This window comes from Coffea eugenioides, chromosome 7 (assembly GCF_003713205.1).
Source record: "Coffea eugenioides isolate CCC68of chromosome 7, Ceug_1.0, whole genome shotgun sequence".
Classification (NCBI taxonomy): Eukaryota; Viridiplantae; Streptophyta; class Magnoliopsida; order Gentianales; family Rubiaceae; genus Coffea; species Coffea eugenioides.
This window is the reverse complement of record NC_040041.1, coordinates 36865823-36989071: the sequence shown is the minus strand read 5'-3', so window position 1 is coordinate 36989071 and position 123249 is coordinate 36865823. Positions and strand designations below refer to the sequence as shown.

General features: G+C 35.8%; 4 protein-coding genes across 4 annotated transcripts; 1 reads left to right on the top strand and 3 right to left on the bottom strand.

Moving 5' to 3' along the window:
- Window positions 1-44500: 44500 nt before the first annotated feature.
- Window positions 44501-78320, bottom strand: LOC113777331. The gene is made up of 3 exons (XM_027322364.1): window positions 77945-78320; window positions 44739-44850; window positions 44501-44540 (listed from the first exon to the last, which is right to left on the bottom strand). The coding sequence occupies exons 1-3, from the start codon at window positions 78318-78320 to the stop codon at window positions 44501-44503; spliced, it is 528 nt and encodes a 175-aa protein (XP_027178165.1).
- Window positions 78321-80507: 2187 nt separating this feature from the next.
- On the bottom strand, window positions 80508-82322 carry LOC113777330. The gene has a single exon (XM_027322363.1). The coding sequence runs from the start codon at window positions 82320-82322 to the stop codon at window positions 80508-80510; it is 1815 nt and encodes a 604-aa protein (XP_027178164.1).
- A 22142-nt stretch (window positions 82323-104464) lies between these two features.
- On the top strand, window positions 104465-108412 carry LOC113777329 (putative late blight resistance protein homolog R1A-3). Its single transcript, XM_027322362.1, has one exon. The coding sequence runs from the start codon at window positions 104465-104467 to the stop codon at window positions 108410-108412; it is 3948 nt and encodes a 1315-aa protein (XP_027178163.1).
- Window positions 108413-118537: 10125 nt separating this feature from the next.
- Window positions 118538-119917, bottom strand: LOC113777328 (B3 domain-containing transcription factor VRN1-like). The gene is made up of 4 exons (XM_027322361.1): window positions 119804-119917; window positions 119171-119693; window positions 118891-119063; window positions 118538-118783 (listed from the first exon to the last, which is right to left on the bottom strand). The coding sequence occupies exons 1-4, from the start codon at window positions 119915-119917 to the stop codon at window positions 118538-118540; spliced, it is 1056 nt and encodes a 351-aa protein (XP_027178162.1).
- Window positions 119918-123249: the final 3332 nt, after the last annotated feature.

Sequence of the window (123249 nt, the reverse complement as noted above, 5' to 3'; positions counted from 1 at the left end):
AAGAACTTAATTTAATTGAAATCAAAGTAAGAAATCTGCAAAATTAATTTTGTATCCAAATGACGACTGCCTTGCTAATTACCCGGAAGGACTGAGTAAGAAACGTGAATAACTGTATTTAATTACTCTTCATGAGGGTTGATACTAGTTAATTAATTGAGTCAAAATTATGTGTCATTATTTCATCTTTATAATTTGAATTTTTGCTTTATTGGCAAAATCTACCACAAACCTTTCAGGACGGACAACCATGTCTGTGCCCTTTGTTCAATGACAATAATTTGACAATAACAGGCCCACACAATTTGCTTTATTGGCTAGATAATTCTTAGCATTAGCGATATGCTGAGTCATTGTTGGTCAAATCTATTGGGCTTAAAAAAACAGTCTAACGCGCTAAGTATCTTAGATGGTTAGATAATTGTTGATATCTATTCCTTAAAAGAAGCTTCTTTCGGAGAACATCCAAAATTTATCCACATTTTCATGAGAACCTTAACAATTGCTCAACGAGCATGGTGGTCTTGACCATCTTTGCATGATCGCATCAACAATTCAGAGTTGATACCCCATAGTCTTGAATGGAGGGTCAATATCAATATTGCCTTTTTTGGCCTGTAGGTAGCCACTGGTGATAAGCCCAGCCTTTTATGCTTACACCAGCCAAGAGCAACAAAAAAAGTAAGCTAAGCTTTAATTAAATTGTCTGCCACATAGATATAATAGTAGTACTAAGTGCGTTGCTTATGTTCTACTAGTGAGACGGCCTGCGCCATGCGCAGGTGGGCTAATATTTTCCATATTAACTGTTTTTTATTGTGTAGGTTTATTAGTATACATTTATGTTATTATCTAATTCATGCAAATCATTAGAGAATTATCGTTTTTATTAAAGGTTGATAATTATGAAATATATAGAATACATGGGAATAATAATATATAGAATGCATGAGGGCGCTTATATAGAATGCATAAGCGTAAATTAGAAATTGAAAAGGTTATTTTGCATTTGAATTAGGATAATTAGAAAATTAAAAAGTGAATCATTCCCAAAAAAGTATTAATCATTGTTGACACAAAAAAAAGGGGACCTGGCAAGTCAATTAAGCACTTAAACCATAGAACTTGGCATTGTTAAAATTAATCACCACATGTCACAGTAATAAAACCCATTTTTTAAAGTTACTAAAGCCAACAATGGTTTATTAATTGTTTCCTCAATAATTGTGCATTTACAGAACACTTAACAATTTTATTTGATGTCAAGCCAATAATAATTTATTAATTGTTTCCTCAATAATTGTGCATTTGTAGAACATTTAACAATTTTATTTCATGTCACAGTAATAAAGACTATTTTTAAAGTCACTAAAGCCAACAATAATTTATCAATTCTTTCCTAGGTAATTTTGTATTTGCAGGACACTTTAAAAGCAAATAATTAACCACAAAAAACCAACTTTCAAAAGCTTCACTTTTTATGCCACCGGTTACCAATTCAATCAACATGTCCCCTAAATGCACCAAAACTATACCTGCTTTAAACAAACAAAACAGGCAATTTGACAAAAATAGCCCGACATCCAATAACAATTGCAGGATAACCACTTGACAAAAAAACACTGCTCATAGGGCAACTGTCCCTTTTATATTGTTAGATAATTGCAGGATAGCCACTTGACCAAAAATACCATTCATAGGGCAACTCTCCCTTTTGTATTATATATATAATTATATATATTTTTTAAATTTAGAGTACTTTAGTTTTTTAATGTAAGAAACAATCTAATTAATGTTACATGTTTGACTGAAATAATAAAAAAATAGCACACCATATTGCTTTTCAATTTAGAGTCATTAGGAAAAATGAATGTGTTAAAAAATTTTATAATAATTATATATATTAAATACGAATATGTTAGTAAAATAACAAATTAGTTCTTTTAAAAAGGAAATAAGTTAACAATCTAGCTCACATACAAGATGGAAATAACTTTATGTTTATAGAATGGAAAAATAACAATAAAAATAAGGGCATCAAAAAATTTGTAATAATTATATACATTTAATATGGATATATAGACTAATATTTTTTTATAATTGTGCTTCTTAAATAGTAGAAGGATTATAAACCATTTTTAGTTCCAAATCTTGACACGTTAGCCAATTTTTGTTACCTGTGATGACAATGTTGGACTTCTATTTTTTTTCGATTCAATTTTTGGAAATCATGCAATTAGAAGCTTCTTGTCAACATGGTAGACAACCACTCCACCCAATGCAATGAGTAATAAATTGCACAGAAAGAGAGGCACACACAGAGTTTTTATTTACCGCCTCACATAGTAAACCACCAACTGGAAATAACCAAAACAGTCAATTGATGAAAATAGCCTCCACATCCAACAATAATTGTAGCATAACCGCTTGACCAAAAAGCACTACTCATAACCCAACTTTCCCTTTTTATATTGTTAGATATTATCTTTTATAAAAAGAAAATAAGCTCATAAATTAGCACACACATATAAATAGAATGAAAACTATAATAATAAAAATAAGGGTACTAAAAATTTCCTAATAATTATGCACACTAAATATAAATATATAGACTAATATATCTTTATGTGTGCATTCTTTTCCAAACAAATTTATTTCACTATGCTGGCTGGGAACCAAGAAAGCAGTGACTTGACGAAAATAGCCAAGAAATCCATGAACAATTATAGGATAACTGCTTGATAAAAAAAAATATTTATTACCCAACTCTCCCTTTTATATTGTTAGATTTCTTACAATCATAACTGAGCAAAAATGAGTAACCTCAATTATTTATGTTAAATACAGCCTTTAATTATAAAGGGAGAAATGAGAAGAGCAGAACAAGCAAATCATGTCTTGTGACAAGAAAATAACAGTGCAGCAAAGAAAATATGATCCAGACAAAAATGGAGTGATGGGCTCACCCTACAAAACCACCAAAAGACAGAAATAAAGCGAATAGTTCACCTTGCAAAATTAGGGAACTGAAGCTTTCCATTGAAAAAGGAAGTTGCTTTTGAGATGGCTTGCACAGAAGATTAGCGAGGCAAAAGAGTGAAGAATTCACATTGCAAAATCGCCAAACCCAAGCCGTCAATTGAAGAAAGAAACAAATCCAACGGCTTGCTTATAAGATTACTCAAGCAGGAGAGATTTGTGCGGGTCCCACATGTTGCTTCGCATGCAACGACAAATACAAATAATATGGACGGTCTTAGTTGGAGAAACCAAACGCACACCTGAAGCACAAATAACAAAAGCCAACAAAGTTGCCCATAATTACCGGATAACTGCTTGACCAAAAATCAGTGTTCATAACCCAACTCTCTCTTTTATATAGTAAGATAATGTGGAAGTTGAAAGCCATTATTAGTAGGAGCTACTAGAATGTGCAATCTTGCATCTTTCTACTGGCTTGTTATGGTCGAATATGTATCTCATTTCCTGCATATCCTTTAAAGAAAATATATGCTTCAATCATAATTGGACCTATCAATTGGATTTTATGAGCTAAGTTTTGGCATGTCCGAGCTCGCCTCACATTGAAAAAAAAAATATCATGGCTAAGTTTGGATTGTCCGAGCTCACCTCACATTGGAAGGGAAAAAAATCATGAGTCCTCCAAACTAAGCTCAACAAGGTTCATAAATGTGTGACTTATTTTCAGCTCAAACAAGAAAAAAAGGAGTTTTGAGTCTTTCTCGGACTAACTCAAGCTCGCACCATGTACTGCTCATGTTAAAATGCATATTACTACAAGTACAATATATAGGAAATGCATTTAATCCTAAGGTTACTTGGAATATTTTTATTCAGTAACGCTGAAAAAAAACCCATCTCTTCCTTTTATTTATTTATTTATTTTTGGTTATGCAGATGTTCCCTTTTGACGATGAAAAAAATTAATTATTGGGAGATGCTGGTTGACAAAGAGGAGAAGGATGAAAGCAAACCTTGGAAGCTATTCTACTCATTCAAGATTCTTACCAAGAATTTGCCATCTCAAGGCATTATTATTTATGTTTAAGAGGAAACTGGAGCTTTTGTTGGTTGATTTGTTCACGTTCAAAAATATTTTGGTGAAAGAATCTTGCTAGTTTGTTTCGATTTGCCATTAGAATGGCCTGATTTTTCACTTGAGATTGTATCGTGTCCCTTTATATCATGTCAAGACTGTAGGCTCTAGTTATGGCTTAATTGCAGGTGGCATTTACATTAATTCTAGCAGCATCATGGACACTATAACATATCTGGACTTCTAGGACGAGAGCCCAAATATTACTTAAAGATGCATAAGTTTTTCCCATAAGCAAAGGACACCACTAAATTTAAGAAGGCCAACAATTTCTTGGCAAAAAAAAAGAAGACTGAAAATACACCATGATAGAAACCCGAATGGCTTGCTAATATTTCAAACCAGTTAATAAGTTCTTGATAGATAACCATCCACTTGAATTACATTCATAGAAGTAAACCCTCTTCACCTGCAGTCATATTTACACAAATATTCATCACCCAACTTGAACTTCCTCAAAGTATTCTTTACTTTCGATTTGATCACACAAAACCATTTCCATCACTGCACCATCATTCCAAACCACAGCGATACATATAACACTCCATGGAACTTTACAGCAAAATGTAGGATGTAGTAAGTTGCTGCTTATATAAAACTTCCAAGGTTAAACACTAGAACAATTACTGCATAATAGTCCCTGACTTAGCTGAACAAAATGTGACAGACTCACAACTTCTAAAATAGTAGCGCAATCAGAAAACACCTAAAACAACTATGACAAAAAGAAGAAACTGTCCGAAGCACCACATGTTTGACCAAAACCATCCGTACGGAATTCATGATTAATGCTAAACTTCACTGTTTCCTTTCAGTTATTCCATCCCGTTGAGATATCCAGTCCTGAAAAAGAACATGACTTTCAGTTTTAGCATCTCTGTAAGCGGAAATAACCAAATGAAGACAAGAATGACAATAAAACGTATGCGTGCTTCAAGACCCTAAGCTTTAGCAGTAGAACAAGCCATGTGAGAAATATTTCTATAGTAAACCACCTGTAACAATTTCAATGATCGAAAAAATCAAAGTAGATAATTTATTTATTTGAGAGCATAAGAATAAAAATCAAGAATAAGGCTGAAAGCCACAAGAACAACTTTAAGAACAACTCAGAGAAACCAAACCACCCTTGCTTGCCATAAGAAAGTCTCCAATCATCAAGACAATATTAAAATTATCTAATAATATTCTCAAATATCTAATAATGATCTGAGATGTAATAAGTAATAGTATCAAAGATCAAGCATATGGCTGCCATACACAAGAAGAACCCCAAGAATCCTAGAGAGTCCAAACCTTCTTTGCCCAGTGTAGAGGGGTCAATTCTCTACGGACACGTGTCAGTTTAGCTAGCCTGTTCGGCCGTCCTGTTCGACCTTGCTGATGAGTCTGTTTGGCCCTCAACCACGGGTCTTCTAGAGGCTGAACTGACTAAGGACTCCTGATTCCCCGGGATAAAGCCTAAAGGTAGAGTCCAAGAGGGACTCCACCTTTCATGACCTAATAAAACTCATATTCGAGAATGGGATAACTACTAAAGGTAAATGGATAATTTCGGACTCTTTAGTGATTATTCCAAAGGACTCTATAAATAATGAATGAGAGGACCAAAAAAGGTACGCCATACAATACAATTACTTTCTCTATTCTTTCTTACTTCTCAACTGGCTTGAGCGTCGAAGTCATAATAGGGAGCCAGTCCCTCTATTCGGCTCATTGCAGGTCAGTTCGAAATCTCAGTTGGTGTCTAGTTCGGACCGTGATCTCGGCATACTCTTCAATAGTCCCACTATTCATCTCATGGCAGGTCAGTTCGGAACCCTAGTCTGTGCTCTATTCGGATCGTGATCTTGGTGTACTTTTCACCCAGTAAACCAACAATATTAGCTTTAGGAGTAAGAACAAAAGTTAAAAAGAAGAAAAATAAAAAAAGGAAAAATACAAATACAAAAATTAAATTGAACAGTGCAAGCATCTTAGAAAACAAATAGTTTGAAGTGGATGATCAATATTATCAACAGAAGAGAAATGAATAGTTTTACCTAGATATCTTGCAACTCTGTTTCCTATTGTACGCGATAAAATTTCAAGTCTACAAAATGACAAGGACAAATACAAAACAAATATGTAATATATAAATTTTAAAAAATATATGAGTACAATCTCTGGGATTTTCTCAAACTTATAGAGAGTTTCTGTGACGCCCCCACTTCTCCCTAGGGCAAACCCTAGGGTATCCGTGGAACGCCTGCCCAACTCTCGTCGGAACTCACTACAATCTATAATTCAAAAACTCGAAATACTTCAAATATTTCCAATAGATAATTAAAGTGCTCCAAAATATTTCATACTTACAATTAGTTAACTTTCAAACTTAAATACAACCCAACGGGATATGTACTATAGCCATCTACTATAATACAACTTAAAGTTTTCAAAAGGAAACAACTTAATACTATTCACGAGTACTCTCGATTTTGAACCCTGTTAAGGAAAACAAAAACGTGGAATGAGCTACACAGCCCAGTGAGGTTCCAAGACACTCTAGCAGTTTTAATAAATCAAGTAATTTAAGCATAACATATGCATGGTTCAAGGTTGCACATTGGCACATTAACATAAAATAGTTATCACTATACAGAAATAAACACATATTGAAGGATACGGTGTTCCAGTGGAACCATTTCGGTCAACTTTAACTTATAACTTCAGATTCCCTCGGTTTGTCTGGCCATCACTTTATCCCTCCAGTGGTAGTACTCGAGTATATCAAAACGGTGTCCCAAGATTCCAACCTATCCGACCGATCTCAATCCTGGTTCGAGTAGGTTAGTAACCAAGGGCAGGGCATAGTTCAGTTTAGTGCTTACAACATGCACAAGTAATCAAGTAAATCGATGAACAGTAAAAATTTATCATTTTAGTAGGTCGAGTGAGATAAAGTATACACTCGCCTTAAAACGGTGGGTAATTTCATATGAACATGTAATTTACGATAACCAAATAATCAAGTAGTCAAGTAATCAAGTAAGCAGGTAATCAAATAAATCGGTAAACAGTAAGTAATTACAGTTAACGGTAAACAGTAATTGGTAAACGGTAGTAGTTCACAGTTAATAGGTAAACATTTATCATTTTAGTAGGCCGCCCATTGGCCGTCCCCCACTTTTACCACTTAAGAGTCGAGGAGATTCACTCCAATCGACTTATGCAGCCATAGCATAATCAATCATTGAAACACTTCACGTAAATATGCACTTCAAGTATTTCATGTCGAGTAATTCAAATACATTTTACTTAAATGAGAACGAGTGCAGTAAGGTACACACACGACTCAAAATAATGGAAAAATCCATAGAAGCAATTATCAGTAGCACTTAACAGTTAAACACATAATGACCATGGAGTAAACATGTCATAAAACTATTCAAATCACGTACTCCTATATGGAACACTCACCAATTCAAAACAAGTGAGTAAGATCTCAAACAAGTGTTTAGGCGTCCGCTTCGAGTTCCTCTTGAAGGTCCCCTTGAGCGCCTGAGTAAAAATAATTAACTTCACTCACAATCATACATTTATCAGAAAAAGATGCACACTCATTTAGGCTAAATCAAAGTCTTAAAAGAGAGCTTTAATTCTCTCAACTCGAGGTTCAAGAGTGAAGTTTTAAAATCCGAAGAGAGACTAGCATCTTCCATGAAATCGAGTTCAAAATATTCAATCGATATTGAGAAAAGAAGTCAAGTTCCCGAAATTGCATATTCTAAGTAATCAGTAAATTTTCAGCTTTGCACGATAATCTTTGGAAAATCAAATCTATAGTTTGGCATGTCAAAAAATGGAAAAATTTATACCGTTGGAATCTTGGTTCAAAGTACTAAAAGTTCCTAGAAGACATTTTTCCAAAATTCTAAACAGAAGACATTCAAATTTCAGCTCAAAGTGGCTAATTTGAACAGGCAAAGCAGTTTTGGCCATGTTTTTTGGCAAACTTTGGAAATTGGGTATAATTCACAGAAAATGAACTAGCCTTTGAAATTCATAACACAATAAAATTTATAAATAGGGTTTCAAACACAACAAACGGAACCAAATTCAGAGTCTCGAGCATCGAGAGACATCAGTCCAAAGTTGGTCACATTTTGCAAATTGTTCAGTCATTTTCCAGATTTAAAGACTATCTTTGAAATATCATTTGGCCATCGATTTGGCATTAGAAATACACTAAATCTTCTATGTGTGAAAAATATTTCTACCAAGTTTCATGCAAAAATTCCCACGGGAAGGCAGTTATTAAAACAACCAAAGTTCAAGAAATATTTCAAGGCTAATCTGCCTTCTCACTTTTCTTTCGCTTGCAAACGTTTTGCGCAATAAAATTAGTTCTAAATCACTCCATTATCAAAACCAAGAGTCCATAAACATCCACTGATCAATTTAAAGATAATTTACATGAAAATTTTTGAAATATAACTCCCCAAATCGGATATGACCACTCGGCCAAGAGAAAAGGAAAAGTTTTCCAGATTTGAAAAGCAAACTTTGGGACATCATTTGGATATCGAAATGGTTTTAGAATAACACCAAATTTGGTACAATTAAACTCTCTTATGAGGGCTATTCCTATATCAAATTTCATGTAAAAACTCACGAGGCAAGGCAGTTAACAAAATGACTGAAGTTTGTGAAATCTTCAAAGCAAATCTGCCAACTCAAGCTTTTCTTTCCTTTTCAAACACTTTGTATCATGAAATCAGTCCAATTTGGTTCATTTATGAAACCAGTGTTCTAGAAACATTTGATAAGTACTTTACAAACAATGGACATCAAGAATTTCGAAACAAAACCTCCCACATCAAGCTAAACCTGTTGGCCAGCATGAAGGAAGGGATTTTTCCAGATTTCCAACTTTATCACACTTTCAAAATCAGGTCATAACTCACTCAATTCAACTTGGAATTAAGCATGGTTTGTGGAGTTGGAAACTACATTCAAAATTTTACAATTCATCAGAAGAAATCATTTTAAAAATCAGTTCATAGCTAGCTCGAATTTAAGCGACAAGTTGCAGCTTCCCACTGCTATTTGAACAGAATAGTAGAACAGAACAGGCAAATTTGGTGAACCGCTACGGATCACTCAGTTTGAACTAGATGGTGAATTTTGAACCGTTAGAAAACTACGGATGTCTAGTTTTGAATGCCGCTGACGCACTCAATTCCGACTTCCGTACAGAGAGATATGTTCGGTTAAAGAGACACTGTTCATCAACCCAGAACACGTTTTCCAGTTTGCCTTTCATTTCGAATATTCAAGTTTTACTCAACCAAATCAATTGATTTTTTCTAGAAACTTTCTACACACACTATATAACATATATATATCGGTTTCAAGGTCATTTGAGCATCAAAAATTCGAATCAAAGCTTCGAGAAAAACAGGTCAGATTCGATCAGATTTTTCCCATGCAATTCCTTCGGTTTTCCTTTCACTTTTCCAATTAATCTCATCTTGTTTATCACATAATTAACACAAACAACACTTATCATCATCATATTAGTCCTATATCATCCAGGTGGGATTTCATAGAGTCCACTCCAACCATTTAAATCCAAATAACAACAACAATATGGAAGCTACAAGCTTCATAGTCAAAACCGAAAACCATTAAAGCCAAGAAAATGGAAAGATTTGAAGAGGATGAAGGCTACCTCTTAGCTCTTGAAGAAACCAGAAATTTCACCACTAAAACTCCCAAGAAAACCGCCAAGATGAAACTTTCCTACAGGCCAAGGTTAATCTCCAAGTGATTTTGAGGTTGGATGCAAAGTTGGAAGTGTTTTGGAGCAAGAATGAGCAAAAATGGAGTGGACAGCTTTCTTCCTTCTTCCCTTGAAGTTGCTGGCCGAAAATGAGGGAGTGAGGAGAGAGAGATGAGGGTTTGTTTGGGTGATGAAACTTGGGGAGAAAGAATGGAATAGTAGCCCAAAAGTCAACTCCCAAAAGTGGTCGCGCGCGCACGATTTGGGTCCGTTTTCCCTCGAATTTATTTTACTTGTGCACTAAACCTCCAATGTACTTCCTTAAACACTATAATTATTCACTCTTAGTAGTCTAGTATAAGTTTCTTAAGTCTCCGTTGAACCATTCCAACTCGATATATGCGAAATTCCAATTCGCATGCAATAAGACGAAATTTACGGGAAATTCATATAATGATTATATAATTAACTACTACTAACGTAATTAATTATAAAATAACCATTTTAGAAATAAAACATGAGTCCTCATATCTTCATGATTATTGTACTCTTGGATCGATTATTGTTTCGAAAAATGTGTACTCGCTATTTTTCACTAAACGAACCCTAGAAAATTAAATTTACTAACAAGACGTTTTAAAAATATAAGGGAGACATTATTCCATGCAAATAAGTTTTAAATAGTTGAAATAAATTATTCAGAGAAAACGGGTAAGTAAATAATAAATTAAGCCAGTGAAATAAAATAAAAATAAGAAAAATTGCGGGCCCTCACAGTTTCCTTCGATTCTTCTCTTCAATCGCTAATCCAAGAGCTTCGCAGCTTGTTCTTGGATCAACCACTGATTCTTTCAAATCGTGATATGGAAGATTTCAAGAACTTGGAAGATACTTGAAGATTCAAGTCTTAATTTATAAAAGACTTGAAAATTTTGAAAATGCCGGCCTTCGTAGCTTAGAGCTTCAAAAGATTTGAGCGTATGAGATGAGTTTTTTTTTATGTCCCCTGACTTGGTAGAGAAACCACTATTTATAGCTGTAGTATAAGTTAGACGTTGAAGATATGTATACCACTCTCCATACAGTCCTATTAAGACTGTACAAGTTTAAATATTATCTCTTTTTTTTGTATTTATTAATGTCGCACCCCATTTTTAAAAGAAAAATAAATTTACAAGTTTAGAAAAATAAAGAGAAATGAATTTTGGTCAATTTTTGAGTGAAAATGACAGTTTGATTTTTACAAAATAAAAAAAGAAAATGGGTCTAAAATGGGGTTTAAAAGTTCGACGATTTTGTCCCAAAATAATCGTTTAAAAAGGGTTTTTTTTAATGAAAAATAGGAGTCGCCACTTGGTATTGAGTTAAGGTGTACCAGGTCAGCTAAAATGAATTTTGAAAAAGGTAGAAAAACCCTTTTTAAATGACTCCAAGTTTTCGAAAATCAGAGAAAAGTCTTCGGGAATCACATTTGAAGAAAGGGAAAGCAAGAATAAAATCCAAGGCACTTTTTCAACCTAACCAAGGCTAGTTGCGTGATTTAATCAAAAATTTTCTTAATTTAACCTATAAAATTTATCACATTTGGATGTTTACTATATGAATGCAAATCTAGACCTAATGGTTATCGAAGGGTCGGTATGTCTTTTCAAAATTTGATTGGTGCAAATTGTATTAATTGCGACGCCCAAAAAGTAATTCCTTGAAGAGGTCACAAAGGTGCAACATATGAGACTCAAAGAAAAGAAAAGAAGAGAAAATAATAATATATAAATATACATGACCTAAAGAAATGCATCATAACAGGTACAGGGGACTATCATTTGTGACTTTAATTTTCCCTTTAATAGAGGGAATACGAGCGTGCTAAGGTTAGAAAACCATATCGGTCCATATCCCATATTCGAGGGGGTATTTCCTATCTAATCAAGCAAATAATCTAATCTAATTCTAATTTAAATGAAATGCAAGTCTAATGTCATGTCTCACACATAGGGATAAGAAATATACATATAGGGGAATGGGGGATAAGGGATATACATATAAGGGAAATATGGGATAAAAAATGAAATGTCACGCAAAATGATAAAAAATCCTAAAAAGTAGAAAATATGCATGAAAGTGTAGTGATTGTCACACAGACATGATCTAGTGCGCGGATGGTCCCTAAGGGTCTAGCGTTGGATTAACCCATGTCTATAAGTTCCCACTAGCGTTGGACTAGTGAGAAATCAGAAAAAGGGGTCACAACTAGCGTTGAACTAGTATGAAAACGTCACACATTGATTATAACTAAACCAATCATATAAAACATAACAAAAGCAATTAAACACATAAGATCACATAAACACATAGCACATAAGCATGATATCTAGATACAAAACCCTAAGAAAGCGAGTAACACGTAAACACGCAAGCACGCAAAACACAGATAAAGCAAATAAAACCCTAACTATTACATTTAGGGGCCCTAACAACAATCTAAAGGGAGAAGGAATGAAATAAATAAAATAAAATAAATACCTAACTAATACAATTTGGCATTTAAATGCCTCTCAAATAACCCAAAAATTAAAATTAAAATAAAATAAATATACTAAATTAAAACAACTAAAGTGACTAAATAAATAAATGAAATAAAACATTCAAAAAGCATGCAATCACACGTTATTGACCTTGGTCCCTAGTTTTTTATATTTATAAAATAATGGATAATACTAATATCTCTTCAAGAAATACTTTCATTTATGAAACAAATCAGATTCAAAGATCAAGTGCAATTGAAAGGGACAAAGGCTGGTGAAAGCTGTCGGACGCTTGTGAAGTCAGGATCGGACGTCCGATACTCATTACGCAACTTCGGACGCATGAAGAACTCCATCACCGGATGTCCGAAAGAATTAAGACATTCCACCTAGTTCACTGACCTCTTTCGGACGCAAGTATCGGACGTCCAATAGGATCCTTCGAAAACGACGAAACCATCGGACGCTGAATATGTCTCCACCGGACGTCCGATAGAAACAAGATGATTTCTCAAATATCTTTGTTTGCTGTCGGACGCACAAAGAGCTTGCACCGGACGTCCGATAGAAATAAGATGATTCCTCAAACTCTCTATCTGCTGTCGGACGCAAGCATCAGACGTCCGACAGCATCGGACGCAAGCATCGGACGTCCGATACTTTAACGGCTAGTTGACTCTTCAGCTACTTTCTATCCGTTGGAAGTATTAATGAGGTGCTTTTTTGGTCCTATATAAATAGTGGTTAGTCAGATACTTCAAACAACTTTTGCACATTGAAGATACAAAAGATCTAGAGTAGTTTTAGTGAGAAAATACTTTCCAAAGAAAATTTGTAGTCTTGGTGGTGTGAAGTTCATTGTAAGTTTTTCATTTGTGAGTGAATACTTTATGAGTGTAGCTCTATGAGGGTTGTCTTGAGGGATAGTAAAACTTCCTACCTTGACCGAGTGGAGCTTAGGACAAGGAGGAAGTGCGCCTTTCCTTGTACACAAGAGTGATTGTAATTCATCAACTTGAAAAAGTTTGTTTGAATTAATCTACAAGTTCAAGAGGAGTTGGGTAGTCAATTGGTTTGCAATTCTTTCCTTTTTATTTACTTATTGTTACGTTTGTGATCTTTAAATTGTTTATTTTTTCTACTCCCAAGCAATCTTGCTTTCTTACTAATTGCCTCATTGTGTGGTCACTTAGAAAAGAGGGTAAATTTCATATTGAGCTAAAAAGTACCCATAACTTGATTAGATTTTTAATCAAACTAATTCACCTCCCTCTTAGGTTGTCTTCGGGTCTAACAATTGGTATCAGAACTTGGTTTCCTAGAGATTAAGCTCAATCGGCTTAGGAGTAAAAATGACAACCAACAATGCCATGTTTTTTGAAGGATAATCTGTGATTAGACCACCTATGTTTAATGGGTCAAATTATGTGAGTTGGAAAGAAAGAATGATTATCTTTTTGTAATCAATTGATATTGAATTTTGGTTTATTATTAGTGAAGGTCCATATGATGCCTCTCTTATAGATGAAAATACTCATAAATCTAGACCAAAAACAAGAAGTGAACTGACTGCTGTGGATAGAACTCATCTCATTTTAAATGCAAAAGTTATAAATGTGTTATATTGTACTTTAGATTCAAATGAATCGATTAGAATCAAGGGTTGCAAGTCAGCTAAAGAAATTTGAGACAAAATGAAAGAAATTCATGAAGGTAGTGAGAATGTTAGAGAACAAAAGAAATCTATTTTAGTTACTAAATATGAGTCGTTTAAAATAGAAGCTCGTGAAAATATTGATCAAATGTATTGTAGATTCAATGATCTCATTAAAGATTTAGAAATGTTGGAAAAAGAATACTCTCGAGGTGAGAAAAATAAAAAAATTCTGAATGCCTTGCCTAAAGATTGAAAAAGTAAAATGACTGCTATTGAAAGGCTAAAGATTTGAATTCTATGCCTATTGAATCACTTATTAATTCTCTTATCTCTTATGAGTTGAAACTTAAGACTAAGGTACAAGAGGAAGAAGATGCAAAGGTAAGAAGGAGCATTACTCTAAAAGCATCTCAAGATGAAGATGATTCGGCCTCGTTGGATGGAGAAGATGTGGAAATTGATGACAGTGATCTTTCTCTCATCACAAAAAGTTTCAAGAGAATCCTCAACAAAACGAAATGTAGAAGAGGAGGACCTAACTATTCATATTCTAATCAATTCAACAATGCAAGAAACAATGGAAAATATGAGGCCAACAAAAAGCAAGGTGACAAATGCTATGAATGCGGCTAACTTGAACACTACATAAGTGAGTGTCCAATGAAGAAGAGAAAAGCTGAAAGAAAACCAAGATTCAATAATTTTCAATTCACATGAAATGAGTGCAACTCCGATGGTGAAATTGAAGAGGAAGAAGAATCTGTTCAATTGGTTTTCATGGCCATTGGAGATGATGAGGTAACAACTTGTAACTCTCAATCTGATAGTGATGATGAAACTGATGATGATCTTGAATCTTTCATTATAAAATTGTATAATAGTTTAAAAGAATCTTATACTAGAAATAAGGAATTAAAACATAAAATTAGGTTTCTTCATCAAGACAATACACGTCTTTTTCAAGAAAACAAAAAGTTGAAAACTGAAAATGATTTCTTAGAAAAGAATGAAATTGATTTACAAAATAAGTTTGATAAAAAAACAAGACTTTGTGAAATGTTAAAAAAAATAAGGTAATTTGAAAACTAGAATGGATAATTTAAATGATTTGCTCCAACATAAAAAACAAGACTGTTTTCAAGGTAATAAATCAAAGGCTCATCTTGACACTCATGAGAAGAAGTTGAATTCTGGTGCAAATGAATTTGTTATTTACAAAAGAAGACAAGTTAGATTTTTTAAACCTATTCATGTAAATAATCCTTTGGTTATGTGCAATTTTTGTTGTCAAAAAAGTCACATGAAAAGTGATTGTTATGTGAGAAAGAATATGAGAAAAGGCATGAAATACATGTAGATAGTTAGATATGATGCTAACTCTAACAAATAGGAGATATTGGTAAGATTGGTGAGATTCTTGTTCATAATGCTTTTTTGTAATTCTCTTTTGATGTTTCAGATGCTTTGAACTGAATTTTTCTTGATGTTTTTGAATATTACTGAATTTGTATGATGTCAAAAAGAGAGAGAAAAGAACAATTCTGATCTAATGATGATTTGCTTTATTAAACTCTCTGTGATATGTTGGTACTTCTTTTGGTACTAATAATGATATGTTTTAATAATTATTTTGATTGTTATTTCTCTATTTGATATTTCTTTTGTTTCTCTTGATATTTCTTTTGGTATCAAATCTCTGTGATATGTTGGTATGTTGGTGATTGCTAAATTCTGATATCATTTCTCTGTTTTTTGTTTGGAATATTAGATTCTCTGTTATTATTGCTGGATTATGGTATGAGATTTTTACTCTCATCTTATGATGACAAAAAGAGGGAGAAATGGATGTTATGTGTAAAAGGGAGTTATTCTGAACTTATAAGTTTGGATGCAACGAGTGAGGGGGAACTTATACTCATATGCTCAATCTTTTTCCTTCTTCTATCTATTGTTTTGTCATCATCAAAAAGAGGGAGAATGTTGACTTTGGTCCCTAACTTTTGATGTTTACAAAACAATGGATAGTACTAATATCTTTTCAAAAAATACTTTCAGTTATGAAGCAAATCAGAATCAAAGATCAAATGCAATTGAAAGGGACAAAGGCTGCTGAAAGCTGTCGGACGTTTTTGAAGTCAGGATCAGACGTCCGATACTCATTGCGCAACTTCAAACGCATGAAGAACTCCACCACCGAACGTCCGAAAGAATTAAGACATTCCACCTAACTTATTGACCTCTTTCGGACGCAAGTATCGGACGTCCGATAGGATCCTTCGAAGACGAGGAAACCATTGGACGCTGAATATGTCTCCACCGGACATCCGATAGAAACAAGATGATTTCTCAAATCTCTTTGTTTGCTATTGGACGCACAAAGAGCTTGCATCGGACGTCCGATAGAAATAAGATGATTCCTCAAACTCTCTATCTGCTGTCGGACGCAAGTATCGGACGTCCAATACTCCAACGGTTAATTGACTCTTCAGCTACTTTCTATCCGTTGGAAGCATTAATGAGGCACTTTCTTGGTCTATATAAATAGTGGTTGGTCAGATACTTCAAACAACTTTTGCACATTGAATATACAAAAGATCTAGAGTAGTTTTAGTGAAAAAACACTCTCCAAAGAAGATTTGTAGTCTTGGTGGTGTAAAGTTCATTGTAAACTTTTCATTTGTGAGTGAATACTTCATGAGTGTAACTCTGTGAGGGTTGTCCTGAGGGATAGTAAAACTTCCTATCTTGACTGAGTGGAGATTGGGGCAAGGAGGAAGTGCGCCTTCCCTTGTACACAAGAGTGATTGTAATTCATCAACTTGAAGAAACTTGTTTGTATTAATCTACAAGCTCAAGAGGAGTTGGGTAGTTAATTGGTTTGCAATTCATTCCTTTTTATTTACTTATTGTTACGTTTGTGATTTTTAAATTGTTTATCTTTTCTACTCCCAAACAATCTTGCTTTCTTACTAATTGCCTCATTGTGTGGTCATCTAGAAAAGAAGGTAAATTTTATATTGAGTTAAAAAGTACCCATAACTTGATTAAATTTTTAATCAACCTAATTCACCCCCCTCTTAGGTTGTCTTCGGGCCTTACACACACATAAAATCACATAGGAGCACATTAGATCAAGCAAAATCAAAAGGGTAAAATACACAAAACTCCCTTGTGGTTTGACTAATTGACACGCTACCTCCTCATTATTTAAAAACACCCATACTACCCCCTCGTGCTTTGGACTAGAGTGAAATTTGACCGGTAACCTGTATGCTACCTGCAAGTGATGTATTATTATTTTTTTAATATTTTTTATTTTACTGTCATTTTTTCTTTCAATTTTGGTTCTTTGACTTAACTATCATAGGTATTTTTACAAATTTTATAATTAGTTATACACTTTTAAAAAAAAAAAAAATTTTTTGGCTGGATCCCTAACAATTAGTTGTCTTTTTGCTAATTGCTTTTGTGGAGGTTTGTTTTCACCAGACTTGTGTAGAGCCCTCAGAAACAGCCCACGGCGTGCATTGTCTCAGCTGGTAAGCTCGAGTGTGGCTTCGGGACTAGATGCAGCTGCAGCCGCGCCATTTTCTTCTGCCTCAATTTGAATCATCTGCTTTGGCATCAGATTGGAGTGGGAGCTCGAGGTTCTTCATCTTCTTAGTCAGCCTCCATTTGTTGGGCTTAGGAGGAATTACCCGATTATCCCAATATTTTGCGGTTGGGGCCTTGGAGGAGTCGAATTCGGTAACGAATTCTTTTGACTCTTCGGCGTCGGTGGCGACGGCAGAGGGTTTCTTGAGGGTCGAATTTTGGGGCTTTGAGAAGAGGGAGAAAGAAAGCTTCAGCTTAGCAAAGAATTGCAAGAAGATTCTAAACTAAAATCTTCAATCCCCCAAAAACCTGCAAATAAAGGCGAGGACTACCTGCCAATGACTCTCCAATGCAATTGATGCAGTAATTTTGCCTGCAGTTATATAGGGTTTAAACAATTTAGGTATTTTCTTGGCTAATCCAGAGTGAGAGGAGAGAATAAAAGAGAGAATTGGAGCAATAATTTTGGATGTGTCCTTTCTTCCTATGCTAATTGTTGTGCCTCGTGCCAAGGCGTAAGGGTGCCAAAGGGGGAGAGTATGAAGTGGTGGAAGGGATGGTGTAGAGTTCGGGTGGAGAGAGGGGATGGTGGTATGAAATGGTGGTGCAAAGTTCTGGTGGAGGGGATGGTGGTGTGAAGTGGCGGAAGGTGAAGGGGAGCAGGAGAGAGGAGGAAAAAGAAAGAAAAGGTGAAAATGAAAAAAAAGAAAGAATAAAAAAATGATCAGATGCCAAGACCCCTTGCTTCGATATTGTGAGTTGTGGAGAATGTGAAATGGGGGAAGAAGGAGAGGAAGAATAGAAAAGAAAAGGAAAAAAAAAGGAAAGGAAAGGAAAAAAAAATAAAATAAAATAGTAATAGACAGACTACCGATTCATAGCAGGTCAAAAAGCGTAATTCTACTCTAGTCCAAAGCACGAGGGGGTAGTGTGGGTGTTTTTAAATAATGAGGAGGTAGCGTGTCAATTAGTCAAACCACAAGGAGGTTTTCTGTATTTTACCCAAATCAAAATAAAGTGTAGAGTATACCTCCCTTGAATTGGTGACCTAATGAAATGAAATTTTCTTATTTACCTTCCAAAACAAAGAAAAAGGGGTCAATGTATCACTTTAATTAACAAATAATCACAAGAAATGGAAATAAACATGAAATTGAGCAATTAAAACATTAAATGAAAGTACACAACCTATATTCAAGAAATTAAAACAAGCAAGGGCCTAATTGAAACAATTAAAGAAGTTTGAGAGGTCAAATCATTATTATTACAAGATTAAGGGTCTAAATTAAAATAAAATGAAATTAGGGGCTTAAAACGAAACCTACCAAAACCAAATGCTAAAACTCACAAAAATAAGTCAAAACCCTCTTATCAAACCCCAAACAAAAAATATTACTCAAATCGAAACCATTTGTACAAAACTCTAAATCAAAAATTATAAATCTATCAAAAATTGTTAAACCTTCAAATTTCATCCCAAACTCACCAATAATCTATTCAAAAATCACCTTAAAACATATTCAAAGAAAAAATAATGTTTTGAATGGACAAAATTGATCAAAATTTTCAATTTTCTGAGCCATAGTAGAATAAGGGAAAAGTTGAGAGATTAAAATGCAGTTTTTGGAAATGCTCATGCAAAGCCAGTCGAAGAAGCATTTTCCTTTCTGCTGGTTTCTGGATTTCTGCAACTTCATGGATTTACAGTACCAATTCTCTTTGTTAAACACAACTAGAGTCTCAACCGCACATCAAGACTTGATTTGGAGCAACTAAACACAAAAAATCAACATCCCAACAAGTTGCAATCTTCTTCACAGAAGTTTTCTTATCCTGCGACTTTCTTCTAGATTTATTCATTCATCAATAAACTCTACCAATCATCATCAATCATTTGGCCTAAATCAGGATTACCAAGCCCATTTTCTACACAAGAATTCAGCATCTGCATACAGAAACTCCATCCACACCATGAGACTGCCATTGTGCAGGAAACAACACAGAAAAGAGATGAACTAGCGCGTGTGATGGATGGGTAACTCTGATTGATGCATGTTACACATTTTACTCCCTTTTGCCGCAAGGAAAAACACTAATTCACACAAAAACCATGGACCAAAGCCTTTCCCTCCCCACCAGATTCACAAATAGGAGTGAACACAAAGGAAGGAAACCCATAATGAGTTCAGCAAAAAATTTTCAACATTCAGATAGAAACCTGATGATGTACGAATGAGAAAAAGATGAGGAAAGGTTACCTTCGATCCCTTAAATAGCAAAACAATGCCCGAATGAAATGAACAACGCCCGAATGACAAGGAAATGAACTTCAGCGTGGACAAACGAAGCTTGACAAATTTCACCTTTGCTGCGAATTTCCTTCCAGGCTAGTGACTTGCCAAATTCGAACCTCAGTTTGATGGCTTTTTAGACGTTTTTTGTGGACAATTCCTGAACAAGATTTCCTCCCCTGACTTCCTAATTGGTACAGAAACAAAGATCTGCTCAAATTAAGCGACCAGTAAGGAGATAATAGGGTCCAAATCTGACGTGAAAGGCAGCCTGTGTAGCAAATTTTTCTGAAAATTTTTCTGAAAATTTTTCTTTCTCGTTTTCTCTTTGTTTTTGCTTTGTTCTATCTCCTGATCATCCCCTTTCATCCTCAGATTTCCCCAGATTACTCCTCAAGCTCCCTCTTTCTGGTTTCTCCTTTTTCCTCTTTCTTTTTCTTTCTCCCTCAGCCTAACCCTCTCTTTCTGGTTTCTTTTTCTTGTTTCTTCCCTCCCCCCCAGACTCCCAATTTCCTTTCTCCCGTAGCTTTTTCTCCAACCCTAGCCGCCAGCTCTTTCCTTCTTTCCTTTTTGTTTTTTTCTTTTTTTTCTTCCAATTTTCCTAAACTCAACACTTGTCTTGCCACCTATCATCTAGATGATGTGGTGTCAAAGAAATAAAGAAACACTTGTCCATTGTTTCCCCTAACACACTTGTCAACTATGCATTCCCTCCACTTGGCCCTATTGCATGTGTGCCAAATATTATTTTGTATTTTGTATTTTCCTTTTCAAAATCAATTTATAATAAATAAAAATGCTAATTTCCATTTACTTTACAAAATTCCATTTTATTTAGAAAAAATTGAGTTTGAAAAAGATAAAAATAGATTTTTATTGGGAATTTTCTTCTTCTTCTTCTTCTTTTTGAAATTTGATAATACTAATAATAATAATAAACAAATAAAGCTACTACCAACTTAATCAACTAAAATAAAGCAAAATAAAATAAAACAAGAATAAACAAATAAAATAAAAAAATACATCTAAAATTTAACTAAATCGAATTGAAATTTTGGTGTCTACAGTTTGCCCCTCTTTGTCTGAGTTTCGAAAAGACTCAAGACAAAGACGTAGACACCAAATACTTACCTGTAATTATTCTGCCATGAGCTGAAACCTGAAAATATATAAAGGTCAGTGGGATAAAATCCGATCTTGCCGTAAAATTAGTCAGTGGGATAATACCTGATCCTACCATAATAATTGGTCAGTGGGATAAAACTCGATCCTGCCATAACATCAGTCAGTGGGATAAAATCCAAGTCTGCCGAGGTTGGTGGGATACAACCCAAGTCCAATAAGATAAAAAAAAAATGGCCAGTGGGATACAACCCAAGCCTGCCGAGGTAGGAAGACACATTAGTGGGATGAACCTGTTGCTAACAATGATAGAAAAATACGACACACGTTAGTGAGAAAAACTCAATGCTAACGGTGAAAGAAAAAAAACGCGTTAGTAAGATATACTCGATGCTAACAATGAAAGAAAAAACACGTTAGTGAGATAAAATCGATGCTAATGGTGAAAAAAATAACACACGTTAGTGAAAAAAACTGGATGCTAACGGTGAAAGAAAAAAACACGTTAGTGAGATATACTCGATGCTAACGGTGAAAGAAAAAACATGTTAGTGAGATAAATTCGATACTAATGGATATAGTAGCCACGTTAGTGGGTTGGACCCAATGCTAACCGTGATAGAAGCCATGTTAGTGGGTTAAATTCGATGCTAACGGTAATAGAAAAATACGACACACGTTAACTCGATACTAATGGTGAAAGAAAAAACACGTTAGTAAGAAAAACTCGATGCTAATGGTGAAAGAAAAAACACGTTAGTGAGATAAACTCGATGCTAACGAATATAGAAGCCATGTTAGTGGGTTGGACCCGATGCTAACGGTGATAGAAGCCACATTAGGGTTAAATCTGATGCTAACGGTGAAAGAAAAAACACGTTACATGTTAGTGAGAAAAACTCGATGCTAACTGTGATAGAAGCCACGTTAGTGGGTTTAACCCCATGCTAACGGATATAGAAGACACGTTATTGCATGAAAAAAATTCTCGAATACTTACCTGAAAAGTCTTTTAAAAAATTGCCCCAATTTAAATCAATTTTTATACAACCAATCATTTGCTTTGCATTGTGGCATTGTTGCTCTTCCTTAAGGCCTTGATTCACACTTTCTCTTCTATTTGAACCCTGAATATTTAATTGTTGGACGACATTCCATGACTTTATTATAAAAATAATTTTTCCCAATTTTGCTATGTGAAACAATCAAAATAATACCACCACCATTCAATCTGTCCGGCTTTTGAGAAACGTCTAAACATGAGTATTTTGATGTTTTTTTCTCGATATTGCAAAACCCAACCTTGCACCGCAAATTGCATCCCGGTTGCCTAAACTTCCAATGCTAACTTAACATGAAAACTTATACATATGCACTTTTCAATAAATCGAGGAAACTGTCATTTGATAAGATCCAATGAAACAAATGAAACTATGCAACACCCAAAGAATTTTTATACAAAAATGTCAAAAATCAAAGTAATGCAAAAAATAACCATCGACTTGTATTGAAAGAAAAAAGATGACTTTAGAGAAATGAATCACAAATCCAGCAATTTATGTTGATGACCAAAATATGTTGGCCTGTAACAAAGTGCCCCATTTGACCCATTGGATATCCTCCGTCCGAAATTCAATGCTAGCAGAAAAGTCACAATGTGAAAAGGAATTCCAATGAACTGAGTCACATTTGCTCTCTTTGTGCAACCCTACCTTAGCATCATATTTTACCAAGATTACCCTCCATCCTTTTGTTTTTCTTTTTCTTTCTCTTTTTCCCTATTTTCCTTCTTGATTTTCTTTTTTTCTTTCTTCTTTTCTCTTTTAAAGTCGTTCTTGCGGGTTTTCACAGGATGAGCAGTGTCAACCTCACACCTAATCAATTCAAAAATACATCTTAAAAATTTTTTTAGCATCAGTGTATGAACATTATTTGCCAATTAATTAGCACATTTCTTGACAGAGATATTGCAAAAAACAGAAGTCGGGACTTTCGGCTTTTGTAATGGGGTCAGGTGGGTTGCTTAAAAAAGTTAAGACTTGAAAGCGGATTTTAAAAGTGGTTTAAATGATCTGAGATCGCATTGTTGCATCAATCCTATATTAGGGTTAAATCAAAACTTGCCCCAGTTTATTCTTAACTGAGGTTCTCTTTTCTTTCATTTCCTTTTTTTCGGCCTTCTACCATTCCTTTGAAATTTTCAAAATTTGTCCCAATTTATGCTTAATCGAGGTTCTCTTTTCTTTCATTTCCCTTTTTCGGCATTCTGCCATTCCTTTCATTTTTTGAAGTTTTTCCTTTCTTTTCTAACTTTCTTCTGTTAAAATTCAAATTTGTCCTAGTGTGGGGTTTGCGATTCTCAGGCGTTGCCAAACGAAATGATCATTCTGAAGGTTCAAAAGGGGTAACTAGGGATAGAGTGTTTGATTGGAAAAAAAGAGGGCCTGACTTTTATTCCGTTCCTTACATTAATTCTGAACGAAAACTTTCATTAATGCAAAATTTTTTGCATGTATCTGAATTAATTGACTGAGCAAAACTCCTGTTCATTCATATCTGTGAAACATAAGTGATCCGCCGGACAATACTCTTCCTTTTTCTTTTCTTTTCCTCATTTCTTTTTTTTTTTTTTGACAACAAACCCATTCCAATTTTGCACTGACAATAGTTGCCTCAACATTTTGTCTCTTTTCTGAGTAGTCACGATTTGACCCTTTTATTGTAAGCACAGGTCGCTCCTTTTGATTGCATTTGGTTGCTTCTCATCAAATAAAAATTATTGTTCTTAACACAGCTTTCCATCAGCCTCCTTTTTCTACTTTTTGTTCAAGTGACCACTAATTTTATTTCATTCATCTTGATCCCCATTCGGTCTGAGTTCCTCCTTCGAATCTCTTTGAAGTATGTTCGGATACCTTCTCGCTATTGCTACATTTTGAATTTTGAAATCACATTCATGCGGTATCGAGATTGCAGCCATTAAATTCCAGAATGGTAATATCCAGAGGGTCAGGGGGTTTTATTCTGGGCCATCTGAAAAGAATGTGTAAGTCACAATACATAAAAAATAGTACATTTTATTGCATTTCAAAAAAAAAAACTAAACTTAATATCATGTTACTTGCTAAACAAAACGTGTCTTCAAAAGCCACTTGATTGAAAACTATTTACAAAAATATAGTTAAACAAAAGACACACGCATGAATGATTTTCATGGATTTTAACCAAAGACAACTCCCCAAATTTATTGAAACTCCCTTCGAGAGAGGAGAAAATCAATGGTCTAACAGGTAGATAATTTTTTAAGAACTTGAGTGTGAGGAGGATTGGTTTGAATAGCGGATGTCTAGGTATGTGGTAGACCATAAGTGGGATAGGTGAAAACTTCCTTAGGTGGATTTATAACATGTGGAACAAAAGAGATTTGAATATAGGGTAAGGGGTAGTGGTTGCGGTTTAGGTTGATCAGCAGGTAAGGGATCATGTTGTACACTGCCGCTGCTACCAGCAACCAACTAATCAATCACGCACCGTTGTGCAGTCATCTCCATGCTTAACTCATTGAAATTTGTTTAACACCTCGGACGATTCAGGATGTGTACTCGTGTTTACACTATTTCTTGAATCTCGGCTATGTGACTGTGTAATGATAGGGTTTTTTTGTGTAGTTATATTTGCAATTACTTGAAAATTTAGGAAAAATCCTATTTAGATTCCCTTCTTAATTAACTGTAGAAAGAAAAGAAAAAAGAAAAAAGAAAAAGACACGAGTTAGTAAAAATTAAAGTAATTCGGATGCATGTCCTATTGGGGAGACCTTTTGTACCAAAGGTAGGTCTAGAATGAGAATGCAATCCTCTAGGGTAGGCACTGACGGGTATTTTACATACGTGCAAGCTAAAAAATACCGAATTACACCCGTTCACTGCAAGTATACAGATCAACTAGTAGTTTAGGGTATATATCGGGTCGATCCCACAAGGAAGAGTGAACAATTACCGGTATTACTAAAGCTTCTCTATTATTTAGACTATCAATGAATTATAACAAATTTAACCTACTGAAATTATACAAAATAACAAATGAAAGCTCCTTAGGTTGTGGTATCCCTAACTACTCATGCAAGTACTATATTTGGATCATTAATTACTACATCTAGGCTAGTTATGGTGTAATTTCCTTATGCATTTGAATCCTACTTTCGTAGTGAATCAATTATACTTATAACTAATCCATACCTATTCTCATGGTTATGAAATTAGCTACAAGTTCATTTCTTCAATGAAATTACATGAAATGAATCACTAAAAACCACATAAGTGCACCTCTACTTTCGTGAGTGTACTCCCTATGTTTAGCACTTCTTGAACTAGTGTTAAATCTCAATTTTCATTGCAGAAACAACACCTTAAATAATCACAATCAATGGTACCAGATTAATCATGATTTAAAGAGCCAAAGTGCTAAATAACTTGCTCAAATCATAGCAGTCAAATAACCAAATAATAAACACTAACAATTATAGAAAGGTCAACCAAACCCAAGGCTTAAACTTTAGAAACACATAATGAACACAAAATCCAGAACTTGTATATTAACTAAACTTGGAATCAAATACAAAAGATAAAGAGTTTGGAAGGAATACAACCCTTGTCACATGAGCTTTCTTCCTTGCCTTCTTCATCCTCCATCTTCATCCTAATCTAGATAATAAACAAGAATGGAAAAGCTACACTACTCTATACTAAGCTAAACTAACACTAGGGAGATGAAAGAGCTACATTTCTGCAGCTTCAAGCTTTCTCCCGTAGCTCTCTTCTATTTTTCTGCTATGGACTCCAATCTCCCCTTCTTGCAATGAATTTTGCTCTTTTATGATGAAAGGTGGTCAAGAAATGAGGATTACATCTCCCTTTTACAGCTGGGAATGTTTCTCACATGTCTAGCATCCAATGTGAGTTGGTGGAGGTGAAATTGAGTTTTATGCATACAGAGCAGCCTTTTCTGACCACAATCCGGCCAGGAATCCGGCCACATTCCGGCCGGATTGCTACAGTGACCATTTGGTCACTTCTGGTTCAATTTCCAGCTCTGCTCCGATTTTGCATCAACTTCCACTGAACTTTTCTTGATGATAAAAGCTGATTTAGCTCTTGACCAAAACATAAAACTTGTATCCCTTTGAGTTAGCTTTCCAATGCATCAAGAATCATCTCATTTGGATCTGTGTAGGCTGAGAAATGACCGAAATACCCTTACCTGCTCATTGCCCTGTTCCAGTTTCGACCAGTAGAAATTTGCTATTGTAATTCGGCATTTTGACCTGGAAAACCTTCAAACTGGATTTAGATGTCTTCACCAAAGTTGTAGATCTATCTCTTATCTTCAAATTGGTTCAAGAATCATCTTAATCCGATCATTGTAACTCAAGTTATAGCCGAAATACGAAAATGTGTCAAAACTGTCAAAATACACAAAATCCAAGTAAAAAATGATAAAAACCTCATTTAATCACTTAAAAGCATTTTTCACCAATTATAGCCAAAATGATTCATATTCTACCGATAATATAACTAAAGTGACTAAAAATAATATAAAATATCATACAATTATTACGTAAATTAGTCACTTATCAGGCACTATACAATACCTGATAAATCTGATCAACTTATTGATATTCGAGTGAAAAGTAATTTGAAAAAATATGGCCAATTGGAGTGAGAAGAGACATTTGTTCTAACAAAATGAGGACAAAGTCCGAATGGATTGATTGATTTGATTAACATATAAAGTGATGTGTAAAAGAGCCTACTCTTAAAAGGATTGCAATGTCTCGACTAGTTTATTCAGTGAACCTTAGATTGAAACCCTAAAAGAGAACAAACGGGTCAAATGGATCGGATGAAATTGATGATTTATTCAAAAATTAACTGAATAGCTCTAAAATTGGGTAAACTGGTCAAATAAATTGAATGAAATTGACGATTTATTCAAAATTAACTGGATCACCCTAAAAATGGGCAAACTGATCAAATGAATTGAATGAAATTGATAATTTATTCAAAACTGAATGGATCACCCTAAAAAAAAGGGTAAACTGATCAAATGAATTGAATGAAATTGATAATTTATTCAAAACCGAATAGATCACCCTAAAAATGGATAAACTGGTCAAATGAATTGAATGAAATTGATAATTTATTTAAAATTAACCGGATTATCCTAAAAATGAATAAATTGATAAAATGGATTGGATGAAATTGATGATTTATTTCAAAATTGATTAGATTGTCCTAAAAGTGAATGAATGGATTGAGTTAATGATTTATTCAAAAATGACTAAATTGTTCTAAAAGTGAATGAATTGATCAAATAGATGAAATGGAGTTAATGATTTATTCAAAAATGACTGGATTGTCCTAAAAATAAATGAATTGAATAAATAGGTTGGATGAAATTGATGAATAAATTGGTCAAATGGATTAAATGAAACTGATGGTTTATTCAAAAATTGATTGAATTGTCTACCCATTGGTAATTTTAAAAAATTCATTGCGATGCATTAGTTTATGAGCCTTCTAAAATCAAGATTTGGCCTCAATATATTTACCATCTCAACAATGAGGAATTATTTGTGAATTTCTTCAAATTAATGTCCTTGACGCAAGGGATTTTTGCCAATTTTGATAAAATTGCCAAAAGCTGATTATTAGATGCTCATATTCTAATGTACAAAACTATTCCATCATTCTCAATGTCGTCATCGTGGAAGGAATCAGATCCTACCTTACCTTGTGTACTATCCTTTTGGATGGTACAAGAAATATAAACGTGCAAATCTCATTGGATTACATATCCGAGACACAAGGTGATTTATTCCTATTGTGGGATCCCCTACATGGTATTCCCTCTATGGTTGATGCATGATGCCAATTTATTAAGCAATTAAATATGCAATTTGAAATGAAAGCATGACCTAAAGGGACCCTTTGTATGCTAGGGTGGGTCTAAAATGATGTGCAATTATTAACCTACAAATACAATACATCGAAATTTAAACGTGCAATAACCTATCTAAGAGGGTAGGTTCTAAAAGAGTATCATGCTAGAACTCTTATTTCCTGGTGTTTGTGAATGCAAAAAAAAAAAAAAATGAGAAAACAAGGAAATGTTGGTTTAACAAATAATCACATAACACGTTGGGGCAATTTAGATAACACAAAAAGTAAAGGAAAGAGGGGTGAAATCCCTCCCTTCGTGTCTAGTGTTCTTAGTTGGATAAGGTTGACTCTATCCTAGGCAATTTCTAATATGGATGCAAGAGATTGGGCTCACTAATGCATCTAGACTCGATAAAGTTTCAGGTTCTCAAACCTTCAGACCAAAGGCGAAGGGTCATCAATTCCAAGGCCTAAGAGTCGGTGATTCGAGTGATCCCTTGGACATTACTACGCACACGTCGTGCCACAGCCACATGTCCAAGTGGATCAATCCTAATCCTAAATAGGGAAGAGTGGTATGACAACCACTAAAAGTAAAAAAGAAACGAAGGGTTATAAAATAAAACGTATGCACGTATGAGTGTTCCTTTTGAAGGGAGGGATTAAATACCATCAAATGTGGTTGAAGGTTCTAGGGTAGCTACCCCCCTCCCCAAGATGTAAGTGCGATAAACATAAGTAAATGAAAGAAATAAACACATTATTCACATACACGGATATCGAGATGATTGCGCGTGTTAAATGCAAAAAATTCTAAAAAGAAAAAATGCAACTTAAAACCTCCAAATGTGATATATAAGAAGGTTAGAATAAGAAAAGAATTGACTAAATCAAAGGTTCGGATTCTCTAAATCCCCAGTGGAGTCGCCAAGCTGTCGCACCCCATTTTTAAAAGAAAAAATAAATTTACATGTTTAGAAAAATAAAGAGAAATGAATTTTGGCCAATTTTTGAGTGAAAATGAGAGTTTGATTTTTAGAAAATAAATAAAGAAAATGGGCCTAAAATGGGGTTTAAAGGTACGATGATTTTGGCCCAAAATAATAGTTTAAAAATGGGTTTTTAATGAAAAATAGGAGTCGCCACTTGGTATTGAGTTAAGGTGTACCAAGTCACCTAAAATGAATTTTGAAAAAAAAGTAGAAAAACCCTTTTTAAACGACTCCAAATCTTTGAAAATCAGAGAAAAATGTTCGGGTGTCACATTTGAAAAAAGGGAAAGCAAGGATAAAATTCAAGGCACCCTTTCAACCTAACCAAAGTTAGTTGCATGATTTAGTCAAAAATTTTCTTAATTTAACCTATAAAATTTATCACATTTGGATGTTTACTATATGAATGCAAATCTAGACCTAATGGTTATCGGAGGGTCGGTATGTCTCTTCAAATCTTGATTGATGTAAATTGCATTAATTGTGACGTCCAAAAAGTGATTCCTTGAAGAGGTCACAAAGGTGCAACATATGAGACTCAAAAAAAAGAAAAGAAGAGAAAATAATAATATATAAATATACATGACCTAAAAGAATGCATTATAATGGGTATGGGAGACTAGCATTTGAGACTTTAATTTTTCCTTTAATAGAGGGAATACGAACGTCCTAAGGTTAGAAAGCCATACTCGTCCATATCCCATATTCGAGGGGGTATTTTCTATCTAACCAAGCAAATGATCTGATCTAATTCTAATTTAAATGAAATGCAAGGTTAATGTCATGTTTCACACATAGGGATAAGGAATATACATATAGGAAAATAGGGGAATAGGGGATAAGGGATATACATATAAGGGAACTATGGGATAAAAAATGAAATGTCACGCAAAATGATAAAAAAATCCTAAAAAGTAGAAAATATGCATGAAAGTGTAGTGATTGTCACACAGACATGATCTAGTGCGCGGATGGTCCCTAAGGATCTAGCGTTGGACTAACCCATGTCTATAAGTTCCCACTAGCATTGGACTAGTGAGAAATCAGAAAAAAGGGCCACAACTAGCGTTGGACTAGTGTGGAGACGTCACACATTGATTATAAGACTATAGCATTTGGTTTTGGTAGGTTTCGTTTTAAACCCCTAATTTCATTTTATTTTAATTTAGACCCTTAATCTTGTAATAATAATGATTTGACCTCTCAAACTTCTTTAATTGTTTCAATTAGGTCCTCGCTTGTTTTAATTTCTTGAATATAGGTTGTGTACTTTCATTTAATGGTTTAATTGCTCAATTTCATGTTTATTTCCATTTCTTGTGATTATTTGTTAATTAAAGTGATGCCTTGACCCCTTTTTCTTTGTTTTGGAGGGTAAATAAGAAAATTTCATTTTATTAGGTCACCAATTCAAGGGAGGTATACTCTACACTTTATTTTGATTTTACTTGATCCAATGTACTCCTATGTGATTTTATGTGTGTGATTGCATGCTTTTTGAATGTTTTATTTCATTTATTTATTTAGTCACTTTAGTTGTTTTAATTTAGTATTTTTATTTTATTTTAATTTTAATTTTTGGGTTATTTGAGAGGCATTTAAATGCCAAATTGTAATAGTTAGGCATTTATTTTATTTATTTATTTCATTCCTTCTCCTTTTAGATTGTAGTTAGAGCCCCCAAATGTAACAGTTAGAGCTTTATTTGCTTTATTTGTGTTTTGCGTGCTTGTTGTTTACGTGTTACTCGCTTTCTTAGGGTCTTGCATCTAGATATCATGCTTATGTACTATAAATAAGTGGAAAGGACTAGGTACTCTTCTTGAGCGTAAGTTGTGAATCATGAATGTTATAGGCGTAAAACATTTATCATGATATTTGGAAAAAAATAGCTATATATGTCTGATAGGAATCTTAAATGTGGTTGATTTACACTTGGGAGTGGCCATCTCAAGTTGTGAATTACCCTATTTTTGGATTCTTGTACCCGAATTCCCAAGAGTTAAGGGCATTTGGATGAGAGTCAACATTACAACTGCTTATGAGATAAACTATTTTGGCAAAGGTCAAGGTGTGGAGAATTCTAGTCTTGGACCTAAGAGTGAACCGATCGAGAAGAGTGAACATGTTTGGCTAGGCTTTCTATAGATCATGGCTAGACTGTCATGTGTGTTTGAGAAACTAGCACTATAGACCTCTTTCCCTTCTCTTATATTTGTGTGGACTTTTAGATGTTCATGCGATCAGCTTAACTACAATTTCCCATGTATGTCTATCACTCTTGTGATATTAGATACCTGTAGTTCGGTTTTTTATGAACTACCCTTATCTATACTTCCTTGATACCTATTAATTAGTCAAAGTATAGACTTGACTTTGATTACTATCATGCCGAGATTGAGAGTTTTGAAATTTTATATGGAGATTTTGAGAAAAAGAATTTGGGTTTTATACCTGTATGCAAAAACTCGAGATAAGGTGTGGAACTTTTGATATACAAAGTATGCTTTAGGGTTTCGTTATGCACATAAGTGATAATGGTACCCCTTGTGTTAAGACCCCAGAATAGGAATAAGTGGCATAATATCTTGAGGTATTGCCCTACCTGTGTTCTACTTTCTCGTCTATCTCATTTGAGAATGGCTAAATTTAATCTCTCGTGGTTGGATTTGGAGTGAATGAGCTTAAAAGTTATATGGCTAGAGTTTTCAATTGTAATTAGTTACTTATTTTGATCATTTGATTTGCCTGGCGACCTATCACTTGAGTTTAAGCGAATCGGTGAGATGGCAAGTTTGGCTGAAATACATAAGAAAATAGAGATTTTTCAACAGGAAGTAGAATTCCAAAATAGATTAGCTGAGCACTGGGAAGGACGATGGAAACAAAAATATTTGGAGAAAATAGAGCTGTTGCACAAGAACATAGAATTGAAAAAGAAATACGAAGGGATCCCGGAAGAAGTGCGGAATAAGTTTGAATTGGTGCATTCGCCTAGTCGAATAGCATCTCAGGACATTCCTAGTAATCAAGATAAAAGGGGCGAAGGAAGTTCTCGCTATATCAAATGGAAACGTAAAGATATTAGTGATGATGAATTTGCTATGAAGGATAAAGAGAGGAAGAAAAGAAAGAATGGACACTTCAAGAAGAGATGCGTAGCTGCTAAGTGTGAAACATGTAACAAAATTCATACGGGATTATGTTATTTGAAAACTGGTGCATGTTTTGGATGTGGCCAACTTGGACATCAGGTGAGGAACTGTCCAAGACAAATGAATTTCGCAATGGTGAAGCAGCTGTAATAGTCAAAGTTAGCAATTAGTGATGTTTTGCATGAAATAGTTGTAATTATTGGACTATGTGTAGTGAAATTTTTATGTAGTAAGTTGTATCTCTGTTAGAAACAGTAGACTTGGTACCTGATGTTTTAATTAGTGATATTAAATGTTAGTGGTTGGCAGCATTGAATCCCTATTTATGAATCTATTACTATAATTTAGTCTTGAATTTAGCAAGAATTCTTCATTCGTGGTTCGAAAGGAAGAAATTTTGATTAGAGAGGGTGATTCGGATCTAGTGGTACAATTGTAAAAATAAGAGAGGCCTTACGTTGTGGACGATTTGTCAACGTACAGTGTATAAGTTTAAGAACTAGCAAGAGTAGTAACCAAGTTTCAAATCTTCTTTTCATCGAGTTTGAAGTTTGTGTCACCTTTCACTTTTTGATACCTTCATTGATCTTTCTTAACATGTTAATTTAGCCATTGCATTATTAAGATTTTCTCTCTAAGTAAGATTGTGGTAGCGGCATGAGTGAGGGGAAGCTCTTGAGAAGTAGAGGAAAACCCTGAAGAATCGAGTTTTGCGAGCAAATGAGAGAATTTCGAGAATGAAATTCTTTTAAGTGGGAGAGAGTGTGAGGATCCGAAAAATTTCTTTATTTCATTTATTTTATTTTTTTTAAATAGATTTTCCTTACTTTACTTTATTGCCTTAATTTTCTAGATATTTTTACAAGTGAGTCACGTTTTTAAATCATTTTTCATGTATAAGTTAGTGCATGTTAAGTTCGAAGTGCATTACGGAGGTAGGACCCACTAATGCGGTACGTGCGTTAAATTTTTGAAAATTAGGAGGAGTTTTGTGCAAAGTAATATTATTTTATCAGGTGCTAAGGGATAATTAGAGGTTGACAAGATATTTTAGCAATTGACAGACAATTGGATGAGGATTAACCATAGAAAGCCAAGTGTCACAAAAGCTATGGAGCTTTGACTTGGATTTAGACTATTCTTAGCCTTTAATAAACATAAAATTTGACCAAACTAACCCTTTATATTTCATCTTCTTGGCCGGCCATATTAAGAGAAAAAAAGAGAGGAAAGGTCATCTTCAACCTCCAAATCTAGCTTGAATCCATGAGTATTCACCATAAACTTGCAATCCAAACCATAAAAGTGACCTTTTGGGAGGATGAAGGGATTTGGTGGAGTGATTTGCGAAAGAGAAGCTCTTGGTTTCCATTTCTTCTTAGGGTTTCAAGGTAACTACATCAAGAAGCCCTCTTTTCTTTTATTACTTGCATATGGGTAGATTTAGACCTTGATTTTGGTAGTTTACTTGGAAAATTTCACGGTTTAAATGGTGGTTGGCAAATTTCAGCTTTTAGTGAAAATTTTCAGCCTTGACATGATGGTTTGAGTTTGGCTATGATCTAGTAATTTTGCCATGTGAGTTTTCTAGTTTTTATATGTTATTTTGGCTTGATTATAGGAAATTTCAGCTTGTAGTTAAAAATTTCAGCCTATGGTTTAATTTTTCTAGCTTGAGTAGGTAATGGTTATATGCTATGTATATGCTTGAAAATTTTTTCCGCAGGAGACTTTGAGAAGTCTTGGGATATCTATTATATTTTGGTGTAGAAAAGTCAAAATTGAGTTCCGTTTGTTGCGTTTGAAACTAGATTCAGAGTAATTCGTACCATGAAAATTTTAGAATTTTTCCCAATTCCTATGAATATCTGTGATTTTTCAAAGTTGACTAAATTTCCACACCTGTTCTATTTTTCTACTAGATGAAGGAGCAACTTGAGACTGGAATTTGACTGAATTGTGGATAGAATCTTACAAATGTGTTTTCTGGGAAATTGTAATCCTTTGAGTTTATTTTCCAACAGTATAACGTTTATAAATTTTGGACTTAAGAAGCTTGAGATATGATTTTTTAAATAGTATCGCGCAAAACTGGAGAAAATTCTATTTTTCAAAAGTTGTTCTTGCTTTCATTTCCAACTTCAAGTTAGAGTTGTAGAACCATTTTGAGCTTGGTTTTATGATTAGAGTTGAGATAATTTGATTGGTTTGAAAGTGTTTTCCTTTGAATATGGTAGCTTGGACTAGTGGATCTCATGGCACTTTACATACTTGATTTTAGGACTTAAAAGGTGAGGTCGGAAATGCTCCTGAGGCAAACACTTAAGCTTGTTGCTGTGGTGAGTGTTCCAACTGTATGTTTCATGCTCATTGTTGCTAGAAATTGCTAGGCACATGATTTGTCGTTTCATAGGTAAGTGTGTACTTCATCGCACTTGACCTAACGACTCAACTTCTTATTCATGCATGTACCAGCAATTTGATTTACAAGTAACCTGTATCTGGATTTGAAATACTTGAAATGCTTGAGAACATGATATGCTAAGCTTACTTGTGACTTGATCTTGTCTAGGCGAGTGTGCCTTTATGTGCACTCAACCTTCGTGAACTTGAAATAACTAATCCTGCGTGCAGACTTGCATGTTTATGTGCATGGCTGTAGATCGGCTGCATTCCTCTTGCAGCTATTGAATTGTAGACCAGTTGCATTCCTCTTGCAATGATTGAACTAGGCTCTTGGACCCTTATCCGAGACGTCGAGTAAGTGAAAACTTGGGTTACTCATACGTATGCGTGAATATAGGTCAGTAATGGTTGAACTGAGCTCTCGTCGGACCTCTTGCTTGAGACCAGCCTCAGAGCGGTTGGGTAAACCGGGCAACATTTTGAGCTTGGTTTTATGATTAGAGTTGAGATAATTTGATTGGTTTGAAAGTGTTTTCCTTTGAATATGGTAGCTTGGACTAATGGATCTCATGGCACTTTATATACTTGATTTTAGAACTTAAAAGGTGAGGCCGGAAATGCTCCTGAGGCAAACACTTAAGCTTGTTGCCGTGGTGAGTGTTCCAACTGTATGTTTCATGCTCATTGTTGCTAGAAATTGCTAGGCACATGATTTGTCATTTCATAGGTAAGTGTGTACTTCATCGCACTTGACCTAACTCGACTCAACTTCTTATTCATGCATGTACCAGCAATTTGATTTACAAGTAACCTGTATCTGGATTTGAAATACTTGAAATGCTTAAGAACATGATATGCTAAGCTTACTTGTGACTTGATCTTGTCTAGGCGAGTGTGCCTTTATGTGCACTCAACCTTCGTGAACTTGAAATAATTAATCCTGCGTGCTGATTTGCATGCTTATGTGCATGGCTATAGATCGGCTGCATTCCTCTTGCAGCTATTGAATTGTAGACCAGTTGCATTCCTCTTGCAATGATTGAACTAGGCTCTTGGACCCTTATCCGAGACGTCGAGTAAGTGAAAACTTGGGTTACTCATACGTATGCGTGAATATAGGTCAGTAATGGTTGAACTGAGCTCTCGTTGGACCTCTTGCTTGAGACCAGCCTCAGAGCGGTTGGGTAAACGGGGCAACCTTGGGTAAAGGACAAAGTTCCTAATTTGTTTACTCCTAACTGGAATTCATGACTTGAACTCTGATATTTCTGAATACGGAGCGTTAAGTGACAACTAACGTCTTCAATTATTAACTACGTGAGCGTTAGACAATGACTCCACTCTTGAATACCTGAATACTTGGGGCTATAAGTCATATCTTGAATATCTAAATATTTGGGACTATAAGCCCAATCCAGGGTTAGTTGGTCGAATCGAGCCGGCAAGAGCTTGGTCGAGGAGATCGATGAACCTTGAATACTTCTTTGACGTTCGGGCCCGGTAGGGGGATGATCGGTGGACGGAGATTGATGTTTAATGGTGTTCTATGGATATTTTAATTTCCTGGTTGACGGAGAGTCAACAGACCTCGGACAAGCTACTGTGAAAACTGCTCCTGAAAGCGGACTATATCCTTTGACATGAACGTGTTCTTTATGGTATACTTTTGCACGATCTATAATGATTACCTGTTTTACTATATACTATGCCATGATTAATACGAGCATGACTAGTTTTCTGATATTCTGTGAATGATATCATACCTGCTAGTTTACTTGCCTGTTTTCATGGAATCTCACTGGATTTTTAGCTCATTCTATGAATTTGTTTTCCTTATAGGGATGAGAGCATGAGAAGTTGAATTGGGGAGGGCTTAGATTTCATCTAAGTTTGTTAGTTGCTCACGCGAGCACTCCATAGATGTCTGGCTGGCTTGCTTGATTTGATTTTTGCAAGTTTGACTCCTTGGCTGTATTTATAGATTGTATGGGTATTGCAGGTCCATGAGTGTACACATTGAAGGTTGTAATTGATATGGAGCTTTATTATTGAGGTTATTATTTATAATTTCAGGATGCGTGACTAAGTTCTGGCGAGAGTTAGACAGGCGGTCCGCCAAACCCTTGGGTACGTCCTAGGGGAAGGTGGGGCTGTCACAGTTTCTGCACTCACTCGATTTTCAACTGTTTTCATGATATTTAAGAAAAATTCACCTTAAACCATAAAAATGTGCTATTTTCAACCAAATACACTTAGAAATATATGATCATGCATTAATATAACACAAACATGAACTACACTAAATGCATGAAAGGTATGATTTGAACATGAAAATTCCTTTTTTCCCTCCTTATAAGCTCTTTTGCTCTTGAAAGAAATTGCATGAATCCTTGCCATTGCCTCATACAAAACACACAAAAATACTAATCAAACAACTAAAACCAACTAAAAACAAGAAATCGTTGGATTGTCTCCCAACAAGCGCTTCTTTATAGTCATTAACTTGACTATAGTGCCTCATTTTTTAATGAGGCTTAGTTAACGAATAATCCACCATTTTAGGTCATGGTGGATCATTAAAAGGTGGCTTAACAACTAGAGCCACGTGTTCTACTGATATGAGAGGTGGAAGTAGCTTACCTAACTCAAGTGAGTCGTAGATATTACCTTGGATGTGCATCACTTGAGTACTCACCAAAGGAGATGCCATGAGGGTTTCTTGAGCAATAATACCTTTAGAACCTATACCTTCAGCACATTCATCAAGAGGGGTTATCAATGAGTCGTTAAGGCTAACCTCTTGAGGTTCCATGTTAGGTCCAAAGATACTATCATGTGAAATGGACATTTTTTAATTGAAATTCAAATTAGATTCATCATTTTGACCATAATTTAATCCATTGTCACATAAAACATTCCCACCATTCATAATAAGGTCATTTTGCATATTATTAGAAGAAATAACTTCACACAATACATGTAATTGTTTTTGTATTCTACAAAAGTGAAAGGTTAATTCGTCTAATCTTTCCTCAACCCTATCAAAACGATTGGAAGTCGCATTAGCTAGCTTTTCTATGGCTAAATCAAATTGATTAGAAGAATTTTCTACAGCTAGCTCTCAAGATGCATTAGAATCATTAGCTAATGGTTCACTTTCTAATTTCCAAGGTAGAGGTGCATTAGCTAACCTTTCTATTGTTAATTCCCTAGATGGTTTTGATTCATAGTGGACACATTCAGATTGGTAATCATATAAACAAGGAGAAGCACTATTAGCACATTGATTATCCCAACCATAATCACAAGAATTGCCCCAATTAGGACTATATTGATCAAGATAAGGATTGCAATGCCCAAATTCATCATAATAATCCATATTTTGTACTTGTCTACATGTATGAGTAGCATGATAACCTCCACACAAGTCACAAATCATATGATTAGAATAAAAGTATTAACAATCATCTTTTGTTCAATCTCATGCTTAATGGTGTCCCATTGAACTTGTAACATTATAATATCAAATTTAGCCTTTAAACACCTTAAACCATCTTCAAACGACATACCTTCGGTAATTTCTTGGTTACCTCTATTCAAGAAGCTTTGCACTTGGTAACCATTCTTTACCAAACTTTCACTTCTTATGCATTGTTCTGCAAATTGACCTACCCTCGTGATTACCTAAAAGTGCTTTTTAACAACTTAAAAGCAAGATTAGTAAGAAGAATATATATAAAACACATCCACACATAAAACACAAAAATAAAATTTAAGACTAACACAACAAACTAAACTCCATTAAATACACAAGAAAAACTATTAAAATGTCTAAACTAATAAAGTTGCTATTCACACTGATATTGCCAAAAATCTTCCCCGGCAACGGCGCCAAAAACTTGATGGGTTTTTAGTATAAGTACAAGTTTAAATTCAATTTATACCCATTTTGACTGCAAGTATACAGGTCAACTAGTAGTTTAGGACATATATCGGGTCGATCCCACGAGAAAGATTTGGACAATGATCGACACTACTAAAACTTCTCTATTATTTAGACGATCAATGAATTAAAAGAGATAAAACTATGCTAAACTTATACACGATAATAACAAATGAAAGCTCCTTAGGTTATGGTATTCCTAACTACTCATGCAAGTGCTACTTTTGGATCATTGAGTACTACTATCTTGGCTAGCTATGGCGTAATTTCCTTATGCATGTGAAACCTACTTTTGTAGTGAATCAACTATACTTATAACTAATTCATACCTACTCTCGTGGTTATGAAATTAGCTACAAGTTAATTACCTCTATAAAATTACATGAAATGAATCACTAAAACCATAAAGATGCACCTCTACTCTCGTGAGTGTACTCTCTAGATTTAGCACATCTTGAACTAGTGTTAAATCTCAATTTTCATTGAAGAAGCAACACATTTAGATAATCACAATTAATGGTGCCAAATGAATCATGATTTAAAGAGTTAAAGTAGTAAATAACTTGCTCAAAATAATAGCATCAAATAGTCAAATAATAAAGACTAACAATCATAGAAAGCTCAACCAAACCCAAGGTATAAACCTTAGAAACACATAATAAAATACAAATTCATAACTTGTATATTAACTAAACTTAAGAATCCAATACAAAAGATAAACAATTGGAAAGATAAAATAACCCTTGTCACATGAGCTCTTTCCTTGCCTTCTTCATCTCCATCTTCATCTTTGAACTAATAACAAGAAGGACGAACTACTAGTTAAACTATCCTATACTATACTAACCTAACACTAAGAAAATGTAAGAACTACATTTTTGTAGTATTTCTTGCACTCTCCAAACTCTTTTGATCCTTGCAAGTCCATGGTTATTTATAGATGAATGTAGTCAAGAAATGAGGCTTCAAACATTCTTTTTACAGCTGCAAAATGGTCGTCACATGTCCATCAATAGTTATGAATTATTGGAGGAGGAAACAAGTTGTGCAAGTGGAGAGCAGCCATTTCTGACCAAAATCCAACCAAGAATCCAGCCATAACCAGGCGGATTGTTGGCCGAATTGCTCTCTTGCCTTTCTTTGCAATTTCTGTTCAGTCTTCAATGTTGCTCCAATTTTACCTTAACTTCAACTGAACTTTTGTCGATGATAGCTTACCAAAACATAAACTTGTAACTCTTTGAGTTATCTTTCCAATGCATTAAGAATCATCTCATTTGGATTTGTGTATGCTGAGAAATGACTAAAATACCCTTCACTGCTTCATGCCTTGTTTCAGTTCGACCATAGAAATTGGCTACTGTAATTTGATTTTTTGACCTAGAAAACCTTCAAACTGGATTTCAGTGTCTTTATATGAATTGTAGATCTAGCTCTTATCTTCAAAATGGTTCAAGAATCATCTCAATCTGATCATTGTAGATCAAGTTATCACTGAAATACAAACATGTATCAAAGCTGTCAACTTCCTTTTCATCCAAATGAAATATATTTCCAACTCCTATACAAATTATGGACAAAATGCAAGTAAAAAGTGATATAAACCTCATTTAATCACTTGAGAGCATTTTAAACTAATTATAGCCAAAATAATCCATTTTCTTTCTATAATATTGCCAAAGTGACTAAAAATAATATAATATGTCATTCAAAAATAGCGTAAATTAGTCATCTATCAAACATCTTACTAAGGTGCTAAGGGAAATAGGAGACTGAACTGAGGGTATTTTACAGGAATGTAGAACTTTACTTGGAGAGGTGGTGGATGTGAATTTGGCTGATGTAGGTCATGGTAATGAATTTCCTAGAAATGAAGCATCCCCTAATTCTGTTGGGAACTAAGTTAGAGCTCCTATGAACTATAATCTACATTTTGACCCTGCGAGAGGGGAAATTAGGAAAGGCCCTAGTTTGATGTTTTCTGTACTTTTGATATAGTTTGTTCATTGTACTTTTGTTATGATCTCGCTGCTTTTTTTAATGGGATTGCTTTTGCTTGTAACCTACTTTTATTGTGTGATCTGTATGAAAGGGTTGTGTCTAGATGTATTTAATTTTCTGGTTTGATTATATTCTTACGTCTTACCGGTGCATCTATACATCTTTAATTTTTGTATATACATTTTGACCCTAAATTTGTTAAAAATAAATGGAGGGTAGAAGAAGTGGGCGAGACTGTGGACGTAGGCCTAGGCACCCCCTGGATCAAGGGGGTGATCGCGAATCGACAGCCGAATAGAATCGAGTACCAATGGCCGATCGCAACGAACAAGTAACTACAGTTATATAATGTTTGACTGATCTGTTAACACAGATGGTGGATCGTCAGGGCCAAAACTCTGGTAACCAACCTGAAAACCTTGAAAACCATATGGAAGGGGAAGATAGAGCTCTCGAATGATTCCAAAAATTCTTCCCATCAAAATTCCTTAAAGGACCTGACCCTGATGTAACTGAGAAGTGGCTAGAGAAAATAATTAATATTTTTGCAGTATTGTATTATACTGAAAAAAGACAAGTGACTTTTGCTGTTTTTCAGTAAGAGAGAGTAGCCCGTTTTCGATAGAATGTGATATGAATGAAATGGAAAAGAGAGTAAACCCCAAGGACATGGATAAATTTTATAAGAGAGTTTAAAACGAAATATTTTTCACCTCTGATTCAAGAGAAAAGAGAAGATGAGTTTATTAGATTTCGTCAGGGCACCCAAAGTGTTGCCGAATATGAAACTCAATTCACCAGATTATCTAAATTTACTCTTGAACTGGTAGTAACAGAGCAAAAACAAATATGGCGATTTGTACAAGAACTAAATGTCGAAATTCAGAAAGATTTAGCCGTAGCCCAAATTAATACGTTTGGTGACACTATCAAAAAAGCCCAATGAGTTGAAAGTGCGAGACTCCAAGTCAGAGCTTTTCAGGCAAAAAAATGAGGTGTGCCTAGTAGGAGTTTTGGGCAAGTTGATAGGAATGTACCCTTAAGTTTGGAAGAGGGACATGTGGAATAAAATTTTCCAAAACGCCAAGAGGAGGCCTGTCAAGAGGAGCCCAAGGCAAAAGAGGACAACAAAGAGGGTCTCACAAGGAGGCTCTGCATTAGCTCCTCGTGTCTATTGTGGATACTGTGGAAAGTCAAATTATATTAAGAAAAGTTGCTGAAGGAAGGAAAGAAAATATTTGTGTTGTGGGGAAGTGCTGAATATCAGATCGCCAACTATCCAATTTTGCCTCGAGAAAGAAGTGAGACCCAGCAATCCAACAAGATAAACCTTGGGTAGACAAAGGTGGAAGGAAATAGACCAAAAGTGTCGGCTCGAGTATATGCAATAGAGTAACATCAGGTCCCTAATTCATCTGAGATTATAGAAGGTACGATTCCTGTGTTCCATCGTCTGTCGCGCCCCACTTTTTGAATGAGTGAATGAATTGTGTGATGTGTGTGTGGTGTGAACGTGTGCAAAATGAAAAGTAAAAGGCCATGGGACTTTGAATGCGACGATTTGGCCAAGTGAAGTTCAAAAGGGTTTTTTGTATCAAAAATGGAGTCGCCACTTGGTATAGAGTTAGGGTGTACCAAGTCACCCAAAAATGATTTTTGTTTTTGAATAAAAAAAGTAAATAAACCCTTTTTGAGAACTTTGGGTCTACGTAACCAAAAGAGGGATCGGGGGTCACATTTGACGAAGGGGAAGGCAAGGATAAAAATCCAAGGCACCCCTTCGACCTAGCCAAGGCTAGTTGCGTGACTTGAACCATTTTTCCTAATTTTTCTACCCAAGGTATGTATCACATATTGGATATGTCTATATGAATGCAAAAACCTAGACCTAGGGGTATTGGGGGAAATTTCTCTTCAAAGGTTGAGTGGTGCTAATCACATTAATTGTGAAGCCCAATAATGATCCTTTTGGAGAGGTCACACCTAAACCTAAATGACGTGAAAAATGAGTGGAATGCATGCCATGTGAAAGTGTGAGTTTGTGAAGTGAGAAAAATGATAAAAGTAATAGGATAAGAGTGAAGGTGTGCAAATGTAGATGAAAGTACTCGTGTGCGAGTGAAGGTAAAAATGTTCGTGTGCAAGTGAAGATAAAAGGGCTCGTGTGCAAGTGAAGATAAAAAAGTGTTCGTGTGCAAGTGAAAGTGATAAAAGGGTGCATGTGTGCAAATGAGACAAAAGTGAAAGTGTAATGATAGAGTGGATTGAGAATGCATGAGCCTAGGGAATTCATGCATATTGGGTACGGGGAGACCTAAATCGTGACTTGATTTTCCCTTTGATTAGAAGGCGAAACTAGCGTGCTAAGGCTATCGAGTAGCCACACTCGCTCGTTTCCCTTATCGGAAGGGGACTCTTCAAGCAAATGTACCCTAACTAGCATGAGATGCAAAGAATCCTAAAATGAGGGAAAAGGGGCTCGAGGAGCATGCCAAATGATAAAACTAAGAAAAAAGCATGACATGTAGTGAACATGCAAATATGCACTAACAAAAAGGGATGGCCTAATGAGCCACAACTAGCATTGGACTAGTGTGGTGACGTACATTCATCCATTCCATTCATTCATGGTTATGAAAGCAAGTAGACATGCCAAAACGCTCGTAAACACGTAGCACGTAGCACTTAGCATGCTCGACTAGATGCAAGAGCCTACTAAAGCAATTAAACATGTAGCAACAAAAACAAGCAACCAAGGGGAAGGGGAAATGGACCAGATGCTCTCCGAGCCCTATCTATTACAAGCCAAGAGGTGTACACATACCCCATAAAACATAAATAAAATTGCTCGCCAGGCCCTATCTATTACAAGCCAAGAGGTGTACACATACCCCATAACGAATAACTTAAACAAAAGCGAAAAGTAAATGAACTAAATGAAAGAAATTTAGTCAAGGCAAGGAAAGCGAAGTAGACATGCATATCCACATAACACATAGGAGCACATAAGGTCAAATGAAATGCAAATAGGGATAGAGTGTACCTCCCTCGAATCGATGTCCTAATGAAGTGGAATTACCAATTTACCCTCCAAAATAATAAAAAGGTCAAGGTACCAATTTATTTGGGAAAATTAAAGAAAATAGGCAAACACAAGCTCACTTGGTCATAAAGCCCCTAATGTTATGAATTAAGTGCAATTGAAACGAAGCATGGTAGTCAATTGAAACAAACAAGCAATGAAGTTGTAAAATTAAAAGCTACCAAGGGCTCAAATGCAAGCATTAACCAAACACTCAAATCTAATCAAACGCTTTTAGGAACTTCAAAAATTCAAGGGCAAAGAAAAAGTCAAGTAATGGCTTAAAAAACAACTATTCTAAGACCTATTTGCACAAATTAGAACTTAATGGGGTCTTTGCAACGTTGCTGCAAAATTGCAGGGACCCAATTGATTGATTTTCAAAGCTTCTGGGCCTTAGAAGGATTAATTGAGAAAGTAAAGGTGGAAATGTATTTCTCAGAATTATTTCATGCATGCAACGAAGCCTTTGTTTCTCATTTTCTGGTTTCCCTTCAACCGCAGCCTGTTGCTTCATTACCAATCCAAACATTACCAATCAAAAACAACTTTTGAATCAAATGATCATAAGACAATCCCCAAATCATCAACCAAGCCCAACAATACACTATCGTTGCTTGATCAAAACAGAAAAATCTGGGTTGATGGTTGCTATTTTCTAAGTTCTTACTCACACGCATGCCTTGTAAAAGAAAGACAGAAGCTAAAATTTGGCGCAATGCTGCCCAAGCCAAGACCCCTCAAACAAGCTTTTAAGCAATCCTCAAGATTCCACAGAAACGCAAGGAAAACTGCTACTGGAACCTATGAACAAACAAAAGAAAGACCAGCCGCAAACACCGAAAACATTTCTGCATTTTTCAGATGCAATTTTCTGCAGCTTTCTTTTCATTTCAACATGCAGACAAGTTTACCCATTACCAGGATTCTCAAATGCAATCCTAGCGTATCTAGAATAGCAGGGACAAGGTACAAAGCATAGCCGGGAAAGGCAAATAGCAAGAAATACCACCACACATAAGCAACCAGAAAAAAAAATCAAACGCAGCTGTCCAGAAGTCGTATGCCATTCTTCTGGATTTGTTCATCCAAACACAACAGAATCGGTCATGAATGTTAAACAGCAACCTCATGAATTCATCACATACCTCCCACAGCTAAACACAAATCCTACCCGTTCAAATTCCAGCCCAACCCAACGCAGATTTACAAATAAAACTCGCATGGAGGACGATAACAGACGTAAAGGCAGAAACTTTTCTGCATTTTGAACATAGCTCAACAACTCGTAAGCAAACTCTCAAGTGGAAAGCTGTTACCTTTGGGTTTCTTCCTTCCCGGCTGAGGCTTGACACAGTCAAAAGATGAGGTCTTTATCCTCCCTCCTTCCCGGCAATCAGTTTCTTTCCTCCGCTGTCCTCCCTTTCCTCCACTGTCGCAGCACTCTCACGCTCCACTCTTCTCTCTTCCCACTCTCTCTCGGTCTCAACTCTCTCCTCTTTCTTTCCCCGTTAGCTTTTTCCCTATAGCCGTTCCCTTTTGTTCCAGATTTCCTCCTACACTAGCTCTCTGTGCTTTGTTTTTGCCCTGAAACTCCCTTCTCCCCAAAACCCTCGCTCAGTTTTTCTTTTGGCCTGTCGATGCTCTCCAAAAAATCCCCCTTGCGGCTGTAGCCTTTCTCTTGGCTTTTATACGAGCAAACCCCAACCCTAAAACTCCAGCAACTTTCCCTGTATTTGCAGCTAAGGAGCCGCTCGATGACCCCTTTGCAAGCTGCGGCAAAATGCAGCTTGCATGCCGCGAGCATTTTTTTTTTTTTTTTTTTTTTTTTTTAAAAACAACTTGATAATTACAGAAATGATAAAATAAAATATAAATAATAATAATAACAAAATTACACAAACCAGGTAATAATAATAATAACAAAACAAAAATAATTTTAAACAAAAAACTAAACAAAAATAGCCATTTTTAAATTTTAAATTTTCCATTTTTCATCATTTTCTTTTTCCTCAAAATAACTTAATAAAAATAACTAAAGTGCCCAAAGATTGAATTTAAAGAAATAAACATATTTTTGTGAACAAATTTTCCTTTTTTTCTTTTTCTCTTTTTTCCATTTTTCCAATCCAACTAAAGCCTATTTTTTTGAATTTTTCTTTTCAAGAAAGCATTGAATAAAAACAAAATGACTACAACATATTTTTGATGTTTTCCTTTTTTTCTAAAAGCTCTTCGCTAACTTTAAACTTAAAAGCTAAAACCAAAAATTAAAACTAAAAGTAAACAACGAACGCAAGCAATCTAAAATGAAAATCATGAAATAGATGCTATATAAAATTATTCAAAATTTGGTGTCTACAGTTTGCCCCTCTTTGTCTGAGTTTTGAAAAAACTTGAGACAAAGAAGTAGACACCAAATACTTACCTGTGTTATTTGGCTGCAAAAGGATCCCAATGAACAAGAATTTGAATACAGGACTGACCCGAACATGAAAAATAAAACGGGACTGACCCGAACCAGAATTGAAAACGGGACTGACCCGAACAGAAATTTAAGATTGGGATAGACCCACGGGATAGACCCGAACAGAAATGTAAAATTAGATGAATTGAAGTGAGATAGAGTGTTGGTGGGATGGAAACACGCACATTAGTGAGATAGGCTCGATGCTAACGGCGGTAGAAATGAGAACATGCACGTTAGTGAGATAGACTCGATGCTAACGGCGGTAGAATGAAAACACGCACGTTAGTGAGATAGACTCGATGCTAACGGCGGTAGAAATGAGACACGCTCGTTAGTGAGATAGACCCGATGCTAACGGCGGTAGAATGAAAAAACGCACGTTAGTGAGATAGACTCGATGCTAACGGCGGTAGAAATGAGACACGCTCGTTAGTGAGATAGACTCGATGCTAACGGCGGTAGAAAACAAAATGCACGTTAGTGGGACTGACCCATGTTCAGTGGCAAAGTACAAGAAATGCACGTTAGTGGGACTGACCCATGTTTAACGGCAATGAGAATGAAACGCGCGCTAGTGGGACTGACCCATGTTTAGCGGCGAAAGCAAAATGCACACTAGTGGGACTAACCCATGTTTAGTGGCAAAGTACAAGAAATGCACGTTAGTGGGACTGACCCATGTTTAACGGCAATGAGAATGAAACGCGCGCTAGTGGGACTGACCCATGTTTAGCGGCGAAGAAAACAAAATGCACACTAGTGGGACTAACCCATGTTTAGTGGCAAAGTACAAGAAATGCACGTTAGTGGGACTGACCCATGTTTAACGGCAATGAGAATGAAACGCGCGCTAGTGGGACTGACCCATGTTTAGCGGCGAAGAAAACAAAATGCACACTAGTGGGACTAACCCATGTTTAGTGGCAATGGATACAAGAAATGCACGTTAGTGGGACTGACCCATGTTTAACGGCAAAGAAAACAAAATGCGCACTAGTGGGACTAACCCATGTTTAGTGGCAATGGAACATAAAATGCACGTTAGTGGGACTGACCCATGTTTAACGGCAATGAGAATGAAACGCGCGCTAGTGGGACTGACCCATGTTTAGCGGCGAAGAAAACAAAATGCACACTAGTGGGACTAACCCATGTTTAGTGGTAAAATACAAAATGCTGGATTGCATGAAGAAACTGTATAAGACTTGCTTGAAAAATCATTCGAAAATTTGCCCCAGTGTGATGAATTGGTCAGCGGGATAGAACCCAGTTCTGCCGAGGTTGGCGGGATAAGGCCCAGTTCCAACGTGATTTTTGAAATGTTGGCGGCACGAAACTCAGGCCCAACGTGATATTGTGAAGCTGGCGGCACGAAACCCAGGCCCAACTTGATCTTTGAAATGATGTTGGCGGCACAAAATCCAGGCCCAACGTGATTTTTGGTGAATGGTCAGTGGGATAAGACCCAGTCCTGCCATCCAATTAGTCAAGAAATTGAATTTGATTTGTCAAGAAACAAGAAATTAAATTTGACTTTCCAAGAGACAAGAATTTGAACTTGATTTTTGATTTTTGACTTTTGAATTTTTCGGATTTTTCCGAGAGAAACTTTTTCAAAATATTTTGCCCCAGTGTAGGGCACTTTTCCCTTCTTTCTTCTTGCTTCTCTTTGCAGTATCGGCCATCCGCCTCACTGGATGCTTTTCGTCATTTTGAACCATGAATACCTGCACAGGGGGCTTAACAAAGCATGACATGCACTTGAATTTCAAAATATTGCAACTACTATAGACAGAGTAGTGTGATTGATTTGAAAGTATATTACTTGGCTCTTTGACGAAATCCTCAAATGAACTATAAAAAATTTTGCCCCAGTGTGGGCTTATTTTGCGAAATCTTGCCAATAAAAATTTTGCCCCAGCATGGGCCCATTTGAATGTAAAAATTGGTTTGGATGCCCCTCCATTTATTCGAACACTGTAAGAAAGAAAATTTCATGATGAATTTCTCAAAATAATGCCAAATTACAGGATATTTCTTCCTTACCTTAGCATCGAAGCTTTGGGTAATGGGCGTTATGTCTGATTTGGAAATGGGAGGTAAAGATTTGTCTTATTCTTTGTGCCCAAACGGTATGTAATCCCTTCAATACCACATCTTAGTGAAAGCAAAGAGTTTGTCACCCTTATTTCTTAAGAAAACTTAGTCAACGTATAAGCTTTGTAGGTTTGCAACAAAATGGGTAGAAGCGATAGCTAAACCTGTGAAAACGAGTTATACCCTTATGATCATGAGTGATCGATGGATTTTTATGAGCATAATCCTCACTTTGGATTGTCATGAAGGAATAAGTCAACGATGGACTTTATCAGCTTGTAATTTGGCTTGAAAACGATAGTTAAAAGAAATAATTTTCAAAGGACATTGCACCGAAGATCGCGTTTTTCTCAAAATTACCCTCATTTTGGACTCCAAGATCTTGGACTTTGTTTGACTTTTTGTCATCACTCAACAGGGTCTTTCGACATCAAATCTTTTTTGCACCTTTCTTTTGCATTCATTTCGCTCATCTTTCTTTTCCTTCTTTTTTCAGAAATACCCTCGCGGGGTTTCATATGAAGAGCAGTGTCAACCTCACACCTAATCAATTCAGAAATACAGCTAAAATTTTCGACATCAGAGATTTCCTTGACAAGGCCAGTGCAAAGAACAGAAGTCAGGACTTTCGGCTTTGTAATGGGGTCAGGTGGGGTGCTTAGAAAAGTTAAGGCTTGAAAACGGATTTCAAAAGTGGTTTGAAGAATCTGAGATCGCATTGTTGCACCAAACCCTATTTTAGGGTAAAATCAGAATTTGCCTCAGTTTTTGCTCAATTGAGGCTTTTCACTTTCATTTTCTTTCTTCTTTTGACTTTTCGGCTTTTTTGCCATTCTTTGAAACTTTCACAAAATTGCCTCAGTTTATTTTGAACTGAGGTTCTCTTTTCTTCTTTTGTTTTTTGATTTTGTTGCTTTTCACTTTTCACTTCTTGAAATTTTCTTTTCAACTCAAACTCGCCCCCAGTGTGGGGTTTGCGATTCTCAGGGGTTGCCAAATGAAATAATTTATTCTGAAGGCTCAAAAAGGATAACTAGGGATAGAATGTTTGATTGGAAAAGAAAATGGCCTGACTTGTATTCCGTTCCTTACAATAACTCTGAAAGGAAACTTTCATTAATGCGAAATTTCTTGCATGTACCTGAATTGACTGATTGAGGAAGACCCTTGTTCGTCCATATTTGCGAAACATAGGCGATCCACGCGGACAAATCTCTTCCTTTTCAAAAATTGAAACCCAGATAGATTCAAATTTCTCCAGTTTGAGATTCCCTCTTTTCTTTTCTTTTAGCATTTTGCTTTTCTTTTTTCCTCTTTTCTTCTCTTCCCCAATGTGGGGTGCGATCATAGATGCTTTGAAAAGAACCTCCAATTTTGGCTTAAATGAGGATGCAAGGGATAAATAGTGTTTGGATTGTAGAAGCGATGGCCAAAGTATCATTCTTACACTTCATGACAACCAGAGTAACGAAATGCTCATTGACAATCCATTCTTCTTTTTGATATTTGAAAACTTTCTAATGAAGGATAGTGATCATCAAGGCGTTTATTTGGAACGAAATTATTCTTTCAAAGGCTCAAATGGGAGAGCAAATGATAAAATCTGTATAGGTAGAGAAAAGGATGCTCGAAGTATCATTCCAAATTTTCCAAACAAATAAGGATAATGCACATTTTGCTTTCACTTAGATGTGATTGAATCGGGTTAAACCAATGGGGATTTTTCCAAGCAAAGAATGTCCCAATTTGCAATTTATCAATCAATGTGACTGATTTTATTTTGGAGTTAAATGAAGGAGAAAAGGTATCTCATTGGGCCTTTTGAGTGATCGCTCACCCTTTTTCTTTCTGAGCACTCTTATTGTGAATTTTCAGGTCGGAGGTTGAAAAAATCCCAATTTAGTCTTATTTCTTAAAATTCATCATGAAATCTCCAATGAATAAGAATAAAGAATGAAATGTACATAAATATACACAAAACAATGATTGTCCAAAAAGTTTATTGCTGAAAAAGTTTGAAACAAAATTTCTCATTCAATTACGATACAAATGAGAAGAGAGAAACTTGTAAAGAGCTCCACATATACACTTTTTGTCTCCTTTTCAAATATACAAAATTTCCCTTTGGAAAACAATTACAACATCTCTCAGAGGGTTTTCATCGTAGGATCTGCCCAAGAATCAAATAACACTTGTAATCTTCAAACTTTATTGGATTAAAATTATCATCAGATATAGAAGAATATTTTCGTCTTATTGAAATATTTTTATGAATGCAGGGGAGGGGAAAACAAAAGAAAATACCCCGAGTTAGTAGGCAAAACTGCAAAATCGGTATGCATGTCCTATGGGGGGAACCCTTTTTATGCCAAGGGTAGGCCTAGCATGAAAATGCAATCCGCTAGAATAGGCACTATACAATACCTGATGGATCCGATCAACTCATGGAGTGAAAATAATTTTGAAAAATTTGGCCCATTGGAATAAGAAGAGACGTTTGTCAAAATGAGGACCTCGTCCGAATAGATTGATCACCTTTGATCGATACAAGAACTTGCAAAAACGCACGGGTTTGACCTTGACGAACTCCTATCGAAGAGATTGGAACTTGTTGACAAAATTTCTCAGTGGTCAAAACCCTAACTGACCAAGTGATTGGATGCAATGGACGGTTTTCTTCAAAATTGACTAGATTTCCCAATTTGGAATTTCGACATTGAAATCCTAATTGGTCAAATGAAATTGACAATTTATTAAAAATCGACCGGATTACCCTAAAAGGGAAACAGGTCAAATGAATGGAATGAAATTTAATTTATCCAAAATTAATCAGATCACCCTAAAAAGGGTAAATTGATCAACTAGACTGAACGAAACTTGATTTATTCAAAATCGGCTCGGTTGCCCTAAAAATGGATAAATTGGCCAAATGAATGAAATTGAACTAGTGATTTATTCAAAAATCGGCCGAATGACCCTAAAAAGGGTAAATTGGCCAAATGAATGAAATTGAACTAGTGATTTATTCAAAAATCGGCCGAATGACCCTAAAAAGGGTAAATTGGTCAAATGAATTGACGATTTATTCAAAATCGACCAGGTGACCCTAAAAAGGGTAAATTGGTCAAATGAATTGACGATTTATTCAAAATCGACCAGGTGACCCTAAAAAGGTAAATCGACCAGGTGACCCTAAAAAAGGGTAAATTGGTCAAATGAATTGACTATTTATTGAGTGAATTGGCAAAATGAATTGGTTGAATTGTCCGGCCATTGGTTATTTCAAAATTATTGAGGTGCATTAGTCTATGACCTTCTAGAAATCAAATTTTGGCCTCAATTTCTTTATCGTCTCGATAGGAGGAATCATTTGTGAATTTCTTCAAATCAATGTCCTTTACGCAAGGGCTTTTTACCAATTTTTGATAAAATGGCCAAAAAGTGATTATTAGATGCTCATATTCCAAAGATCACTCTATAAAAATGATCAGATCCTACCTTACCTTGTGCACTACCCCTTTGGATGGTACATGAAATATAAACGTGCAAGTCTCATTGGATTAAGTATCCGAGACACAAGGTGGCTTATTTCTAAACACGGGATTCCCTACGTGGCATTCCCTTTCTACGGTTTGTGCATGATGCCATTTTATTAAAGCAGTAAAGATGCAATTTGAAATGCAATATGACCTAGGGGACCCTTTATTACGCCAAAGTAGGCTTAGAATGCTATGCAATTATTAATCTATGAATGCAATATCCCAAAATCTTTAAACGTGCAATAACCTATCTACGAGGGTAGGTTCTAAAAGAAGGTCATGCCAGACCTCTTATTTGCTAGGGTTTGTGAATGCAATGGGGACACAAAACCAAGAAAAGTTAGTTCAACCAAGACAAATACACATAACACATTGTGGCAACGAAATCAGCACAAAGAAATAAAGCGATAAAAGGAGAAAGGGGTTGGACCCCTCCCCTCGTGAATAGTGTCCCTAATAGGGTAAGGCAGACGCTATCCTAGGTAAACTATCATGGATGCATGAGGTTAGGGTTCACTAATGCATCTAGACTCGATAAGTCATAGGTCCCCGAGCCTTCAGACTTGGAAACCAAGGGTCATCACTTCCAAGGTTCCTTGTCGGTGGCTCGAGCGATTCCCCAGACGTTGCTACGCACACGTCGTGTTACGGCTACCCGTCTGGGTGAATCTAAAAAAAATCCTCAACCTTCGACTAAAAACTAATAGGTTATCAACCTAAAGTTTAAAGCGGAAGATCGAGTGACCCCTCGGATCATGCTACGCACACGTCGTGATACGATCACATGTCCAAGTGGGTCGCCTAAAATCCTAATAGGGTGGAGTGGCGTGACAAGCCACTAAAAGAAAAATAAATGAGGGGTAAAAATAATTAAAGCGTATGCGCGTATGCTAGTGCTCGTTTGGAGGGGAGAGATCAAGAACCAACGCGAGGCTCTAAGGTGACACACCCCCCCAAATGCAATGCGAGCGCGGAATAAAACAAATAAAATATTCATTCAAACAACCAATCATACATTCGTGAGTGAGGGAGTAGTTTAATACGCGTGCAAGGCCAAAAGTCCTAAAAATAGAAAAATGCAACCCTAATATCCAAATGCTATGCATAAAAAGGGTAGAAAAGGGAAAAGAATGGTCAAATCAAATGCTTGGACCCACTTAGGAAATCCCCAGTGGAGTCGCCAACTGTCGCGCCCCACTTTTTGAATGAGTGAATGAATTGTGTGATGTGTGTGTGGTGTGAACGTGTGCAAAATGAAAAGTAAAAGGCCATGGGACTTTGAATGCGACGATTTGGCCAAGTGAAGTTCAAAAGGGTTTTTTGTATCAAAAATGGAGTCGCCACTTGGTATAGAGTTAGGGTGTACCAAGTCACCCAAAAATGATTTTTGTTTTTGAATAAAAAAAGTAAATAAACCCTTTTTGAGAACTTTGGGTCTACGTAACCAAAAGAGGGATCGGGGGTCACATTTGACGAAGGGGAAGGCAAGGATAAAAATCCAAGGCACCCCTTCGACCTAGCCAAGGCTAGTTGCGTGACTTGAACCATTTTTCCTAATTTTTCTACCCAAGGTATGTATCACATATTGGATATGTCTATATGAATGCAAAAACCTAGACCTAGGGGTATTGGGGGAAATTTCTCTTCAAAGGTTGAGTGGTGCTAATCACATTAATTGTGAAGCCCAATAATGATCCTTTTGGAGAGGTCACACCTAAACCTAAATGACGTGAAAAATGAGTGGAATGCATGCCATGTGAAAGTGTGAGTTTGTGAAGTGAGAAAAATGATAAAAGTAATAGGATAAGAGTGAAGGTGTGCAAATGTAGATGAAAGTACTCGTGTGCGAGTGAAGGTAAAAATGTTCGTGTGCAAGTGAAGATAAAAGGGCTCGTGTGCAAGTGAAGATAAAAAAGTGTTCGTGTGCAAGTGAAAGTGATAAAAGGGTGCATGTGTGCAAATGAGACAAAAGTGAAAGTGTAATGATAGAGTGGATTGAGAATGCATGAGCCTAGGGAATTCATGCATATTGGGTACGGGGAGACCTAAATCGTGACTTGATTTTCCCTTTGATTAGAAGGCGAAACTAGCGTGCTAAGGCTATCGAGTAGCCACACTCGCTCGTTTCCCTTATCGGAAGGGGACTCTTCAAGCAAATGTACCCTAACTAGCATGAGATGCAAAGAATCCTAAAATGAGGGAAAAGGGGCTCGAGGAGCATGCCAAATGATAAAACTAAGAAAAAAGCATGACATGTAGTGAACATGCAAATATGCACTAACAAAAAGGGATGGCCTAATGAGCCACAACTAGCATTGGACTAGTGTGGTGACGTACATTCATCCATTCCATTCATTCATGGTTATGAAAGCAAGTAGACATGCCAAAACGCTCGTAAACACGTAGCACGTAGCACTTAGCATGCTCGACTAGATGCAAGAGCCTACTAAAGCAATTAAACATGTAGCAACAAAAACAAGCAACCAAGGGGAAGGGGAAATGGACCAGATGCTCTCCGAGCCCTATCTATTACAAGCCAAGAGGTGTACACATACCCCATAAAACATAAATAAAATTGCTCGCCAGGCCCTATCTATTACAAGCCAAGAGGTGTACACATACCCCATAACGAATAACTTAAACAAAAGCGAAAAGTAAATGAACTAAATGAAAGAAATTTAGTCAAGGCAAGGAAAGCGAAGTAGACATGCATATCCACATAACACATAGGAGCACATAAGGTCAAATGAAATGCAAATAGGGATAGAGTGTACCTCCCTCGAATCGATGTCCTAATGAAGTGGAATTACCAATTTACCCTCCAAAATAATAAAAAGGTCAAGGTACCAATTTATTTGGGAAAATTAAAGAAAATAGGCAAACACAAGCTCACTTGGTCATAAAGCCCCTAATGTTATGAATTAAGTGCAATTGAAACGAAGCATGGTAGTCAATTGAAACAAACAAGCAATGAAGTTGTAAAATTAAAAGCTACCAAGGGCTCAAATGCAAGCATTAACCAAACACTCAAATCTAATCAAACGCTTTTAGGAACTTCAAAAATTCAAGGGCAAAGAAAAAGTCAAGTAATGGCTTAAAAAACAACTATTCTAAGACCTATTTGCACAAATTAGAACTTAATGGGGTCTTTGCAACGTTGCTGCAAAATTGCAGGGACCCAATTGATTGATTTTCAAAGCTTCTGGGCCTTAGAAGGATTAATTGAGAAAGTAAAGGTGGAAATGTATTTCTCAGAATTATTTCATGCATGCAACGAAGCCTTTGTTTCTCATTTTCTGGTTTCCCTTCAACCGCAGCCTGTTGCTTCATTACCAATCCAAACATTACCAATCAAAAACAACTTTTGAATCAAATGATCATAAGACAATCCCCAAATCATCAACCAAGCCCAACAATACACTATCGTTGCTTGATCAAAACAGAAAAATCTGGGTTGATGGTTGCTATTTTCTAAGTTCTTACTCACACGCATGCCTTGTAAAAGAAAGACAGAAGCTAAAATTTGGCGCAATGCTGCCCAAGCCAAGACCCCTCAAACAAGCTTTTAAGCAATCCTCAAGATTCCACAGAAACGCAAGGAAAACTGCTACTGGAACCTATGAACAAACAAAAGAAAGACCAGCCGCAAACACCGAAAACATTTCTGCATTTTTCAGATGCAATTTTCTGCAGCTTTCTTTTCATTTCAACATGCAGACAAGTTTACCCATTACCAGGATTCTCAAATGCAATCCTAGCGTATCTAGAATAGCAGGGACAAGGTACAAAGCATAGCCGGGAAAGGCAAATAGCAAGAAATACCACCACACATAAGCAACCAGAAAAAAAAATCAAACGCAGCTGTCCAGAAGTCGTATGCCATTCTTCTGGATTTGTTCATCCAAACACAACAGAATCGGTCATGAATGTTAAACAGCAACCTCATGAATTCATCACATACCTCCCACAGCTAAACACAAATCCTACCCGTTCAAATTCCAGCCCAACCCAACGCAGATTTACAAATAAAACTCGCATGGAGGACGATAACAGACGTAAAGGCAGAAACTTTTCTGCATTTTGAACATAGCTCAACAACTCGTAAGCAAACTCTCAAGTGGAAAGCTGTTACCTTTGGGTTTCTTCCTTCCCGGCTGAGGCTTGACACAGTCAAAAGATGAGGTCTTTATCCTCCCTCCTTCCCGGCAATCAGTTTCTTTCCTCCGCTGTCCTCCCTTTCCTCCACTGTCGCAGCACTCTCACGCTCCACTCTTCTCTCTTCCCACTCTCTCTCGGTCTCAACTCTCTCCTCTTTCTTTCCCCGTTAGCTTTTTCCCTATAGCCGTTCCCTTTTGTTCCAGATTTCCTCCTACACTAGCTCTCTGTGCTTTGTTTTTGCCCTGAAACTCCCTTCTCCCCAAAACCCTCGCTCAGTTTTTCTTTTGGCCTGTCGATGCTCTCCAAAAAATCCCCCTTGCGGCTGTAGCCTTTCTCTTGGCTTTTATACGAGCAAACCCCAACCCTAAAACTCCAGCAACTTTCCCTGTATTTGCAGCTAAGGAGCCGCTCGATGACCCCTTTGCAAGCTGCGGCAAAATGCAGCTTGCATGCCGCGAGCATTTTTTTTTTTTTTTTTTTTTTTTTTAAAAACAACTTGATAATTACAGAAATGATAAAATAAAATATAAATAATAATAATAACAAAATTACACAAACCAGGTAATAATAATAATAACAAAACAAAAATAATTTTAAACAAAAAACTAAACAAAAATAGCCATTTTTAAATTTTAAATTTTCCATTTTTCATCATTTTCTTTTTCCTCAAAATAACTTAATAAAAATAACTAAAGTGCCCAAAGATTGAATTTAAAGAAATAAACATATTTTTGTGAACAAATTTTCCTTTTTTTCTTTTTCTCTTTTTTCCATTTTTCCAATCCAACTAAAGCCTATTTTTTTGAATTTTTCTTTTCAAGAAAGCATTGAATAAAAACAAAATGACTACAACATATTTTTGATGTTTTCCTTTTTTTCTAAAAGCTCTTCGCTAACTTTAAACTTAAAAGCTAAAACCAAAAATTAAAACTAAAAGTAAACAACGAACGCAAGCAATCTAAAATGAAAATCATGAAATAGATGCTATATAAAATTATTCAAAATTTGGTGTCTACATCGTCTAGCTAAGATTTTAATAGATTTTGGTGCCACTCATTCCTCTGTCAACCCTAATTTTATGTATGAAATTAATGTGAAACCTGCTAGACTACCATATGATTTGAAAGTTAAACACATACGAGTGACCAATGTTTGATCACTAGTACGGTTTATAAGAATTGTGAAATTTGGATTAAAGAATGAAAGTTATTGGGGGATCTGATAAGTTTAGCCATTAAGGGATATGATGTCATTTTAAACATGGATTGGTTAGTTCAATATGATGCTCAGTTAAATTGTAAGAGAAAAATCATGAAATTTCGCATACCGGGAGAAGCAACCTTAAGGTTAGATGTAAGGGGTTGATTAATCTCGTCTGCACTTATTTCAGGAATTCATATTAGAAAATTGTTAAATAAAGGAGCGCAGGATTTTCTAACTTTTCTAGTAAATACTCCGACAGATAAGGTGAAAATAGAAAATGTATTAGTAGTAAAGAAGTATCTGGATATTTTTCCTGATTAATTAGCGTCGTTGCTTCTGGAGAGAGAGATAGAATTTAAAATTGATTTAGTATCGGGGACAGTACCTATCTTCAAAACTCCATATCGGATGGCACTTGCTAAATTTAAAGAATTGAAGTTGCAGTTGTAAGATTTATTAGAGTGAGAGTTTATTTAGTAAAACAGATCTCCATAGGAAACTCCAGTACTTTTCGTTAAAAAGAAAGATGAAAGTTTAAGATTATGTATAGACTACCGAGATTTGAATGATGCTATGATTAAGAATAAATATCCTCTACCACATATTGATGAATTGTTTGACTAGTTGCAAGGAGTTGTGGTGTCTTTTAAATTAGACCTCCGACAGGGGTACTATTAATTGCGAATTAGGAAGCAAGATGTACCAAAAACTACTTTCAATTACAGATATGGACATTTTGAGTTTGTAGTAATGTCTTTTGGACTAACCAATACCCTTGCAGCGTTTATAGACTTGATGCATCGGGTATTTAAACCCTACCTGGATCAGTTTAAAGTCGTGTTTATTAATGACATTCTCGTTTATTCTAAAATCCGGGAAGAGCATGAACAGTATTTGAGAATCATCTTGTAGACTTTGAGAGAACATCGGTTATATACCAAATTTAATTAGTAAATGTGAATTTTGATTAGAGAAAATCTCTTTTTTAGGGCATGTAATTTCGAAAGATGGAGACACTGTAGATCTGGTGAAAGTAGAAGCTGTCGCTGAATGGAAAAAGCCAGAAAATTTTACTAAGATCCATAGATTCTTAAATTTAGTAGGGTATTATCGTCGGTTCATTAAGAACTTCTCGAAACTTGCAGGGCTTTTAACTGATCTGACAAAGAAGTATAGCAACTTTGTTTGAAATACCAGATGTGAAACTAGTTTTCGAGAATTGAAAAGAAGGTTGACTATGGCGCCAATTTTGGCTTTACCTAGTGAAAATAACAGTTTCACTATATATACTGATGTCTCGAGAGAAGGATTAAGGTGTGTATTAATACAAAATGGGAATATTATTGCCTTTGCCTCTAGGAAGTTGAAACCCCACGAGTAAAATTATCCGACCCATGATTTGGAACTAGCAACTGTTGTATTTGTTATGAAAAAGTGGTGACATTATTTGCATCGGGTAACTTTTGAGATCTATACAGATTATAAGAGTTTTAAGTATTTATTTTCTCAGAAGGAGCTAAATTTGAGGCAGTGTTGATGGATGGAATATTTAGAGGATTATGATTGTACAATTAACGACTATCTTGGGAAGGTCAATGTAGTAACGGATGCCTTATATCGAAAGATTTAAGTGGCCGAGTTAATGATTAAGGAGTGGAATATGTTAGAAAAGGTTAATGAGTGGAATCCTCGCCTTGAACGCCAAAAGATGATTTTCGAAAATATCACGATGAGGTCCATCCTACTAGATCAAATCAAAGAGGCTCAAAAAAAAAGATTCTGCAGTACAGAAATGGATGGAAAAGATGCAAAAAGAAGAATTACCTAATTTCAATTTAAGTCCCGAGGGGATCTTGAGATATCAAAAACGAGTGGTTGTACTGAAGGATGAAACATTGAAAAATGAAATTTTGGAGGAAACTCACCGGTCTAAATATACGGTGTATCTAGGTAGTAATAAGATATATCAGGATTTAAAAGGATTATATTTGTGGGATAACATTAAGAAGAAGATTGCTCAGTACGTTCAAACCTGTTTCCCTTGTCAATAAGTCAAAACCGAATATCGAAAACCCTCAGATTTGTTATAACCCCTTGAGATACTTGAATGGAAATAGGAGCACATTACGATGGATTTTGTTTCAGGTTTGTCACGGACGCAACGAGACCATGATGCCGTTTGGATAATCGTTGATCAGTTAACCAAATCGGCCAATTTCTTGCCAGTGAACATGAAGTATTCCATGAAAAAATTGGCTCAACTGTACATGAATGAGATTGTGAGGTTGCATGGGGTACCAATAAGTATAGTCTCAGATAGAGATCTCCGATTTGTGTCTCGATTTTAGGAAAAGTGGCAAGAAGTCTTAGGAGCCAAACTAAACCTCAGTACAACATACCACTCTCAAACATATGGACAATTAGAAAGAACCATTCAAACCTTTGAGTATATGTTAAGGACATGTATTATGGATTTTGGAGATAGCTAGGGCCAGCACATGACGTTGGTGGAATTAGCTTATAATAACAGCTATCATTCGTCTATTTTCAAATTGCACCATATGAAATCCTCTACGGAAGAAAGTGCCGATCACCAGTTTACTGGGATGAAGTAGGGGAAAGGAAGATTTTAAATCCAACAACAATACCATGGATAGAGGATGCATATGAAAGGGTCAAATTAATACGTCAGAGACTCCAAACAACCCAAAGTCGACAAAAAAATGACACAAACAATCGAAAGAAGGATTTGAAATTCAAAGTTGGAGATCTCGTGTTTCTTAAGGTCACTCCGTTACGAAATGTCATGACAGGTAAATGAAAGAAACTTCAACCAAGATATGTGGGACCCTTTAAAATTCTTCAACGAGTAGGAGAAGTGGCATACCGACTCGAACTACCACCAAGTTTATCTAAGATTCATGATATTTTTCATGTCTCGATGCTAAAAAAAATACCATCCTATGCAGCTAGAAGAAATTGAAATAGACGAGTCTCTAACCTATGAGGAGAAACCTATGCGGTTGCTCGATCAAAAAGTTAAAGAACTAAGAAATAAACAAATTTTCTTGGTGAAAACCCTGTGGAAAAACCATGGTGTAGAAGAGACAACCTGGGAAGTGCAGGAAGAAATGCAAAATAAATATCCTGAACTGTTTATTAATTAAGATGAGAATTTCAAGGATGAAATTCTTTTAAGGAGGAGAGAGTGTGAGAACTTGTGAGGATCCAAAAATTATTTTATATTTTATCTTATTTCTTTCATTATGTTTTCTTTTATTTTACTTTATTTTCCTTAATGTCTTAGATACTTTCATAAGTGAGTCAAGATTTTTATCGTTTTTCTTCTATAAGTTAGTGCATGTTAAGTTCGCGGTACATTATGGAAGTGGGACCCACCAATGAGGTATGTAATGAATTTGGTAGACAAAAATGGGTATTTTACAAGAGAGATTATGTGATTAAAAGTGTTAAGAGTGAATTAGAGAAAAACAATATAGATTAGTGATTAGAAACAAAGGAAAGACAAAAAGATAAGCTTGAAACCCTAAGCCGCCACTTGTCGATGATCTAAACCTCTCTTGACCAAAATTAGTCTTTGGCTTTATCTTGAAAAATTGAAACAAAAACCCCTCATTCTTACCTTGCTCTTAGCTGAACCTCTAAGAAGAGAAAAGAGAGAAAAAAACTCCAATTTCCAACTTGATTTCTTACTTGATTCCTTGAGAAATCCATCCTAAAACCCTAATCGTATCCGTAGAAAGTTGCATCAAGGAAGGAGGGAAAGTTTGTGTGGAGTGATTTGGGAAAAAGAAAGCTCTTGTTTGCATTTCTCCTTAGGGTTTGAAGGTATTCATGTCCAGAAAGTATCTTTTCTTTTTTATCTTGCACTTAAATGGATTTATAACTTGATTATTGTAGGTTTCATGGAAAATTTCGTAGTTTTGTGTAGTTTGAAATTTCTAGCTTTGATTGAGAAATTCCAGCCTTGAAATGCTAATTTCAGCTTTGCTATGTCCTTTTTGTCTTGCCATGAGGATTTTTCAGTTCTTGTATGCACTTTTGGCTTCACTATAGGAATTTCCAGCTTTTATTTGTAAATTCCAACTTAAGGTTCAATTTTTCAGCTTTGGTATGATTGTATATGAGTTAGGTATATGTCCAATTTGGTTAGCTTTGTGGCCTAGAACAAGTACCCCTTATATCTTATAACTTGTGGTCTTGATTAAGGTTGATTTGCCATGAAATTAAGCTTTGAATTTGGAGGAGAAACTTAAGGAAATTAGGGGAGATGTGACAAGTATATATTTTACGTGTTTTAAGTGCATTTTATTAATTAGTTTTGGTGTATTTTAACTACTTTTATAGCTAATGAACTAGATTCTAGTAAAAATATGCATTTTGTTGTTAAAGTGTGAAAAATGCATTTCTATGGATTTTTATGGTAAAAATTCATGTTTTTGTAGGTTTAAGAATTCAATCATCAAATGGCATGATTTGAGAAGATAATTGGATGATTGATGATGGTTTGAAGTGGTTTAAAGAAGATATGAAGTGCAAAAGAGGAAATGTAATCAAGAACAAAAGAAGAAAAATTTCACAGCTTTGACACCTTGTGATATTTCGACTATCTCTTGAGTTACAAGCATTGGATTAAGGTGATTCTTGAAGCATTTTGAAGCTAAGAGACATATCTATATTTGGTATGAAGACATTGAAGTCCAGTTCAGTTTTTTTCCTTGTCAAAAAGTCAAAATACAGAAGCACAAACTCTGTTGTCGAAAGCTGAAACAGAGCTTTGACCAGTTTTTGGTATTTTGGTCATATCTCAGTCCACAGAGCTCCAAATTGGATGTTTCTTAGGAATTGGGAAGATAACTCAAAGGGCTACAACCTTCATGTTTTTCATAAGAGCTAGTTCGGCCTCCATCATTGAGGAAATAGCAGTTGTGTGAGGACTTGCAAATTCCTTATATTTTTCTTAAAAATGCCCTTTTATTTAGAAATTATTCATTTATAATGGCCCTACTACCCAATCACCCTACAATAAGTGTAAATGAATATAAAAGTAAGGGTTTTCGTTGTCCGTTTTCAAGTTAGAGCGAATTAAGGTTTTCACGTTTTTCCGTAGTGTGACTATTTGGTACGGAGTGAGGATCATATTTGGTAGGTAAGAGTGACTTTCGGATGAGGAAATATTATATGATTAGAAGTGATAATAATAAGTTAGTGATTAGAAGGTAAAAACCCTAGTATATGCGATTTAAGAAAAATTGGCTCAAACCGACGGGTATCGATCACTACCGATTGAACCCACCACTTGACCATCACTTCCCTACCACCACATACCCTTGATATTTTTGCAAAATATCCCCCTCATCTTCAGCCATGTGACCGAAATTTGTGGCCAAAATACAAGGAAAAGAAAGCAAAAACTTGGAAGGCTTTGGTGGTGACAAGTGTCAACCACCTATGGTTCCTTAGCTAAGACAAAGTCTCACCTTCTTATCTTCCATTTGAGTCATTTTTCCCCCATTTCTTTCTATTTTTGGCCGAGAGCAAGAGGAGCAAGAGAGTGAAGAGAGTTTTCCATCTTCTACCTTGAATCCAACCATTTGAGTGCAACCAAGAAAAACTAAACCGATTAATCACTAGTTAGAAGATTGGGAAGCCTAAGGAACCAAGAATCTCAAGGAGAGGTGAAGGATCATCCTAGCAAGGTCTTGTCTTGAGGTATAATGGCTGATCAACCATTTCTTCTCCATTAATCATGATTAAGTTGGGTGTTAATGTTAGTGTAGTGCTTGTGATGCTTGTTTCAAAGAGTTTTGATGATTGGATGGATGACTTTTGAGTTAGGGTTTCTTGTGGGTTAGGTGTTGTATGATGCATATATGTGGTATATGATCTTGTAAAGGTGATAGTAGTGGTAGTTTTAAGGTGAAAATATGAATTATAGCTTGAAATAACAAAAATTCCAGATTTCTGGAAAATTTAGCTTCAGTTCTGCCCGATTTTATTTCATCATATTAGAGGCCGAATCAGGCTTGGTACAAAACATGAAAGTTGTAGAGAATTACATTTTATGGTATTTTACAAAATTTTAGCTCAATCGGAGCAACGTAGCCTGTGAAAAGATGAAAATACCCTGACTGCCCTAGGAGTAAAATCAGCGAACAGTTTTGCCAGTACACTAAGTTGATTGCGTTTGTTCACCTTGATACGTACTAAACTAGCTTTTAGTCAAAACATGAAAGTTTTATTACTTTGTCTTAGCTTTTCAACGCCTCCAAGAACGCCTTAAACGGACTTTGGTAGCTTGAGATATGGCCATTTGAAGGTAGTGTGGTTAACTAGTCTATTAGTTGGAATTTGGTTCTGTGAATTGGGAATTTGACTGGGTTACACTGGAATTTGGACTAAGTGGTCTTCATCAAAATTGTAGGCCTTTGTCTTAGCTTCAAAACGGTATAAATTACACCCCAATCTGATAACCGTAGCTTCGGTTGAGTCCGTTACGTAAAACCATGTTAAATCTGTCTTTTGTTTCTTGACTCAAACTTCATTTCCGCACATGTTCCTAGCTTGATTTTGTACTTGAATGATGTTGAGCGTATTGAATGGCTATGGAAATGAGATTATTTTGTGTGTAACTTTGGGATTGATTGAGGAAAAGAATGAAGCCATAAATGACTGAAAAATAGGTAAATCCAAAGGGCGTGCTGCCCAAATTTACACTCGAAAATTAGGGAACTATACTTGTGACTTGAGTAAAGCTTGAGAGCGAATACCAAGTGAACCCCTAGGATACTTGTGTCTTCTTTACTGAGGTAAATATGTAAGGATTTGGCCGAACTTGTACCCTTGAGAAATAAAATAATGACTGCTTGAAGTATGTTTTCCTTGCACTTTCGACTCAAATGGCATTTCCAAATATAAATGTTATAAAGTTATATAGTTTGAAAAGCGAGCGAGTGTTTCACGAATATTCTTCAAGTGAATTTCCATTTCTTGATTCTTATTGAACGAAACGTCTAAGTTTCGAACCTTAGTCGATTTTCAAAGTTCTTAAACTGAGTTTTATCGCAGATTTGGACTCCAAACCCGGAGTACAACCTGAAAGTGACCAGTAAAGGCACTATATCTTTTGGTGAGTGCTTCCAAATACCTGATTGAACTGGATACTTGTTTTCAATACTTGACCAATGTGATTTAATGATATGTAATTTGTTGATCGGGTAAGAGTGTACTTTATCGCACTTGCCCTAATATGATATATACTTATTTATTGTTGCAATTGATTTGATATACTTGTACTTGAGTTGTAAGTGCGGAGCGGCAGTATGTACCACACTCAATCCGAGTGGGAGGTGCCTCTCATTCCCGTTTCCGTACTTTTATTTTAATTTAGTCGATTGGAGTGTTATCTCATCGACTTTTGGGGACCCCAAACCCCACTGCCTAGTTAATCGAGTCGAGCCGGCAAGGGCTTGGTCGATTAGATAACGAACCATGGGTAGTTAGTGATGTCGAGTGGAGTGTTATCTTCTCGACTAATCGGTATACTCGAGTATTACCACCCGTGTTTATTGAGGATTTTGAGCCCAGTAGGGGGTGTGAATGGTGGACGGAGAGTAGTGTAAGTGGTACTCTACTGAATTGGTTACTTACTTGAAGGTTGACGGAGTGTCAACTATTCCTTGATCAAGCTCTGGTGATGCAATGGGAATTTGGCTCCTGAGAGCCAACTGTATCCTTATACTTTGGAATGATTATTATTTATTGGATTATTGTTTCTTCTGAAAACTTTTATACTCGCTCACTTTGAGATTTGTTACTTGAAGTATTATTGTTCACTCTTATGACCTTTTGATGCCCATTAACTTGCTACGTTGATATTCGTACTTCTAAAATGGTCAATTTGTTATTTGGAACCTCATTGGGCTTTTAGCTCATTCCACGCCATTTGTTTTCCTTACAGGGGGTACGAGCGAGGCATGAGACATGTACAGATTAGTGTAGTCTATCTGTTTTGAATTTTGAAATGGTACTCATGCTAGTACCCTACTAGGGTTGATTGTACTCGAAACGTACGCACTTTGAAGTTTTTTTTGGCATGTAGAAGCTTTGTATTTGGATTTGAGTATCAATGTATATATTAAGTTGAAGTGTATGTGTTATTTATTTTCTATGGATATACGTTATTAGTTTTTTTTTCTTGAGCTATGAGTGAGTGAGTCCTGGCGAGAGTTGGGCAGGCGGTCCGCTAAACCCTGGGGTACGCCCTAAGGGGATGTGGGGCCGTCACAAGTTGAAGTGCGCAGAACTTAATATGCAATTGTTCAATACGCGAGTTGAGTTGCGTATTCATGTAGTCGCGTATTCTCACCCGATTTCTGCAACTTGCTCATCAACTTGCCTTGCTTTCACACAACTTTTCCAACTCAATTCCAGCTAGCAATTTCGGTTGAATCTGATCAAGAAAAGATTGGAAAGTTGGAAAGACAACTCATGGAAGTTTCAAGAGTAAAAAATGACAACTAGAAACAACTCATTTGGCTCTTGAATCTCTCTATAAATAGCATCTTTGGAGGACCATTTTAACAACTTTGGAAGGCTAGAGAAACTCACCAAAAATGTAGCTTTCACTAGAATTTCCTTAGTTCATTAGTTAGGGTAGTATAAAGTAGTTAGTGTAGTTTATCCATCTTGTATTTGTAGTTGGATTTGGATGAAGATTTGAAGAGCAAAGATGGAGAGTTTGAAGCTCATGTGACAAGGGTGACTTCTCTCCTATCACTTTTTCTTTTGTATTTGATTTCATGTTTAACTATAATACAAGTTTGGTGTTTGATTTCATATTTTGTTAAAGTTTATGCCTAGAGTTATGGTTGAACTTGCTATATCTTGTTAGTGATGTTTACTTGGTTATTTGATGATATTATTTTGAATAAGTTATTTATCACTTTTTCTTTTCTAATCATGATTAACTGGCCATTAGTTATGATAATCTAAAGGTGTTAAGTTTGCAATGAGAATTGGAATTTAACACTAGTTCAAAGAAGTGATAAACCTAGAGAGTTCACTCACGAGAGTAGAGGAGCACCTTTGTGGCTTTAGTAACTTGTTTCATGTAATTTCATAGAAAAAATGAGCTTGTAGTTAATATCATAACCACGAGAGTAGGTATAGTTTAGTTACAAGTATAGTTGATTCACTACGAGAGTAGGTTTCACATACATTACGAAATTATGCCATAACTAGCCAAGATAATAGCATTCAGTTAACCGGTAATTTCATTTGCAAAAAGGTTTCACTTTCTAGTGTTATTTTTATTAATTTTATATTTATGGCAGTCTAGATAATAAAAGAGTTCGAAAAACACCGGTAATTGTCACTCTTCCCTATGGGTCGACCCTTAATACCCTATACTCGCTCATGATTCGTATACTTGTAATAAATCGCGTGTAGGGTATTTAGGATTTATAAATGTAAAACTTGATTGTGGATGAGCTAATTGTGTATGTATACTCCGTGCACGTCAAGATGCTGCTGGTTTTTTTTTCTTTCTTGTGATGTAAGTGAGTAAGAGTGAGGGTAGAGGTGTGATTTTTGGTCGGTTTGGACTTAGGTTACTTATGGTTGTTTGAATCCACCTTGGTTGTGACGCATAAGCTGAATTTTTGTCAAAAACCATGTATGATACAAGGACAAAAGTAATGGTTGCTTCAAGTACGTTTTCTAATTGCATTTATCCGACTTTAAACTCGAGGTTGGTCATTTTTCTTCCAAAAGTCATGTGTATATTTGACATATGTTTTGCTGAGCTTCATGAGTTATAAATACATAATTTTTTCCTTTGGTTGCTCACATTTCTTGGGTTCAAATGCTTTCCTTTCATTCTGTATATACCAAAATTTTAATTTAATTTAATTTTTATTTTTATTTAATCAAAGTTCGCAAAATGATAGTTAGCTATGTTTTGAATTAGGTTCATCTTCTTTTAAAAAATAATCAACAAAACAAACATTTTTTGCATTAAATTTTCGAAAAAAGAAAATTCTCACAAAAATTTGTTTTAATCTTTTCAAATTCAATTTCTTCAAAATAAAATGAAAATTTGCAAGGCAATCTCAAAAGGGAATTTAACATTTTGTTTACTCTAAATTGTTGCCTTAAAAAAATATAAAAAACAAGAAAATAGGTGGAATACATGCAAGATAGCTAGGTGGGTTGAGGGAATGTTAGCCATGTGTTTTTGTCTTTTGCACAACACAACGCTTAGGTGGCAAGACAGCTGTGGGTTTTGGAGGAAAAATCTGGAAAGCGGTGGAAGAAAACTGGGGGAAGAGCTTCAGGGGGCTGGGGAAGGAAAAGAAAGGCAAGGGAGGAAAAGAAGAAAAAACCGAGAGAGAGAGAGAGAGAGAGGGGGGGAGATTGGGAGAAGGTGGCGGCTGAAGAACAAAAAGGAGGAACAAGAGAGAGGGGGCAAAGATTAGGAAGAAAAAACAAGAAAGAAAGGAAGAGAAAGGGAGCTTCAGGGGAGAAAAAAAGAGGGAACGAAAGAGAGAAAAAAGAGGAAGAGAGGAAGAGAGGGAAAAGGGAAAAAGAAAGGAAAAAAGAAGAAACTAGAAAAGGGAGAACCTAGAGAGAATCTGATGAAAAGAAAGCGGGCAGGCTGAGGAAAGAAAAACATGAAAAGAGAGGTAGAAATGGGAGAGAAAATCAGGAAGAAATAAAATTTTTCTGGCTGGGGAAAAGCTTCGATCAGGCTGGTCAACCAGCTTTCTTCCCGGTCAATTTCCGACTTGATTTCTGGTTGTTTGAGTGAGTTCTTTTTTCCTGTACCATCGCTGGATACTCATGAACAACTTTTGTTCAGAAATAGTTCAGCAAAAACGTCTCCAACCCTCTCAAATCGCGGCCCAAAGTAGCTAGATCGGCACTGCTGAAATTTCTGCAACAAGAGCTTCCTGGGCTTCACATTCCAGAACCAGCGGCGATTTCTTGAAGTGTTTCACGTTGTTTTACTTCATCAACGTTCTCAGGTAACTCTGGTTTATCTTCCTATCATTTTAACACAATTTTTGCGAAGATCTGAGTTCATCGCATGAGTTTTCTTTGTTATACATGCGCCTGTTATTTTCTCCTTTTATGACCCCTGTTGTTTCAAAGATTTGGTTTTGATGGCTCAAGATTTGCTAAAAGAGTCTGGGAGATGGTTTGATGTTTGATGTTTGGGGGATGTGGTTGGATTCTCAGATCTTGATAAGTTCTACTGTTTGTTTCACCAAAAGCCCACTTCGGTCTCCCTTGCTTGCATTTTTCGTCTGATTTTCTCTATCTGATCTTTAGTGGCTAGGTGTTCATGGTTGGGTTGTGATAATCAAAGCTGTGTTTTGAAATTTCTTGTTGGGAACTTATGGACAAAAGCCATCAGTTTTCTTTCATCCGTGAATCTGGGGGGAAGTTTTGAGCTATGAATCATGTATTTTCTGGTATTATTTGCTTCAGTTATTAAAAAGAGAGAACAATGCATGTGAAATTTGACTAGATTCGGCTTCCGTTAGTTGCGCATGTTTGTTATCTTTCGTTGCTTTCATTTCCTTTCCTCCTGTTCATTGGTTTGTTCAAGAAGCTGCTGTCTTCAATTTGAAGTTGTGGAGCTTTGTTAATATTCTTGGATGATTTTGCTAGGAGTTTTGAATGGATTTTGACTTGATTGCTTTACCTTTTAATGGTGTGATATGCGTGCAAATTGTTGGCTGGTTCAATGGACTGCTATAGCAAACCTAGAAACAGATGAAGATTGCTTTTTCGAAGCTTGCATGAAAAGTTTCAGAAAATTGCATTTTAAACCTTCAAGTTTTAAGTAATTCTGATATGGCCAAAAAAATTGGAAAAAGTCAATCAATTCTTGTCCCTTAAAATTTTAACTTTCTTTGGGATGCTTTAATTTGATTTTGGACAGATTATTTATGCGTTTAGGAGGGAATTTAAGGTTTAATAATTTTGATAGATTTATTATTTTGATTGGATTTTAACAAAAAGGTTAAGAGATTTGGGTAATATTTTATTTTGGGTTTAGCAATTGGGTGTTGGTTTATTTTTGTGAATTTTATCATTGGGTTTGTTAATTTCACTATGGCTTTAATTATTAATTATATTCCATTTGAATGCCTCAATTGATAGATTTCATGTTTATTTCCATCTCTTTATGATTTATTTGTTAATTACATTGGTACCTTGATCATTTTTGTTAATTTTGGAGTTAAATAGGGCAAATCCAATTCCTCATTAGCTACAACGTCAAGGGAGGTATCTTCTTATGTTATTTTAAATCCTCCTATGTGCTCCTATGTGATTTTATGTGTGTAATTGCATTTTTTGAATATTTTTTTTAATTTAATTTAATTTATTTATTCACTTTATTTGTTTTAAATTTTGTATATTTATTTTAATTTAATTTTTGATTATTTGAGAGGCATTTAAATGCCAAGTCGTAATAGATAGGGGCTCAAGACAAGTATTTAGTTAGAATATGTAATAGATAGGTTCCAATTTCTCCAAAAATGTAAATTAGTTAGGTTAATGTTGTCGCGTCCCATTTTTTGATAAAATGAATAAATGATTTAAAAAATGTATTTTTCGATTCAATTTGTGATTGGAAAATGAATTGTGATTTAAAAGAAAAATGGGTCTAAATGGGGGTTTGAGAATGCGACGATTTGACCCAAAATTATAGTTTAAAAAGGGTTTTTAAAACTAAATACGGAGTCGCCACTTGGTAATGAGTTAAGGTGTACCAAGTCACCTAAAAAATGTTTTTTTTTTAAAAAAAAATAGGAAAAAGTAGTGAGAAACCCTTTTTAAACGACTCCTAGTCTACGTAAACCAAAGAAAAAGGTTCGGGAGTCACATTTGACAAAGGGGAAGGCAAGGATAAAATCCAAGGCACCCCTTTGACCTAGCCAAGGCTAGTTGCATGATTTAATCAAAGATTTTCTTGTTTTAACCAAAGAATTTATTACATTTGGATGCACTACATGAATGCAAACCCTAGACCTAGGGGTATTGGGGGAAATTTCTCTTCAAAGGTTGAGTGGTACCAATCACATTAATTGTGAAGCCCAATAACGATCCTTTGAAGAAGTCACGAATAATGCGAGTGGGATGCAAATGAATGGAATGCATGTATGCAATGTGAGGACATGAGTTTGAAAAAGTAATAATAAACAATAAAAATGTAAAGGAAAATGTGCACGTGAGTGGGCAAGGTACGGTATGTGAAATGATAATATGAAGTGCATGTGTGCAAGTGATGATAAAAGTGTTCGTGTGCAAGTGAAGAAACACAAAGGTGCTCGTGTGCAAAATGGGAGGAAAAAATGAAAGTGTGATGAGGGTAAAAAATGGTAGAGTGGATTAAAAAATGCATGAGCCTAGGGAATTCATGCACATTGGGTACGGGGGGACCTAAATCGTGACTCAATTTGCCCTTTTATAGAGAGGATACAAGCGTGCTAAGGCTTAGAAAAAGCCACACTCGTCTATATCCCATATTTAAGGGGACTCTCAAGCAAATGAACCCTATAACTAGCATGAAATGCAAAAATCCTAAAATGGGGGGAAAAGGGGTTCGAGGGGCATGCAAAATGATAAAACTAAGAAAAATGCATGAAATGAAGTGAAACATGCAAACATGTACTAACGAGGGGAAATCCCTAAGGGTCCAGCGTTGGACTAGCCCATTCTATGAATTCCGACTAGCGTTGGACTAGCGGAAACGTACATTCATTCATCACATTCATTCATGGCTATGAAAAGCGAGTAGACATGCCAAACACTCATGAACACATAGCACATAACATTTAGCATGCTCGACTAGATGCAAGGCCCTAACAACGCAAATTAACACTTAACACGTAGGCATGCAACCAAGCTAATGAACCTATTACATTCACTAACTAAAACAAAAGGGGAAAGGGAAAATGGACCAAATTGCTCGCCACAGCCCTATCTATTACAAGCCAAGAGGTGTACACATACCCCATTAAAAGAATAACTTAATGAAAACAAAAAGTAAATGACATAAGTAAAAGGAATTAAAGAAAAGCTAGGAAAGCAAAGTAGACATGCAAATCTCACTTAGCACATTGGATCACATAGGAGACACAAAAGGGATAAAAGAAATTATACCGCCCCCTTTGAATGGTGTCCAAATGAAAGAAAAATGGCTTCAAAACAATAAAAAGGTCACGGTACCTCAAATAGTAAAGTATAACAAAGTCACCAAAACTCTCCTAATTGCAATTTAAATGAAATCAAATAATACATAGTTTCCAATAAAGGGATCCACCAAAGACCCAATTGCAAGCATTAATCAACCATTCAAAGCCAATTGAAACATTTTAGAAACTTTGAAAGTCAAAGAGCAAGAAAAAGGCCAAAGCCTATTTATTTCAGAAAATTCAAGAAAATAGGCGAACACAAGCTCATTCGAACACAAAGTTCTTAAATTCTTGCATTAAGCACCACCTAAACAAATGAAAGCAAATGAGCAATCGAGTTGCAAAGTTGAGGCTACCAAGGACTCAATTGTGAACACTAACCAAGCACATCAAGCCTAATCAAACACTTTTAGGAACTTCAAAGGTCCAAGGGCAAAGGAAAAGGCAAGTAACAATTCAAATTGCAATTATTCTAAAACCCATTTGCAAGAAATTAGAACATGCTTGGGCTTTTGTGGAACATGGAGAAACTTGAGGGATCGAATTGATTAAGTGTTCCAATTACTTGGGCCATAGTGAGTCAAGAGGGGACTTGGGGGGTTAAAGAGCAATTTTTAGCAATTATCCATGCATGCAACGAATGCAAACTCACGTGAGATAACATTCTGCAACAAACCCAACAAACAAAACTGCTGCACTTTGTTCCACTTTCCAACACTAATTTTGATCAAAAATCTTTCAACCAAACATTCAAAGCTCATCTAAACATCATAACACACAAATTCAGAATTCAAACAAACCCAAATATAGAAGAAAACTGATGCAAAGACACAAGGAAGCTCATGCATTCAGCAGATTCCAGCCACGGCATTTCTTTTCATTTTTATCATGCAAACCAGATTTTTGATTCAAACTCACAGCTTTGATTAGATATTCCTCATTTCAATATCACAACTTTACTGAGTAACAAACTACATGATGATCACAATCAAATGACCAGAAACTTGGAAAGATATAATACGCAAATTCTGGAAAAAGAATGCAGAAAAAGAGAAACAAAAACTCTCTTATCATCTCATCAACATAGGCTGAATACCAGAATTTTGGCTTGGGCATGCATATGGTGTATGAACTGAGCAACAAACCACATCATTACCATCATCCAAGCAGGCAGAAAACTTAGAAAAATCCCATGCAAAATTCTGGGCAAGTATGCAAACATTTGATGAACAAAACTGATGCAATTTTTTTTACCCACTCAGCCGAGAAAGCATTCATGAAAACGACTCAACGCATTTCCCATCATTCAAACCCAACATACAAAGACTTGAAACAAATGTAGGGGAAATATCTAACCAGCTTTCGAACAAAAAAAAATGGAATGACATGATTTGAAAACATATTGACTTTGAAGAAAAACAAGAATTTCTGCAGCTTTTTCTTTGCAAATTCAGCATGTTTACAAACATTTACATGACCCAAAGAAACCTGGAAATGCCTTACTCAATGACCCAGCACTTCAACCCAATCTACTTTAGATTAAACGGCAAAATCATAAGTTCCATCCCTGCCTTCCTCCCCCCAGAAAATCCAGAAGCAAAAGATGCAAACTTTAGCTATCTTTTCTGCAGTAAACTTCGGACTGTGCATTTCCATATTGAAACGTAAGCATAATCATTGAACAACAACCAAGAACATGCAGCCTGCTAACCAGAATCTACAACATTTAAGTAAGCAACAAAAAAAAAACCATGACACAAACAAACAGCAGCAAAAGGCGACAGCTTTGGACAATGAAAAGGACCGCACAAAAATAGCATCTGTCTAGCAACCAAATCCACAACTCATGAGTCCAGAATCTCTGGTTTACACACAGCTAATTAATCATCCAGTATTTAGTTAGCTAAACACACAACCAAGTGAGGATCAAATGCTTTCCGGTAGATTTCGTACTAAAATACCATACAATTTTCAAAACAGCTCCATCGGCTAAGCTGGAAAATTGGTTTAGCAATCCAGCAACTTCCAATAAAATTTTCCAGCCATGCAACCGAATTCCTAGCCATAAAGATCACATGCAACACCAAATAAAGAGCTATCTATCAGATTGGGTCCAAAATCAAGTTCAAATGTCATCAAAAATCACCATTTAACCAGAAATTCATCCAAACTTCTCTCGGTTGACATGCATGCAACCAGGTTTTATAATCCTTCAATTTTCTTGCTTAAACAAGGTTGATTAACCTCATGCAAGGCTCAATCATCCAGCTATTAATTAGCTAAACATACAATTAAGCTCAGATCATCACAACTTAGTAAGTTAAAGCTGAAATTTCCAGCTCAAGCAATCGGACAGTTCCAATTCCTTCAAAATCAGATTTTTTTGTAACTTAGTTCATCATCCAACCGTACAACCCCACATGCATGCTTATAAACAGCTTCATCAACCCATAAACAACTCATCTAAGTCCAGAAATTACCTCAGCTTGAAGCTTAATACACACGACTAGCAGCTGCAACAAACCTCCACTCTCGGCTGTCCAGAAATTGCAGACCGCTAGCTCTCTCTCTCTCCCTTGCTCTGGCTTGCGGCTGGATTAAGGAAATTTGGTTCTCAGCCTTCACCAACTCACGGATGGAAGGAGGAATGAACCGCAGGTCTCTCTCTTCCCTCTCTAGTTTACGGACAGAAAGGAAGGAAACCAAAGGCTCGGCTCTCTCTCTCGGTCGTTAACTCCAAGGAAGCCGCTCCCTCACAGCTCACGGCAGCAAAAATGAAAAATGGAAGTCTGATATTGTGGTGAATTGGAAATGGTATCTAGTGGAATGTGTGGTTGGTGGAATGTATATGTTTTTTTGTATTGTGAGTGGAGTTGGGGGCTGAAAATGAAGATGAATCGCGGATGGAGGAGGTTGAGTGTTTTAGAGGGGAAAGGAAATGTGATCCGGCAGAAATGGAATTGTGATTTTTTTTTGATTTTTTTTTTTTGAAATTAATTAAATAAAACTGATAATAACAACAAAAACAACAACAAAAAAAAATAATTTAATTAACATTGGATAGAAACTAAATAAACTAAAATCAACAAAGCACAATTTTCCATTTTTCATCAATTTCCTCTTTTTTTTCTTTTTTTTCTTTTTTTTTCACAAATTTTACGTTAAAACTTAAAACTAAAACTAAAACTAAAACGTGAACAAAATTAATATGACAAATAATTAGCAAATAAAAAAATAAAAAAGGTAACAACTAAAATGCAGACAATCTAAAACAAAAATCATGAATTAGATGCAACATACAAATTATTTAAAAATTTGGTGTCTACAGTTTGCCCCTCTTTGTTTGAGTTTTGAAAAAACTTGAGACAAAGAAGTAGACACCAAATACTTACCTGTGTTATTCGGCTGCAAAATGATTTGAACGGACAGGAATTTTAAAAACGAGACTGACCCGAACAAGGAATTTAAAACGGGACTGACCCGAACAAGGAATTTAAAACGGGACTGGCCCGAACAGGAATTTAAAACGGGACTGGCCCGAACAGGAATTTAAAACGGGACTGGCCCGAACAGGAATTTAAAACGGGACTGACCCGAACAGGAATTTAAAACGGGACTGACCCGAACAAGGAATTTAAAACGGGACTGGCCCGAACAGGAATTTAAAACGGACTGACCCGAAGGAATTTAAAACGGGACTGACCCGAAGGAGGAATTTAAAACGGGAACCGGACTGACCCGAACAGGAATTTAAAACGGGACTGACCCGAACAGGAACTGACCCGAACACGGATTTAAAACGGGACTGACCCGAACAGGAATTTTAAAACGGGACTGACCCGAACAGGAAATTTAAAACGGGATTGCACTGAGGAGACTTAAACAATGAATTGAATTTTTACCTGGGAAAGGTTCCAACTTTTTGTACCACGAGGAAATTTGATCTCCGTAGCTAGAACGGTGGCCGAGGTTGCTTCTTATGGTCAAACTTTACTAATAACATTATCACTTCGTCTTTGCCTTCTGGGGAGTTGTTTCTAACATTGATTTTGGTGCGAAGAGGAGAGTGGTTGTTCTTGTTTGTAAATGCAATGTTCCTGCAAGAAAAGAAGAAACAATGGACTTGCCACCATCATTTGATCCGATTTGCCTTGAGAATCGTGTAGACATGAGTCTTGTGACACTTTTGCCTCTGTTCCGCGGTGTCTAGCTTAAACCTTTCAATTTCTGAGACTGATAAAATGCAGATTTACCACGTCACCCAATCTAGGTGGTAGCTTTGTTGTATGTTACTCCCTGTAACTGATGATTGAATCCCCTATCTTTGCACAAACCTCAGGGTTTATCATTCATTTGAATTTAATGGTGAAAGAATGATGCATGAAAATTAGTCATATAAAAATCAATGTATATGCAAGATGATTTCCTATGTTAGGCAAAGATGAGCATGCAAAAGAATGTAGACAATCATAAGCATTCATACACAAATAATTTGAGAATAACCAAGAGGTTTATAAAGATACATTTTGCAAAAGAATATTTGTAAAGAACAAATACAAATTTAACCAACGAATATCATATTCAAAACTTTGGATATTTTCTCTTCGGAATCCGATATTGGCAGAAGTATCACAAATATGAGGAAAACCCCAAATGAACCAGGTCACCGGCTGTTCCTTCTTGAGCTTGTCTGTTGAGAAAACCTACCTTGGCGCCCTTTCGGGTTTTCACCAAGGTTGCCCCCACCCCTTTTGTTGTTTTTCTTTTCTCTTTTCCTTTTTCTTTTCTTTCTTTTTTCTTTTCCTTTTTCCTTTTTTTTCTTTTCTTTTTCTTTTTCTTTTTCTTTCGAGGTGCCCCTTCGGGTTTTCACCTAAAGAAGAATGAAATATCTCGACCATGATCGACTCAGAAACATGAATTAAAGATTTCTGGCATCAGTAAAATGTACTTCCCTTGTAAAATTAGGCGAAGACATTACGGACATCACCTGCCAGTTGATTAACAAATTTTCTTATAGAAATGCAGCAAGTGACGAAAACCAGGACTTTGGGCTTTTGTAATGAGGTCAGGTGGGGTGTTTTTCAAGAAAGATTGAGGCTTGAAAGCAGATTTGATACGAGGGGTGAAATAACTTGAGATTGCACCCTTTTGAGAACAACTCCGAAACTGAGGAAAATTTGCCCCAGTTTGATCAGATTTTCTCTCTTTGCATTTTTCATTGTATTTTCCTCACTTTTTGCATTTTTCTTTGAAAACTAAATTTGCCCCAGTGTAGGTTTTTTTTTTTTCGAAACAAATTTGCCCCAGTGTGGGGTTTGCAATTCTCAAGGGTTATCAAACGAGATTTGTCAATTCTGATGGCTCAAAGGGGACAAGTAGAGATAAAATGTTTTTTAGTGTAAAAGAAGATGGCCTGACTTGCATTTCGCCATTTGCATGAATTTCTAAAGAAAATTTGCATGATCAAATGAAAAACTTTTTGCACATATCTGAGTTGATGGGTTGAGGGAAAACCCGTCCATCCATTTCCGCCAAAATAAGAGCTCCGCCAGGTAATACCTTTTGGATAATGAACGGCCCTTGCCAATTTGGAGCGAACTTGCCTTTAGCTTCATCTTGCATTGACAAAATTCGCTTCAGTACCTTATCACCTTCTTCAAATGCCCGCCGATGGACTTTTTTGTTGTAAGCTCGGGCCACACGTTTTTGATAGCATTGCCCATGACAGATAGCATTGAATCGCTTCTCATCTATCAAAGTCAATTGCTCATGGCGCTGCTTGATCCAATCGGCCTCCTCCAATTTAGCTTCCATAAGGATTCGTAGCGACGGAATTTCAACCTCAGCTGGTAATACAGCTTCCATCCCATACATAAGTGAATATGGCGTTGCCCCAGTCGATGTCCGAATAGAAGTCCGGTACGCCATCAATGCATAAGGCAACTTTTCATGCCAATCGCGATGCTTTTCTGTCATTTTGCGGATAATTTTCTTCAGATTCTTATTTGCGGCTTCTACAGCTCCATTCATCTGAGGCCTATAAATGGCAGAATTGCGGTGTTTGATTTTGAACTGCTCACATAGTCCATCTACCATGTCATTGTTCAGATTCTTGGCATTGTCCGTGATAAGCGTTTCGGGTACTCCAAAGCGACAGATGATGTGATCTCTCAGGAAATTGGCCACTACCTTCTTCGTGACATGTTTGAATGACTCTGCTTCAACCCATTTGGTAAAGTACTCGATCGCCACCAATATAAATCGATGTCCATTTGAAGCGGGAGGATCGATTGTACCAATCACGTCCATACCCCACATTGAACAGGGCCATGGGGCGGTCATGCTATGCAGTTCAGTGGGTGGAACGCGTATAATGTCACCGTGCATTTGGCATTTTATACATCTCCGGACAAAATCTATACAATCATGCTCCATAGTAAGCCAGAAGTATCCGGTTCTCATGATTTTCTTCGCTAGCAAATGGCCATTCATGTGAGGTCCACAAACGCCACTATGCACTTCCTTCATCATATATTGAGCTTCATCTTCATCAATGCACCTTAAAAGGTTCAAATCCAAAGTTCTTTTGTACAACACTTCTCCATTTAAGAAAAATTCTGAAGCCATTCTACGCAGAAAATTCTTGTCTTTTGTACCAGCATGTAGAGGGTAAGACCCTGTTTTGAGAAACTCCTTGAGATCAGTATACCACGGAACATTATCGGAGGACTTGTCTACAACCCAACAGTGGGCAGGTTTGTCTTGAAGTTGAATCGGAATTGGCTCGATCCTCAATTCATCAGGATATCGGGTCATAGAAGCTAAAGTGGCCAAAGCATCGGCAAATGCGTTCCGGGCACGTGGAAGATGTCTGAACTCCAAATTTCGAAATTGCTTGGCCAGAGTAAGCAGACTGCAATGGTAGGGCAGAATTTTTGAATCTTTGGTTATCCACTGTTTCAAGGTTTGATGCACAAGCAAATCTGAATCGCTGAAAGCTATCAACTCTTTGATTTCCATTTCCAAAGCCATTTTGAGACAAAAAATGCAAGCTTCATATTCAGCCATGTTGTTTGTGCAGGCAAATTGCAATTTGGCAGCGGCAGGGTAATGTTTCCCTTCGGGTGAAACCAGAACAGCTCCAATTCCAACACCGAGGGAATTCGAAGCTCCATCGAAGAAAAGCCTCCATTCAGGGCTTTGTTCACTTATATCATCTGTAGCGCCTACGAATAAAACTTTCTCATCAGGGAAATACGTATGAAGTGGCTGATAATCATCATCCCTTGGATTTTCCGCCAAATGATCCGCTATAGCTTGCCCCTTGACCGCCTTTTGTGAAGTGAAAACAATATCAAACTCTGAGAGAATTATCTGCCATTTGGCCAGGCGTCCGGTTAACATCGGTTTCTCCAAAAGATACTTCAAAGGATCAGATCGGGAAATAAGATAAATGGTATGGCTCAACAGGTAGTGTCTCAATTTTTGGGATGCCCAGGCCAATGCACAACAGCTTTTCTCAATGAATGAATAATTAGCCTCATACTGCGTGAACTTCTTGCTTAGATAGTAAATGGCTTGTTCTTTCCTTCCAAAGTCATCGTGCTGACCTAGAACACACCCTACTGCTCCATCGAGTACAGATAAATACATAATCAAAGGTCAGCCTGGTTTGGGCGGCACTAAAACTGGTGGATGCAACAAATAATCTTTAATCTTGTCGAAAGCCTGCTGGCACTCCTCATTCCAATACAACGGTACATTCTTTCTTAATAATTTGAACAATGGCTCGCATGTGGCAGTTAATTGGCCGATGAACCTCCCGATGAAATTGATCTTCCCTAAGAAGCTTTTCACGTCCTTCTGAGTTTTCGGCACTGGCATATCTCGAATTGCTTTGATTTTCGCCGGATCTATTTCTATGCCCTTCTTGCTAACAATGAATCCCAACAGCTTACCCGCAGGTGCTCCAAAGGCGCATTTCGCAGGATTTAACTTCAAATTGTATTTTCGCAGCCTTTCAAATAGCTTCCTCAAATCATCCAAGTGGTCCTCCGTCCTTTTAGACTTGATTATGATGTCATCCACGTAGACCTCCATCTCCCGGTGGATCATATCATGAAATAAGGTTGTCATGGTCCTCTGATACGTTGCTCCTGCATTCTTTAAACCGAAAGGCATGACTCGGTAGCAAAAGGTACCCCAAGGGGTAATGAAAGCAGTTTTCTCCCTATCCTCTTCTGCCATCAAAATTTGGTGGTAGCCAGCAAAACAATCGCAAAAGGATTCAATCTCATGTCCGACAGTATTGTCTAAGAGAATGTGAATGTTTGGTAGAGGGAAATCATCTTTAGGACTGGCTTTATTAAGGTCTCTATAATCAACGCAAATTCGCACCTCTCCATTCTTTTTTGGAACAGGGACTGGATTCGAAAGCCAAATTGGGTAATGGGAAACAATGATAATGTTGGTTTTGAGTTGTTTTTCAATTTGCTCTTTTATTTTGAGGCTCATATCTGGTTTGAATTTTCTGGGTTTTTGCTTTACGGGTGGAAAAGAAGGGTCTGTGGGTAACCTATGCACTACCACGTCAGTTGAAATGCCAGTCATATCATCATAGGACCACGCAAATACATCCTGGAACATGGTCAAGAATTCAAGCATCTCATTTTTCTGTCTTTCACTCAAATGAATACTAATTTGCACCTCCTTAACTTCATCCTCAGTGCCAATGTTAACCTTTTCTGTTTCTTCCAGGTTCGGTTTTGGTTTTTCCTCATATTGTTCAAGGTCCTTTGCAAAAGAATCGAATACCTCCTCATTATCACTCTCGCTTTGGAGTTCGGATTCACAGACCTCCAAGTCATGAGTGATATAGAGATTGCCGTTATTGAATTCTAGAATTGTGATATCCAAAGGGTCAAATAATTTTATTTTTGGCCATCTGAAAGAATTAACGAATGTGGGATAATAAGCAGATAAGCATACAACAAACAAATGAACAAGCAATATAAATATAAACAAGCGAATAAACAACACAACATGACAAGAAAAACTTGTGCACTTTCTATAAAGCCTTTGATTGAAAGCAAATGGAAATGAAAACTTAACAATATTTACATGTGCAAATGTTAGTCAAAAGTAAAATTGTTTTCATTGGCTATTTACAGATGCAAAAGTATTTTCATGAATTCACATGAATGATAAACCCCTTTCAGTTTACCGAAACTCCTTCCGAACGGGCAGAAACTCAGCTGTCCAATTGGGAATTGACCCTTCGGGGATGTCAGGAAATTCAGCTTTGTCTGGAAAACTATCTTCAAATGTTGCCCCAACGAACAATTGGGCCAAACTAGCTTCAATTTCATCAACTGGGTTAATTTCCGACATGATCACCTCGGCTGGTCGTGGGAAAGTATAATGCAGTGGTGGAATGTCAAGAGCCCCTTGCCTTCCTTCTTTCTCCGCTTTCTTGCGTTCCTTCATCTCTCTGATGTCCTTGGCAGTCGGTCGGAAACCCAAACCAAATGAATCCTTTTTCTCCACAATCTCCACTGGCTTCAGAATTCCTTGCAAATCTCGTCCCAGCCCTTTGTCAAATTCATAGCCTCCACGGATCATTTCTTTGGCCATCATGACACTGGCCTTTGGTAAAGCTCGCTCCTCGTTTGTGATCCAACTTACAGAGACGATGTCAGCCGTGCTATGAGGAGTCATGGTGACATTGCGGCTTCCATCCTCTTTTGACCCAGAATCGGTGATTACAAGGCAATCCTCTTCGGCAAATATAGTTATCAGCTTGTCATTTACTACAAACTTCAGCAACTGATGTAATGAAGAAGGCACAACCCCAGACTTATGAATCCACGGCCTTCCATGTAGAACATTGTAAACACTAAGAAAGTACATGACTTGGCAGGTTATTTGAAACTGGGCGGGCCCCATTTCAACTACTAAATCAATTTCTCCTATTGGCTCTCTTTGCGCTCCATCAAAACCTCGGACTATGGTCCCTGAAGGCCTCAGCTTGACGTCTTGCAATCCTAACTTTTCCAAGGTGCTCCAGGGACAGATATTAAGAGCGGATCCATTGTCAATCAATACCTTCGGCAGCATTTTTCCGTTGCACCTCACAACTATGTACAGGGCCTTGTTATGTCCAATGCCTTCCGCCGGCAATTCCTCGTCAGAGAAAGTGATTTGTTTGGTGAATAATACGTTCCCAACCACATGTGAGAAATTATCAACTGAAATGTCCTTAGGGATTTGAGCTTTGGTCAACACCTCGATCAGCGCGTCCCTATGCCTATCTGAAGAAAAGAGTAAATCTAACATGGATATCTGGGCAGGCGACTTGCTCAGCTTTTCAACTACATTGTACTCACTTCTCTGAAGTCTCTTAAGGAAATCCAAGGCTTCTCTCTCGGTGATTGTTGGTTTAACGGGCGGCTCGGAGTTATTTGCTGGAATCGGAATGGCAGTTTCAAACGGACTGGCAGTCTTCCCCGATCTGGTAACCACTGACACTTCCCTCTTTGCAATTGACTTCTCCCCAATCTGTATGACAGGTTCATCGTAATTCCATGGCACTTGCTGCAGACTTAAAACAGGTTCTTGCTTCGGGAATTCGATGAATACTGGCTCTAAAGCCTCACTCTCAGTTGGTGTGAGATCCAAGATAAAAGGTTTTTTATCTTCTTCGGATGGCAACTCTATGACAAATGGCTGGTCTGTGATCCCAAACACCTCAGCTTCCCTAGCCATCTCTTTGACTTGTTCCACGTACTCCGTGTCATCCAGAATGACCCCAATGGTATTAACGTGTTCCGGCAAGGGGTTCCTATTTACATTCGGCCCTTGTGCCTCCCTCTTTCTAATTACAATTTCTCCAGATTCAATCATATCTTGAACTTTATGCTTAAGAGCCTTGCAGTCCAAAGTGGAATGTCCGGGTGCCCCCGAGTGATAAGCACAGACAGCTTGCGGGTTATACCAAGCGGGCATACCATATGGATAGGTAGGAGGGGGTACCATACCAATTTTCCCGGCGGCCTTTAACTGGTCATACAGTTGGTCTAAAGGCCTGCCTAAATTGGTAAATGTACGGCTAGGGGGTCGGTTGTAAGGTTCAGGAGGTTGAGTATGGTTGTAAACAGGTCTATTTGGGGGAGGAAATCTTGGGTTATATGGAGGGCGAGGTCGATTTTGGGGTGGACTTGGTTGAGTGATTTGAAAAGGGGCTACAGGTGAGTTAAGATAGCTCGGGCGAGGTCGATGGTGGTGGATATTGGTAGTATATACATGGTGCGGGTCTGAGTAGTAAGGGTAATGTGGTTGGTAGGTTGGATTGTGTTGGTATCGGGGTCGGGGTGAAGGGTTTTGGTTCCAGATAAAGGCTGCATCCCCCTCCTTCTTTTTGAACTGTGGTTTTTTCACATTGCTTCCTTGCCCTTGTAAAGCATCCAACTGGGATTTGAGAGCAGAGACATTAACAATCTTCCCAGCTCTTACGAAGTCATCAAACTCCTCAAGTTTATTTACAATTGCAGCAAACGAACATCCGGTCATACGGAAAATCTCTTCAAAGTACGGCGGATCATGTGCTTTTATGAAAGTACGTATGATTTCGTCCTCGGTCATTGGTGGCTCGACTTTTGCAGCTACTTTTCTCCACCTCTTGGCATAAGTCTTGTGATCCTCGGAGGGTTTTCTTTTCGTCCCTTCCAACGTAGTTCGTGTCGGAGCCAACTCGCAGTTATACTCATACTGCCTGATGAAAGCATTGGACAGATCAACCCAGGTCTTCACCTCCTCCGGCTTTAAATTCGAATACCAATCAAGGGCGTCGCCTTCTAGACTTTCCGGGAATAACCTTAACGGCAAGTTCTCGTCATCCACTGGTCTACCCAACTTGTTGGAAAACAAACGCAAGTGTGTCTTCGGGTTGCCCGTACCATCATATTTGTTGAACTTCGGGGTCTTGAATCCCACTGGCAGCTGTACATTTGGAAACAGGCACAAATCATCGTAGTCTAGCACCCCTTGCTTGCTTAAACCTTGGCTTTTCCGGATGAACTCATCGAAACGGTCAAACCGCTTAAGTAACTTCAGATCAATTGGGGCAGATGACTCCCCCACTTCCGGCTTGGTTTGAACAATGTTCTCCGGCACAAAAGGCTCTGCAGTAGTCTGATAAAAAGCGTGTGGATCTGGAGGCATGCTTGGACCACCTTGACCACCCTGAGGATGAAATCCTTGCCCATAGAGAGGATAGAACGGAGGATTTTGAGTATAAGCATATTGCGGGTTGACAATTCCCTCAAACGTGGTTTGAATTGGAGGAATAACAAATGGTAACGTGGTTTGAATTGGCGGAATAACAAATGGTTCGGATTGTGGTTGTGTGGCGGGCACAGGTTCAGGTTGCACTCCGCTACTAACGAGCTCGTCGATCAACTTCTTTTGAGCGGCCATTTCAGATGCCATTTCCCCAAATTTTGTAAGCAATTCAGTCAACTGAACCCCGGGACTTGTGACTTCTGGCTGGATAGTTGCAGCGGTCTTGTCAGACGATTCTGGTTGAGTACTCATGTCTACACGATTCCTTTGGGCTTTACTTCGGGATCGCGTGATAATGGGGCTTCGACGAGAAGCTATGTTTAAATATTACCTGAAAACATGAAATGGCTCGCTTTTAGATTTACCCCTGGCTTAGCTTTTTTAACAAAAATAAAACAAAGAGAAAGAAAAAGACAAGAGTTAGTAGATATTCCAAAAATTCGGATGCATGTCCTATCGGGGGGCCCTTTTGTGCCAAGGGTAGGCCTAGCATGATGCAACACCTTCGAAATGGGACCCGTACCACAAACCTGTTTTTGACAATAATACCAAATGAGTTCAAAAGGAAAATCGCTTTCATTGATAAACTTGCCAATATTTACATCATGTCACGAAGACGACTCCGTACAAGATTGCCAAAACTTCTAAGCCTATCTAATACAGAGTCCTTTGTTTCTCTAGCATATGGAATTCTAACGCGTTCAGCTTGATCATATAATTCTCCGCATTTCCTTTTCAGCTCCTGACGCTTTTCTCGTTCATTTTCGTACAATTACTTGTTTTGCTCCGCCATCCCTTTGTATGCTTCGGCAGACTTACTTAACTGCAGAATTTCCCTATCCTTTGCTTCGACAATGGCTTTCAACCTTTTCACCTCCTCAGATGGCTCATCTTGAATTTCTTGCGCAGCGGATCCTCTTACCCAGTCTTCGTATTGCGGAGTGGTCAATCCCCTCTGCTTAAGCTCCGGGATGTATCTAAAGCTCTCGTCATCAGATAGCGTCACCCAGGCCTCAATAACCCGATCTTTCATAAGGAGTTGGCTTGGGCACGTTTCTCCATTGAAAATGATGGTAAACTCACTCACATCAAATGCAGGCGGCACTTCTTGGGTACGTCCTAACTGTCTAAGAAACCTCTTTGGTACGTATGCGGTGACTCCTTGGGTGCCCAGTAAGAGAACAAACTCGGATGTTTGGGTGCGAAGAACGGGTTTCATACAATTGGTCCAATCCAATACCCATCTAATACTTTGATCAGTCATATTCTTCAAGAAATCCACAAACTCGGATGCATCACATGGCAGATCCTCTCTCTTGACTCTCTTATAATGTGTGGCTATCCAGTCGTACGCAGTCATGGGTAGACTCTCGGGGATAGACGATCGTCTCATGAAGTGCTCCATACCCCATACATGTAAAATCCAGTTTGAACCACAAAAGAACTTTCTCCCTCTCTGACAAGTAGTGCAGGCTATGAAGATATCTGCCAAAACGGTCGGTACAATAGAATACTGTTTGTCTTTCACTCCTGGGAACAGGTCGTACAAGGTTTTAGTGAGATTAAAGGCTATCTTTTTGTCTTTTCTAGGAAAAAAATAAGTTCCAGCCATAACCAAACTGTACACCCATACTCTCTTTCGTTCCCAAATTTCCTTGGAGGTGAACGAGAAATCTCCTAGGTGCATCTCAAACCCATCCCTTAACGCGAATCGGTCAAATAAGAATTTTGCCTCTATATTTTGATCCGACCCTCGTATTGCTGACTCTTTTAACCCGGTGAAGCGACAGAATTCAGCCTTGTCAGACACTAATGGAAATATCACGGCAGTTCCTTGAATCGGCAAATTGAGAATTCCAGCGATCTCCTCAATTGTTATGGTCATTTCCCTCTTTCCTAGTCTAAAAACAGAACAAGCGGGGTCCCATAGATGCACCAAAGCTTCCACCAAGTAACCGTCGGACTTAATGTTCCCGAAATCCCCGATGTGCCCTAATCGAATGGCTACTTGGTTAATCTCACTGGGTGAAAGCAACGTGGGCCATCTTTGTACCTCCGGCGGTACTACTAACATCTGTTGGACTCGGCGAGGACTTTCCATCTAGAAACAAAACCCGGTGTCAAATACCTTACCTACGGGTCCCATTTCTCTGGTTAATCATGAATTTAAACGTGCAATTCCCAAGATAGGGTTAGATACCCACGGGAACACAGGGTTGGCTTATCCCTAATGTAGGATTCCCTAAATGGCATTCTCTTTCTATGGTTTATGCGTGATGCCAGTTTATTAAAGCGGTAAAATATGCAATTGAAAAGAAAGATGACCTAAAGGACCCCCTTTTGTATGCCGGGGTGAGCCTAAAATGAAATGTGTTCATATTACGCATGCGAAACATTAAATTTAAACGTGTCACATCAAACGGGGTAGATTTCTAGAGAGTGCCATGCCAGGACTCTTATTTCCTAGGGCTAATGAATGCAATGGAGACAAAAACCAAGAAAAGTTAGTTCAGCCAGATAAATACACATAACACATTGTAGCAACGAAATCAATACAAAGAAATAAAGCAATAAAAGGGAAAGAGGGGTTGGATCCCTCCCCTCGTGAATCGTGTCCCTAACAGGGTAAGGCAGACTCTACCTTAGGTAAACTATCATGGATGCATGAGGTATTGGCTCACTAATGCAGCTAGACTCAATAGGTTTTAGGTCCCCGAGCCTTCAGACTTGGAAACCAATGGTCATCAATCCCAAGGTTCCTTGTCGGTGGCTCGAGCGATTCCCCAGACATTGCTACGCACACGTCGTGTCACGGCTACATGTCTGAGTGAATCTATACAAAATCCTCAACCTTCGACTAGAAGCTAAAGGCTATCAACCCAAAGTCTAAAGTGGAAGATTGAGTGACCCCTCGGATCGTGCTACGCACACGTCGTGTCACGATCACACGTCCAAGTGGGTCGCCTAAAATCCTAATAGGGTGGAGTGGCGTGACAAGCCACTAAAATAAAAATAAAGGAGGGATAAATAAATAAAGCGTATGCACGTATGCTAGTGCTCGTTTGGAGGGGAGGGATCAAGAACCAACGCGAGGCTCTAGGGTATGTCCCCCCACCCAAATGCAATGCAAAGCGCGAGATAAGTAAGTAAACATACATCCAATCAACCAATCATACATTCACGAGCGAGGGAGTAGTTGGATACGCGTGAAATGCAAAAATCCTAATAAAAGAAAAAATGCAATCCTAAACGCCCAAATGTGATATATGAAAAGATTAAAAGAAGAAAAAGGTTGATTAAATCAAATTTGCTCGGACTCTCGAATGTCCCCAGTGGAGTCGCCAACTGTCGCGTCCCATTTTTTGATAAAATGAATAAATGATTTAAAAAATGTATTTTTCGATTCAATTTGTGATTGGAAAATGAATTGTGATTTAAAAGAAAAATGGGTCTAAATGGGGGTTTGAGAATGCGACGATTTGACCCAAAATTATAGTTTAAAAAGGGTTTTTAAAACTAAATACGGAGTCGCCACTTGGTAATGAGTTAAGGTGTACCAAGTCACCTAAAAAATGTTTTTTTTTTAAAAAAAAATAGGAAAAAGTAGTGAGAAACCCTTTTTAAACGACTCCTAGTCTACGTAAACCAAAGAAAAAGGTTCGGGAGTCACATTTGACAAAGGGGAAGGCAAGGATAAAATCCAAGGCACCCCTTTGACCTAGCCAAGGCTAGTTGCATGATTTAATCAAAGATTTTCTTGTTTTAACCAAAGAATTTATTACATTTGGATGCACTACATGAATGCAAACCCTAGACCTAGGGGTATTGGGGGAAATTTCTCTTCAAAGGTTGAGTGGTACCAATCACATTAATTGTGAAGCCCAATAACGATCCTTTGAAGAAGTCACGAATAATGCGAGTGGGATGCAAATGAATGGAATGCATGTATGCAATGTGAGGACATGAGTTTGAAAAAGTAATAATAAACAATAAAAATGTAAAGGAAAATGTGCACGTGAGTGGGCAAGGTACGGTATGTGAAATGATAATATGAAGTGCATGTGTGCAAGTGATGATAAAAGTGTTCGTGTGCAAGTGAAGAAACACAAAGGTGCTCGTGTGCAAAATGGGAGGAAAAAATGAAAGTGTGATGAGGGTAAAAAATGGTAGAGTGGATTAAAAAATGCATGAGCCTAGGGAATTCATGCACATTGGGTACGGGGGGACCTAAATCGTGACTCAATTTGCCCTTTTATAGAGAGGATACAAGCGTGCTAAGGCTTAGAAAAAGCCACACTCGTCTATATCCCATATTTAAGGGGACTCTCAAGCAAATGAACCCTATAACTAGCATGAAATGCAAAAATCCTAAAATGGGGGGAAAAGGGGTTCGAGGGGCATGCAAAATGATAAAACTAAGAAAAATGCATGAAATGAAGTGAAACATGCAAACATGTACTAACGAGGGGAAATCCCTAAGGGTCCAGCGTTGGACTAGCCCATTCTATGAATTCCGACTAGCGTTGGACTAGCGGAAACGTACATTCATTCATCACATTCATTCATGGCTATGAAAAGCGAGTAGACATGCCAAACACTCATGAACACATAGCACATAACATTTAGCATGCTCGACTAGATGCAAGGCCCTAACAACGCAAATTAACACTTAACACGTAGGCATGCAACCAAGCTAATGAACCTATTACATTCACTAACTAAAACAAAAGGGGAAAGGGAAAATGGACCAAATTGCTCGCCACAGCCCTATCTATTACAAGCCAAGAGGTGTACACATACCCCATTAAAAGAATAACTTAATGAAAACAAAAAGTAAATGACATAAGTAAAAGGAATTAAAGAAAAGCTAGGAAAGCAAAGTAGACATGCAAATCTCACTTAGCACATTGGATCACATAGGAGACACAAAAGGGATAAAAGAAATTATACCGCCCCCTTTGAATGGTGTCCAAATGAAAGAAAAATGGCTTCAAAACAATAAAAAGGTCACGGTACCTCAAATAGTAAAGTATAACAAAGTCACCAAAACTCTCCTAATTGCAATTTAAATGAAATCAAATAATACATAGTTTCCAATAAAGGGATCCACCAAAGACCCAATTGCAAGCATTAATCAACCATTCAAAGCCAATTGAAACATTTTAGAAACTTTGAAAGTCAAAGAGCAAGAAAAAGGCCAAAGCCTATTTATTTCAGAAAATTCAAGAAAATAGGCGAACACAAGCTCATTCGAACACAAAGTTCTTAAATTCTTGCATTAAGCACCACCTAAACAAATGAAAGCAAATGAGCAATCGAGTTGCAAAGTTGAGGCTACCAAGGACTCAATTGTGAACACTAACCAAGCACATCAAGCCTAATCAAACACTTTTAGGAACTTCAAAGGTCCAAGGGCAAAGGAAAAGGCAAGTAACAATTCAAATTGCAATTATTCTAAAACCCATTTGCAAGAAATTAGAACATGCTTGGGCTTTTGTGGAACATGGAGAAACTTGAGGGATCGAATTGATTAAGTGTTCCAATTACTTGGGCCATAGTGAGTCAAGAGGGGACTTGGGGGGTTAAAGAGCAATTTTTAGCAATTATCCATGCATGCAACGAATGCAAACTCACGTGAGATAACATTCTGCAACAAACCCAACAAACAAAACTGCTGCACTTTGTTCCACTTTCCAACACTAATTTTGATCAAAAATCTTTCAACCAAACATTCAAAGCTAATCTAAACATCATAACACACAAATTCAGAATTCAAACAAACCCAAATATAGAAGAAAACTGATGCAAAGACACAAGGAAGCTCATGCATTCAGCAGATTCCAGCCACGGCATTTCTTTTCATTTTTATCATGCAAACCAGATTTTTGATTCAAACTCACAGCTTTGATTAGATATTCCTCATTTCAATATCACAACTTTACTGAGTAACAAACTACATGATGATCACAATCAAATGACCAGAAACTTGGAAAGATATAATACGCAAATTCTGGAAAAAGAATGCAGAAAAAGAGAAACAAAAACTCTCTTATCATCTCATCAACATAGGCTGAATACCAGAATTTTGGCTTGGGCATGCATATGATGTATGAACTGAGCAACAAACCACATCATTACCATCATCCAAGCAGGCAGAAAACTTAGAAAAATCCCATGCAAAATTCTGGGCAAGTATGCAAACATTTGATGAACAAAACTGATGCAATTTTTTTTACCCACTCAGCCGAGAAAGCATTCATGAAAACGACTCAACGCATTTCCCATCATTCAAACCCAACATACAAAGACTTGAAACAAATGTAGGGGAAATATCTAACCAGCTTTCGAACAAAAAAAAATGGAATGACATGATTTGAAAACATATTGACTTTGAAGAAAAACAAGAATTTCTGCAGCTTTTTCTTTGCAAATTCAGCATGTTTACAAACATTTACATGACCCAAAGAAACCTGGAAATGCCTTACTCAATGACCCAGCACTTCAACCCAATCTACTTTAGATTAAACGGCAAAATCATAAGTTCCATCCCTGCCTTCCTCCCCCCAGAAAATCCAGAAGCAAAAGATGCAAACTTTAGCTATCTTTTCTGCAGTAAACTTCGGACTGTGCATTTCCATATTGAAACGTAAGCATAATCATTGAACAACAACCAAGAACATGCAGCCTGCTAACCAGAATCTACAACATTTAAGTAAGCAACAAAAAAAAAACCATGACACAAACAAACAGCAGCAAAAGGCGACAGCTTTGGACAATGAAAAGGACCGCACAAAAATAGCATCTGTCTAGCAACCAAATCCACAACTCATGAGTCCAGAATCTCTGGTTTACACACAGCTAATTAATCATCCAGTATTTAGTTAGCTAAACACACAACCAAGTGAGGATCAAATGCTTTCCGGTAGATTTCGTACTAAAATACCATACAATTTTCAAAACAGCTCCATCGGCTAAGCTGGAAAATTGGTTTAGCAATCCAACAACTTCCAATAAAATTTTCCAGCCATGCAACCGAATTCCTAGCCATAAAGATCACATGCAACACCAAATAAAGAGCTATCTATCAGATTGGGTCCAAAATCAAGTTCAAATGTCATCAAAAATCACCATTTAACCAGAAATTCATCCAAACTTCTCTCGGTTGACATGCATGCAACCAGGCTTTATAATCCTTCAATTTTCTTGCTTAAACAAGGTTGATTAACCTCATGCAAGGCTCAATCATCCAGCTATTAATTAGCTAAACATACAATTAAGCTCAGATCATCACAACTTAGTAAGTTAAAGCTGAAATTTCCAGCTCAAGCAATCGGACAGTTCCAATTCCTTCAAAATCAGATTTTTTTGTAACTTAGTTCATCATCCAACCGTACAACCCCACATGCATGCTTATAAACAGCTTCATCAACCCATAAACAACTCATCTAAGTCCAGAAATTACCTCAGCTTGAAGCTTAATACACACGACTAGCAGCTGCAACAAACCTCCACTCTCGGCTGTCCAGAAATTGCAGACCGCTAGCTCTCTCTCTCTCCCTTGCTCTGGCTTGCGGCTGGATTAAGGAAATTTGGTTCTCAGCCTTCACCAACTCACGGATGGAAGGAGGAATGAACCGCAGGTCTCTCTCTTCCCTCTCTAGTTTACGGACAGAAAGGAAGGAAACCAAAGGCTCGGCTCTCTCTCTCGGTCGTTAACTCCAAGGAAGCCGCTCCCTCACAGCTCACGGCAGCAAAAATGAAAAATGGAAGTCTGATATTGTGGTGAATTGGAAATGGTATCTAGTGGAATGTGTGGTTGGTGGAATGTATATGTTTTTTTGTATTGTGAGTGGAGTTGGGGGCTGAAAATGAAGATGAATCGCGGATGGAGGAGGTTGAGTGTTTTAGAGGGGAAAGGAAATGTGATCCGGCAGAAATGGAATTGTGATTTTTTGATTTTTTTTTTTTGAAATTAATTAAATAAAACTGATAATAAAAATAGATAACAAACAACAAAAACAACAAAAAAAAATAATTTAATTAACATTGGATAGAAACTAAATAAACTAGAATCAACAAAGCACAATTTTCCATTTTTCATCAATTTCCTCTTTTTTTTCTTTTTTTTTCACAAATTTTACGTTAAAACTTAAAACTAAAACTAAAACTAAAACGTGAACAAAATTAATATGACAAATAATTAGCAAATAAAAGACAAATAAAAAAGGTAACAACTAAAATGCAGACAATCTAAAACAAAAATCATGAATTAGATGCAACATACAAATTATTTAAAAATTTGGTGTCTACAAATGTAATAGTTAGGTTTTTTTTTAACTCTCCCCCTTAGATTGTAATTAGGGCCCCGAATGTAATAGTTAGATCTCTATTTGCTTTTATTTGTTTGTTTGTGTGCTTGCATGCTTGCGTGCTTATGTGTTTATTTGCTTTCTTAAGGTCTTTGCATCTAGATATCATGCTTACGCGCTATGTGCTCTATGTGATTTATATGTTTATTTGCTTTTATTTTGTTTTTATATGATTTATTTAGTTATAATAAATACGTGACATCACCACACTAGTCCAACGCTAGTTGTGACCTATTTCCTTGATTTCTCGCTAGTCCAATACTAGTGGGCACTTGTAGAAATGGGTTAGTCTAATGCTGGACCATTTGGGCTGTTCTCGCGCTAGATTTACATGTTTGCGTGACAAGCATTACATTTCATGCATAATTTCTACTTTTTTTAGGATCCTTACCATTTTGCATGATATTTCCTCTATATGTATATCCCTATGTATGAAACATGACATTTAGACTTGCATTTCAGTTAAGAAATTAAGAAATAGGTTAGTGCATTTGCTTGATTAGCTTATAGAGTACCCTTTAAATATGGGATATGGACGAGTATGGGTCTATAGCCTTAGCACGCTCGTATCTCTTTAATAAAAGGGAAAATTGAGTCACGAATCTTAGTATCCCCGTACCTGTTATGTTTCATTCCTCTTTTTAGGTCATGTATACTTATATATTATAATTTGTCTTTTCTTCAAGTTTTACTATTTGCATATTCGTGACCTCTTCTAAAGAATCACTTTTGGGCATCACAATTAAATTTGATTCGCATCAATTAAACTTTGAAGAGATATTTTGACCCTCTCGATATTCATTAGGTTTAGGTTTTGCATCCATATAATAACATCTAAAATGTGATTAGTTTTATAGGTTAAAGTAAAAAAAATTTCGACTAAATCACGCAACTAGTCTTGGTTAGGTTGAAAGGGTGCCTTGGATTTTATCCTTACCTTCCCTTTCTTCAACTGTGACTTCCGAGCCCTTTTCGCTTGATTTTCGAAGACTTGAAGTCATTTAAAAAGGGTTTTCTCTACTTTTTATTTAAAATTCATTTTAGGTGACTTGGTACACCTTAACTTAATACTAAGTGGCGACTCCTATTTTTTATTAAAAATCCCTTTTAAACTATTATTTTGGACCAAAATCATCGCATTTTCTAAGTCCCATTTTAGACCCTTTTTCTTTATTTATTCTCTAACAAATCAAAAAATCATTTTTAATCAAAATTAATCAAAATTCATTTTTATAAACCCGTAATTTATTTTTTTCTAAAAAATGGGGTGCGACACACTCCAAAACTATACTTAAATCATTGCCCTAGTATGTACTTGAATTTTTCCTTGGTTTACCTAAGTTTTGAATGATTGGACCATAATATTTTTATCTTTGTTGCTCTTAGGGTTTGTCGGTGAACGAGAATAACCCGGAGACGAACGTTTAACATTGCTCTGCTTTGAACTGGTGAATGTACCACCTGCATGACTTGTTGCTTAGGTGAACTACTATATGTGACTGAAAGTTATGAGGGTTTGATCATGACTTTGGTTTACTCTTGGCTGGATGGGTGTGTACCTTATCACATTCGACCCCACTTGATTATTGATTGTTCTACTATTCACTAAGAATCTATTACTTGTGCTTGAATTGAATAGCGTTTGGAACATACTATCCAACGACCACGCTGTGAACTTGGGTCCGAACCTTATTGGTTAGTTAATCGAATTGAACCGGCAAGAGATTGGTCGAGATAGACTGACAGGCCATGGGGAAATTGTTTCTGATTCACTAAACTTTGATTTTATTCCGAAATTTGGTATACTCGAGTATTACCTTCACTGTTTAGTGTTCAGGCCCGGTAAGGGGAATGAATGGTGGAGGAGAATTAGTGTAAAGTGGTGATCTACGAACAAAGTTTCTACTTCTCTAAATGTTAACGGAGTGTCAACCAGTTTGGATCAAGCTAATACAACTGGGAATTTAGCTCCCAAGAGCTAACTGTAGCCTTTTACCTGAATCACTCTATGTTAGTTGTGGTGTTCGTTTGTCTCTTTGAATTGGTACTCATGTTTGATAACTTAATGACTGATCTATGTTATTTTGTTTTCTCGTTTTATTTCTAACTGCATAACGCTGTGGTACCTGATTGAGCAAAAGCTCATTCTGTTATCCTTGTTTTCCTTTCAGGGGCGAAGACTTTTTTTTTTTTTGTCGAAACGTTAGGTGATTTTATAGATAATAAACCTATACAGATTCAAGTAAAGACTTGAAAGAACTTTACAATCAATGTATCCTAACACTGAGGAATCCAAAATTTCTGGTCTTCTATGAATTCTAGCGCTTGCACGCTAATCCAGTGACTAATATGGTTACTATTCCAATTTACTAAACAAAATGAGCACATGCGAAACAAGGACTGAAGGCTGTAAATATCCTCCATCAGAGTGGCCATTCAGGGGCGACGACTTGGACTGGTGATTTTGGGAAGAGTTTGAGCTAGTACTAGATTTTAGGCATTTTGTTTAAACTCCTCTATATTAGTAAATCTCATATGTATTCGCATAAGATTAAATATTTTGACTTGTTCTCTAAACTTGAATCGTTAGTGACTCTATTATATATAGCACTGGGTTGTGATGTTTTGAAATTGTATTGTTCGTTTTAGGTAGTAAGTCCTGGCGAGAGTTGGGCAAGCAGTCCGCTAACCCTTGAGGTACGTCCTAGGGGAAGGTGGGGCTGTCACAAATATTGCTTGAGGAATGTTGTAAATATCACTAACAGATCGATAAACTTTATGAAAAGTACTTTATTTGGTCATAAAAAGTAGCCGTGAGATTCACTAAAACATTGGTTAATTTTATTTAAAAATCGGTATGTCTTGCATGAAAAAAACATAAGATTTGTTAATGAAGTCATAAATTTTGCTCATAGAAGCAGTAGGTTTTGGTTGAAAGTTAGTGAAATTTGTCGATAATATACTAAATTTTACTAAAATACTGATAAGATTTGTTATTGAAGTCATATATTTTTCCTTGAAAATGTAGTAAGTTTTAGATAACAAGATGGTAACTTTTGGAGAATAAAGTGATAGTTTTTGTTTAAAAAATATTTAGTAAGATTTGTTATTTAAAGAGTAAGTTGCGTATATTACGACACTTCTTTCATACAAAAACTTACTATTGGTTGTACTAAATTTACTGTCATAATTTTGTCTCTAGCGAAAACCTATAATATATAGTAAATCAAGACCTACACAATGCATCACACAAGCTACTTATGCCAACTCTTCATCACTTTAAACTTTTCCTTGAAGTAGCTTTAAATATCAATGAAAAAAATTTAAAAATATAAGGAAATGTTGTCTTTTCTTTTGCAGTAAGTACACATTTTTCAAGTGGTCAGGAAAAGGATTTTAGAGTTCTCCTTCAAGTTCAAGATTCTAATGATGAATTTGGCAGTTGGGAGTGGGAGGCTTAAATTAAAAAAAAAAAAAAGAGTACAAATTGCAATATCTTCTTGAAGTGCAATGAAAGTTAATTCGTCTTAAGCATTTTAGTCTGCTGTTTAATCTCTTATTTCCGTGATTAAGTGTTGCAAGCTGATGAAAATTACAAATAAACGAAAATACATGTATATTTTTTGTTGAGCAATCCTTATACTTCTTCATTCAACTGATGTAGCACTATAACTGTTCCACCCTCTAGCGAAATTGATTACAAGCAAAATAAAAATCTCAAGAAACAGACACAAGAATCTTGATCAGGTGCAGATTCAGTGTCCTTGGACAGTTATACCAATAAACTAGGGGACAAGAAATTGGTAGATGCTCCAATTTAACTAAAAAGAATGCCATGAAGTCCCATAGCATGTGCAGCTCATAGATTTCCTCAAATTTCTGTCAAAGTTGTCAAAAACAAAAAAAAAAAAGCACCACACTGGTACAGATCTACTAATAAAAATGAGGGACAAATACCATAACTTTCTCCTCGATAGAGAGATTCCTCGATGAGTTACGTAAGTTGTCTTCATTTGCTTGGTGATTTACCACATTCTGTATGACTATTAGCCATTAACCAAGGATTAAGATCATGCACTATAGATGATCACCAAATTGACCTGGGTGCATATTGTCCAATTTACTGTTATCCGGGTCATTTATAAAATATTTTACAGTTATCCCAATTCAAGGTGAGAAAATTGGCCGTCTTTCTTCTATATATTCTAATTGAACCAGCCTGTGCAACTCATAGATTTCCTCAAATTTCTGTCAAAGTTGTCCCAAAAAAAAAAAAAAAGAAAAAGCACCACACTGGTACAGATCTACCAATAAAAATGAGGAACAAATATGATAATTTTTTTCCTCGTAGAGTGATTTCTTGATGAGAAACCCCAGTAAGTTGTCTTCATTTGCCACAACACAGTTGCTGGGAAACTGTGGTCACAATTTTTTATTTACTAGTGCATCATTTCTCATGTGAATGAGTTAGCGTTTAGCAACATTTACCAATACAATATGTATATAGATACAAAAGAGTCTAGGTGGCAGTATTGAACTGTGGAAAGCATCTTCTTCACAAAACCATCATATTGTTTATTTGGAAAAACAAAAGGCAGCATTATTGTGGGCAAGAAAAGTGAAAAGCATATTCTTCTTCACAAAACCAACCTTTGTTTTGTGGGCAAGAAAGTGAAGGCCTCCTATTGTGAATGAAGTATCTCGTCTCAGACATTCAGCAGTGACTCTCACAAATCTGCTTGTATTGGAGTATACTTTTCGAAGAAATCCCATGAAAAATTTGCATTTACTGTGATAAATTTGCTGAGATTTAACTACGGGAGTGGAGTAAGAGGCGGTTGTTAGGGAGGTGGCGAAACTGATGGCTGCCGGTTGCCGGAGCTTCTGCAGTCAATTTCTTCAAATAGAGCTGATCAACAACAGGTATTTTTAAATTCAAGGAAATTGAAAAAGGAAAAAAAATGAAGAATAAGTTGATGGTTTATTTAATTTCCTCTGCTGTTTATATATTCTGTATGTTAAAGGAAAAATATAAAACAAGGGAATGAAAGAAAGAGCTTCAATGGAGAACAAAATCAGTTTCTTAGTTGTTTGATACCTTATGCAAGCTTGGGTTTTTACTTATTTTTTCAGTTACTTAGTTGTTTGATACTTCCTTTGCAGTTGCTGAAACTATAATCATCTCAAAACTAAACAAAAGTAAAAGAGCTTCAATGGTTTAGCAATTCTAAATTATGTCTAGCTAAGTTGAGGGAATCATCAGTTGCGTTGATTCATTTTGAAGTCAGAAAACATAATCTAATTCTACTAATTTATATGAAATGGTAGATAAAAAACTCAAAGAATATTTAATCAAACCATGTGAGTATTTATAGAAAAAAAACTTCTAAACTTTTTACCTTGTTCTTTTTCTTAGTGCTCGTTCTCCGTTGAGGCTAAATACTTATATAAGCACACTTATACCGGTGCTTCTTTTTTTTTTTTTTTTTGTAGTTCTTTTTTTCTGGTAAGTGGGAGATTTTGAATTCAGAATCTTCTACTTACAATTCCTCTGACGTTGCCATCCAATCCAATCTTCCCTCTCCCCAACTTATATTGGTGCTAATAATTAATGATGTAATAATTTTTCTCTAAATAAATTTCCTAGCTTTTAGTTACGAACTGGTATTCATTAAATAGAAATTTTATAATTGAAACTCCTTTAGATTTTCATCTAGAATAAGTCAAATTACATGAGCATCCTAATGTGGCAAATTTGATAATCAAAATATACATTTTCTAATTAAACTATCGAATAAGAACTCAGAGAAATGAAAACTCAAACTAATGTGCCTCATGTGTTTTCTAGCTTTCATTTCGTTTTCTTAAATAAATATTAGCTCCTCATTTATTTGAGTTAGAATTGTGTTTCTTAGTCTTTTGAAGAGTTAGTTCTGGACGTACAATACCATGATTCTGCTCCCATTAACTCAAAAAACAATTGAATGTGTAAATATTATTTTCCAAATATCATTTCTTTTAATATTAAATACATACAATAATTCACTTTCAAGATTATTAAGGAGAAAACATCATTAGTAATTCTTCCAGATCACCAATTATTTTTTAACAAAGTAAAATTAGGTGGTAAATGATAGGAATTACTTTGAGTTACATTTAGGCATTGTAAATTTCTTCATTAGAAATTTGTTCAGAGAATATATTCATCTTACTATGGCACATCACTATTCATCTTTCTATGCCTATATTCGGGGATGAATTAACTTTAGACACACCACTAACACTTCTTGTTAATCAAACTGACTTGAATGATCCATAATAATGGCAAAAGAATAATCAATTTTAGATTACTTTAAGAAGTTCAACACCTTGATAAAGTAATCCATTAGATTAAAAAAAAAGTCAAATTTAGATAATTGCATTAAAATCTCATAATACTCAAATTCTATAATATCTCCATTACACTGCCAAATTAACTTTTAAATGGAACTGCATCAATTTAATTGTAATGACATGCACATGCTAACTTATTTCACATAGATTTGTCACAAAGGATAAGAAGGGCATTTAAATCCACTGGTAGGATTGATTTTCATTTTTTATAGCAAGTCTTTGTCTTCAACTCAAAATTGCACTCATGAATCCTTATAGTTCTTTCTTGTTTCACTAATGATTACAGTCTTCTCCAATCAGTTTCTGTAAATAAAAATTTCAAATTTTTGAGAAAATGAAGGAAACATAAGAATTCCTTCTTTTTTTCTATAAATAACTCACAAATCCGGCCCAAACTTTATTTTTGAAAAATATACCATACCAATACCATTAATACAATGTTCATCAATTTTTAGCGATGTGTTAGAGGCCCAAATCGATGCTGATTAGCACAATTCTTACTAGAGAGAAGAGTTTGTTTTTGTTGTGATAAATATTTTCTTTTTGTTATGCTATCATTTTAATTTTTTCCTTTCCATGATGATTTGATATCATCTTCTGAAATTTTTTTCATTTTTGTTTAAAGAGAAGGGTTTACTTTTCATGTTATAGTTTTTAATTTTTTCCCTTTTCATGTTGTCTTAATATCATGTGTGCATCGAGAGTACCTATAATGTACCATCTCACTTGCAAAGAGTATTACGCATACGAATTCTTTCTACTTTCATTCAAATCATCATCTTCTTCATAATTTTCTTTGTTTTTTTCCTTTAAACTTAATTTTGAGTGAGCAGGTACACGATACACTAGGAATTTTTGCATTTTCACAAGATCACCTTCTATTGCCAGAGATTTCATTTTCTCTCAAGTGAGTGCTGAATTTTGCATTTTTAAAAATTTGAAGTTTTTTTTCTTTCTTTCTTTTTTTTTTACCATAGCTTCACCATATAAATGGAATTTTTGCAGATCATTCAACAGATCACATGTTGCTAGAGTATTCATTCTCTCCAATGTAAGTGCTGAATTTCTTTTTCTTTCTTTTTGGTTGAAATATATATGGCTTCCATGTGTTCTTGACATTTCATACTTGCATATCATCGCTTCACTTATGCCTGTGATGTACGGTTTCCGTTTAAAGCAATTTCCTCCCAACCTCATTGTACGAAAAGAAACCTGAGGAAATTCCAGCTTTTTTGTTTGACTCAGCATTAGATGAATCAAGTTCCATATGAATACATGTATTTGCAAAATCCTCAGCAGAGACCACCCCAAAAATGTGCAACGCACATTCTTACATACTGGTATTAATTAAAGATACATTAATTTTTCTACAAAAAAATTATTTTTTTTATTGTGCTAATTATTTAGCTTTCAAAAAATTAAATATATAATTTGAACATAATATATTAAGATAATTTTGTTATAATAAATTTTGGATCCCTTAAGAAAAAAAAATCCTAACTCCATCACTTCTCATTGTACAGAAAGAAACCCCAGGAAATTAAAGATGAAATAGGAGGAAATTCCACCCTTTTTGCTTGACTCAGCATTAGATACATCAATTGTTGATATGAATACATGTATTGCTAAATTTGCTCAAGCAATTATGGCTCAGCATTACTTCTCAATTTTAGATTTACTAAATTTGCAAAATCCTCGGTAGCGAACACCCCAACAATGTGCAACGCATGTTAATTAAAGATACAAATTATTGTAGACTTGCTGAACCAAATAGTTATAATTTGAAGATCAATTTAGTAACTTGATCAAATTTCGGTTATTCGTTAGGGACTCAATCAGTATATTGTGCCATTTCTTGGCAATTAAATCAAGAAATTTTGAAAAATATCTACATGATCTTTTTAGAGAAATTTGCAACTAATCTCCTAATGTATATCCTAATTCTCACTTTACCTCTTAACCCCTTTTTGTGATAAATGCATTTTTTTCTTTACTACTACTGAAGAACAAATTTGGCTCAAAATCTAAATTTTGGAAAATGTATATAGAATATACATTATTTTTTAGCTGCTGTAAGTTCTTTATCCGTGTCTTTCTCATTCTACACTTGTATTCCCAATTTTCATTAAAAGCCTATATGTCGCCCCCAAAGATTTTGACAAATTCTCTACTGCCCTTATCTAGAATGTTTTTTACCTTGATGTTTAGTTAACTGACTTATAAAATTCGATTTTTATAAATTGCTTTAGCATGCATATTGACGTGCTAAATGTCAATTTATTACGTTAAGTAAAATTTCTTTAAAGTTCAATTGCATATACCTTTCAATTAAGTTTTGCATTCCAATTCATTTTTGCTCTACCAAATCATATTCAAGTAATTGGTTCAATATACATATTATTTTTTTAAATGTAACATTTAAGCTAATAAAATTGTGTATTTTTAAAATACTTTTTGTAAACATATAAAACCAAGATTTTGATGCAATTAGCAATGTTTTTGTACTTTCAATTTACAATAGAAAATCTGATTGTTTTCCAGAGTTTGATACTATGATGGCACAGTGAAGTTGTTCCTTTTCCCCCCTTGGGATTATAAGAATGAGAATACAGACAAATGAATAGTTATTTTAAAAAGTACATCAGTGTACATATTGATGTAATAATAATGTATATAGTTTACTCATTATGTTTCATGCACTTAAGCTTACTATTATTTTGTTCAAAATAATCTAATGACAAAAAGATAGAAATTTAATTAGAAAATTTTACTTTGAGTTGCCCACATTTGGATTTGATTGATGTGTTAGAGGCCCAAACCGGTGCTAGTTAATACATTTCTGGACATAAAAAAGTTACCTTAACACTTTGAAAGTTCACACCCTCATATATCAAATCTCCCAAACTTATACTATTCTATTTTCTTACCCCTAAAGTTTTGAAGATGAAATGGGATACCCTATTCTTTAATTAAATAGATATGAATTTTTTGAATACGAACCTTTTGTGTTCTTTTATGTGTTATGTTTGTAAATCATGGAATGTATATATTCCACCATAATTATTGCTAGTTCCTTGTTGATTTTTTATAGAGTAATTAAAATGTTATTACTAGTGGAGATGAGTTTGTCATTTTGTTTCTTTTCTTTTATTCTTGTTTGTAGTTTTATGTTTTTCCTTACTTTTAAATTGATTTGTACTTTTTATCTTTTCTTTTTTATGTACATTTTCTTGGTATTTGTAATTATAAATCTATTTCAAAAGTATTAATATTTTTGACCAACCATGAGTAGGTAAAAGTGTTTTGGTTAAGAGTCCAAAATTAAATTAAAATGGGACATAAATGGGATGAACTTGACAGTTTAGGGTACAAAGAGTCCAAAATTTAGAGTTTAAAGTATAAAGTATTCAAAATTGAAGTTTACAGTGCAAAGCAAAAAAAAAGATACAAATTCGAGGTTGCATAAAAGAGTTAGTCCCTCGAATAATGCAACCAATAGCGCAAATCACTATTCTAATGGTTTTAACTCAACAACCACCTAACACAGATCACTTATCCTTTTTTCCTGAACGAAAGAAACACACACACACCACTAATTACACTAACACAGGAGTTTATCGGAAAACCCTAAAGCCTAAACACTAATTAAACCCTAAACCCTAAACAAATCACTTATCCAATAATGCAGCAAAGTGGAGTTAGTCCCTTCAATAATGTAGCTAATGATGAAACTCATTTGTTGTGGTCCCCAATAGCATCTTTCTTTGATTGAGTTTCAAGTGGAAGAAGGAAAAGCCTTGCAATATTTATCATTACTAACCCCCATCCCACACGCCAAAAAAGGTATCTTTCAATCAATGTGTATACAAAAAATACAAAAAAAAAATAGAGAGAGAGAGAGACTCTTGATGACATTGTCAGATCATACTACGAAAGTTGTAGAAATTTGAAATTTGGACTATTAATTTTTCTAACAGGCATGAGCACTACCTCCACTTCTAAATTACATTTAACTTACCAATATAAATGCACACAATCATGTTTCTATCCTTAATATAACAATGAAAACTACTATTGTGTTTCATGGATTGACAGTAGTTTACCTGAGGTCATCTAGATTATTTTGATAAGTGAATAAAGAACATCTCCAAAAACACTTTTCAGTGTTTATGCATTACAAATCAAACAGAATTTGTGTTAAAAAATTATGATATTGATGTGAAAAAATTTACGCTAATTCAAGTGTAAACGAAAGAAAGAATATTCCGAGAATGCACATATTTCCATTCTCTAAGCACATTTAAGACGCCAAGTGAGTGGTTCCCCTTGCTTGGGTAGGGCCCCCAAAAAAAGGATAGACCAAAAGTAAAATACTGTCCCCATCACCTCCCAAAAGGTAAAAGAAAGGGGCCAAAAATAACCTGTGTAATAAGTAGGCATAACCTCGTTAATTCTCAACTAGAGAGTCCTATCATTAGTTTTTAGTATTGCATAATCCATGTGTTTTCACTCTACATATGCAATTTGAAAACTGCCTCTACATTTTTAAGTGTTTTATGATAAATACAATTTATACAAAAAGGAGCAACTAAATTTTGAGTCAATAGTATAACATGATTTTATTTTTGAAGCACAAAATCATTTTCTTGAATTGCATTCTACAATTTCTACAATTCTATCAACATTTATTTAGAGCTACAAGATAGCAGCAATATTATGGCAGGAAGAATCTCGTTGTTTCACTGATTGATTTATGCTGTGATTCAAATCAGACAATTAGTTTGAAAACTTGAAATTAATGCAGAAACCATTGCATGAATGTTGTAATATTACTGCACATGTGACTGAAAATTTGAGCTTCAATGAGGATCTATCTTCAATTTGGTCAGTACTTTATTTATTTTCAAGGGATAAAAATGAAGACTTTGATATTGGTCTTGGCCTTTGTTTGGCACTACTGAAGTTGTTGAGCAAGTGTGATTGAATTTTAATTATTCTAATTTATGGTGATAAAGTACCAGAGGAAAGAAGTAGATTCATTAGAGAATATTAATATATTTGATTATTTTTTAAAAAATAGTAAAGAAAATAATAGGATAACAAAAAATTCATTAGAGGATAATGAACAAAAAGATGTTTAAATAGTCAACATGTGCATGTGATTGTAAACATGAGTAATTTATTTTGAATTAATTAATTATAAGGATATATAAACAATTTTTCCTTTAATCTCTTAGACTAAAAAATGGATGAAATTAATTCAAATATAACTAACTAGTAATTTACTTTATATGTGTGTGTCTGTAGTTTCCTGATATTTATGGATTTTAACAAATAAAAAATACAAATTAATGTAGAGTCACTACATTTAAAACAAATTAATAAATTTAAGTAAAATTCAATTCTTTGACTAAGATAATTTTTTAAAAGGAAACTAATGGATTATTTTCTAAAAAATAAGAACTTCAAAAATAAGAACTAACTTAAAAAAAACATAATAGGGGTTATAGGAGTTAGTTTTGTTTTTTAGAGAGCTAAGTGGAAAAAATAAATTTAAGGGGTAACCTGTGAACTTGACTGCCTTAGGAAGACTTTTGTGATTAATCCAACAATTAATAACGGTTGTCACAAACTTTTTATGTAGGTATTTCAGCCTAAAATTGTAAAAAGACCATGTCTAACTCTTTTCAAAACCATTTTTTATTCCTAACATATCACTTGTCATTTTATCTTTTATTCTTGCTTTAACGCATATAAGAATTTCCATATTTTCAAGGGACAAAAATGATAAATTAGCCCTTGGTCTTGGTATTTGTTTGAAACTACTGAAGTTGCTGGGAAAGTGTGGTCTCACTTGTTTTACTTTCTAATTACTTCTGCAGTTCTGCTGCACCATATCTTCTAACAACAAGATATCGTCCTACAATATTTACACAAAAAAAAGTAAGGAAACAAAAGTCCAGCCTGTTGTTTGTTGGCTATTGTTAGATGAGAAAGTTTTAGATCCTGAACTAGTTTTATTTAGTGGCTAAACCAGATCGAAGTTCGAAATCAGAGGGAAAAGAAGATACCATAATGGTGATTCCCTCCTGCAGCAGCACCAGTTGCCGTCAATGCTTGGATGTTGCTTGGACATTGCCTTATCTGCAATTGCATCGTATCTCCTCCAGAGCTAGCACTAGTTGCTCTGATCTTGCTTTAGATGGATATCTGCAGTCGCATCACATCTCCTCCAGCACTGGCACTAGTTGCTTTGATCTTGCTTTAGATTTTTTCGCCAAGCTTGAGAAGTGCGAGTTTTACTGCAAAGTATTCGTCAAGTACCTGAAAAAGCAGGTGAGATTATTGAAAACCATTTTTCTGTATGTCAAAAAGTGCAGGAGGAGGGGGAACCAGAAAGCACTTTTGGAGCATGATCAGAAGGATAAGGGTAATATTACATCTGAAAGTTTGAGATGTAAAGTTATTTGCTTCAGCATTCAAGATGTGGTTGTCAGGATGTTTCTTGATCTTTATTTTGCTTATCTTCTATACAAAAATACTGATTCCACAAATTTTGGCATCATAAGAAGTGCGCTAATCAGATCCGAGACAAATATCAAAATGTTTCTTGAGACAGATATCAAGAAATCATGCACCATCATCTTCTTCGACTATTACTCACCAAAAGATCCACAACTAGTCATGGATCTTATTGAGTCCCTTTCAGATACTCTGGAGCAGTTGTTGTGGGGATGGAGGCTAAAGGATACTGTTAGACACCAACTAAAACTCTTAAAGAATCTCATTGGCTTGGCAACAATGCAAGATTTTGAGTGTACGCAACTGGCAAATCTCTTAACTCACACGGCAGTTGTGGTTGGGCGCCTGATTTCTGTATGTTGGTTTGGCAAACATGACGCACAAGAGCTCGATCAAATTAATCTTCTTGATCTTCAAGTCCGAGAAACTTGTATTCATGTCCTGACAGCTTCAAAGAAACAACCAAGATCATTATATGCTTTAGCCCTTGAGGAGAATGCGAATCTAGTGGTTGTCCAATTTATTAGTTCTCTCCATGATTATCTCAACGATCTACTAGAATCTTATGCCAGTATTAAGGCTCGAGTGAAGGATCAAATACTAAAGCTCTATCGGGGAATGAAATACCTAAGTATCCTTCTTAAACAGGAGCAGAAACTACGTGATGAAACAAAGGATCTTATTGGAGTTGTAGTCTGTGATGCAGGAATTGTGATCTTCTCTCTTTCTATCAATGAAATCGAAGAATGCTTTCTCGAGGAAATAGATCTTGGGCTTTTTCATTTGCACAAAGTTCTCAAGTATTTGGAGGTAGAGGTTGCACACAATTGTCGACTAACATCACCATATCTATCATTTAATTATCCTAGATCCAATGAGTTGGTCTGTATGGATTTTTTCCTAGAAAATCTCAAGGAGCTAGGAAGCAGTGATGAGGCTAATGATTCAATTGTTTTCTTATTGGATAGAATCCAAATGGTCCAGGAAGATCTCAAATTCTTAAGATCTTTCCTAGAGAATATCAAGGATCAGCGCTATCACGATGGAAAACTTCAAGCTTTCTGGAGTCATGTTATGGAGGCTGCATACAAGGCAGAGTTATCGATTGACTCGACACTAGTTGGTGATAAATGTGAAGATTCTTTGAATGCTGTTGCTAGAGATATCAATCTTTTGAAGATTGAGGCCCTGGAGATCCAGAATGGTCAAATCCAAAGAGTTAACAAGACTTTCACTGTCATACCGTCACAACTTATTGCCACCATACACCATGAAGATCTGGTGGGTCTCGATGACAAGGTGAAATCTATCATTAATCGACTTAGGAGTGGATCAAAGCAGTTGAATTTTGTTCCCATTGTAGGTATGCCTGGGCTTGGCAAGACCACATTAGCCAATAAAGTTTATATTGCTGATTCAGTTAGGTCACATTTTCATGTGCGTGGCTGGTGTTGTGTCTCTCAAATGTATAGCATGCAGAGTTTGTTAGTTCAGCTTTTGTGTAGTATTTCTTCTGAGAGTCCTGATGAGTATCTTAAGAAGGATGAAAATGATTTGGCCAAGGAGCTAAAGCAAGTTTTGCTGAGAAATAGGTATCTCCTTGTTTTGGACGACTTGTGGGATGTTCAGGCATGGAATTTGTTGGAAAAATCATTGCCGAATGATGCCAACGGAAGCAAGATTCTCTTCACTAGCAGATTTCAGAATTTGTCTTCACAATTCAAACCTGATAGCAACCCTTACCATCTCCGCCCACTTGCTGATGAAGAGAGTTGGACATTGCTGCAAAAAAAGGTATTTGACAAAGAAGGTTGTCCTCCAACACTAAGTGAAGTTGGATTTCAAATAGCGAAAACTTGTAGGGGCTTACCCCTCACAGTTGTCCTTGTTGCTGGAATTCTTTCTACTACTGCACAAGATAGATGGGAAGAAGTTGCAAAATGTCTAAGCTTTATCGTCCTTGACAATAAAGACTGCAAGAAGACGCTTGAGCTGAGTTACAGTCATTTACCAGATTACTTGAAACCATGCCTTCTATACTTTGCTGCATTTCAAGAAGATGAGGTTATTAACGTGCGAAGGTTGTTATGGCTTTGGATCTCTGAAGGATTGGTGCAACAAACTAAAGGAAAGAGTTTAGAGGAATCAGCTTATGACTACTTGATGGCTCTAATTAGTAGAAGTTTAGTATTGGTTACCAAACAAAGAACTATGGGTGGTGCCAAAACCTGCCAACTTCATGATTTGGTGCATGAGTATTGTGTGGAAAAAGCCAAAGAAGAAGGTTTTCTATGTGTTATTCATAGTTGGAAAGACCCTTTCGGTCTTGCTGGACCAAGCAATCACCACCGAGTTCATGCACACAATACCGGGGAATTAAAGATTTGGGAGATAATGCTAATTTTTCCCAATTTACGCAGTTTGCTCTTGTCTGGACCTAATGGTGATGATTATCTAACTGAAAAGGAGGAGTTGGGGATTTTGTTACCTAAACTTCTTAGAGTGCTGGATTTGGGGAGATATAATTATGTATCAATGGAAGTAGTATCGCTTGTTCACTTGAGATACTTGGTTCTCCATGGAATAAGATCCATCCCATCTGCTATAGACAACCTGTCAAGGTTAGAAACACTTATCGTGAAAGACCCGTGTCATCAAATTGAGCTGCCAAATACTATTTGGAACCTTAAGAGATTGAGTTATCTACATACTACAAGCTGGCCTGGTTTTCTTTTTCCAGCTAAAAATCTTGAAGTATCCCCAAATTTAGATCATTTAGACACTTTAAACCTTTCAATTGATCCATCCTCCCAAAGCTTGCAAAAGATACTAGCAAAGTTACCAAGCATCCGTAGGCTAAAATGTATTGGACCCAACCCGGACTCTATAATAACTTTTGGAGCTAGAAGTTGCGAAAAGATTCTTGAGTTTGATAATATGAGACAACTAGAATCACTTCATTTGATTAAATTACCGGGATATGGATTTAAATTCCCATCGAATTTGAAGAAGTTGGCTTTCATATTTAATTTTCAGCCATGGAGTGAAATTTCAAGAATTGGAAAGTTGCCCAACCTTGAAGTGCTTAAGTTATGGACTCAAACCTTTGTCGGGGAAGAATGGGTAATGAAAGAAGGAGAGTTCCCTAAACTCCGAGTCTTGGAATTGTCAATGTTGGGCATTCGCATATGGACTGCATCTTCCGATAATTTTTGCCATCTTGAGAAATTGGTTGTGCACAATTGTTGGAAGTTGGAAGAGGTCCCTTCTTGTTTAGGGGAATGTCTAACTCTTGAAATGATTCAGGTGGAAGAGTGTCACGAGTCTGTTGCAAATTCAGTAAAGCAAATTCAGAAAGAACAGTTGGATAGTGGAAATGAGGTTCTAAAGATCATAATTGAAAAGTGTTATGATACAAATTGCTCAGAAGAAGAGTCAAATTGCTTAGAAGCAGAGGAGATTTCCTCAGAAAGAGAGTCTATTTCCTCTCATCACACTTGATCTGGGTGAGAGTGAACGTACAGTGGGATTCCACTCATCAGGTCAGATAAAATTATATTTTGCATATGTTGAATCAATTCAATTATACAATGATTCATGTCGATTTTTCATCTGTTTATATGTTGAATCAGTTCAACATTATATTAATTCATTTATATCTCAAAGCAATTTCTAGAGGCTTCCAAATTCTTCTGTTTGAACCTAATGCTGCTATATAACTTTCCAATTGCAGTGGCAAACACAATCATGCATAATCTGTTTGAATGTTGAATAATGTTTATATAAGGACTATAATCCCAATTTGTGAAATATTCTTCTCTGCATATGTGCGTGATATACTTTTCTATTCCCAGTTTGTGTATCTAAGTAAGAGTCATACAAAAAAGTATAAGTTGCTTCTATTTTTCCTCAAAAAAAGCCATAACTAAATTGATTGATATGTTGAAATATACAATAGCAGTTTTGCAACAAATATTAAGTGGAGACACAAACCAGTTTGTGTTACTTTTCAACGGAGAATAGCCATAGGACTCAGTTGTAAAATGTTGCGTCAAAACTTGACCTTTATAATTTGCATTACATTGTTATATGAAAAGCATGTTTCATTAACATTGAGATCTAGAAATAGCTTTAAATATCTAAAAGTAGGTGTCTTTCTTCACTAATATTTTGCTGAAGTACAAATATTTTATTCTTCACTAAGCAATATTCTAAAGGAGCAATTTTTCTTAGAGTCTTTTTACGTTGTTTCACAATTTGTTTTCCATTTTAAGGGGTGAATTGCTCGAACTGATCAAAATGACAAATCAGATAAACTAGATGACCTTTGTCAGGTGATCTATGTACCTCTTCATTCAACTGATGTAGTACTGCAATTATTCTTTCTTCCAGAGTAGATTTGGGATGAAACTGAAGCATTCATGTCTTTTCTTAATTTGGTGTGATCACTCTACTCATCAGGTTTGATATATTTGTATGTGTATGTTAAATCAGTACAATGACATAAAAATTGAATCTGCAATTTTTAGAGCTTCCAGATTATTTGGTTTGAACTTGATGCAGCTGTATTACTTTGTCATTGCAGGGGCAAGCACAGTCATGCATTCTATCAATCCGTCGTATTATCTTTGTATAATGTTCTCCATGTTCCTTCTGGTTTGATGTGTAATAATGTTTATACTTTATCATAATGCTGCTACAGATTGAAATGATCCATAAAGGGTATTTGGTTGCCATCGAAGTTTCTTTGCATTCTTCAACTTAGCAATAATTTTTCTTAAACTTTTTTCTATGCTGTTTCATCTTTTATTTACCAATCAATGTGACTAATTGTTCAAAGTTCAAACTGGTAAAAAAAATAATTAGTTCTTTAATGGATGGACCAGTATTGAAGCATCACAAAACATAATTAGTTCTTTTAGTACCTGCTCAATTACTTTAACAAATCTCGTCCCAATTGGAGACAGGAAAGGATGGGAGGACCAAAAAAAAAAAAAAAAAAGTCTCATCTTGTCTATGTACAATAGCGTTCCTCAACCTAGCTTATATAATTGACTAGACATCAAAGGCAAGACTTCGAATTGTCAAATCACTCGACGATAAACTTTTTGAGTTCATTCCACATTGCCCCTTTAAAGTTTTTTCTATTTTCATTTTGCTCCTCAAAATCTTAGTTACAAAACTTTACATCTCATCTTTCAAAGCAAATTCTAAATCTTACAAAGAGCTTAAAATAAAAAACCTCATAATCATCTAGTTAATACCACTATTAGCTGAACTGAGGCATGAGAGCACAACCCATTATTTGTTAATTCCATGCATCCCATTTTGGGTTCTCTCTCTCCCAAGCATAAAAAATGAGATTTGTTCACGAAAAGAGAGCAACTTGGAAAAGACGTGATTACCATAATGACCAAAAGTAGAACAAACCCTCATCCTACACACCATTTGCCACAAATCTTTCATTATTGTTTATCATTTTTGGGAGCTATCCTAATTCTACATCTATTTTGCTCATTAGTATATTCAAATATCCAACTTTAATTACAAGTTTAAAACCTCAAAGCGCTTGTGGAAGTTGAGGATGTGTTACATTGGATTAGACAAATTTTTGTTTAATTTATGTGATTTTTTTCTTCAAGGAGTCATAATGAACTTTTTATTCTTTTTGGACCATTTAAGACTTCCAAACTTTCTTTAGGATTCCTAGACTCCGGGAGGTTTTGATTTTTGCAATGATTTCCCACCACATCAAAATTTTTTCAAACTCAAAATACATGAAAATGATTGAACTAGTAATCTAGACGTTTGAACTTAAAGTCACAAACATTCTATGTCCCTTTCATTCATCAGTCCGAGTTTCAAAATATTTTCAATTGTTGAAGTTGTTTAAAAAACTGTAAAATTTTGAAAACAACCTTCCTTAAAGTTTTTAGTAATATCATTTAGCATCCCTATAGTTCTAAAAATACCACTTAACTTTTTTTTTTTTTTTTATTTGGTAGGAGGGCTTAGACCCATTACATGATGACTAGTCTAGGGAAGGTAATATCACTTACCTTCCCTATCAGTAAGATGCAACAAAAAGTCACTATCTCAGTATACAAAATGATAACATTACCGTCACTATGTAACATTATTTGTTCTAAAGGATTTTGGAAGGAAAAAAGTAGAAATTAACAAATTAGAATGTCTTTCTTAACAATTTTTTGCACTTAAATCTTTATACTTTTTTAGTCCTCCTATGCCACCCATATTTTACATTGTCCTAAATATTCGACTAATAATTTAGATCAAAAAAGTCTAAACAAAATTAGATCAATAAAGATAATTGCTATTTAGGAGTTAATTTTGCACTTAATGATAGGTAGCAGGGGTGGAGGGAAGGGGGGGCCGGGGGGGGGCAACCGCCCCCCCTCCAATTGTTAAAAAAAAAAATTTCTAAGTAAAAAAATTTTTATTATATTGTTTTGCCCCCCCCAAATATTGATAAAAATTTTCACTTTGCCCCCCTCTCAAGGACCCAAACAATAATATTTGAAAGTTATTTGGACTTGGTCCAAATAACAGAGACTCGCCCCCCCTAATTGCAATTCCTAGCTCCGCCACTGATAGGTAGCAATTTTGTTATAAATTTTATGCTTAGTTTCATCTTTCATTTGACCAAATATTGCATTAATTGGTGGATTCTTCTTATTTTTGGTAATTTGCGCCAGTTGCTTCACTAGAATTGTTGTTCGGTGTGATCACGTCAGAATTAAAATTCTGCATGTCCCGGGGAGCTCGGGAGTTGACGCGTAATATCCAACTGTGGATTGAAGTCTCTAAACTCGGATTAGAAAGGTTGCACTAGAGGATTGTTATTGACTCTTCCTTTCAGTTAAGATAGGATTTGTTGGAATAGTTTAACTTGAATTAGTAAGTAGTAGTAGGAAACAAGAGAGCATCTCTTATCGATCGTTTCCTTATCTCTTAGTTCAAGGAGGAGAGACTAGTAAGTAGATATCTTCTCTTGGCCGCAAGAGAGAGGAGAAGAGACGTTTTGGATCTTTTTCTCTTTCTTTTCTTCGGATACTTCATCTCTAATTGAGGAATGTTTTCGACAATGGATTCTTCAATTTTATGTAGGATTTCTGGAGATGAACTAAACTCACCATTCTAGTCAAGAAACAATGAAAGATTTGGTTCACCTGAAATTATGAGATCGAATTCGTTTTATTTATTTTTCTTATTTTATGGTATTCGTATATTCCATACTTTACTTTCTTATGATTATTGTATTATTCGAATATCCAGAGCCCGAAATTTAGATTAATTCAATAACCTAAAATCAATTAGGGCAATTAAATTTGTAATTGTTTAATTGTTCTAAATTAGTGGTGACTGACATGATTGGGTTTGTGTTAGGGAAATATACGGACTAATTTAAAATAACTCTCGTAGCGTATTATTTGATTAGAACAGGGCTTCTCTAATTCTTAAAGTAATTGGGAGATTGAACTCTAAGGTCGTACTTAGGGTTATTTCTCGATTAAGGCAATAACTAACGGTCGTACTTAGGGTTATTTCTCGATTAAGGCAATAACTAACGGTCGTACCTTGACTATCTATAAAATAAGGAGAAGTTGACTGTCATCGCTTGTTTGGCAGTTATAACTTGTTTATCAGTTAATAAGTGGAATTACTATTGCATCAATGATCAATTAAGTGAACCATTTATGAAGTTACTTCTTGGCTAGAACTTGTCTATTATTACTTCAGTTTTGATAAATTGTCATTTAATTTTTATTTATTTATTTTATTCAAGTAGTTTAATTATTCCTATTTTTTTATATAAAATTTCCCCGTACTCTGAACTCTAGAAGAAGCGAGTTTTTCCCAGTCCCTATGCCTACTTTATTTTAATTTACTCTTACTATTCCAACAATTATTTGGAAAAATTTAGAAGCTTAGATACCAAATTTATAAAACTAAAATTGGATATTCTAAAAATTATATTTGCAATTAAACACCCCTTTATCCACTTTGAATGCTCTGATGCCAACCTTATATCAAATCAACCTTGCTATTCTAACAATTTTTTAGGCAAAAAATTTAGAGGAAACTAAAATCCGTAAAAAATGGTTATCCTAACAATTATTTTTCACATAAACTGTCCTTTCCCCTGACTTTTAGTTCTCCAGTACCAACTTTATATTAATTGGCCTCTCCTATTTTGACAGTTTGTGCAAAAAAGAATTATATGCACGTGAGCTTCTTCTGGATTAAATGCACTATTGATGACATATATCATCATATTAGGGCGTGTAAGAGGACCTTCAAATTCTTTGTTAATTTGCAGGTTAGCGATCAAATCCGTGGTATAATCTAGAAGATGCTCAAATATACTCTTCTAGCTACCTATTCCCCATAGTACATACAGTTTTTGGGACCGAATCCCCAACTTGCATTTAATTTAAAAGGTGCTCAAATATACTTTTTTGGCCACCCCTAACTTCCCATAGTGTTGGGTTAAGATCAGGAGTAGATTAGCAAATATTGTATCCACCAAAAAAAAAAAAATGACAAAGACATCTAGATCCTTTTAGTCCATCAGTCTCGTAGGATACGAGCAGGAATAGAGTGCACTCTTCTAATCGCTCCTTTTCCATGATAGAAGTTCAAATTAGCCAATATCATATTGTCCAAGAGAAAAAAAAAAAAGAAGAAAGGCAACCTAGACCCCTTGGATCCATTTGTTGTACAGTGTAGGAGTCGAAATAGGAGTAGATTAGGGGGGGGGGGGGGAAAGGCACATTCATCTAACCATCACACCATGTCAAACGTTTATGACTATCCCTTATTGTTTTTTCTAGAATTTTAAATTTTTAGAATATGAGGTTCCTATAATGATCTTTGACAAATGTAAAGGGTTTACTGCACTTGGCAACCTTAAAGTTCCTTTTATTTTAACTTTGCTCTTTAAATATTTAACTAGAAACCTTTACACCCTTTTTCGTTTTAAAGTTGGCTTTTCAAGCCTTACAAAAGGAAAAGAAAGGGAGAGTTAGAAAGTTGAATTAAAAACCTCGTGATTTTTTGTAATGTCTTCCAATTGAATCGAAGCTTGAAATTCTAATCTAGTAATCTTCACATTATAAGGCTTTTCAGCTATAATGCATCCACCCCGTTAATAGCAATACTATCGAAGAGGAAATTTATTTATTTGCAAAAAATACAATACTGAATGTACTGATTATTGTGTGCCTTAATTAGAGTACCACTTTGCTAGATCTTCCAATCTCCCTGAATCTCTCTGGAACTCCCCCCCCCCCCCCCCACTTTTGCCAAACAGTCGGTGCTGGACGATATCCAGCAATCTAATTAATACAACCTCTTTTACTTTTCAAAAAAAAAAAGATAGGCCAACCACGTTGACCCTTTTCTCAAGAATTATCCAACTTATAAGAAATATAAGCAGAAAAACAATCCCTTCAATTAAAAAGTGTTGACACATAAAAACGCACAACTGATGCGCATTAAATTCTAGGCAAAATATGTGGGAGAAGAGGAGTTTAATAACCACAAACACAAACTACATTCGTTTCTCATATTGAAACCTACATAAATTCTTGGCAAATTTGTCTTTATAACTACAACTCTGTTTAGTTTTTTCTCACTTTTCTCAACTAGATACAATGCTGAAATACCCTATATATAGTTGACATCACTTGGTAATTAAGAAACTACTAAAACAAGAAAACTATTACATAATTACTTCATTCCCTAACATCTAAATTACTAACAGTTGGCTATACCCTTTTTTATAATTTTTTTCAACGGTGGAATGATAGGATTTAAAAAGCAAAGAAGGTGCGGAAGGTTTTTGAATCCAAAACCTTGAATTCTTGCTACCACAAGGCCCTCAACCTTAGCCATTAGACTAACGCCTCCATATCAAAACTTGGCTATACTTTTTTTTTTTTTTTTAGCAAAGCCCCCCAAAAGAGGGGGGCTGCGGGTGCCAGCCCCTATTGAATACTTCTAAACTAGAAATAGGAAACATCAACTATTCGAAAGCTTGGCCTAATTATGCCAACAATACCTCCCTTAAACCAAAACTTTCCATGATCATAGCTTTACACTATCACCAGCCAAAAAATCTTCATTGAGATTATTGCATCATCTTCTAAAATCTTTGTTCAATATAGATCAATTGTTGTCAATTGCTTCACCTTCAATTTATTAGCCGTACTGACTCATACCTATTATCAAGATTCTCAATTTTGCAAATCAATCACAACTAAAAAAGTTTCGATTTATTAGCCTGACTCATACCTAGTATGGAGATTCTACTTTATTAAATTGTAGATATGTTATTTCCAATGCATGTTCAACCTGTCACTAGGGCAGAGATGTAAATCAAATCATGTTTGGCGATTTCCAATAGTCGATTGATGAAATTTACTTTTTCTTAAAACAATATCAAGATTCTCAATTTTGCAAATCAATCACAACAAAAAAAGTTGAGGGGAATTTTTTTCATCGCTTTCATATTAGCAAAATATCTCAACTGACTTAGGATCTTTTGGCTGATCACTATCCAACACACAATAATATGACAGAATGCTTCTTCTCATATCTCTGTCGAATTAGGCCCAATTTTTTCCTATTTGTCAAATAACTTGAGTACATATATATATATATATATTAATTTGTGTTGGATTTCTAACCTTCTAATTAGTTGTCTGCTTGAAGATTTAACACTATCAACCTATAATCATCTTCTACATATTCGGATTTTTACTGCTTGTGTACCTTGGATTCAAAAGTAGAACTGAATTATATCATTGAAAATGTTAGCAAAAATTACTCTGGTAAACAATTTGAAAGCTATTATTATGCATTCGACTTCACAAAAATTGTATTAAATATGATTCAAAATTTTGTGGGCATTAAGTGTAATTCTAACCTTTTCAAGAGTTCAAGAGATATCCTTTTTATTTTTTCAAAAAATAGAAGCCAATATTATTAGTAAACTAGTTGAATCATTTAGCCTGAGAAAGTTGTACTAATAGTAGAAAATACATGGAACATGTCATAGATATATCTAATATGAAAAAATATTAGATTTAACAGAGTTACAAAATGAGAAATATTAGACTATAAATGAGAAACCATCAGATTTGACCAATTGTATGAGTTACTTCATAAATATCTGTACATGCCTACACTCTCATGTTGCTATCCAACTAGTTCAGGTTCAAAATTGATGTTGAGATTTGACGAAAAAGCCCAATAAATTTCATATCTAACATATAGATCTAAAAATACTCCTAGATATGAGAAAAATAACAAAGAAAACTAAACAAAACTCCCACTGAAATAGTTTAGAGGGTAAAAAGCTCTCACTAATAAATACTAGGAAAGAGAAAACTCTCACTAAATTATCTTAAGAGAGACTTTAAACATAAAACAAAAATAGAGGAAGACCAAGGGAGACCTTGCTCTTATGGAAGAAGAACAATGGAGAGAAGAGTGAAATTAGAGATAAGGCAAAGAGAGCGCGTGTGTGTGTGTGTGTAGATTAGTACCAAGTTGTGAGGTTCCTGAATTCAAGGGATATCCTAGTCAAATATAGGTCTGATTGTTGATTTGAATAAAGCTCCCAAGTCATTGTGGTTTAACATAAAAGTTTACCACATAAATACTTGAATTAGCCTTTAGGATGATTTTTTCTTTTCCTCCTTTCTGATTTATCAAGAAAGAAAATTATCATATCAATTTGTCTGGAGTTTCTTGAGAAAAAATAAAATAGAACAGAATCTAGTGACATTACTAATTGGTATACCTTGCTAAGGAAGGAGGTAAAGAATCAACCTTGTCTCTGTGTGTAGCTTAAGAGAACTGTGTATATTGGAGGCAGGAATTAGCACAGGAATCTGAAAGAGCAAATAAAATGTTAGGGTTGAAGAAGTTTAAGAGTTGGAGGAAATCAATAAAAGCTCTATGCATGTTTCTAATCGCCAATTGAAGGCTGTTCGTGTCTTTCTCTTATTATTATTCGTGCATCGGCATTTAAGAGAATTTTGAATACATTTTGTTGGGGTTGGCTTTGTCCATGTCCTAGTAGAGCTCATAATTGAGCAAATTTTTTGTTATTTCCAAGGTTTGAAAAAGATTAAGGGCAAAATACACTTTACTCCCCCTATGGTTTAGTGATTTTTCATATAAACTATGCATTAACCCTCTCATAGTTCGGACTAAAATATCAATATGCTAGAAATAATCCTCTATTATGGAATTCAAGGAAATGTCGAGAATATCCTTGTTTAAAAACTAAAATGACTGAAGTGTTCAAAATATATAAACTTAATATGCATGAAACTTAATCCCATATAGTTTTATATTTTACTATATAACCCCTTTATGGTTTAGTCTTTTATCACATGATCCCCTTATGGTTTTCAAAACATATACATAACCCCTCCTGTGGTTAATTAATAATTTTCAACTTCACAAAGGGGTACTTTTGATATTTTAGTTGACTCCATTATAGAATGCAAATTCTATGACTTTGATAATTTAATTCAAACTATGAGAGAGTTATGTATAACTTTTGAAACTATGGGGGGTTATATGAAAAATCAGTAAACCATTGGGAACAAAGTGTATTTTACCCAAAGATCAATTGACAGAGTAATAATGAGATTATGTGGTTACTAACAATATAAATGGGAAAAAGTTGCTGTGAAACAAATTTCCAAGTAGTGCAATGGTGGGTCCTTGCATTACTAAATCTGTAATTGATTAGTCAGTGGCGATTAATTGTACACTTTTTTTATGCATCAGTAGCATTTTTCTGTCAATCATCAGTTGAAGTCCCTTGCACAAGATAAATGGAGGACAAAGTGGTTGAAGCAACAACTGAAGTGCCGTCCACAAGGAATTAGCTGCAGAATTGAACTGTAAGGGCTTAAGACTGCGAACCAAAGCGAAAATTCACTCTGGAAATCTGTGACGGGATTTTTTTTTGGGAGAAATGAACCTGAAATATTATGTTTTAATCATTCAAGATGGATTACCTAGTGGCTTAATTTTATCCCTTATTAACTGTGAAAACTTTGCATACCCAACACATTAAGAAACACAATTTAACTATGTTCTAGCAGGCAATTTCATTGATCAGTCCATGAAGGGAACCTTGAATGTGTTATGCTCTTGCAGTAAAGCAAGTGGTGTTAAAAGGATTGTCCTAAGTTCTTCCACTCTGCAATAAGGAATGGAGATAATGATGATGCTTGAAGTTTTTCCTTCCATGGGACACTAAAGGTACACTACAACATTGTTCTCTGTATATATGTTTTACATCTTTGATTTCCATTCTTACTGAAACATTACACCATAAAAGCAAAATTACTTGTTCGCAAGCACAAAACCACTGCAAAACAATGTAACCAATTCAAAAACTTAAGCAATACAATACGAGCACAGTATTTAATGTCACTAGTAGTAGTACTAATGCTGTCATTCTAAGATGATCCCTGCTGATAGTTCCTCCTAAAAATACTAGAGGTTACTCAAAACTAATCCAGCTACAGAACGGTGTCAATTACCTTGGTGGAACCAGATTAGGATGCATTTTCTTCAATTTCTTCGGTATATAGTGACGTTGAACATTCGATTGTCCTTCATCAATTCAAATACACAAACATCACCTACCATTAGGTTGTTATCCAGCACAAACTCCTCCCAACCTCGCTTAATTTTCGCTTTTGTTGTATAAATATAACATGTGACAGGCCATATTTTGGTCCCCTCTGAGACACGAAGCTCCATATCCCAATGCTTGCATTCCTTGAGATATTTCTTGGCAAAGACCGGTGAAAAGAACTACGAAACAGAGAACGATCTATAAGTAACAGCATTAACTAAATAAGGCAGCCATTCATTAGAAAAATCATTAGAGGTGTTAATGCACGAAAGTTAGCTAAAATCACCAGCTTGCATGAATAAGTGACATAAGATGGTTGCATGAAACTTATGAAGAAGGGATTGTCAGACGTGAAAGTTTTTGCTCTTTGGTAAGATATAAACTTGTCTTTATCAATCACTTTTTCACTTTTGGCAATTGCAGATTGACGAGTACTGGGCACTCCTTCAGAACTTTCTTCTGCAGACAAATCAAGCAATTAACCTCAAGATTAACATCAATCAAACTGATTTATTAGTACATGGTAACGCAAACAAGAATGAAAACTGTTGATTAGAGAAAATTACTTTTGATCATCTTCTGAGGTGGATTGACATCTACTTCCAATTTTTCAACATTCTCATTTTTTCTGCTATCAGAATCTTGTTCCTCATGAATCTGAGCTGATTTTCGCCTCTGTTTGGTATGGCATGATGCAGCAGCTGAAGCTTCCCCCAGTATTTCAAAGGAATCATCATCAGATTCAACTTCATCAGATTTCTGAAACATGGTCCTCCTCCTCATCGGCAGCTGGTTCTTATGATCATGCTTACCATGATCCTCAGGGTCTTCGAGACGATATTCGATTTCTGAAGCAGATGGATCGAATATGATAACTTGGAACTGGGAATCCCCACCGTATTTAAACACCAAGAAATGGCATTCTCTAATGGAATAATACTCTGCAAAATCCTTCCACCCTTTGTCCAACCAAGTGCCAAATTCAGTCTGGAGCAATTCTATTGGCCACGAAGCTCCAGTTGGAACCTTCAAAACCACAACCTGCTCCAAACTCTCTCCATAATCTCTCATAAATGCGGTTGGGATTTTCTGAATTTCGAATCATAGCAACAGAAATGGTTATCATCCACAAGTTCACATCAGTGAAACAATATAAAGTGCCAATATTTAGTACCGTTACACTAGTAATAGCTACTTACTATGCCTCGGTCCATAGGAGAAAGCACAACTTTGAAGAAATGTGGAGGCTTCTTGGCCTGATGATTGAGGGCCTGGTCGAGAGATCTCTTGTTTCCTCTTTGGTTAGTAGCCATGTATGGGTAGATGCTTCGGATTCCTCGGTGTTTTTCTTCTGAGAAGAACAACATGGGACGACTGGAACTGGGACGACAAATTGTAGAGTAGGTGACGAAGTTAATATCAAAAGCAAGAGTAGTTAATAGTCTCACTAGAGTCAGGAGGGGTTCGAGGCTAGTGAGACCACAGGTATTAGTGGTAGAAGGGGGCAGCTTAACAGCCCATTTGCAATTAAGAGAGGGTAGCAAATGGAACTGCAGCCTGCCATTTCCGAAGTAATATTTATTACATTTGACTTTTGAGTTTAGGAGTAATTAAGTTCGTTGAATTTAACCACTTAGGATCGGCTAGTGATCATGGAAGGACTCTTAAGGTTTTCTTCGCCGTCAGGTCCAAGATTCAAATCCTCTAACAATTGGAGGTGGGGTGGAAAGGGTGTAGAGAGGGTAAAAAAAAAAAAAGAAATTCGTTGAATCTAACCACTAGGACTGGTTCAGTTAGGGGTGGCAATTTTTGACACGACCTGAAAACACAACACGAACCTAACACGAAATTAATGGGTTTGGGTTGAGGTTTCGGGAATTCGGGTCAGAATCGGGTTGGACCCGATGAACCCGAAAAGAAAACAGGTCGATTTCGGGTCAACCCGTGGTGACCTGATATGACCCGATATGACCCGTTTACGAATTAAAAAATAATTTAATAAATATAAAAATAATTCTATCTAACTAAACTAAGTTATTCTTTTTTTCAAAGGCATTAATTACTTAATCCTAAATGAATTTATTTAATTTGTGTGAAGTTGAAATTATTATATTTGGACAAATAATATATTATATTATTTTTTACTTTTATACTGTTTTAATTTATTTTATATTTTGTTTGGGATAAAACACTTTTATGGTGTTTAATTTATTTTAGATTTGGTTTGGAATTATTTATTTAAATTTTTATTACTTGATTATGTAATTAGTTTTGTGAGAAATTGATTTTATTAGAAATTATAGTGATAAATTAATAAATTAAAATTAAGTTTCGGGTCATTTCGGGTCGACTCGCCAACCCGTCAACCTGAAATTTTCGGGTTCGGGTTAACATACCTGACCCGTCACGGGTTGGCGGGTCGGGTTCGGGTCAACAGATTTTCTGACGAGTTGACCCGAACCCGACCCGCCAACCTGATTTGGACCCGAATTGCCACCCCTAGGTTCAGTGGACAGTGGAGAACTTTTAAAGTTTTTGTCACACTCATTTTAAGAATTCAAATCATATACCTGATAATTGGAGGTGGGAGCATATTTTTAAAAAAATAGTTTGTTGAATTTTGGTCTTTGCTAGTGTTACATTCAGGATTTGAATCATGTATATGGTAAATCGAGGTAAAAAGGGTGTGGGAAGAAATAAAAATGTTGAACAAAATAAGTTCGTTGATTTTCAATTTTTACTTACTATATTTACCAAATCAGAATTCAATTGTAATAATGTGCAAGATTTGTATTATTATACGCTGTAACTTTGTAGTACAAGATTTGTATTAAATAATAATGGCAGTCGTGCATGTCAAAAATGGAATTGACATAAAATACTATTATAAAAGTGCGCGGGTGATCTAAAAATGAAACTAGTTTAGTGACAAAAAAATGGTATAAATAATTTAGTGCCCATCAAGATATTTGCCGCTTTTAAATTTTTAGTTATATAATGCTTGTTTGTTTCTTTATTTGTTTTCCAGGAGCTGGGCCTATAAACATTAAATGATAATAGGATGAATCATGATAATGAGAATTGCTGAATTGCTGACTCCAGCTGGTAATTAGGTGTGTAAAGGGGTGCAAAACGCAAACAAACAGCTCAGGCTTCCATTCCTATGAAGCTTTTAAATTTCACCTTTAATGCCACAGCACTTTCAAGGATCTTAATTTTCTCTCCAGTAGAGTCCAAGTTGATGGATTGGGGCCATAGACTTAACTGTAGCATATAATAATGTCCCATTTGATGAATGAGTTTTTTGGGTATTTATTTTCGTTTGAAATTTTACTGTAACTTACTGTAGAAGTTGTTGAAAAATTTTTTGAAGTGTGTAAATTTTTTGATATTTAGAAGTTTAAGTTTAAAAATTTTGAGAAGTTTTTTAAAATTACTGTAGTTAAAGTTGTTAAAAAACTTGTAGTAGACAAACTTGACCAAAAACTTGCTTGCCAAATAGGCCCAATGTTTTAAATAAAATTTAAACATCTTAACCAAATTCTCAAAAGTTAATTTATTCCTCCAATGAGAGAAAATTATGAATTTTAGAGGGTTAAAAATTGGGGTCATTGTACTTGTCACAATAACTTAACCTCTCTTTTGTTTCCTTTTCTCTTTTCGTTGTGTTTTTCTCCTCTCACATTTTCAAAATGATTTAAATCTTTTTTGCCTGTCCTTTTACCCTTTTGCTTTTATTCCTTTGGCTTTTCTTTGACCTTATGCTGAATGTAAGTTATTTCATTAATTGATCTAACTACTTTTATATATTAGTTTTTATGTTTTCCGCACTATTGCATGTTTAAGTAGGGATTGGAGCAAGTACATTTAGAGTAGCTATAGTTAGGAACTCTTATTGTACTTCATCTATAATTTGGTGTATGCTTGTAAATGTGATTGTATTTATGCATTGAAGTGGTATGCACAAATATAATTTATAAAAACATATATCATGTTATGTAAAAAGTACAACAACTAGACAACTATATGAAAATCTTAACCGTACTTGCCTTTGATTCGTAATTAACATTTCATTGGATTTGAAATTGGAATCTAGTTAAAGCCACAGGATTGGAAGTCCATTATTTAAATTCATTATAAGTCTATTTATTTTAGCAATATTTTTGTAAATTTGCATTTTGTTTCTCAAATAAAAATAATTTATGAAATTACACTCATTGAAATTGTATGGCTCAATATGATATAATTTAGGATTCCAATAGAAACGTTCTTAGTTTTTTCCACCTCATCGTGTATAACTATGTGCTTATTTACAACTTATGCAACTTCTCAACTTGATTTTTTGCCGAGGCATGTTGTTTTGTTTCATTTTTATTGACAAATGATATTTATAATTTAAAATAATCTTTTGGTACTTTATCTTCTTTCATTAATTAATACGTTAGAGTAGAGTATCAAGAACTATTTTGGAGTGCAAATTATCATTTGCCTATATCACTATAATATTTTGTAAGTGAGCATGAACGCTGATGAACAAGCGAATTCATGGATTTGACATTTCATAACTAAATTGACCTTAAGCATCAAACAACGAAGTGAGGAATACGGATGCGACAGGCAAGCAATTTACAGTGGCCTATTTAAA

What these genes read in the sequence shown, in the direction of transcription:
- LOC113777331 (XM_027322364.1), bottom strand. Translation starts at nt 78,320, where the DNA reads ATGGCTTTGGAAATGGAAATCAAAGAGTTGATAGCTTTCAGCGATTCA. An exon ending in GTCTTACCCTCTACATGCTG is followed by an intron (nt 44,851 to 77,944) that starts GTACAAAAGACA and finishes TTCAAAATGCAG; the next exon opens with AAAAGTTTCTGCCTTTACGT. An exon ending in TTTGTGTTTAGCTGTGGGAG is followed by an intron (nt 44,541 to 44,738) that starts GTATGTGATGAA and finishes CTGCTATTCTAG; the next exon opens with ATACGCTAGGATTGCATTTG.
- LOC113777330 (XM_027322363.1), bottom strand. Translation starts at nt 82,322, where the DNA reads ATGGTACCCCCTCCTACCTATCCATATGGTATGCCCGCTTGGTATAAC.
- LOC113777329 (XM_027322362.1), top strand. Translation starts at nt 104,465, where the DNA reads ATGGTGATTCCCTCCTGCAGCAGCACCAGTTGCCGTCAATGCTTGGAT.
- LOC113777328 (XM_027322361.1), bottom strand. Translation starts at nt 119,917, where the DNA reads ATGGCTACTAACCAAAGAGGAAACAAGAGATCTCTCGACCAGGCCCTC. An exon ending in ACCTCAGAAGATGATCAAAA is followed by an intron (nt 119,064 to 119,170) that starts GTAATTTTCTCT and finishes ATTTGTCTGCAG; the next exon opens with AAGAAAGTTCTGAAGGAGTG. An exon ending in TCACTTATTCATGCAAGCTG is followed by an intron (nt 118,784 to 118,890) that starts GTGATTTTAGCT and finishes TCTGTTTCGTAG; the next exon opens with TTCTTTTCACCGGTCTTTGC.